The sequence below is a fragment of the Kogia breviceps genome, chromosome 4 (assembly GCF_026419965.1).
Source record: "Kogia breviceps isolate mKogBre1 chromosome 4, mKogBre1 haplotype 1, whole genome shotgun sequence".
Classification (NCBI taxonomy): Eukaryota; Metazoa; Chordata; class Mammalia; order Artiodactyla; family Physeteridae; genus Kogia; species Kogia breviceps.
The window spans coordinates 124,598,394-124,742,572 of record NC_081313.1 but is presented as its reverse complement, the minus strand read 5'-3'; the positions used below and the strand labels follow the sequence as shown (position 1 = coordinate 124,742,572).

At 37.2% G+C, this 144,179-nt stretch overlaps 2 protein-coding genes across 2 annotated transcripts; both read right to left on the bottom strand.

The window, feature by feature from the left end:
- Positions 1 to 25,913: 25,913 nt before the first annotated feature.
- SPINK14 (serine peptidase inhibitor Kazal type 14 (putative)) lies at positions 25,914 to 31,057 on the bottom strand. The gene is made up of 4 exons (XM_059063018.2): positions 30,990 to 31,057; positions 30,095 to 30,140; positions 26,913 to 27,049; positions 25,914 to 25,959 (listed from the first exon to the last, which is right to left on the bottom strand). Exons 1-4 carry the CDS (start codon positions 31,055 to 31,057, stop codon positions 25,914 to 25,916), a joined length of 297 nt encoding a protein of 98 aa, XP_058919001.1.
- A 29,790-nt stretch (positions 31,058 to 60,847) lies between these two features.
- SPINK5 (serine peptidase inhibitor Kazal type 5) lies at positions 60,848 to 128,969 on the bottom strand. Its single transcript, XM_059063008.2, has 26 exons — positions 128,915 to 128,969; positions 127,562 to 127,587; positions 123,340 to 123,467; positions 121,645 to 121,717; positions 108,243 to 108,370; positions 106,434 to 106,497; positions 104,709 to 104,836; positions 103,215 to 103,281; positions 99,438 to 99,565; positions 96,105 to 96,186; positions 93,741 to 93,868; positions 92,415 to 92,496; positions 91,175 to 91,299; positions 90,656 to 90,737; positions 90,183 to 90,310; positions 87,410 to 87,458; positions 79,735 to 79,862; positions 79,024 to 79,084; positions 76,580 to 76,707; positions 74,906 to 75,002; positions 73,309 to 73,436; positions 70,194 to 70,266; positions 69,167 to 69,294; positions 68,935 to 69,013; positions 63,691 to 63,821; positions 60,848 to 61,007 (listed from the first exon to the last, which is right to left on the bottom strand). The coding sequence occupies exons 1-26, from the start codon at positions 128,967 to 128,969 to the stop codon at positions 60,848 to 60,850; spliced, it is 2,586 nt and encodes an 861-aa protein (XP_058918991.2).
- Between the last annotated feature and the right edge of the window lie 15,210 nt (positions 128,970 to 144,179).

Sequence of the window (144,179 nt, the reverse complement as noted above, 5' to 3'; positions counted from 1 at the left end):
ATTTTTAATGGGAGAAATAGCAGGAAGTATATAAGCTAGTGGAAAAAGTCCAGAAGAAAGAGTACATAGAAAATTCAGCACATTGATATAATTGCTGAAACAACATCTTTGAGAAAACAGCAGTAGAGGAGATAGTGTGCATAGATGAAGGGGTTGGTCTTTTACTTTTTAACAAAAATTGTATTTAATGTATACAACATTATGATTTGATATACATATATAGAGAGCAAAATGAGTTACTATACTCAAGCTAATTAACACGGTTAATTAGCACATAGTTAACATTTTTTAAAAAATGAGAATACCTGAAATCTATTCTCTTAGCAAATTTCCAGTATTCAGTATGGTATTATTAACTATAGACATCATGCTGTACTTAGATCTCTAGGCTTACTCATTCTATATAATGGCAATGTTGTACACTTCGACCAGCATCTTTTCAGTTTCCTCACCTCCCTACCCCTGGTAAGTACCTTTTTACTCTCTGCTTCTTTGTATGTGACTTCTTTAGATTTCACATATAAGTGGGATCATACAGTATCTGTCTTTCTGTGTCGGGTTATTTCGCTTAGCATAATGTCCTCCAGGTTCATTCATGTGGTTGTGAATGACAGGATTTTCTTCTTCTTTTTTTAAGGCTGAATGATATTCCATTGTATGTGTATATATATATATATATATATATATATATATATATATATATATTCCACAATTTCTTTATCCACTCATCTGTCAGTGGACACTTAGATGGTTTCTGTATCTTGACCACTCTGAATAATGCTGCAATGAATGTGGTCGGTGCCGATATCTCTTTGAGGTACTGATTTCATTTCCTTTGGGTATACATTCAGAAGAGGGACTGATGGGTCATATGGTAGTTCTACTTTTGGTTTTTGGAGGAACTTCAGTACATTTTTCAATAATGGCTGTACCAATTTACATTCCCACCAACAGTGTACAAGCGTTCCCATTTCTCCATATCTTTACCAATACTTATCATTTTTTTAATAATGGCCATCATAACATGATGAATAGGTGTAAGTTTATATCTCATTGTGTTTTTGATTTGCATGATGAGAAGGGGTGGTCTTTTAATTATTTTCTTAAATGTTTTATTGAGGTAAAATTGACCTGTAATAAACCACGCACATTTAAAGTGTGCAATTTGATATTTTGACATTTGTATACACTCATAAAATCAAGCATCAAGATAATGAACATAGGGGCTTCCCTGATGGTGCAGTGGTTAAGAATCTGCCTGCCAATGCAGGGGACAGAGGTTCAAGCCCTGGTCCAGGAAGATCCCACATGCTGCAGAACAACTAAGCCCATGTGCCACAACTACTGAGCCTGTGCTCTAGAGCCCGCGAACCACAACTACTGAGCCCACGTGCCACAAGTACTGAAGCCGGCAGGCCACAACTACTGAAGCCCATGCACCTAGACCGTGTGCTCCACAACAAGCCCCCACAATGAGAAGCCCGCACACCACAAGGAAGAGTAGCCCCCGCTTGCCACAACTAGAAAAAGCCCTCATGCAGCAACGAAGACCCAATGTGGCCAGAAAAAAGATAATAAACATATTCAACATCATCCCGAAAGTTTCTTCATGTCTCACCAACCCCAGATAACCATTGATATGCTTTCTGTGGCTATAGATTAGTTTGCAATTTAAAAATTTATTTTATTTTTTTTTTAAGATTTGTTTTTTTGATGTGGACCATTTTTAAAGTCTTTATTGAATTTGTTACAATATTGCTTCTGTTTTATGTTTTGATTTTTTGGCCACAAGGCATGTGGGATCTTAGCTCCCTGACCAGGGATCGAACCTGCACCCCCTGCGTTGGAAAGTGAAGTCTTAACCACTGGACCACCAGAGAATTCCCCTGCAATATTTTAAAAGAATTGACATAAATGGAATCATATGGGATGTACTCTTTTTTTGTCTGGCTTTTACATATCATAATGTTTTAGATCCATCCCTTTGATTTCCAAATATACATTTTTGGTTGGCTTATTTACCATCCATATATATGCTTTGACATGTCCATCCAGATCTTCTGCACATTTATATTTGATTGTTAGTTTTCTCTTTATTAAGTTTTGAGAGTTTTATATGAGCTAAATTCCATTCTTTCATCAGATATGTGCTTTGTAAAGATTGATACTTTCTCTAGTTTGTCTCATCTTTCTTCCTTAAGTGTTTTTAAAAAGAAGATTTTAATTTTGATGGAGTCTGTGTTACAAATAGTTATTTTATAGGTAATGCTTTTGGTGTCGTATCTTAGACTTTTGGCTAACCTAAGCTCACAAAATATTTTCTTCTAAACTTTTTATAGTTTTATATTTTACTTCTAGGATCCATTTTGAATTAGTGTTTGTATGTGATGTAAGCTGTGGATTGAAGTTCACTGTTTTTGCTTAAATACATCCAATCATTCTAGCACCATTGTTGAAGATTATCATTCTCCACTAAATTGTCTTTGCATCTTTGTAAAAATTAGTTATCTATAAGTGTATGGCTCTATTTCTGGATTCTCTATTCTTTTCCTTTTATCTGTTTGTCTGTTCTGACTCTAATACCACACTGTCTTGATTACTGTAACTTTATAATAATTCTTAAAACCAGTTAGCTTTCAAACTTTGCTCTTTTCAATGTTGTTTTGACTTTTCTTGGACTTTTATATTTATCTCAGCAAATTATTTTTTCAATGCACAGGACATGCACAACTTTCATCACATATTTCCTAATAGATCATATTTTTGATGCTGTTAGAAATGGTATTATTTTTCATTTAAATTGCTGATTATTTCCTGTTAGTATATAGGAATAGAATTTATTTTGTATTTTGTTCTTACACCCTCCACCCTTGCTAAACTTACTAGTTGTAATAGGTTGCTTTGTAGATTCCATCATACTTCCTATATAGATGATCACGTCTGCAAATAAAGACAATTTTATTAATTACTTTCCTATCTGGATGCTTTTTCTTTTCTTTCCCTTTTTTTGGCTATTTCTTGCCTTATTGTACTGGCTAGAACCTCCAATACAATATTGAGTAGAAGTGTTGAGAGCCGAAACCCTTGTTTTCTTTCTGTTTTTAGGGGGAAAACATTAGGTTTCTCATAATTAAGTATAATGGTGGATCCAGATTTTTCACAGATGCCCTTTATCTGGTTAAGGAAATTCCATTCCATATCTAGTTGGCAGAGAGTTTTTGTTTTGATTTTGTTTTATCCAGAAATACATATTGCTAAATTTGATTTGCTAATATTTTATGGAAAATTTCTATATATTGATTTTTTTCTTATCTTTGACTTTGATGTCTGGGTAATGCTGGCCTCATAAAATGCATTAGAAAGTGGTCCATCCTTTTCTGTTTTGTGGAAGAGAGTGTGTAGATTTGGATTAAATCTTCATTAAATGTTTAGTAGAATTTATCTTTGATCCATCTGGCCCTGGAAGTGTCTTTATTGAAAAAATTTTTAACTAGGTAGAACTGTTCACATTATTTATTTCCTCTTGAGTGAGTTTAATAATTTGTGACTTTCAATACATTGTCTATTTCATCTAAGCACTTCAGTTCATGTGCATGGAGTGCATTCATCATATTTTCTTATTATCCAATTAGTATCTGTGAATTTCCTCCACTATTTCTGATACTGGTTATTTTTATTCCCTTCCTGCCCCAGCCTCCCTTTTTGGCAACCATTTTAAAATAAATGGCTTTTTGTTTCACTGATTTTTATCTGTGGTTTTCCTTCTTTCAATTTCACTGATTTCTGCCCTTATCTTTGTTATTTCCTTCCTTCTACTTGCTTTAGATTGTATTTACTTTTCTGTTTCCTGTTTCTTTAAATGGAAAACTTAAGATTACCGATTAATACATTTCTTTACTTACACCATTAAATGCTATGCATTTCCTTCTAAGAACTACTTTAGATGCAACCCACAAATTTTGATAGATTGTGTTCATATTTCATTCTGTTAAAAACTGCTTGAATCTTTCTCTATAACTCATGGGTTATTTAGAAACCATGTGTTAACTTTCAAATAATTGGGGATTTTTGAGTTATTTTTCAGTTGTAGACTTCTAATTTAATTTCTCCTAGAGAACATACATTGTGTGATTTCTATTCTGTGAAGTTTTTTTTTTTTTTTTTTTTTTTTTTTTTTTTTGTGGTACGCGGGCCTCTCACTGCTGTGGCCCCTCCCGCTGTGGAGCGCAGGCTCCGGACGCGCAGGCTCAGCGGCCATGGCTCACGGGCCCAGCCGCTCCGCGGCATGCGGGATCTTCCCGGACCGGGGCACGAACCCGTATCCCCTGCATCGGCAGGCGGACTCTCAACCACTGCGCCACCAGGGAAGCCCCTCTGTGAAGTTTTTAAGATTAGTTTTATATCTCATGATATGGTCTATCTTGGTGAATGTTTATGTGCAATTGAAAAATTTATGTAATCTGCTGTTGTTTGGTGAAGTGCTCTATGCATATCAATTACAACAATTTGTCTGGTTGTGTTGTTCATGTCTTCTATACTCTTAATGATTTTCCATCCACTTGTTCTATCAATGACAGAGAAGTGTTGACATCTCCAATTATATTTGTTAATTTTAAAAATTCTTTCTTAGAGTCCTATTGATTTTTGCTTAATATATTTTGATAATCTGATTTTAGATGAACACACATCTAGGATTGTTATTAGGTGAACACACATCTATAATTGCCTCCTTTATCATTATGTAATGTTCCTGTTTATCCCTGGTAATATTTCTTATTGTGAAGTCTGCTTTGTCTGCCATGTGGTTCTTCTAGCTGTCACTAAGATTAAGGAAGGGAGAAGTAAACTAAAAGAGTTGCCCATTTTTCAAGAAGAGTGTAGATGAAAAGCTCAGGGTTCAGGAAAGTCTCTCCAGCCAGAAAAAAATATGTTAAAATTGAATTAATATTATTTATGGCAGAGAAGCTGAATAGAACAGATGCTCCCAGGTGATGATTATGGCTGAGCTCCATGATATCAGGCGGTACAAACTGCAGCTTTGTGAATGAGGTTATTTTGAAGCTTCCAGCCACACCCGTACTCCAGCTGACCCCATGTGAAGCAGAATTAATTGGTCAATCCCCCAAATTGTGAAAATAACAAATTGTTGTTATTGTTTTAAGTCACTCAGTTTTGGAGTATTTGCTATCCAGCAATTGATAACCAAAGCACAGTGGCAGAGTGAAATCAGGTCATAGAATTGACTTCTAAATTTAAACAAATGAACCACAAAAATGAAAAGTGTGTCAAAACTTTCCATCAGCATCCAAAGAAAATACATGGGGACCAGGTTGTAAAGTACATTGCAAATTTTGAAAATAAGGAAAGAAAAAGATGTCTGGTATGTCAAAGCTTAACTCCTAACCTGAAATTTAACCTCAGATGCAGAAATAATGAGATTACAAAATTCTTCAAATTTTTCACAGATAAGACTATTTGAAGATTTGGAAGAGGGCAGTTTTATTGTTTTCCTCTTCTGATAGGTTGGATAGGTGAGGGAAAGAATGAAGAGAGACACCATGAAATAAAGGTTGAAAGAAATGAATTTAAAAATTAGATTAAAAAAATTAGATTTAGTCATCTCTGATGGAAAGTTAAACTCCAAAGTTCTGCACCAGAATGGGGGAATAAATGAATCACTAAGCTGTTCTTTCTGTGTGCTTAAGATATATTACTGCTCATGTCAATTTTAAAAAAGGAGAGAAAGCAGAGGGAGCCTAATTCTTCCAGCAGTGAGTATATTCTTTCTAGCTGACCTCTGTATTTAATCTTAAAACTTGGACACCACATAGTTCTAATATGAGCCACTTGTTGGATATATGTATTGGAAACATTTTCTCCTGGTTGATGGTTTACCTTTTACTCTACTAATGGTGTATTTTGATGAATTGACATTCTTAATTTTAATATTGCATGGTTCACTGTACTTTTATTTACACTTAGGAGTGTTTTTTTTTTTGCCAGTTTAAATAATATTTGCCTACACTAAGTTCATGAAGACATATATTTTTTGAATAGGTTTTTAAATTATCAATTCAAATTAAGATGAGTCAGTATTCATTTTCTCCAACATGTATGTCCCATGGGTATACAAAAGGATGTTCTCTTTCATAATTTTGCAGTGTCTTTTGTCATTAATCAAGTGATCATATATGAATGGGTCTGTTTCTGGACTCTAAATTCCATCCCAATGGTCTCTATCTTTGCACCAATATATTTTCTTTATTATTATTGCTTGAGAATAAGTCTTGTTGTCTGGTAGTGTAAGTCCTTCATCTTTCTTCAAGATTATATTGTCTGCTCTTTATTCCTATTACATTTTCATATAAATTTGAAAATCAAATTTTTATTCTCAAAAAAAAAACCTACCTATTTGAGTAAGATTATATTGAATCTACAAAACAATTTAGAGTGAATGTACCTGTTTATAATATTGAATTGTTTAATTGATGAATCGATATATACTTCCATTTATTTAGAGTTTAAAACAAAATATTTCATGAAAGTTTTGTAATATTCAGAGTAGATATGATACACGCTTTTTATTAGAGTTTTTCCTTCTACATTTGTTATTTTTGATTTTCTGGGAAATATCTTAAATGTTTCATCTTCTATTTATTACACACATTTAAATTATAATTTCTTTTTTTATAGGTTTATTTATTTATTTATGGCTGCATTGGGTCTTTGTTGCTGTGCACAGGCTTTCTCTAGTTGCGGCGAGCGGGGGCTACTCTTCCTTGCGGTGTGTGGGCTTCTCATTGAGGTGGTTTCTCTTGTTAAGGAGCACAGGCTCTAGGTGTACGGGATTTAGTAGTTGTGGCTCACGGGCTCAGTAGCTGTGGCTCGTGGGCTCTAGAGCACAGGCTCAGTAGCTGTGCCGCACGGGCTTAGTTGCTCCGTGGCATGTGGGATATTCCTGGATCAGGGATTGAATCGTGTTCCCTGTGTTGGTAGGCAGATTCTTAACCACTGCGCCACCAGGGAATTCCCTGATTTCTTCTTCTTTTTGCATATGGACCTTGTATTCAGCAATTTCTCATTTGAAAAGTAGCATGTTCCTGTTTTTATGATATCATTTCCATTGCACTAAACTATATACTTAGTCATTAAGAGAGAGAGAGGAACAGGAAGAGTTCAGGAAAGATTTTCATCTAATATTAATGACAGTGTATCTTAGTTTTAATGTTTTGCTTAATTTTATTTTATTTATTTATTTTTTTCATGTTATAAAGCCTTTTTATTATGCCAAGTTACAAATGTTAGAGCTTGGTTAATTTTATTTTTTAATTAAAACTTACTTTTCTGTATTTTAAAATTCTTCTTGAAGAGTATATATTATTATTTCACAGCAAAATTACAGTAAAATACAGATTTAAAATTTAAATTGAAGAAAACTAACTGCAATGTAGGTTGTCTTATTTTTTGCATGCTGTCTCAAATAACAATGAACCTCTTTGGCTGCCTACACAGACCCACACTCCAACTAACTCCTAATTTTTGTTTGGAAAATATATGGTTAACAGTTTACTCAATTCTGACTCTTTGAATTGATTTTCTTTGGGTAAAAAGGATCTAATCAATAGGGAAAAAAATAAGCCCATAGAATTGTAAGAGTAATGTTTCGTTCATTAGTTAGAAACATTTCTCAACTCTCATCTAATGTGAAACCTGAATAAGAGCTCAGCATGGACTATTTTAGGAGCTCTCACCTTCCTGGGAAGAAAAAAAGAAAAGTGACATCAGAAATTGCTGACATCGCTGACATCTCTCTCCGTCTCAAGCTTTCTCCCTTAACTGGGTTCAGAAATGGGCATTAATAAGTAGGTAGTGAAAGAGGGCCCTCTTGTTTCTACCTAAGATTTTGCCCCCATTTGTTACTCACCTGGACATCCCAATTTAAACTTTTTGGACCTTCATTTCTCCTCAAAATCCAGTATATGCTATTATTATCACCATTTTATTTTATTTTTAATTTTATTGAAGTATAGTTGATTTACAATGTTGTGTTAATTTCTGCTGTACAGCAAAATGATTCAGTTATATATATATTTTCATATTCTTTACCATTATGGATTATCCCAAGATATTGAATACAGTTCCTTGTGCAGTACAGTAGGGTCTTGTTGTTTATCCATCCTATAGATAGTAATTTGCATCTGCTAATACCCAAATCCCAATCCATCCTCCCACCATCGCCCCCCTTCCTCCTTGGCAACCACAGGTCTGTTCTCTGTGTCTGTGAGTCTGTTTTTGTATCGTAGATATGTTCATTTGTATTGTATTTTAGGTTCCACATATAAGTGATATCATATGGTACTTGTTTTTCTCTTTCTGACTTCTCTTAGTATGATAATGTCTAGGTCCATCCATGTTGCTGCAAATGGCCTTATTTCATTCTTTTTTTATGGCTAATATTCCAGTGTGTGTGTGAGTGTGTGTGTATGTGTGTGTGTGTGCACACACACATATATATATACACCACATCTTCTTTATCTATTCATCTGTTGATGGACATTTAGATTGTTTGCATTTAGGTTGTTTGTCTTGGCTATTGTAAACAGTGCTGTTGTGAACATAGGGGTTCATGTATCTTTTTGAATTATAGTTTTGTCTGGGTGTATGCCCAGGAGTGGGATTGCTGGATCATATGATAACTGTAGTTTTTTGAGGAACCTCCATACTGTTTTCCATAGTGGCTGCACCAATGTACATTCCCACCAGCAGTGTAGGAGGGTGCTCTTTTCTCCATACGCTCTCCAACATTTATTATTTGTAGACTTTAATGATGGCCATTCTGACCTATGTGAGGTGGTACCTTATTGTAGTTTTGATTTGCACTTCTCTAATAATTAGCTATGTTGAGCATCTATTCATGTGCCTATTGCCATCTGTGTATCTTCTTTGGAGAAATGTCTGTTTAGGTCTTCTGCCCATTTTTTGACTGGGTTGTTTGTTTTTTGTTATTGAGTTGTATGAGCTGTTTGTATATTTTGGAAATTAATCCCTTGTCAGTTGCATCATTTGCAAATATTTTCTTCCTGTCCATAGGTTGTCTTTTCGTTTTGTTTATGATTTCCTTTGCTGTGCAAAATCTTATAAGTTTGATTACATCCTGTTTGTTTATTTTTGTTTTCACTTCTATTGCCATGGGAGACTGGCCTAAGAACAGATTGCTATGATATATGTCAGAGAATGTTTTGCTTATGTTCTCTTCTAGGAATTTTATGGTGTCATGTCTTACATCTAGGTCTTTAAACTATTTTGAGGTTATTTTTGTGTGTGGTGTGAGGGAGTGTTCTAATTTCATTGATTTACATGTGGCTGTCCAACTTTCCCAACACCATTTGCTGAAGAGACTGTCTTTTTCCCATTGTATATTCTTGCTTCCTTTGTTGAAGATTGTTCATAGGTGGATGGGTTTATTTCTGGGCTTTCTATTCTGTTCCATTGATCCATATGTCTGTTTTTCTGCCATTTCCATGCTGTTTTGATTACTGGAGCTTTGTAGTATTGTCTGAAGTCTGGGAGGATTATGCCTCCTACTTTGTTTTTTTTTCCTAAAGACTGCTTTGGAAATTCTGGGTCTTTTACAGTTCTGTATAAACTTTAGGATTATTTGTTCTAGTTCTGTGAAAAATGTCATGGATAATTTGATAGGGATCACATTAAATCTGTTGATTATTTTGGGTAGCATGGTCATTTTATAATATTAATTCTTTCAAACCAAGAGCATAGCATATCTTTCCATTTCTTTGAATCATCTTCAGTGTACTTTATTAATGTTTTGTAGTTCTCAACATATAAATCTTTTACCTCCTTGGTGAAGTTTATTCCTAAATATTTTATTTTTTGGATGCGATTTTAAAAGGGGTTGTTTGTTTACATTTATTTTCTGATATTTCACTGTTAGTGTAAAGAAATGCAATCAATTTCTGTATATTAATCTTATATCCTGCTTCTTTGCTGAATTTATCAGTTCTAATAGTTTTTGTGTAGAGTATTTAGGGTTTTCTATATATAGTATCATGTCGTCTGCATATAGTGACAGTTTTACCTCTTCCCTACCAATTTGAATACCTTTTATTTCTTTTTCTGGTCTGGTTGCCGTGGCTAGGACTTCCAGTACAATGCTGAAGAGAAGTGGCGAGAGTGGGCATTCCTGTCTTTTTTCAGAGTTTAGCAGGAAGGCTTTCAGCTTTTCACTGTTGAATATTATATTGGCTGTGGGTTTGTCATAATTAGCTTTTATTATTTTGAGATATGTTCCCTTGGTACCCACTTTGGTAAGAGTTTTTATCATGAATGGATGTTGAATTTTATCAAATGCTTTTTCTGCATTTATTGAGATGAGATGTGGTTTTTGTCTTTTCTTTTGTTGATGTGGTTTATCACATTGATTGATTTGTGTATGTTGGACCAGCCTTATGACCCTGGGATGAATCGAACTTGGTTGTGGTGTATGATCTTTTTAATTTGTTGTTGGATTCAATCTGCTAATATTTTGTTGAGAACTTTTGCATCTATATTCATCAAAGATATTGGCCTATAATTTTCTTTTTTGGTAGTGTCTTTGTCTGGTTTTGGTATCAAGGTGATGGTGGCTTCATAGAATGACTTTGGGAGTGTTCCTTCCTCTTCAGTCTTTTGGAAGAGTTTAAGAAGGATTGATATAAGTTATTCTTTATATGTTTGGTAGAATTTGCCTGTGAAGCCACATGGCCCTGGGCTTTTGTTTGTAGGGATTCTTTTTTTTTTTTGCGGTATGCGGGCCTCTCACTGTTGTGGCCTCTCCTGTTGTGGAGCACAGGCTCCGGATGCACAGGCTCAGTGGCCATGGCTCATGGGCCTAGCCACTCCACGGCATGTGGGATCTTCCTGGACTGGGGCACGAACCTGTGTCCCCTGCATCGGCAGGAGGACTCTCAACCACTGCACCACCAGGGAAGCCCTGTTTTTGTTTTTTATTACAGATTCTTTTTTGCTTCTAGTGATTGGTCTGTTCTAGTTATCTGTTTCTTCTTGATTCAGTTTGGTGGACTGTGTGTTTCTAGAAAGTTGTCCATTTCTTCCAGGTTGTTGAATTTGTTGGCACATAATTGTTCATAGTATTATGCTTTTTTGGTATTTCTGCAGTATCCGTTGTGATTTCTCTTCTTTCATTTCTTATTTTGTTTATTTGGGTCTTCTGTTTTCTTCCTGGTGAGCCTGGCTAGAGGTTTGTCAATTTTGTTTACCCTTTAAAAGAACCAGCTATTGGTTTTATTGATTTTTTTTCTATTTTAAAAAATCTTTATTTATTTTCTTTCTGACCTTTATTATCTCCTTCCTTTTGCTGACTTTAGGTTTTGTTGTTCTTTTTCTGATTCTTTTAGGTGGTAGGTTAGGTTGTTTATTTGAGGTTTTCCTTGTTTCTTAAAGAAGGCCTGTATCGCTGTGAACTTCCCTCTAAGAACTGCTTTTTGCTGCATCCTGTATGGCTTGTGGGATCTTAGTTCCCTGATCAGGGATTGAACCTGGGCCATGGCAGTGAAAGTGCTGAGTCCTAACCACTAGACCACCGGGGAATTCCCCATAGACTTTGTGTGGTTGTGTTTTCATTGTCATTTGCCTCAAGGTATTTTTTAATTTCTTCTTTGATTTCCTCATTGACCCACTGGCTTTTTTAGAAGCATATCATTTATTCTCCATGTAATTGTTTATCATTTCTTTTTCTGTGGCTGATTTCTAGTTTCATGCCATTCTGGTTGGAAAAGATGCTTGAAATAATTTCTATAGTCTTAAATTTGTTGAGGTTGTTTTGGCCCTAGTATGTGGTCAGTCCTAGAGAATGTTCCATGTGCACTTGAAAAGAATGTGTATTCTGCTTTTGGGGGTGTAATGTCCTGAAAATATCAATTAAGTCTAACTCTTCTATTGTATCATTTAGAATCTCTGTTGCCTTATTGATTTTCTGTCTCCAAGATCTGTCCATTGATGTGAGTGGGAGGGTTAAAGTCTCCTACGATTATTGTATTCCCATCAGTTTCTCCCTTTATGTCTGTTAGTATTTGTTTTATGTATTTGGGTGCATAAGTGGTGATGTGTGTTATATCCTCTCCTTGTATTAATGTTTTTATCATTATATAGTGTCCTTCTTTATCTTTCTTTATAGCTTTTGTTTTAAAGTCTGTTTTGTCTGGTATGAGTATTGGGACCCTGCTTTCCTCTCATTTCCGTTTGTATGAAATATCTTTTTCCATGCCCTTACTTTCAATCTATGTGTTTCCTTTGCCCTAAAGTGAGTCTCTTGTAGGCAGCATGTTGTAAGATCTTGGTTTTGTTTTGTTTTTTTAATCCAGTATGCTACTCTTTGTCTTTTGATTGGAGCATTTAATCCATTGACATTTAAGGTAATTATTAATAGACATGTATTTATTGCCATTTTAAACCTCATTTTCCCATTGATTTTATATTTTTTTCTTTGTCCCTTTCTTTTTCTTTTTGTTTTTTCTTTTGTGGTTTGATGATTTTCTTTTGTATTATGCTTGTGTTCTTTTCTTTTTGGTTTTTGTGAATCTGTTGTATGTTTTGATTTGTGGTTACCCTGTCTTTTGAATATATTAATCTCTTCCTATGTCTGCTTGCTTTAGACTGGTACTTATATAGCCTCAAACACATTCTGGGAAAACAATCTATATTTTCTTACTCTCTTCCCCACATTTTATGATTTTGATGTCCTCTTTTATATCTTGATGTTCATCCTTTTGCTGTTCATTGTGTTTATCATCGCTTTCATAGAATTTTTTTGATTTTTTAAAAAAAATCTGTGTACTGGCTTATTTGAGTGATATACCTTCCAATTATGATTTTGTCTGTCCTATAGATTCTTACTTCTTTTCTATTTTGAGAAGACCTTTCAAAATTTCCTTTAGGATAGGTTTAGTATTGCTGTATTCTTTTAGGTTTTGCTTGTTTGGGAAATTCTTTATCTCTCTATTCTAAATAATAATCTTCCTGGGTAGAGTATCCTAGGTTGTGGATTTTTCCCTTTCAGGACCTTGAATATTTCTTGCCACTCCCTTCTGGCCTGCAACATTTCTGTAGAGAAATCAGCTGATAGTCCTCTGGGGGTTTCCTTTAATTAGCTCTTTGTTTTTCTCTTGTTGCCTTAAGAATCCTCTGTTTGTTAGCTTTTGCCATTGTTATTATAGTATGTCTTGGTGTAGTGCAGTTTGGGTTTATCTTGTTTGAGATCCTGTGTGCTTCCTGTACCTGGATATCTGTTTCCTTCTTTAGGTTTGGGAAGTTTTCAGCCATAATTTCCTCAAATACATTTTCAATCCCCTTTTTCTTCTTCTGGGATCCCTAGTATGTGTAGATTGGCATGCTTTATATTATCCTATAGGTCTCTTCTATTGCTTTCATGTTGTTTCATTTGGCTTTCTGTCTGCTATTCTGATTGGGTGATTTCCATTGTTCTGTCTTTCAGATCATTTATTTGTTCTTCTGCATTATTCAGTCTGGTATTCATTGCCTTTGGCTCAGCTTTCATCTCTGCAAATGAGTTCTCTAATTTTTCTTGGTTCCTTTTTATAGTTTCTAGTTCCTTTTTATAGTAATCTGCATTTCTATCAGTAGTCCTTCTTAATTCCTTCAGTATTTTCATTATCTCCTGTTTGACTTCAGTGTCTCTTAGACTAAAGCGGTCTGTTTCACTGATTGTTCTTTCAGGGGAATTCTCTTGATCTTTTAATTGGGAGTGGTTCCTCTGCTTCTTCATTTTACTTATATTTCTCTGGCTGTATGAACTTGGGAGAAACCATTATCTACTATGGTCTTGGGGGGCTATTTTTATGTGGGAGTGTTCCTGTTTAGCCTATGTGGATTTAATATATTTTGTTGTGAGGGCTATTTTTAGTGTGGATGCCTGTTGCCTCTTTCCTCAGTATATGCTGGATGTTATTTCCCTTGATAGGAGGTGTGACTGGTGTTGTGATGACCAGAGCCTGCACTGGATATTGAGCAGGACCTCCTCTGTGGTTGTCACTGCCCTGTCAGGGGCTGGGTCTGTTCCCTCATTGTTGTAGTAGAGAGCCCCAGATCCATTTCTGAGCTGCATTTTTGAACTGTGTTGGGAGGTAGGTGGGATTGGGGTGCTCCCTCTGGGAAAGGAGCTACTCCGTATTCCTCTGCCAGAGCTGTTCACCAGTGAGCGTGTTGTTTTTTCACCTGTCACCCATTGTGCAAGCTCACAAAATACACTGTCGTTGACACTGCCCTTGGCCCTGCCTCAACAGTTGCAATGTCAGCATTCAGCCCTGGTGTCCCTCAGGCATTGTTTGCACAAGGCCACCAGCACAGATCCATTGAAGTCAGGTCCCAAGACTGCTGTAGTCATGCACCTGGACCCACTGTGGCCTACAGCTGCTAAGGCCAGGTCCATCTTGGCCACAGGAGCACCCATTGTCCACTCAGATATCTTGCAGGTGCTGAATTTAGAAAGCCAGTGGTGGAGGTGTAACTCTGAGGCTTATGCAGCAGTGGGGAGACATTTTAGCCTTGCTTCCTAAGTTGTGCAGACCCTGGGGCTTAGTTCTGGTTTCAGCCCTGCCTCTGCATGTGGGCAACCCGTTGGTAATTGTTCCTGGAGCCCGTCAAGGTGGCAGTTGGGGTGCAAGAGCCCACCGAGGTGGCAGCTGGGGAGCGGAGTCTGCTGAGGGGGGAACCCCTAAGACAGTGGCTGGGGCATGCTCTCCTGGAGCCTTTGGAGGTGGGGGGCTGGCGTGTGGATAAAGAGGCTGCTAAGGTGGTCCCACCCCCTCCTTTTGCATGCCACTTTGCAATGGCACTTTGCTTCTATGGCAGGCCTGGGCTTCTTCCGCTAAGACTCCCAGATGAGACCATATCACACTCCGGCCCCTTCAGGCTGTCTTCTTGCAGCCAACTGCAGTTCTCTCACTGGGTCTGTCCTCTAAACCCCAAGTTTCAGCACCCAGTCCCAACCCATACCAGCAGACGCATGTCTCAGGCTGGGGCACACAGGGTGGTGGCATGACCATCTGTATAGGTCTCTCTGTGTTCTGCCTGCCACAAACTGTTTATTATGCTCTTCTCTGAGCCTCTGAAGCTCTCTTTCTGTCCCAGTTGATCTCCCCACAGGTGACGGAGTTTCCCAGGGTGCAGGAACTTTTCCTCTTTTTCAGCTCCCTCCCAGGGGTGCAGGTCTTGTCCTGCTTCCTCTTTTTTTTTTTTTTTTTTCCATTCATCCTACTTGGTTACATGGAGATCTTTCTTGTCCTTTCAGGTGTTTGAGGTCTTCTGCTAGTGTTCAGTAGGTGTTTTGTGAGAATTGTTCCATTTGTAGAAGTAATTTTTGATGTGTTTGTGGGAGGAGGTGAGTTCCACATCCTTTTACTCTGCCATCTTGATTGGAGCCCTGTATTATCACCATTTTAAGTGGTGAGAAATATGTAGCTCATTGAACATTAGCAACTTGCCTCAAAATCATATTATTGGTATGTTATGAGTTGCTCATAGGTCTAGTCAAAGTTACTGATTTAAATGGCAGTGCTTTACTGCCACCTTATGGGTAAATGGGGTTTGTTAAAAGTCCTTCAAGAGTTATGGTTAAAGTTGGGCATAGAGTGCCTGTAGCAGATGAAAAACGTATCTTATGAGTCATACTAAGATGTTTGTATTATAACACAAAAAATAGAGCTTTTTAAAGCAGATCATATTTACATCATTATAGAATGGAGGCAGAATTATATCTGTGAGAAGGGAATGGAGGCTGAGGGAATAATAAGAATATAAAAATAACCCATGAAATGAGATGAAGACTTGGATTAAATACATGTTTATGGGTTTAATTTATACTTAAGATGAAATAAGGAATATGTGTCAGAACAAATATATTGAAATTGAGTTTGAGTGAGAAAGGACTCAGAGTAGTGACATTAACTTTCATTAACTCAAAACACATGGAGGAACACATTTAGAAAGGAAAAAATAAAATTTATATTGGAGAGATTGATTTTAAAACTTCTGAGCCAGTGAAATTAAGATGCTTACTATCTGATACCAAGATGGGTACAGTCTCATGATGTGAAAATGTGAGTTGTAAGTATATATAGGCAATAGAGTAATTATAGTTGTTGAGAGAGATTGTCAATCAGAGGAGGTGGGGACGGGTAAAGAGAAGATGGCAAATGACAAAAACCTGGGACTGATCAACAGTTAGGGATATCAGACAGACAGAGGGATTTCAGAATTCAAAACACCTGCCAGAGAGTGGGCAGTGGGGGAGAGAGAGAGCAAGAGAGAGAGAGAGCGAGAGAAAGAGAGAGAGAGAGAGAGAGAGAGAGAGAGCGAGAGCGAGAGCGAGAGAGAGAGAGAGAGAGAGAGAGAGAGAGAGAGAGAGAGAGCGCACGCACAGGCAGTTGTTGTCAAAGCTAGGAATGCCAAGGGGGACGCTCCTTTCATGTTGACAATGGTAGGGTATGTGTGGAATTGATCATCTTTTAGGGGTTGCACTGAAAGGAAGGAAGTCTTGCATTTAGGTAAATATGCTTACCTCCTTTCCTTTTTTGAAAATGTCTACTCAAATAACAGAAAAAAATATTATTATGAAAGTTCTTACTCTTGTGTATAGCAAATTTAAGTAAACATGTTATTATCCTCGGTGTGTGGGGGAATTGTATTATTACAGAGCATGATCTTATCTTTTGTTGGAGTCCTTAGAAAAAGTAAAATAATGACATTGTACTCTAATCTAGACTTTAGAAGATATCATAGGAAAACATAAGTAAAATGACATGATAAAGATAAGGCTGACTTCTACTTGTGGATAATATGGAGTAAGAGAGACCAGCTATGTTTCCTACCTGAAAAGACAAAAAAATCAGGCAAAATATATGAAACAGTGACACTGTGTAGTCAGACAGTGAAGAGTGCTGATTCCTGAGAGATGGGAAACAAATATGGTAAGCTCTGTGGTTGGCCTTGGTTTCTGCATTGTGAGAGATTCTAGAATAGGAAAGCGGAACCCCGAGAGGGCAAGTGGATTCCCTGAATTGAGGAGACAGAGCTGAGAGGACAGAGACCAAAGTGGCTATAGTTTTCAGGACCACGGGATAACTGGAGAGAAAGCTCAGCAGATTACTGATTTGTGCTTAAGTGTGAGGAAACTACCCAAGGCTAAGAAAGAACCACCAGAGAGGATTAGAGATAACAGAGCCCATGTCTCATACAGTGCTGGTAATGGTGCTTGCTCCTATTAGCCAGACCAGAAAACCTTATAATCCATGGTGCAATGAGTAGAGTACTCAGAAGGGTCTTGCCTCAGTCATGAGGAGTAATTAGCCCACTTAGTGAATACTGCACTGATCCCATCTAACTCTTAAAAGCAAAATTCCAGAGGATCACAATATTTCCAAGTAACTGAGCTATGTGTCAGAACAAAGCTCAGGAATATTTCTAGAAATATAAAAATATTCAGAACCAAACAAGGTAAAATTCATAATGTCTAATATCCTAAAATATAATCTATAATGAGAAGAAAAGCAGCAAATCCAGAATGGACACATATTAGAATTAGCAGATAGAGCCATAAAAATAGTTATTGTAACTATATTCCAGATGTTAAAAAACGTTAGGAACATGTAAGATATGAATCAAACTTGCAGAGATGAAAATTAAAATGTTTGAGATGAAAAAGCTACTGAATGGTGTTAATCGAAGATGGATTACTACTGAAGGAAAAACTTTTGTGAACATGAAGTCAAAGCAATAGTGTTGGAAACCAATCCTCCCTGGGGTTCTTGGTGTACCTGCATGGCCCAGGACTCAGAGCAGTGGAAATTGACGCACTATAAAGATAGAGACTGTCATTTTCCCCAGAGCTATTTGCTTTTCATATTCTAAAGATGATAGACCCAAGGTGATTGTTTCCACTGATTTACCCTAAGCTCTGTATGGTAGAGACAGTGTATTCTGCCAGTTCAGATGGCATCCTTCCCTTGGCGCCTCTGCAACAGATACCCAGAGTATCAGTGGGAGAAGTCCATTGGCTTCTTTCTAATAAGATGCTGAGATAATTTTAAGAGACCCTGGAGCCATGTGTCCCTCCCATGTAATCAGCATGGTAGTTAAGGTCAAAGAGCCAACAGAACATATAAACAATCTGACAACAGTCTTTCTTATAGGATATTCAGAGTCAAAAGAGATATTCTTTCCCAAGCCAGTAGGGAGCAAGCTGCTGAGGGAAAGAGAACATGTTAGTTTTATGTTAGTCTTCTTTCTATATAAAGTATGTGTGTATGTGTGTATGTGTGTGTGTGTGTGTGTGTGTGTGTATATATATATATACACAAAAGAGACAGAGAGAGAGAGAATATAACACAAAGAAGAACATGTCCCTATATGTTTCAAAGGTTACAATGTGTCAAGAGTGTTAAGAGAACTTAAGAAAAAAACAAATGATCAATGAGATATTCATGAATACCATTAATGAAGACCTTTTCTACAGAGAAAAGGGCTGGTGAAAATGTAGGGCCCTGCTGATCCAAGCCAGATATGCATAAATGCCTCTGCTTCAAGGCTGGGTCTGAAAGTAAGATTGTTTAATGTGGAAAGTGGGAAACAGGAATGGCCAGAAAGAGCACAACACTCCACGCTTCCTATTTTTTTTTTAATTTTTAATTTTATTTATGTTTTTATACAGCAGGTTCTTATTAGTCATCAGTTTTATACACATCAGTGTATACATGTCAATCCCAATCACCCAATTCATCACAACACCCCCACCCCCACCCCCCAGCCGCTTCCCCCCGCTTGGTGTCCATACATTTGTTCTCTATATCTGTGTCTCAATTTCTGCCCTGCAAACTGGTTCATCTGTACCATTTTTTTAGGTTCCACATATATGCGTTAATATACGATATTTGTTTTTCTCTTTCTGACTTACTTCACTCTGTATGACAGTCTCTAGATCCATCCATGTCTCCACAAATGACCCAATTTCGTTCCTGTTTATGGCTGAGTAATATTCTATTGTATATATGTACCACAACTTCTTTATCCATTCGTCTGTCGATGGGCATTTAGGTTGCTTCCATGACCTGGCTATTGTAAATAGTGCTGCAATGAACATTGGGGTGGATGTGTCTTTTTGAATTATGGCTTTCTCTGGATATATACCCAGTAGTGGGATTGCTGGATCACATGGTAATTCTATTTTTAGTTTTCTTTTTTTTTCTTTTTTTTTTTTTTTTTTCTGTACACGGGCCTCTCACTGCTGTGGCCTCTCCCACCAAAGAGCACAGGCTCTGGATGTGCAGGCCCAGCAGCCATGGCTCATGGGCCCAGCCGCTCCATGGCACGTGGGACCATCCCAGACCGGGGCACGAACCCGTGTCCCCTGCATTAGCAGGAGGACTCTCAACCACTGTGCCACCAGGGAAGCCCTATTTTTAGTTTTTTAAGTAACCTCCGTACTGTTCTCCATAGTGGCTGTATCAATTTACAGTCCCACCAACAGTGCAAGAGAGTTCCCTTTTCTCCACACCCTCTCCAGCATTTGTTGTTTGTAGATTTTCTGATGATGCCCATTCTAACTGGTGTGAGGTGATGCCTCATTGTAGTTTTGATTTGCATTTCTCTAATAATTAGTGATGTTGAGCAGCTTTTCATGTGCTTCTTGACCATCTGTATGTCTTCCTCAGAGAAATGTCTATATAGGTCTTCTGCCCATTTTTGGATTGGGTTGTTTGTTTTTTTAATATTGAGCTGCATGAGCTGTTTATATATTTTGGAGATTAATCCTTTGTCTGTTGATTCGTTTGCAAATATTTTCTCTCATTCTGAGGGTTGTCTTTTCTTCTTGTTTATGGTTTTCTTTGCTGTGCAAAAGCTTTGAAGTTTCATTAGGTCCCATTTGTTTATTTTTGTTTTTATTTCCATTACTCTAGGAGGTGGATCAAAAAAGATCTTGCTCTGATTTATGTCAAAGAGTGTTCTTCCTATGTTTTCCTCTAAGAGTTTTATGGTGTCCAGTCTTACATTTAGGTATCGAATCCATTTTGAGTTTATTTTTGTGTATGGTGTTAGGGAGTGTTCTAATTTCATTCATTCTAATTTCATTTTACATGTTGCTGTCCAGTTTTCCCAGCACCACTTATTGAAGAGACTGTCTTTTCTCCATTGTATATCCTTGCCTCCTTTGTCATAGATTAGTTGACCATAGGTGCGTGGGTTTATCTCTGGGCTTTCTATCTTGTTCCATTTATCTGTGCTTCTGCTTTTGTGCCAGTACCATATTTTCCTTGATTACTGCAGCTTTGTAGTATAGTCTGAACTCAGGTAGCTTTGTTTTTTCCCTTAAGCCTGCTTTGGCTATTCGAGGTGTTTTGTGTCTCCATACAAATTTTAAGATTTTTTGTTCTAGTTCTGTAAAAAATGCCATTGGTAATTTGATAGGGATTGCATTGAATCTGTAGATTGCTTTGGGTAGTATAGTCATTTTCACAATATTGATTCTTCCAATCCAAGAACATGGTATATCTCTCCATCTGTTGGTATCATCTTTAATTTCTTTCATCAGTGTCTTATAATTTTCTTCCTACAGGTCTTTTGTCTCACTAGGTAGGTTTATTCCTAGGTATTTTATTCTTTTTGCAATGGTAAATGGGAGTGTTTCCTTAATTTCTCTTTCAGATTTTGCATCATTAGTGTATAGGAATGCAAGAGATTTCTGTGCATTAATTTTGTATCCTGCAACTTTACCAAATTCATTGATTAGTTCTAGTAGTTTTCTGGTGGCACCTTTAGGATTCTCTATGTATAGTATCATGTCATCTGCAAACAGTGACAGTTTTACTTCTTCTTTTCCAATTTGGATTCCTTTTATTTCTTTTTCTTCTCTGATTGCCATGGCTGGGACTTCCAAAAGTATATTGAATAATAGTGGTGAGAGTGGACATTCTTGCCTTGTTCCTGATGTTAGAGGAAATGCTTTCAGTTTTTCACCATGGAGAAGGAATTTTGCTATGAGTTTGTCCTATATGGCCTTTATTATGTTGAGGTAGGTTCCCTCTATGCCCACTTTCTGGAGAGTCTTTATCATAAATGGGTGTTGAATTTTGTCAAAAGCTTTTTCTGCATCTATTGAGATGATCATATGGTTTTTCTTCTTCAATTTGTTAATATGGTGTATCACATTGATTGATTTGTGTATATTGAAGAATCCTTGCATCCCTGGGATAAATCCCACTTGATCACAGTGTATGATCCTTTTAATGTGTTGTTGGATTCTGTTTGCTAGTATTTTGTTGAGGATTTTTGCATCTATATTCATCAGTGATAATGGTCTGTAATTTTCTTTTTTAGTAGTATCTTTGTCAGGTTTTGGTATCAGGGTGATGGTGGCCTCATAGAATGATTTTGGGAATGTTCCTTCCTCTGAAATGTTTTGGAAGAGTTTGAGAAGGATGGGTGTTAGCTCTTCTCTAAATGTTTGATAGAATTCACCTGTGAAGCCATCTGGTCCCGGACTTTTGTTTGTTGGAAGATTTTTTTTCCCCCCGGTATGTGGGCCTCTCTCTGTTGTGGCCTCTCCCATTGCGGAGCGCAGGCTCCTGACGCGCAGGCTCAGTGGCCATGGCTCACGGGCCCAGCCGCTCCGCGGCATGTGGGAATCTTCCCAGACCAGGACACGAACCCATGTCGCCTGCATCGGCAGGCGGATTCTCAACCACTGCACCACCACGGAAGCTCCCTGTTGGAAGATTTTTAATCACAGTTTCAATTTCATTACTTGTGATTGGTTTATTCATATTTTCTGTTTCTTCCTAGTTCAGTCTTAGACGTTTATACCTTTCTAAGAATTTGTCCATTTCTTCCAGGTTGTCCACTTTATTGGCGTAGAGTTGCTTGTAGTAGTCTCTTAGGATGCTTTATATTTCTGCGGTGTCTGTTTTAACTTCTCCTTTTTCATTTCTTGTTTTATTTATTTGAGTCCTCTCCCTCTTTTTCTTGATGAGTCTGGCTAGTGGTTTATCAATTTTGTTTATCTTCTCAAAGAACCAGCTTTTAGTTGTATTGATCTTTGCTGTTGTTTTGTTTCTATTTCATTTATTTCTGCTCTGATCTTTATGATTTCTTTCCTTCTTCTAACTTTGGGTTTTGTTTGTTCTTCTTTCTCTTGTTCCTTTAGGTGTACGGTTAAATTGTTTACTTGAGATTTTTCTTGTTTCTTAGGCTTGTATAACTATAAACTTCCCTCTTACAACTGCTTTTGCTGCATCCCATAGGTTTTGGATCGTCGTGTTTTTATTGTCATTTGTCTGTAGGTATTTTTTGATTTCCTCTTTGATTTCTCCAGTGATCTCTTGGTTATTTAGTAACGTATTGTTTAGCCTCCATGTGTTCGTGTTTTTTACATCTTTTTCCCTGTAATTCATTTCTAATCTCATAACGTTGTGGTCAGAAAAGATGCTTGATATGATTTCAATTTTCTTGAATTTACTGAGGCTTGATTTGTGACCCAAGATGTGATCTATCCTGGAGAGTGTTCTGTGCACACTTGAGAAGAAAGTGTAATCTGTTTTGGGATGGAGTGTCCTATAAATATTAATTAAATCTATCTGGTCTATTGTGTCATTTAAAGCTTCTGTTTCCTTCTTTGTTTTCATTTTGGATGAGCTTTCCATTGGTGTAAGTGAGGTGTTAAAGTCCCCCACTATTATTATGTTACTGTCGATTTCCTCTTTTATAGCTGTTAGCATTTGCCTTATGTATTGAGGTGCTCCTATGTTGGGTACATTTATATTTATAATTGTTATATGTTGCTCTTGGATTGATCCCTTGATCATTATGTAGTGTCCTTCCTTGTCTCTTATAACATTCTTTATTTTAAAGTCTATTTTATCTGATAAGAGTATTGTTACTCCAGCTTTCTTTTGATTTCCATTTGCATAGAATATCTTTTTCCATCCCCTCACTTTCAGTCTGTATGTGTCCCTAAGTCTGAAGTGGGTCTCTTGTAGACAGCATATATATGGGTCTTGTTTTTGTCTCCATTCAGCAAGCCTGTGTCTTTTGGTTGGAGCATTTAATCCATTCACGTTTAAGGTAATTATCGATATGTATGTTTCTATGACCACTTTCTTAATTGTTTTGGGCTTGTTTTTAGTAGCTCCTTTTCTTCTCTTGTGTTTCCCACTTAGAGAAGTTCCTTTAGCATTTGTTGTAGAGCTAGTTTTGTGGTGCTGAATTCTCTTAGCTTTTGCTTGCCTGTAAAGCTTTTGATTTCTCCATCAAATCTGAATGAGATCCTTGCCAGTTAGAGTAATCCTGGTTGTAGTTTCTTCCCTTTCATCACTTTAAGTATATCATGCCACTCCCTTCTGGCTTGTAGAGTTTCTGCTCAGAAATCAGCTGTTCATCTTATGGGAGTTCCCTTGTATGTTATTTGTCATTTTTCCTTTGCTGCTTTCAATAATTTTTCTTTGTCTTTGATTTTTTCCAGTTTGATTACTGTGTGTCTCATTGTGTTTCTCCTTGGGTTTATCCTGTATGGGACTCTCTGCACTTCCTGGACTTGGGTGGCTATTTTCTTTCCCATGTTAGGGAAATTTTCGACCAAAATCTGTTCAAATATTTTCTTGGGTCCTTTCTCTCGCTCTTCTCCTTCTGGGACCCTTATAATGCGATTGTTGTTGCGTTTAATGTTGTCCCAGAGGTCTCTTAGGCTGTCTTCATTTCTTTTCATTCTTTTTTCTTTAGTCTGTTCCGCAGCAGTGAATTCCACCACTCTGTCTTCCAGGTCACTTATCCGTTCTTCTGCCTCAGTTATTCTGCTATTGATTCCTTCTAGTGTAGTTTTCATTTCATTTATTGTATTGTTCATCTCTGTTTGTTTGTTCTTTAATTCTTCTAAGTCTTTGTTAATCATTTCTTGTATCTTCTAGATCTTTACCTCCATTCTTTTTTCCAAGGTCCTGGATCATCTTCACTATCATTTTACCAAATTCTTTTTCTGAAAGGTTGCCTATCTCCAATTCATTTAGTTGTTTTTCTGAGGTTTTATCTTGTTTCTTCATCTGGTACATAGCCCTCTGCCTTTTCATCTTGTCTATCCTTCTGTGGATGTGGTTTTTGTTCCACAGGCTGCAGGATTGTAGTTCTTCTTGCTTCTGCTCTCTGCCCTCTGGTGGGTGAGGCTATTTAAGAGGCTTGTGCAAGTTTTGTGATGGGAGGGACTGGTGGTGGGTACAGTTGACTGTTGCTCTGGTGGGCAGAGCTCAGTAAAACTTTAATCCATTTGACTGCTGATGGGTGGGGCTGAGTACCCTTACTGTTGGTTGTTTTGCCTGAGGCAACCCAATAATGGAGCCTACCTGGGCTCTTTGGTGGGGCTAATGGCAGACTCTGGGAGGGCTCACACCAAGGAGTACTTCCCAGAACTTCTGCTGCCAGTGTCCTTGTCCCCACAGTGAGCCACATCCACCCTCGCCTCTGCAGGAGACCCTCTAACACTAGCAGGTAGGTCTGGTTCAGTCTCCTCTGAGGTCACTGCTCCTTCCCCCTGGGTCCCGAGGCACACACTACTTTGTGTGTGCCCTCCAAGAGTGGAGTCTCTGTTTCCCCCAGTCCTGTCAAAGTCCTGCAGTCAAATCCCACTAGGCTTCAAAGTGTGATTCTCTAGGAATTCCTCCTCCTGTTGCCAGACCCCCAGGTTGGGAAGCCTGATGTGGGGCTCAGAACCTTCACTCCAGTGGGTGGACTTCCATGGTATAAGTGTTCTCCAGTCTGTGAGTCACCCACCTAGCAGTTATGGGATTTGATTTTACTGTGATTGCACCCGTCATACTGTCTTGCTGTGGCTTCTCCTTTGTCTTTGGATGTGGGGTATCTTTTTTGGTGAGTTCCAGTGTCTTCCTGTCAATGATTGTCTAGCAGCTAGTTGTGATTCTGGTGTTCTTACAAGAGGGAGTGAGAGCACATCCTTCTACTCCGCCATCTTGGTTCAGGCAAGACTGGTAGTTCTGAGAATGCTCTTATACCTTCATTTAATTTCTAGATAGCAATTTCCTCTCAGACAAGTTATGAAAGCTTAGAGCACTCTCCCAGGGTGTACATTTTCTATACCAAGTCTGTCTTAGACAAACTAGAGCTGGTGGATGGATGACTACTCTGGTTACAGCTGCGAGGGGAAGCTCAGCTGGTTATTTTAGGCACGTTTCCTATTAATTTTTTTTTTAATTCTAAAGGAATATGGGGCTTCCCTGGTGGCGCAGTGGTTGAGAATCCGCCTGCCGATGCAGGAGACATGGGTTCGTGCCCTGGTCCGGGAAGATCCCACATGCCGCGGAGCAACTAAGCCCGTGAGCCATGGCCGCTAGGCCTGTGCGTCCGGAGCCTGTGCTCCACAACGGGAGAGGCCACAACAGTGAGAGGCCCGCATACCGCAAAAAAATAAAAAAATAAAAAATAAATAAATAAATAAAAATAAAGGAATATGGAAGAAATTTATGTTGTGTTCCTTGGAAGACAACCAGGAGCCTTTACATATTGATAGATTATTCCACAGTTTACAGTATCAGAGACCTGATTAAGCCCTGTGTTTGTCTCTGACCTTTGGCTCAAATGTTCATTTTGTTCTACTTCTGAGGCTTGAGACACAGACCTGAGACCCATGTTAAATGAGACTTGCAGAAAAGTTTATTTTTTAGGGAGAATATGGAAGGCAGCGAATCGGTGAGGGGAGAGGTCTACCAGCTCACTAGGGGTAGCTCTCTGTCACTAAGAACATATCCAAGGAGGGGTGAGTTGCAAGAGAAGGATTTTCTCAATGGAAAGATAAAATAAGGTACTTCTTTCATGTCTGAATCCACTCAGCATTTTCCATCATTCAGAAATCTAATTTTTCCCTGAGATTTCCTAAAGGAAGAATCAGAATAAATATTTCATTAATAGAATGTCAGAGCTACAAAAATACTTGTAAAATTAACTATTACCTTTATTTTATGTTTGAGGAAACTAAGAGCATAAAGGACATTGATTACAGACAAAAGCCGGGTTATTGGATTTCCTACCCTGTTATCCTTCCATGATTCTAAGATGCCACTGAAGATACTATTACCTATACTATAAGCTCTTTGAAAATAAGTTACTTAATAAGGCCTCAGCTTATGATATATGAGGCATATCAGTCCTCATCTTACTCTGTCAATATTCTTACACTTTGGCTGAATTCCTCATTAGTGGGGGTGGCCTGAGGTTTACACATTCCTATCTCATTGCTCTTTGTGAAAATTACAAAATGATCATTGGGTGGAGGGCTCCAGTCTGGTGCCATGGGGAGAGTTTTTCTCCCTGTGAACTTTACTGTCTTATACAGAGATCAACCCTGAAGCCATAGTTTTGTGAGACTTAGTGTCTAATCACTGATAATCATGTCACATAAATCCAAAACTAAACTAGCCAGAGGACCCAAACTTTATAGTCACCTATCCAAGCTCAGAGTTTCAGACACATGAAATTGAAGATATCTGAGAAAAGGCAAAAGTACAGTTTGTTTTAAAATCAAAGAATTTCAAGGACTCAAAGGGATATTTAAAGCTTCAAGTGAAAAAAAAAAACTATCAAATGGCATATGGGAATGTGAGGGCTGAGAGAAGAAAGGGCCTAGCAAACACTACTGAGTACAGCAAGTCTGCTGTCTACTCCAGTGGGCTTTGTATTGCCACATGTTCTCCTGAGCAGGGACTGATTATTATCTGAACAAACTGGAGCAAATTCCTGGCTTCAAGGCTTTTGTACTTGGTAGAAGAGGTAATCACCTTGCACTAAGTTTTTTCGTTGTTCTCTTCTTTTCTTCCAGTATTACTCACATGCTCTCAACACACAAGATGCAGGGGTTTTCATAGGTTACCAAATTGTTGCCACAGATGGGTTGATATATACCAGAGCAGGGGTTCACTGTTCCATTGAACCAACTCAGCCTACTTTCGTAGGCTGGACATTTCACCTGAAATTGAGTTTAAAAGAATGATATAATTAGAATTACACTCACAGACACCTCTGGACTTTACTAGGAAAATCTAAACATAGAATCATATCCTACTCTGACCAAAGCTCTCTAGCTTCCCCCTCCACAAAGCAAGGGAACCAGAACCCACGTATGTCCATCATCTAACAATGTACGTGATGCCCTTGTTGTCAGGACCTCCTGACAGGAAGAGAGAAAGGAGGCCTTCTATGCTATAGTGGGAAAAGGAAGATTGTGTTAACAGGACAGATTTGGGAAATTTAGCTTCTCTCTCAATCTCCTTTATTCTCAAACTATTTGACCTGGAATTAGTCTTAGAGATTTTCTATGGCAACTCAGCTAAGGAAACTGAAGCGCCATAATTGGAAAAGATGTTTCACCGAAATCTATATGCCTTGACTTAAAATATTTATCACATCTTATCTACTAAAAAAATCTCCAAGCTAACTCTTTTTTTTTTTTTTTTTTTGCGGTACGCGGGCCTCTCACTGCTGTGGCCTTTCCCACTGCGGAGCACAGGCTCCGGATGCGCAGGCTCAGCAGCCATGGCTCATGGGCCCAGCCACTCTCTGCGGCATGTGGGATCTTATTCCCGGACCAGGGCACGAACCCATGTCCCCTGCATCAGCAGGCGGACTCTCAACCACTGCACCACCAGGGAAGCCCCAAGCTAACTCTTATCTTGAAGTTGTGAAACATGAGATCATTTAGAGTAACTCCCTGATTTTGTAGGGAAAACTGAAAACAAAGGAAGGGGCATTTCTCAGTGGGACCAGAACCCATGTCTGCTTGCAATGTTGGTATCAGTGATGGCTTGAGTGCAGTGACTCTGGGATGATTGAGCTTGACGATGATAGTCTCAGGGGCTCTGTGATTACCATAAGATAGGTACCTCTAATATAAGGTGGGAAGGAGTTTGGGCTATTTAGAGAAAGAGGTATCATATTTGAGCTCTTCTCCCTTCTTCCCTTATCCAACAGCACCACCATGGCCAGGCCACCACCATCTGTCTGTCACCCAACTAATCCCTCCACTTTCTCCTTTCCTCTGTAGCCTCTAATTTCTGTAATTTAAACGTCCATTGAATCATATTATTCCTGTACTTATGCTCTTTTAATTGAATTTCACTGCACATAAAAAATTTCTTCTTAGTATAAGCTAAAAGACTCTATGTGATCTGTTCCCTTCTGACTTTTCCAAACTTGCGTTATACCACCTTGCTCTTTGCCATTTTCCATGGGTTTTTTTTTTGTCTTTTTAAAAATTTTGTTTTGTTTTTGCTTCAAATGCACCATAGTCCCTCCATCTCAGAGTCTTGTGGTTTGTCACGACCACCCCATCAAGTGTATTGTCTTTTTCTTGAACCTAAGCTCATTCTACCTTCAGAGCTCACGTTATGACCTATTTTCTCAGAGAGTTCCCAAAATACAATCCCAAGTTTCCATTCCTTTTTAAGTACCTCTGATCAGTGTGTAATAAAGTGTTTGTACAATTATTTGACTAATTCCACACTCCAAAGAATTATAAGCCCATAAGGGTAAGGTCTGTTTCTGATTAGACTAACCTTTGTGTGTCCAGCACATATATTGGCACTTAGTCTTGCTCTATAAATATGTGCAAAATGAATAAGATTTAAAATAGTTCAAACTGAATGACTATAGTCAAATAATAGCAAGAATAATTAGTATCATCTTTAAATATAGCTTTTCTTTCTCTTTAGAGTAGGATGTGTATTCATCAGGAGAGTAGGCTGTGTATTCATCTGCTGTGTAACTATAACATCTGCTGCACCCTCTCCCTCCCTCTCTGTGTTCCAGTCACACAGGTCATTAATCAGTGACTCAAGTAGGTAAATTTTCCTCACTGCTCTCCATCTGGGTGGCTCCTTCTCACCCTTCACATCTGAGATATCCCCATGCCCAAGAAGCAAGCCTTCACTGATCACATTGTTGATAGTAGTATCTCTACTTTCAATAGATATTCTCTATTGTACCATCCTATTTCTTTTATTTATAGAATTTACTATAAAAACAGTCACTCTCTTCCTTTTATCTGGCCATTTTTGTAAGCTTCATGAGAAAATAAGTAAGAATGAGTACGTTTATTTTTGTTTATAAATTGATGGACAAGTGGAGGACTACTCTTGCAGGCAATGTTCTAAAGAGGAAAACTCTAGGACTCAACTCTATGAGACTAGAGTATAAATCCTGGACAAATTCTGTAGACTTTTTTGCTGGAGCTATAGCCTCTGACAGGTTCTACACTCTGATCTATGGGTCCCTTGAAGGCCAAGCTGCCCTCAAAACATCTTTCTCACCGGTCAACTCATGAATGTATTTTTTTAAGAAGTAAAATTTACTAATGAAACAAAAGCTTAAAGTGCCAATGCTCCTGAAGTGAAGGAGTACAGTGATGCAAATCCACATCAAAAAACCAAAACAATCTTTCATTTCACTGTTTCCCCCATTTATTAAACATTTATTTTACCCCACAATATATTCAGTGCTCAGAGGTATAGCTGAAAATGAAAAAGGTGTCTCTGTCACTTTGCCCTCATACAAGTTGGAAACAGAATTTGAGGCTCTGTTCATAGATTTCCTGTTCCTTCACATTTCCTCAGTCTATATCTTAGAGTTGGCATTTGCCATTCACAACTCCCGTAGGCATTCTCTGCATATCACAGGGCAGTTAGGAGCATTCTTTCCACCAAACTGTGAGCCCCTCCAGAGCAGAAACCATGTTATGCCCAAGTCTGTGGGCATATAAGAACCTGCCCTGCCCCCTGGCAACTGCCAGTGTCCATAAACATTTTCCAGGCACTACCGAGGGCTCTGTGGTATACCTATGACCAAATCTCAGCTTAGGTCCCAGTTTGGATTACTCTCCTCTGAGCTCCTATACCTACAGTGTACCTGCCATATTCATGTGACATTGAAGAACATCGCTTGCCTTAGTAAGTTTCTAAAATAGTAATTCCAAAGAAAACTCAGAGTCTCGTTCCCAGGAAATTTAGAGGAAAATTACCTTAATATTTCCATGTGGTGGCCACCAGTGTGGAGGGCCTGAAACCATAACAAATGAAAATAGTTAAAGGAACTAGTATGTGGTAAGTCATAGCTTAATTTGTTGACAGAATAAAAGAGTTCTAATGTAGTATCAAGAAAGCTTGCAATAATTGAAAACATTATTTCATTTAAACATATATTCATTCATTTTTTAAAAATGTGGGGTAACTCTTTTACTCCTGGTAGATAATCAGCAGAAGACTATATAGGTGCATCACTGCCAGTCCAGTCTACCAAATAATTTTTTGATTAACAATAATTAGCCTGGGCTTGAGAGGATTCAGAGCTGACAGCCAATATATGAAAGAAATTAAGAAATGCTAGAACTTTAAGGAGATCTTTTAACCCAATCCCCATATCTTATGAAATGCCCAAGAATTCATGGCAGATATGTAAGAAAACTAAGCTCTTCAGTCTTTGAAGCTAGGTCGCTCTACATGACTTCTCTAAAAAAGGACACAAAAGATAATGACCCAGTCAAATATATGGCAGAGCATTTTCAAAAGTTCTGAATTTTTGTGATGCACTGTGGTAGAGGCATATTGCCAGTCACTTTCACACATTACCTCACCCAGTCACCCAAGCCCCTGGTCCCCACGAGTTAGGTCTTATAGTCTGCATTAATAGATGGGAAAGCTAAGGCCCCTGCCCACTGGCCAAGAGCCTTTTTTTTTTTTTTGATCACACTCCATTGTCCGTCTCTCTATATGTACAGATATATAAGTATAGTAAAATGATACACTTAATAAAAATATATATACACAAAAATCTCAAAGCATTATCTTCCAGATTATCATGTCACAGCCCAGCAATCAACCTTACATCCCTGCCCAAAACGGCTACATTACTCACCAGAAGGTAACGTCAAATGTATCAGGATAAAGAACAGAAGTGAGCAGAGTACTGGGAAGGATTTGGCCATTTTTCCTCCTGGTGTGTCCTTAGAATAATGCTCTGAGATATTGCTTCAGGATGTTGCCTTTTGATACAATCACCAAAGAAGAGGTTATCAGGATATTAAGACCACTTTTGAAGTGAATATTCATCTCCAGTATACCTATTGTATGCTCCTTCTCCGAGAACAAATGCTCAGGAATAGTTAAACTTTGGTTAGTTATAAATAAATGTATAGATCTCAGTGACAGACCTGTGACTACTTAGAAGACAGAAGTAAATCAGAGGTTACTGTTTGGGAATAATTGTATTATGTTAGAATGGAGGTATTTTAAGTATCTTGAAAAGGCACCTTACCTGATGATTCTCTCAAAACTTTTTTGTTTGAAAGGATACAAAGAAAATGATGAGGCTGCTAGAGGCTTCTAGACAGCAAGAGCTTCTCAATAGAGGAAGCAGGTCTGTACTTGGTCATGAAGCAGAGATTGCCTCTTGGGATTAAGACAAAGATTTCTAATACTACAGGCCTACTTGGCTGTGCTGAGAATCTTCTGACTTGGAAAGTTAAACCCTCTTGGAGCATTCTGAGAGACTGCATAGGGAGAAAAAACGAAATACTCTATCTCACAGGAGTTCCAAAGCTATTTTCATCCAGACACAGAAAGGGAGAATTCAGTGAGCACATCCTCCCTTGGGATTGTCTTTCCTTGTAGCAGCCTTTCCGACCCTAAAGAATGGTATATGGAGGTTCCAGGTCCTGACCAAGGACCACATTGAGCTCTCCCTGTCTTCCTGATCCTGCAAAAGTGACCTGGTCCTCCCTATGTCCTAGAGGCCTTTTTCTCTGCTCTGTAGCATATGTTGATAGGTAATATACATGAACTGCTTGCCTTTATGCTATGGTGTGATATTTGTTATCTGAGACACTGAAATGTTTCCACAGTACTCCACTCTCCAGGATGTCTGCAGGCTCCTGGCACGATGTCCAGAGCTGTCTGCTTGGCCTGCTCCTGAGACAGTCTATGACTCCATGTTTTTGTAAATACATCCCCATCTCTTCCTGACATCTTCCCTAGATTCTTTTAGGAATGGAGCTTCAACAGTGGAAGATCCAGCTGTACCAGAACACAATGCCAGATGCCCACTCTCCCTACAGCGTGTACCCAGGTTGACTCACCTCAGAAAGGAAGTGAGGTGTAATGTAATTCTTTGTGGCTGGTGCCTCTCCTTTAAGGAGCATGTGTTAGAGCCTCAAGAGGGGATAGAATAGCTGCGTAGGCGAGAGAAGGCATTGATGCATTGTGTGCTGGGCTGAGCAGGCACTGGGAGGCCAAACATTTAGGATGAGTCAAAGACAAACTCAGCAGGAGGTGTTGGGGAAGGGAGCACAGAGATGCCTACAAGACTTGGAGGGTGGGAACGGATCACTGGCCGGGGCAGCCCTGGGTGGGCAATCCAAAGAGGCAATAGCAGAAGAAACATACCACAGTAGGAAAGAGCATAGAAGGAGTATCAAATGTTCCACAACAATAATTAGTGCCTTTGGCCAGAATGAAAAATGTGGAAACAGCTGAGGAGGAGAGGAGTTTGCAGTGACAGATGAGGTCTGTGGATGCCGTTTGCAGTGGGTCCAGCCTTGTCCTGTAGCAATCCAGACCTTTGCAGCTTTGTAACAAAGAAGATACCTTATCAGAGCTGTATTTCCTCCTAATTTCTGAACTTCCTGCCTCTATGTTACGTTTTGTAAAAAGCAGTTCTTCTTATGTCAAGGAAATACAAGTTTAGTCTAGGAAATTCAAAAAGAAATATTAGAAAAGAAATAAAAAGACAAGAAACCTCAAAACCCATAGATAACTGTGAAACATAAACTGTATTGAATTATATCATTCCAGTTTTTAAAAAAAATCTATATATACATACACAGAAATGAACGTATATACATGTTCTTGTCATATTTAATCAAATTTTTGTAGTATATATTGTTTTACACTTTTTTGACTTAGAACTGTACTGTGACATTTTCTTGATCTTTATTTATTTTTTAACATCTTTATTTGAGTATAACTGTTTTACAATAGTGTGTTAGTTTCTCCTTTACAACAAAGTGAATCAGTTATACATATACATATGTTCCCATATCTCTTCCCTCTTGTGTCACCCTCCCTCCCACCCTCCCTATCCCATCCCTCTAGGTGGTCACAAAGCACAGAGGTGAACGCCCTGTGCTATGCTGCAGCTTCCCACTAGCTATTTAATTTACATTTGGTAGTGTGTATATGTCCCTGCCACTCGCTCACATCGTCACAGCTTACCCTTCCCCCTCCCCATATCCTCAAGTCCATGCTCTAGTAGGTCTGTGTTTTATTCCCATCCTACCACTAATCTCTTCATGACATTATTTTTTTAGATTCCATATATATGTGTTAGCATACGGTATTTGTTTTTCTCCTTCTGACTTACTTCACTCTGTATGACAGACTCCAGGTCTATCCACCTCATTACAAATAACTCAGTTTCATTTCTTTTTATGGCTGAGTAATATTCCATTGTATATATGTGCCACATCTTCTTTATCCATTCATCTGTTGATGGACACGTAGGTTGCTTCCATGTCCTGGCTATTTTAAATAGAGCTGCAATAAACATTTTGGTACATGACTCTTTTTGAATTATGGTTTTCTCAGGGTATATGCCCAGTAGTGGGATTGCTGGGTCATATGGTAGTTCTATTTGTAGTTTTTTAAGGAACCTCCATACTGTTCTCCATAGTGGCTGTACCATTTTACATTCCCACCAGCAGTGCAAGAGTGTTCCCTTTTCTCCACACCCTCTCCAGCATTTATTGTTTCTAGAGTTTTTGATGATGGCCAATCTGACGGGTGTGAGATGATATCTCATTGTAGTTTTGATTTGCATTTCTCTAATGATTAATGATGTTGAGCATTCTTTCATGTGTTTGTTGGCAATCTGTATATCTTCTTTGGAGAAAAGTCTATTTAGTTCTTCTGCCCATTTTTGCATTGGGTTGTTTGTTTTTTTGTTATTGAGCTGCATGAGTTGCTTATAAATTTTGGATATTAATCCTTTGTCAGTTGCTTCATTTGCAAATATTTTCTCCCATTCTGAGGGTTGTCTTTTGGTCTTGTTTATGGTATCCTTTGCTGTGCAAAAGCTTTTAAGTTTCATTAGATCCCATTTGTTTATTTTTGTTTTTATTTCCATTTCTCTAGGAGATGGGTCAAAAAGGATCTTGCTGTGATTGATGTCATAGAGTGTTCTGCCTATGTTTTCCTCTAAGAGTTTGATAGTGTCTGGCCTTACATTTAGGTCTTTAACCCATTTTGAGTTTATTTTTGTGTATGGTGTTAGGGAGTGTTCTAATTTCGTACTTCTACAGGTAGCTGTCCAGTTTTCCCAGCACCACTTATTGAAGAGGCTGTCTTTTCTTCACTGTTTCCTTCCCTCCTATATCAAAGATAAGGTAACCATATGTGTGTGGGTTTATCTCTGGGCTTTCTATCCTGTTTTATTGATCTATATTTCTGTTTTTGTGTCAGTACCATACTGTCGTGATTACTGTGGCCTTGTAGTATAGTCTGAAGTCAGGGAGCCTGATTCCTCCAGCTCCATTTTTCGTTCTCAAGATTGCTTTGGCTATTCGGGGTCTTTTGTGTTTCCATACAAATTGTGAAATTCTTTGTTCGAGTTCTGTAAAAAATGCCAGTGGTAATTTGATAGGGATTGCATTGAATCTGTAGATTGCTTTGGGTAATAGAGTCATTTTCACAATGTTGATTCTTCCAATCCAAGAACATGATATATTTCTCCACCTATTTGTATCATCTTTAATTTCTTTCATCAGTGTCTTATAGTTTTCTGCATACAAGTCTTTTGTCTCCTTAGGTAGGTTTATTCCTAGATATTTTATTCTTTTTGTTGCAATGGTAAAAGGGAGTGTTTTCTTAATTTCACTCTCAGATTTTTCATCATTAGTGTATAAGAATGCCAGAGATTTCTGTGCATTAATTTTGTATCCTGCTACTTTACCAAATTCATTGATTAGTTCTAGTAGTTTTCTGGTAGCATCCTTAGTATTCTCTATGTATAGTATCATGTCATCTGCAAACAGTGACAGCTTTACTTCTTCTTTTCCTATTTGGATTCCTTTTATTTCTTTATTTTCTCTGATTGCTGTGGCTAGAACTTCCAAAACTAGGTTGAATAAGAGTGGTGAGAGTGGGCAACCTTGTCTTGTTCCTGATCTTAGTGGAAATGGTTTCAGTTTTTCACCATTGAGAACAATGCTGGCTGTGGGTTTGTCATATATGGCCTTTATTATATTGAGGAAAGTTCCCTCTATGCCTACTTTTTGCAGGGTTTTTATCATAAATGGGTGCTGAATTTTGTCAAAAGCTTTCTCTGCATCTATTGAGATGATCATATGGTTTTTCTCCTTCAGTTTGTTGATATGGTGTATCACGTTGATTGATTTGCGTATATTTAAGAATCCTTGCATTCCTGGAATAAACCCCACTTGATCATGGTGTATGATCCTTTTAATGTGCCGTTGGATTCTGTTTGCTAGTATTTTGTTGAGGATTTTTGCATCTGTGTTCATCAGTGATATTGGCCTATAGTTTTCTTTCTTTGTGACGTCTTTGTCTGCTTTTGGTATCAGGGTGATGGTGGCCTCATAGAATGAGTTTGAGAGTGTTCCTCCCTCTGCTATCTTTTGGAAGAGTTTGAGAAGGATAGTTGTTAGCTCTTCTCTAAATGTTTGATAGCATTCGCCTGTGAAGCCATCTGGTCCTGGGCTTTTGTTTGTTGGAAGATTTTTAATCACAGTTTCAATTTCAGTGCTTGTGATTGGTCTGTTCATATTTTCTATTTCTTCGTGGTTCAGTCTCGGCAGGTTGTGCATTTCTAAGAATTTGTCCATTTCTTCCAGGTTGTCCATTTTATTGGCATAGAGTTGCTTGTAGTAATCTCTAATAATATTTTGTATTTCTGCAGAGTCAGTTGTTACATCTCCTTTTTCATTTCTAATTCTATTGATTTGAGTCTTCTCCCTTTTTTTCTTGATGAGTCTGGCTAATGGTTTATCAATTTTATTTATCTTCTCAAAGAACCAGCTTTTACTTTTATTGATCTTTGCTATTGTTTCCTTCATTTCTTTTTCATTAATTTCTGATCTGATCTTTATGATTTCTTTCCTTCTGCTAAATTTGGGGTTTTTTTGTTCTTCCTTCTCTAATTGCTTTAGGTGCAAAGTTAGGTTGTTTATTCGAGATGCTTCCTGTTTCTTAAGGTATGATTGTATTGCTATAAACTTCCCTCTTAGAACTGCTTTTGCTGTATCCCATAGGTTTTGGGTCGTCATGTCTCCATTGTCATTTGTTTCTAAGTACTTTTTGATTTCCTCTTTGATTTCTTCAGTGATCACTTCGTTATTAAGTAGTGTATTGTTTAGCCTCCATGTGTTTGTATTTTTTACAGATCTTTTCCTGTAATTGATATCTAGTCTCATAGCGTAGTGGTCAGAAAAGATACTTGATACGATTTCAATTTTCTTAAATTTGCCAAGGCTAGATTTGTGGCCCAACATATGATCTATCCTGGAGAACGTTCCATGGGCACTTGAGAAAAATGTGTATTCTGTTGGCTTTGGATGGAATGTCCTATAGATATCAATTAAGTCCATCTTGTTTAATGTATCATTTAAAACTTGCGTTTCCTTATTTATTTTCATTTTGGATGATCTGTCCATTGGTGAAAGTGGGGTGTTAAAGTCCCCTACTATGATTGTGTTACTGTCGATTTCCCCTTTTATGGCTGTTAGTATTTGCCTTATGTATTGAGGTGCGCCTATGTTGGGTGCATAGATATTTACAATTGTTATATCTTCTTCATGGATCGATCTCTTGATCATTATGTAGTGTCCTTCTTTGTCTCTTGTAATAGTTTTTATTTTAAAGTCTATTTTGTCTGATATGAGAATTGCTACTCCAGCTTTCTTCTGATTTCCATTTGCATGGAATATCTTTTTCCATCCCCTCACTTTCAGCCTGTAAGTGTCCCTAGGTCTGAAGTGGGTCTCTTGTAGACAGCATATATATGGGTCCTGTTTTTGTATCCATTCAGCCAGTCTGTGTCTTTTGGTGGGAGCATTTAATCCATTTACATTTAAGGTAATTATTGATATGTGCGTTCCTATTACCATTTACTTAATTGTTTCGGGTTGTTCTTATAGGTCTTTTCCTTCTCTTATGTTTCTTGCTTAGAGAAGTTCCTTTAGCATTTGTTGTAAAGCTGGCTTGGTGGTGCTGAGCTCTCTCAGCTTTTGCTTGTCTGTAAAGGTTTTAATTTCTCCATCAAATCTGAATGAGATCCTTGCTGAGTAGAGTAATCTTGGTTGTAGGTTTTTTTCCTTCATCACTTTAAATATGTCCTGCCACTCCCTTCTGGCTTGTAGAGTTTCTGCTGAAAGATCAGATGTTAACCTTATGGGGATTCCCTTGTGTGTTATTTGTTGTTTTTCCCTTGCTGCTTTTAATATGTTTTCTTTGTATTTAATTTTTGACAGTTTGATTATTATGTGTCTCGGTGTGTTTATCCTTGGGTTTATCCTGTATGGGACTCTCTGTGCTTCCTGGACTTGGTTGACTATTTCCTTTCCTATATTAGGGAAGTTTTCAACTATAATCTCTTCAAATATTTTCTCAGTCCCTTTCTTTTTCTCTTCTTCTTCTGGGACCCCTATAATTCGAATGTTGGTGCGTTTAATTTTGTCCCAGAGATCTCTGAGACTGTCCTCAGTTCTTTTCATTCTTTTTTCTTTCTTCTGCTCTGCAGTAGTTATTTCCACTATTTTATCTTCCAGGTCACTTATCCGTCCTTCTGCCTCAGTTATTCTGCTACTGATCCCGTCTAGAGTATTTTTCATTTCATTTATTGTGTTGCTCATCGTTACTTGCTTCCTCTTTATTTCTTCTAGGTCCTTGTTAACTGTTTCTTGCAATTTGTCTATTCTATTTCCAAGATTTTGCATCATCTTCACCATCATTATTCCAAATTCTCTTTCAGGTAGATTGGCTATTACCTCTTCATTTGTTAGGTCTGGTGTGTTTATATCTTGTTCCTTCATCTGCTGTGTGTTTTTCTGTCTTCTCATTTTGCTTATCTTACTGTGTTTGGGTTCTCCCTTTAGCAGGCTGCAGGTTCGTAGTTCTGTCTATTTTTGGTGGCTGTCCCCAGTGGCTGAGGTTGGTTCAGTGGGTTGAGCAGGTTTCCTGGTTGGGGGGACCAGTGCCCCTGTTCTGGTGGATGAGGCTGGATCCCACCTCCCTGGTGGGCAGGTCCACGTCTGGTGGCATGTATGGGTATGTCGATAGCCTTACTGTGATTCTAGGCAGCCTCTCTGCTAATGGATGGGGCTGTAGACCTGTCTCGCTCTTTGTTTGGTATAGGGTGTCCAGCACTGTTCGTTGCTGGTCCTTGAGTGAAGCTGGGTCTTGGTGTTGAGATGGAGCTCTCTGGGAGATTTTCGCCGTTTGATATTACGTGGAGCTGAGAGGTCTCTTGTGGACCAGTGTCCTGAGGTTAGTTCTCCCACCTCAGAGACACAGCCTTGACACCTGGCTGGAGTGTCCAGAGCTTTAATCCACACGGCTCAAAACAAAAGGGAGAAAAAAGTAGAAAGTCAAGAAAGGAAGGAAGAAAGGAGGAAGGGAGGGAAGGAAGGAAGAAAGGAAGGGAGGGAGGAAGAAAGGAAGGGAGGAAGGAAGGAGGGAGTAAAGAAAGCAAGGGAGGGAGGAAGAAAGGAAGGGAGGAAGGAAGGAGGGAATAAAGAAAGGAAGGGAGGGAGGAAGAAAGGAAGGGAGGAAGGAAGGAGGGAATAAAGAAAGGAAGGGAGGGAGGAAGGAAGGAGGGAATAAAGGAAGGAAGGGAGGAAGGAAGGAGGGAATAAAGGAAGGAAGGGAGGAAGGAAGGAGGGAAATAGGAAGGAAAGGAGGGAAGAAAGGAAGAAAGAAAGGGGAGAAGACAAAATAAAGTAGGGTAAAATACAGTTATTAAAATAACAAAATAATTATTAAGAAGAAAAATTTCTATTAAAGAAAAAAAAAAACCAAAAGAAATAAAGGTCAGTCTAACCCCAGGACAAATGGTGAAAACAAAGCTACACAGACAAAATCTCACACAGCAGCATCCACATACACACTGACAAAAAGGAAAAAGGGGGAAATAATAGTATATCTTGCTCCCAAAGTCCACTTCCTCAACCTGGGATATTTCTCTGTCTATTCAGGTTTTTCACAGATGCAGGGCACTTCAAGCTGACTGTGGAGTTTAACCCGCTGTTTCTGAGGCTGCTGGGACGGACCTCCCCCTCTCTTTGTTCGCACAGCTCCTGGGGCTCAGCCCTGGACCTGGCCCCGCCTCTGCGCGCAGGTCGTCCAAGAGCGTCTGCCCTTCGCTCAGACAAGGCGGGGTCAAAGGAGCAGCGTTAACGGAGCAGCTGATTCGTGGTCTCTGGCTCACTCAGGCGGGGGGGGCGGGGGGGCACGGATGTGGGGTGAGTCCGTGGCGGCAAAGGCCGGCGTGACGCTGCACCGGCCCGAGGCGCACCGCGCGCTTTCCCGGGGAAGCAGTCCCAGGATCCCGGGATCCTGGCGGTGGCGGGCTGCACAGGCTCCCGGGAGGGCCGGTGTGGAGAGTGACCTGTGCTCAGACACAGGCCTCTTGGTGGCGGCAGCAGCAACCCTAGCGTCCCACACCCGCCTCTGTTGTCCGTGCCGACAGCCGCAGCTCGCGCCCGTTTCTGGAGCTCCTTTACGTGGTGCCCTTAATCCCCTCTCCTCGTGCGCCAGGAAGCGAAGAGGCAAGAAAAAGTCTCTTGTCTCTTCAGTAGCTCCGTGCCCGTCCCTTCAGCTCCTCCAAGCGGCGAGCTTAAACCCCTCTCCTCGCGCAGCAGGAGGTAAAGAGGGAAGAAAAGGTCTCTTGCCTCTTCGGCAGCTCCAGACTTTTTCCCCGAACTCCCTCCCGGCCAGCCGCAGTGCACTAACCCCTTCAGGCTGTTTTCACTCTGCCAACTCCAGACCTTTCCCTGGGATCTGCCCGAGGCTCAGTTCCCAGCCCCGCCCGCCGCGGCGGGTGAGCAGACAAGCCTCTCGGGCTAGTGAGTGCTGATCGGCACCGATCCTCTGCGGAATCTCTCCACTTTGCCCTCCGCACCCTGTTGCTGCGCTCTCCTCCGCGGTTCCGAAGCTTCCGCCTCCACCACCCGCAGTCTCCGCCCGCGAAGGGGCTTCTAGTGTGTGGGAACCTTTCCTCCTTTATGGCTCCCTCCCACTGGTGCAGGTCCCGTCCCTATTCTTTTGTCTCTGTTTATTCTTTTTTCTTTTGCCCTACCCAGGTACGTGGGGGAGTTTCTTGCCTTTTGGGAGGTCTGAGGTCTTCTGCCAGCGCTCGGTGCGTGTTCTATAGGAGAAGTTCCACGTGTAGATGTATTTCTGATGTCTCTGTGAGGAGGAAGGTGATCCCCGCGTCTTACTCTTCCGCCATCTTCTCGCTCCCCCCGAAAAAAAAGTATATTCTTTTTAGTCACATACTTAACAGTTGGGAGAGCCAGTTCTTCCAAATCCTAGGCCTGTACTTTTTTAAAAAAAAACAAGGGAATTTATTAAAAGGTTGCATCATTGAGGATATTTCCTTTTTTTGTCCCCTTGCTCCACACCAGTGAAAGGCAGAAGTGCTGAGTAAATGTTCAACTAGTTGGACATAACCCATATGTCACCCGCTCCTATGGAAAATCCTGATTTTTGCACTGGGCCAATCTTGGGAGCTAACTCTAAGAGCAATTGGACAGGAAAGCTGGTTCATTCTGCCTGAGCTTCCTTTGTGGCTGATTTTTGTCCTACAAATGAAAACAGGTGTACCAGTGATTTGCTGTCAGCCTGGAAGCTCCCATTTCCATCTACCCTCACCAATACTGAGTGTGTTTAATTTGGGATTGTTGGTGGGAGAAGAAAAGGTTATTTTAATCTGAATGTATTTTGTTATTAGAAGAGCTTTTGCATTTCTTACAAATTGAAGGACTGTGGCAAATCTGTGTTAAGCAAGTCTGTTGGCGCCATTATTCCACCAGCAGTATTTTTAAATTAAGCTGTGTGGCTGACAGGGTTTTGGTGCTCCGGCCTGGTGTCAGCCCTGAGCGTCTGAGGTGGGACAGGAAAGTTCAGGACATTGGACCACCAGAGACCTCCCAGCCCCATGTAACATCAATCGATGAGAGCTCCCCCAGAGATTTCCATCTTGACACTAACACCCAGCTGCACCCAATGACCGGCAGACTCCAGCACTGGATACCCCATGCCAAACAACTAGCAAGAGAGGAACACAACACCACCCACTAGCAGAGAGGCTGCCTAAAATCATACTAAGTTCACAGACACCCCAAAACACACCACTGGATGCGGTCCTGCCCACCAGAAAGACAAGATCCAGCCCCACCCACCAGAACACAGGCACCAGTACCTTCCACAAAAAAGCCTACACAAGGCACTACACCAATCTCACCCACTGGGGGCAGACACCAAAAACAATAGGAACTACAAACCTGCAGCTTGCAAAAAGGAGACCCCAAACACAGTAAGTTAAACAAAATGAGAAGACAGAGAAATAGGCAGCAGATGAAGGAGCAAAGTAAAAACCCACCAGACCAAACAAATGAAGACGAAGTAGGCAGTCTTCCTGAAAAAGAATTCAGAATAATGAGAGTAAAGATGATCTAAAATCTTGGAAATAGAATGGAGAAAGTACAAGAAACATTTGACAAGGACCTAGAAGAATTAAAGAGCAAGCAAACAATGATAACACAATAAATGAAATTTAAAATTCTCTAGAAGGAATCAATAGCAGAATAACAGAGGCAGAAGAACAGATAAGTGACCTGGAAGATAAAATAGTGGAAATAATTACTACAGAGTAGAATAAAGAAAAAAGAATGAAAAGAACTGAGGACAGTCTCAGAGAACCCTGGGACAACATTAAATGCACCAACATTCGAATTATAGAGGTCCCAGAAGAAGAGAAAAAGAAAGTGAAAATATTTGAAGAGATTATAGTTGAAAACTTCCCTAACATGGGAAAGGAAATAGTCAATCAAATCCCAGAAGTGCAGAGAATCCCATACAGGATAAATCCAAGGAGAAACACGCCAAGACACATATTAATCAAACTATCAAAAATTAAATACAGAGGAAAAATATTAAAAGCAGCAAGGGAAAAGCAACAAATAACATACAAGGGAATCCCCATAAGGTTAACAGCTGATTTTTCAGCAGAAATTCTGCAAGCCAGAAGGGAGTGGCAAGACATATTCAAAGTGATGAAAAGGAAAAACCTACAACCAAGATTACTCTACCCAGCAAGGATCTCATTCAGATTCGATGGAGGAATTAAAACCTTTACAGACAAGCAAAAGTTAAAAGAATTCAGCACCATGAAACAAGCTTTACAACAAATGCTAAAAGAACTTTTCTAGACAGGAAACACAAGAGGAGGAAAACACCTAAAAAAACAAACCCAGGGCTTCCCTGGTGGTGCAGTGGTTGAGAATCCGCCTGCCGATGAGGGGACACGGGTTCATGCCCCGGTCTGGGAAGATCCCACATGCCGCGGAGCGGCTGGGCCCGTGAGCCATGGCCACTAAGCCTGCGTGTCTGGAGCCTGTGCTCCACAACAGTAGAGGTCACAACAGTGAGAGGCCCACATACCACACACACAAAAAAAACCCAAAACAATTAAGAAAATGGTAATAGGGGCATACACATCAATAACTACCTTAAATGTAAATGGATTAAATGCTCCAACCAAAAGACATTAGACTGGCTGAATGGATACAAAAAAAAAGACCTGTATATATTACTGTCTACAAAAGACCCACTCCAGACCTAGGGACACATACAGACTTAAGTGAGGGGATGGAAAAAGATATTCCTTGCAAATGGAAATCAAAAGAAAGCTGGAGTAGCAATTTTTATATCAGAAAAAATAGACTTTAAAATAAAGACTATTACAAGAGACAAAGAAGGACACTACAGAATGATCAAGGGATTGATCCAAGAAGAAGATATAACAATTGTAAATATTTATGCACCCAACGTGGGAGCACCTCAGTGCATAAGGAAAATGCTAACAGCCATAAAAGGGCAAATCGACAATAACACAATCGTAGTAGGGGACTTTAACACTCCACTTTCACCAATGGACAGATCATCCAAAATGAAAATAAGGAAACACAAGCTTTAAATGATACATTAAACAAGATGGACTTAGTTGATATTTATAGGACATTCCATCCAAAAACAACAGAATATACTTTCTTCTCAAGTGCTCATGAAACATTCTCCAGGATAGATGATATCTTGGGTCACATATTAAGCCTTGGTAAATTTAAGAAAATTGAAATTGTATCAAGTATCTTTTCTGACCACAATGCTATGAGACTAGTTGTCAATTACAGGAAAACAATCTGTAAAACATACAAACACATGGAGGCTAAACAATACACTACTAAAAACCCAAGAGATCACTGAAAAAAATCAAAGAGGAAATTAAAAAATACCTAGAAACAAATGACAAAACACGACGACCCAAAACTTATGGGATGCAGCAAAAACAGTTCTAAGAGGGAAGTTTATAGCAATAAAATCCTACCTCAAGGAAACAAGAAACATCTCAAATAAACAATCTAATCTTACACCTAAAGTAATTAGAGAAAGAAGAACAAAAAAATCCCAAAGTTAACAGAAGGAAAGAAATCATAAAGAAGTAAATGAAAAAGAAATGAAGGAAACAGTAGCAAAGATCAATAAAACTAAAAGCTGGTTCTTTGAGAAGATAAACAAAATTGATAAACCATTAGCCAGACTCATCAATAAAAAAAGGGAGAAGACTCAAATCAACAGAATTAGAAATGAAAAAGGAGAAGTAACAACTGACACTGCAGAAATACAAAGGATTATGAGGGATTACTACAAGAAACTATATGCCAATAAAATGGACAATGTGGAAGAAATGGACAAATTTTTAGAAAAGCACAACCTTCTGAGACTGAACCATGAAGAAATAGAAAATATAAACAGACCAATCACAAGCATTGAAATTGAAACTGTGATTAAAAATCTTCCAACAAACAAAAGCCCAGGACTAGAAGGCTTCCCAGGCGAATTCTACCAAACATTTAGAGAAGAGCTAACACTTATCATTATCAAACTCTTCCATCACGTAGCAGAGGGAAGACACTCTCAAACTGATACTACAAGGCCAATATCACCCTGATACCTTAACCAGACAAAGATGTCACCAAAAAAGAAAACTTTAGGCCCATTTCACTGACAAACGTAGATGCAAAAATCCTCAACAAAATACTAGCAAACAGAATCCCAACAGCACATTAAAAGGATCATACACCATGAGCAAGTGGGGTGTATCCCGGGAATGCAAGGATTCTTCAGTATATGCAAATCAATCAATGTGATACACCATATTAACAAATTGAAGGAGAAAAACCATATGATCATGTCAATAGACGCAGAAAAAGGTTTTGACAAAATTCAACACCCATTTATGATAAAAACTCTCCAGAAAGTAGGCATAGGCATAGAGGGAACTTACCTCAACATATTAAAACCCATAAATGACAAACTCACAGCCAATATCATTCTCAGTGGTGAAAAACTGAAACCATTTCCTCTAAGATCAGGAAAAAACAAGTTTGCCCACTCTCACCACTATTACTCAACATAGTTTTGGAAGTTTTAGCCACAGCAGAGAAGAAAAAGAAATATAATGAAATCAAATTGGAAAAGAAGAACAAAAACTGTCACTGTTTTCAGGTGACATGATACTATACATAGAGAATCCTAAAGATGCTACCAGAAAACTACTAGAGCTAATCAATGAATTTGGTAAAGTTGCAGGATACACAATGAATGCTCAGGAATCTTTTGCATTCCTATACATTAATGATGAAAAATCTGGAAGAGAAATTAAGGGAACACTCCCATTTACCATTGCAATAAAAAGAATAAAATATCTAGGAATAAACCTACCTAAGGAGACAAAAGACTTGTATGCAGAAAACTATAAGACACTGATGAAAGAAATTAAAGATGATACAAATAGGTGGAGAAATATACCATGTTCTTGGACTGGAAGAATCAACATTGTGAAAATGACTCTACTACCCAAAGCAATCTACAAATTCAATGCAATCCCTATCAAATTACCACTGGCATTTTCCACAGAACTCGAACAAAGAATTTCACAATTTGTATGGAAACACAAAAGACCCCGAATAGCCAAAGAAATCTTGGGAAAGAAAAACTGAGCTGGAGGAATCAGCCTCCCTGACTTGAGACTATACCACAAAGCTACAGTAATCAAGAAGTATGGTAATGGCACAAAAACAGAAATACAGATCAAGGGAATAGGATAGAAAGCCCAGAGATAAACCCCCACACATATGGTCACCTTATCTTTGATAAAGGAGGCAAGAATATACAGTGGAGAAAAGACAGCCTCTTCAATAAGTGGTGCTGGGGAAACTGGACACCTACATGTAAAAGAATGAAATTAGAACACTCCCTAACACCATACACAAAAATAAACTCAAAATGCATTAAAGACCTAAGTGTGGGCTACCCTGATGGCTCAGTGGTTGAGAGTCCGCCTGCCAATGCAGAGCACACAGGTTCGTGCCCCGTTCTGGGAAGATCCCACATGCCGCGGAGCGGCTGGGCCCCTGAGCCATGGACGCTGAGACTGCGCATCCAGAGCCTGTGCTCTGCAACAGGAGAGGCCACAACAGTGAGAGGCCTGCATACCACACACACACACACACACACACACACACACACAAAAAGACCTAAGTGTAAGGCCAGACAGTATAAAACTCTTAGAGGAAAACATAGGCAGAACACTCTGTGACATAAATCACAGCAAGTTCCTTTTTGACCCACCTCATAGAGAAATGGAAATAAAAACAAAAATAAACAAATGGGACCTAATGAAACTTAAAAGCTTTTGCACAGCAAAGGAAACCATAAAGAAGATGAAAAGACAATCCTCAGAATGGGAGAAAATATTTGCAAATGAAGCAACTGACAAAGGATTAATCTCCAAAATATACAAACAGCTCATGCAGCTCAATATCAAAATAAACAAGCAACCCAGTCCACAAATGGGCAGAAGATCTAAATCGACGTTTCTCCAAAGAAGATATACAGTTTGCCAACAAACACTTGAAAGGATGCTCAACATCACTAATCATTAGAGAAATGCAAATCAGAACTACAATGAGATATCATCTCACACCAGTCAGAATGGCCATCATCAAAAAATCTACAAACAGTAAATGCTGGAGAGGGTGTGGAGAAAAGGGAACCCTCTTGCACTGTTGGTTGGAAATGTAAATTGATACAGCCACTATGGAGAACAGTATGGAGGCTCCTTAAAAAACTAAAAATAGAATCACCATATGATCCAGCAATCTCATTACTGGGCATATACCCTGAGAAAGCCATAATTCAAAAAGAGACATGTATCCCAATGTTCATTTCATGACTATTTAAAATAGCCAGGACATGGAAGCAACCTAAGTGTCCTTTGACAGACGAATGGATAAAGATGTGGCACATATATACAATGGAATATTACTCAGCCATAAAAAGCAACAAAATTGAGTTATTTGTAGTGAGGTGGATGGACCTAGAGTCTGTCATACAGAGTGAAGTAAGTCAGAAACAGAAAAACAAATACTGTATGCTAACACACATATATGGAATCTAAAAAAAAAAAAAAAAAAAAGAAAGGTTTTGATGAATCTAGAGGCAGGACAGGAATAAAGACACAGATGTAGAGTATGGACTTGAGAACACGGAAAGGGGAAGTGTAAGATGGCATGAAGTGAGAGAGGGCGTGGACATATATACACTACCAAATGTAAAATAGATAGCTAGTGGGAAGAAGCTGCATAGCACAGGGAGATCAGCTCAGTGCTTTGTGACCACCTAGAGGGGTGAGATAGGGAGGGTGGGAGGGAGACGCAAGAGGGAGGGGTTATGGGGATATATGTATACATATAAATGATTCACTTTGTTTTATAGCAGAAACTAACACACCATTGGAAAGCAATTATACTCCAATAAAGATGTTAAAAAAATCAGAGTTCAAGAATAATGACCTATGAATTCACTACCCATGTTCTTCTCTTTCTGGAAATACTTATACGAAAAATTAATCTGGCAACAAACTAACAAGACTGCATTTTCCTTTCACCATCTACTCAGTAACTAAGGATTTTAAAACAGTATATAGAATTACCTCAAATTCAACATCATCACAATACATTGCCCAAATCAAAAAACCATTCAACAAATCCACACCCATCTCTATTACCAGTTCCTTAACAGGCTCAAGGGTTTTTTTCAAAACTAATTGATTAGCTGTGATTCTGGGGCAGCCAGCCTTTAATGTGGACATGCACTGCACAGCAATTCCTAGCAATCCCCAACATGGGTCCCACACAGAGTAGATTTCAGTTTTGATCAATAAGTGTAGATGTACCGCATTATCTGTTTCTTTTTCTCTAAATAAAATTATGTCTGAAGTCTTCGTTCTGCCTAGATTTGGGGAGATTTGGTCTCATTCATTATTGGAGTTTATAAGGATCTGAGATGCTTAAGCAGTGCACAGAAAATGAGAACAGGCCCTATTATCTCTGAACAGCCTTGGTTGCTGCTTGCATCTCAGCAGTGCAAGCCAGCCTTAAATGGTTCCCCTCACTGAGGTTGCTCCATGATTCTGTGCCACCAATGAGACAGGGTGATTTTTGACTGAGGTTGAGAACCCCATGAATCTAGCATTCAGCAGGTACTTTGTATAGTCATACACTCAGCAGTCTCTTCCTCTTCAGGAAGCTGCCAGGCAGCAGTCTTGGTCAGTGTTAGTATTCCGTCCCTTTGATTTCTTTTGAAAATTTAACTTCTTCTGCTTTGGTTACTTTCTAAAGTACTCAAGCCATTAAGAGTAATTTTTTGCCCCTTTTTATGTTTCTGTCCAGTTTATTTCAAATATCCTGGAAAGTAAAAATGCATACCTTTTTCTTCAAGCTTTGTGATAGAGAGTGAAGGAAAGATAAAAAGAAAACTAGTTAATAGCTTTTAACCTACTGCCTTAGTTGTTGATGCTGTGTTATTACTTCTTGTTTGACATATTGACATTAAAATGACTGTCAAAATTCCATTCATCTTTAGAAACCTACCTTGTGCTTCCAGATAAGTGCTAACCTCGGGGTGAACAGCTCCACCAGAAATTATTCATTGGGTACTTATAACTGGAGGTTCTCCAACTACCTACACCTCTCCTGGGTGCCTGAGAACAGCCTCTGGGTAGAGATGGATGGGGCATTTCCTTCGTGAATCATCCACGTCTGTCTTGTGACCAGAGGCCAGGACCTAAACAAATATCCGTTGTGAACACTTGTCAAAGCTCATTTTTAGAGACCTTGGCAGTAGGAGTTCTGGCAACTTTCTAACTTAAAATTTAAGGAGCAAAGTGGATCCAGAGATGAGAATATAATAGCTGGCAACTTTCCATTTTATTACTGCTCCCAGGACTTCTTTTGTGTTAAGTCAAGCCATTAGAATTCACTTTTCATTGCTAATCCCATTACTCTATGCTAAAAAATCTGCATGTGAACTGTCTCCTGCCACATGATCCATAGATTTGGAAGTGAAGTATTCCACAAATTAACAGACGTGACTGTTTCTGTAGATAATGAACAGTTTTCTAGGACCATTTGATACAAAATCCACCCTTTTGTCTGAAAACATAATTAGATAATTTTATTTACATGAAAAGCATGGAACTGTGGTTCATGAGGCCAGAGGGAGTGGTGTAAGAGACATGAGATTAAAAACCATTTACTTCAATTTGTATTTCTCCTTTGCACTCATCTGGGTCAGCTTAGAAAAATCACTTCCACTCTTTTGGCTTCAGGATTCCCATATACTAAACATGCTGGATAAATCATCTCTAATTTTCTTCTAGCTCTGTCAACCTGGGAGTTTATCAATCTGATATAAAATAACCTTTCCCTAATCGAGATTTTCTTTATCACTACATATCATATATTTAGCTGATAAAGAGCAAATTAATTAGTTGAAAGTTATAATAAGGCTAATTATAACAATACACTTCACAGCATATTTTTTTCTGGGCTCATACTGCTTTTGCATTCCTCTTTAGCTGCAGCTTTTTCTAATATTTCTGAGAAACATCTCATGAATCTAGCCTTCATCTGGGGAGGAGATACATTTTATAAGTTCATATTTTCAGGTACTTAGCTTGTTTCCAACCATCAGTGCCAGCAATTTTTAATTTGTACCAGGAAGGGAATGCAGAATCTCTAAGTTCTTTGAAAACAAAAGTCCTTGTAGGCTTTATGTCATTGACCATAACAGACAGTGCCTGTTTTAAATTTTCTTTCAAGTCTCTTAAGGGTCTAGCTTTACTCAACAACTTTTTTTTTTTTTTTTTTTTTTTTTTTTTGCGGTATGCGGGCCTCTCACTGCTGTGGCCGCTCCCATCGTGGGGCACAGGCCCCGGACGCCAAGCTCAGCGGCCACGGCCCACGGGCCCAGCCGCTTCGCGGCATGTGGGATCTTCCCGAGCCGGGGCACGAACCCGCGTCCCCTGCATCGGCAGGCAGACTCCCAACCACTGCGCCACCAGGGAAGCCCCTCAACAACTTTTAATAAGCAATCACTCCATGCTAGGTATTTTGCTAGGCACTGGAAATAAAAACAAGAACATTAAACCATCTCTTCTCTTAAAGAATTCACAGTCTAGTGAGAGAAATCGACTTGTAAATACACAACTAGGAAACAGTGCCAGCTGGTAATATAGGTGTAAGGACAGGATATTATGGGAGCATAAGAAAGGAATAACTAATTCACAGAGGGGAAAGAAGTCACAGAAGGCTTCTAGAAAAAAGCTACACCTTTATTGAGGTGAGAAAAAATTATTCTAGAGTTTGAAGGAATGAACCTTGTGAGATGGAAGGAAAATGTGGGAGAAGGACCAGGGGTGGATAAAGAGGATATGTTAAGAGGAGAGGGAGGACATAAAGGAACAAGTTTAAGGAAATTATTCGAGGGTAGAAGGGAAAGAGGACAGTGTAAGAGTTGAGCCTGAAGAGGTGGACAGAGGCCTTGCATGTCAGGAGGAGTTTGGTGTTCATCTTGGGGGCTAGAGAAGCCACTTAAAAGTTTCATGCATAATACTATCAAATTTGGATTTCAGATCATCACTCTGCAGTGGAGAATGCAATGGATGGGAGAAGGCTGAAGCAGGGAGATCACATATAAGGCTGTTTCGGTCAATCATGAAAGATTGATGATGGCTTAAACCAAAGATTTAATAGATTTAGTGATTAACTGTACAGAGGATAAAAGGTATCTGGGAAGATAATGCCTGAGTTTCAGGTTTTTCTAGTTTTACTGTGTTTTAGTGCAGTGTGGCTGCTTAGTAGGAGTTTTCAAAAAAAAAATTAAAATGGGGAATTAAACAGATCTGTTTTGAAGAGGTCATTTGGAGATTTTTTAAAAAGCTGTAAAGGATGGAGACAAGCAAGTCTGTTAGGCCATTGAAAAGTCCACTGAAATGAAAAAGAGGATCTAAAATTCATTAAAGAAAAAAATAAGGTAAAAAGTAAATGTCTTTAGGCTAGAAAGATATTTATAAGGACTGTAACAGATAAGGATAGAGTGCATGGAATAGCCTGGAGGAAGACAGCTCATCATTCCTCAAAATAATCCAGAAGGAACTACTGTCCAGTGAAAAGTCCATCAAGGATGATGAATGTTTTATTAGATTATTTTTCTTGGGACTGATTTTCAAATGACCAAGTCTTTCTTTCTGATCTCCCTTCATGCTTGAAGAATGATTTATAGTCACGTATTATTTATATTGAACTTTAATTTCAATACTGGAAAGAAAAAAGGATCTGTGTGCCAGGATGGTATCAGGGAAAGAACAATATGTCTTGTTATGCTTTTTACTTTGAAGGAAACAAGTATTATCCATCATTGGTAAAGGCCACAGGGAGTGCTATTTGAGGGCACATTCCCTTCATTTACCGTAATCTAACTGTGCTATATATGAGACTGGCCTTGGTCAAAGTCAACCAGCAAGGCCACAAAGAGTATTGGATTGGAGTACAGATGTGCATTTTGAATGTGCTTTTCTCATTTTTAAGCACATATTAAATGTTTAGAAATGTCAACATTTATTATCTTCTATTATTATCATAGAATAAGAACTGTGGTTGGTATTTAAGTATACAGAAGGGAGCAAAGAGAAGACAACTAAGTTACAAAGAAGAAGGACAAGGGAGATTCTTTTTTTTAAATTGAAATATAGTTAACTTACAATATTGTGTTAGTTTAAGGTGTAAAGCAAAGTGATTCAGTCATCTTTCTATCTACATCTATATCTATCCATATAGAGATATATTTTTTCAGGTTATTTTCCATTATAGGTTATTGTAAGATATTGAATATAGTTCCCTGTGCTGTACAGTAAATCCCTGTTGCTTATCTATTTTATGTGTAGTGGTTTGTATCTGTTAATCCCATACTCCTCATTTATCCCTCCACCCCTCCCATTCCCCTTTGGTAATCATAAGTTTTCTATGTCTGTGAGTCTGTTTATGTTTTGTATATAGATTCATTTATATTCTTTTTTAGATCCCACATGTAAGTGATATCATGTAATATTTCTTTCTCTGACTTCACTTAGTATGATATTCCATAGGTCCATCCATGTTGCTGAAAATGGCAATATTTCATTCTTTTTATGGCTGAGTAATATTCCACTGCATATATATACCACATCTTAAACCAGTCATCTGTTGATGAACACTTAGTTTGCTTCTATGTCTTGGCAATTGTAAATAGTGCTGCTATGAATATTGGGATGCATATATCTTTTTGAATTAGGGTTTTCATCTTTTCTGGATATATGTCCAGAAGTGGATTTACTGGATCATATGGTAGTTCTATTTTTAGTTTTTAAGGAACCTGCATACTGTTATCTGTAACAGCTGTACCAGTTTACATTCCCACCAACAGTGTAAAAGGGTTCTCTTTTCTTCACATCCTTGCCAACATTTGTTTATTTGTGTTCTTTTTGATAATAGCCATCCTGGCTGGTGTGAGGTAATAATTCATCATGGTTTTGATTTGCATTTCCCTAATAATTAGTGATGTGTTGAGCATCTTTTCATGTGCCTGTTGGGCATCTGTGTGTCTTCTTTGGAAAAATGTGTGCTTAGATCTTTTGCCCTTTTTTTGATTTGAGTTTTTTTGATATTGAGTTGTATGAGGTTTTTTTATGTTTTGGAAGTTAATCCCTTATCGGTTGCATCATTTGCAAATATTTTCTCCCAGTCCATAGGTTGTCTTTGTTTTGTTGACGATTTCCTTTGCTGTGCAAAAGCTTTTAAGTTTGATTAGGTCTCATTTGGTTTTTTAAAATTTTATTTCTTTTCCTTGGAAGCCTAATCTAAGAAAATATTTCTACGATTTATGTCAGAAAATGTTTTGCCTATGTTCTCCTCTAGGAGTTTTATGGTGTCATGTCTTTGTGAGTTTATTTTTGTGTATGGTGTGAGGGAGTGTTCTAATTTCATTGATTTACATGTAGCTAAAGAGACAGATTCTTAACTATAACTGAGTTACAGCCTACAGGTCAAACTTGGCCCACCACCTATTTTTATAAATACAGTTTTATTGAAACATAGCTATGCATATGAATTTACATAGTGTAAATTCATTATATTAACACAACAGCAGCATTGAGTGGTTGTGACAGAGGTTGTGTATCCCACAAAGTCTATCTTGCTCTTTAGTGAAAAAGTTTTCTGACCTGTAGTCTATACAAGTGCTCTCTGTACTTGTTTCTGAAGCCTTGAGAGAGAGAGGGAGACTTCAGGTGAGTTCCTTACATGAAAAAATAAGGAGTTTGACAGTGGTACTTCTATGAAAACCCATATTCTGAAAATGGAATCTGAAGTATAGTTATAGAGAAATGCATAAGTCTGTGGGAGTGACCAGGAAGAGGTGATAGAAATAGTCTGGCCTTCTTTAGGTCCATCTCAGGATCATTTGTCACTTAACCGGTTTAGAATTTTAGGGCTGGTTTGTGAAACATCAGTGTGATGGGTCTGGTTTTCATTTACCTCACATTTGGATGTCAAGATATAACTCAGGAAGCAACTCAAAAATCAGTTTACTTGATAGTTAATATAGCTATTTTGTTGTGACCATCTTGATACAGATGACATTTTATATTTGCCTGCAGATTGTGACTCCAAAATAGACAACTTTCAGTTGTGTTTTTTTTTTTTTTAATCCCAAGTAATGTGTTCAACACATTCACACTCTTAACCCCGATCCCAGGGCCTCAGTCCATTCCCTGCTTTATTTTCCTTGGTTCTCATTTCATCCCTGACCTCTGTACCCCCACTTCACCCTTGACTTTGACTGGGTCCCTGGAATTTTCTCCATTCCTGTGTCTCATCCCGTTCTAGACCACCCTATCCTTCACCTCACCATATCCCTGAGCCACACTTTCTCCCTGGTGCTCAGAATTATTATCAAGGGTTGCTTAAGTCTTGAGTGTGAGAGAACATAGTCTTTTGTGCATATTACCTGATAATCATAATCAAAATAATAATGATGAAGGCAGTACAGGGGGTTTGTTGTTATCTCAATAAAATATTTAAAATGACATAAAGTGACTACTTCTCAAAAATCATGTCTTGGCCAGGAAAATGGTGTTTCTGGATTTCCTAGAAATAACCAGGAAGGAGATACAATCTCAGATGTTATAGTATCTGTAAACCCATTCTGTATGTCCTGGAATTACCAAAGAAAATAGCAACATTGTTTTCTCACTTTTTTTTTTTTTTCTGAAATGGCTCTGTGTTTTCCTGCTTGAAAAATGATTTACAAGTCTTCTTTCTTTTTTCTTAATGATAACATAAAAAGAAAAAAAAAACCACCATAGGGAATGATTTATCTTCATTCAGTTAAAGAGGACAAAGATCATAAAATCCTGCTATAATGGGCCTAGTGGCAACTTATCTAAAAGAAAAAGGGCAGAGGAATAAATACAAAATTAACTTCCCAAATCCAAGTAGGCCTGCCATTCCCGGCACAGTTCTAGAGCTGAAAACAACTAGAAGCGTGGTGGATTCCCCACAGTTTCCTCCATCTACAGTGTGTTCAGCATTAGCCTGGAATCTGCAAGTGAACAATGTAACTAGATAGTGTCACAGGACACCGGTAGCAAGGTCCTGAGCATGAGAGTGTTTCAGCATTGAGGCAGGAGCTTACACGTGTTCCATCCCACCGCTATCTAGTGCTTATATTCTCTGGTGGATTTCTCATGTGTATTAGGTCGTTGTCTAGTTTAGTAGCCTCTAGCTATAATACATGTAGCTCTTGAGCACTTGACATGGGGCTGGTCCAAATTGCGATGTGCTATAAGTATAAAATACATACCAATATCAAAGACTTAGTTAAAAAAAAAAAAAAGAAAGAAAAAGTTTATATTAATTATTATAATGTTATATGTCTTTTATATTTTGAAATGATAATAGTTTTGATATATTGGGCTAAATAAAATATATTACCCAAATTAATTTTATCCATTTCTTTTGTAGCTACTAGAAAATTTGAAATTACTTATGTAACTAGTATTATATTTCTATCAGACAGTGCTGCTCAGACGTGCACACCTTGGTAACTCTCGTTGCCTTGGTCTTCCCCCAGACTATGTATGGGTCCAAGGCCCTGATATAGGAAATTATGAATTATTGATTCATAGCTGGTTTGGCTTTATATATCTGTTGGCTGCTTGGGAACCCCTACCTCCCCACCTCTCTTCTAGACATTCCTTCCCAACCGTGACAGCAACTTGAATTTGAAGAAACCATTCTCCGTCCACCTATAGGCTTAGAAAAACAAAAAGGTAGAGTTCATTCAGCTTCTGCAAAAACAAGTTCCTATTATCCAGGCAGTGACAAATCCCAGAAATGGTGTTCTGCGGGGTTTACTTTTATTGAACAAGCAGTTGGACAGACAGCATTGTGATCAGGAGGTTTCCACAGCACAGACTGGGTGAAGATGTCTCTGTGCCCTCAGATCACAGAATCTAGGAGGAAAGAGATGGAAAAGACTGAAAGTTAGTGAGTCCATTTCCCCAACAGTTCTGTATTGTTTTCTATAGTAAATAAGACGAGCTCTGAAGAATTCTTTGTATATACAGATGGTGAAGGTAGGCAATTCAGAATTGGAATACACCTTTTCCCTCATGGCTTTCACCAACTCTTTCATCATTTGACCTACAAGAGAAGATGGGTAGATTAGATGTTGGAAACTCAAAGACATTGTAGAAATGCAGGCTATACATTTATGATGGTAGTAACATAGTCAAGGAAATCCATAGATTCCTGCATTATGCTAAGAATGCACAATTTCCAATCACTTTCACATTTTATTCAGTTGATTCAGTGAGTATTTATTGAGTATCTAGTATATACTACCTGTTGAGGTGGATACAAAAATGAACTCTGCTCTTGATTACATGAGACCATCATGGTAATGAAAAAAGGAAGGTGTCATTCATATCTTTTCACAAAGGAATAAATTAAGCTTCAGAGAAGTTGACTGACTTGCCAAGATGTCACATTTGGTCAGGACTTAAGTCTAATTCCTCTAACAATTAATGCTTTACAATTATAGTTTGTTTTAGGCCATGAGATTTTAATCAGCTGTCTTCCTGCTCATCCATGTAGTTGTATATTCTTGAAATCAACATTTAAAACATTAAATCAACGTTTAAATTTTTTTAAACAGGTAACTGCATCTTGTCTGCTGATACTACCTGGAACACTAGCAGCATTATTATTCCAAACTCAAACCTCCATTTTAGTTCTCACATTAACCCCATCAGGCTTCCTTGATTTGAGCTGGCAAGCTATGGTCTTGTTGAATCCTTGAAAATCTTTGTGATGGAATTGCGAATAGTCATTTATTCATCTCAGAAAATAGTACTGGTATTTTTCTTAACATAGGAATTTCCTTTCAGTGTAGCTAATCTTTATTTAATTGAGATAATGCCTTTTCTAGAGCCCTTGGTTTTCAGAATCTCCTGACAACTAAAGGATGGTGGCAGAGCACAAGAAATGAAGTCAGGGCTACCTTGGACCCTGAACAAATACTGATTAACTTTGGTAAATTGCAGGATTTCTCCCAGGCTGATTTTCTGTGAAGTGGGAAAGATAATGATCCCTGCCCTAAATACAGATTTACTGTGAGGATGCAGAAGGAAAGAGTAGATAAAACTCTAAAGAGTTATATAAATCTCAGTAGTTACTGTATAATGAAAAGTACCTCTTAGAATAGGAGGTAAAAGTAGGATTTTCAGTCTATTTTTCCAGGAATGTTGTGCCTGCCAGGCCTTTTATTCATTCTTGGGATTCCAGACTCCCTTAGAGAATCTTCTACAGAGGAACAAGGTTTAGGCAATAGTTTCCAGCCTCCAGGATTTACACCCATAATGGTTATCAGAGCAATGCTGGGCCATGAGCCACCCATATCATCTTGGGGTATCCGATATCACATAATTGAATCATACAGCAGGAACTGAACCCACCTTTTGCTCTAATGATTTGTTCCATCAGATAAAACCATAAATAATTCCTGTCATTAATAATGCCTGTTATATAACTCTGGCGGGAAAAAAAAACACCCCAAAATGAAAGGAAGGAACTTGCAAAACCTTTTGTTCTTAGCTCTGGCAAGATGCTTCATTATTTGAATAAATACATCTTATTAGTATTATTCTATGGCAAATTCCTCATAAAGTAGTTTTCATCATGTTGTCTACATGAGATTACAGCAAGGCATAGTCTAAGGTGTGGTCTATAAGACTTGCATAAAGATTATTTTTACCTCCCTGTTTGAGATGTATGTGACCAGGTGTGTTTGTTAGATGGAGAGACAGTATATTCTGGCAATAAAATGAGAAGCAGACCACTAACAGGTTATATTTAATAAGATAAGAAGATAGCCAACACAGCATAGGGACTAGAGCAAAAGTTTGAAACCTCTCTTTATGTATGTGTAATGCCCAGAGTAGATAAATGACTTTTTTAACCCACATGAGAAAACAGTGAAGGTCTCCTGACTTCATTCCAGTACCCTGCCTCCTACCCTGTGTTCCAGCTGCCAGTGTGAAACCAGAAACACCTAGCTTATAGCTCTTGTTTTTCCACTTTCCCATATCAACACTCACTGAGTTCTTTTGAATATGGTCTCTCATCTAGTATTGCTTAAGATCCTCAAGTCTGGCAGAATCGTTTTTAATTCCATTATTGCCAAAGCTTTCTGTGGCAGTGGAATAGAGTAAAAACAGTTGTGAATAATAATAACTAGCTATCAGATCTTAACTTATTAAAATATTGTTTGTTTTATTAAAAATAAGTATATTTTAATACCAAATATAAATTTATTAAAATATAATTTATTAAAATTATTTAAAAGAAATAAGCATTGTGCCAGGGTCTGTTTCTCTGCATTCATACTTTAGACTCCTGGGCCTGAAAATAATAATAATAAATGCCATTGCTTTTTAAACACTGGGCCAAATGCTTAAAAGTATTTATTAAATATTTTCAATAACTCAGTGAGAGCTTTGGTTTACATATTTATGTGGTTTGCCAAAGGCCTCGCATATGAAAAACATCAAAAACTCTGAACCCATATTTATCTGGTAACAAAAAATTTTCTCTTATTTGAAAATTCCTAGTTTTTCCCCCAGGTCACATATCATCTTGCCTGAGGAAGAGATTCCTCAAATGCCATCACCAGGGAGAATGTTAAACTCCATACAGTAGTCCTCCTTACCCTCAGGATATATGTTCCAAGATCCCCAGTGGATGCCTGAAACCACAGATAGCACCAAACCCCATATATACTATGTTTTTTTTCCTATACATACATACCTCTGATAAAGTTTAATTTATAAATTAGGCACAGTAAGAGATTAACAGCAACAATAATAAAATAGAACAATTATAAAGTTATGTGAATGTGGTCCTTCTCTCTCTCTCAAAATATCTTATTGCACTGTACTCACCCCTTCTTGTGGTGATATGAGATAATACAATGCCTATGTGATGAGACTGAGGTGAATGATATGGGTATTGTGACATAGCATTAAGCTACCATTGACCTTCTGAATAGGTCAGAAGGGGGATCATCTGCTCCAGGTAATCCATCAAACTATGATGATGTTGATGGCTGTATGACAGGAGCAGATAATGTCAATGGTTGGGAATCTTTGATAGCTTAAGGGTTTTTTTTTCCCAAAACTTTTGGAAGGACATTGTAATTGGAAGTTGTTGCTCTTTTTCTCTAACTCATCAAAGTGTTGCTGCAAAGGTTGTAATCCTTTGGTGATCATACGGGTGATTTTAATGCTGTGTTCCGTCCAAGGATCGTATTCCATAATTTTTTCCTTTAATATCTGTGCAATTTGAAACACTTTGGCAAATTTTGGTAATGTTCAGATTGCTGATTCTGCTTCAATTTCTTCATCTTCCTCTCCCTCTGTAGGTGACTCAATAAGTTCTTCCAATTCCTCGGTCTTTAACACTTCTCAGTGGCCTTCAATATGTTCTTCCACTTCATCAAGCATGTCAGAATATCCTTCTCCATCAACTTGTCTTGCCCTGTGAATGATTTTCCTAACTTCTCCATTGATCCCCAGGAAGGCTGTAAAATCATTCATGACTTTATAAATTTTTCCAGCAGGCATTTACAGTTTCTAGGTCTAATTTATCCATTGCAGCTTTGAGGAATGTTATTGTGTCAGCAATAGTGAATGATTTCCAGCAGTGCATTTTGTCCAGATTAGGGTCTGCATCAATTGCTGATCAAATGTAATCAAATACCAGGCAGGTATATGTGACCTTGACAAACTGAATGATGCCCTGGTCAGGGGGCTGAAGTCATGAGGTTATATATAGAAGCAAAAATACAACCTTGAAATTTTCATTTTCATAGCAAATAGATTCAGGATGGCCAGGTGCATTGTCTATTATTAGTAGGACTTTAAATTCCAAGCCTTCCTCTTCCAAGTATTTTTTCACTTCTGGGATGAAGCGTTTGTGGTATCATTCCATAAACAGGATGGCTATCACCCATGCTTTCTGATTATGGTATCAGAACACAGGCAGATAATTTTTGTTTTTGAGAGCAAGTGGGTTCTTCACTCTGTACACTATGCCTGGCTTAATCATATGCCTTGTGGTATGTACCAGAGTTAATCTGTCTTTCCATGTTTTATGCCTTGGTGCCTCCTTTGCACTTTTATGAATGCAGGTTCTATTGGGTATCTTCTTTCAGAGGAGCCTCATTGTAATCGAAGACTTGTTTTGTATGACATCCCTTCTCTTTAATCAACCTTTTCAACTCTGTCAGAAATGTGGCAGCAGCTTCTTCACTGGCAGACGCATCCACTCCAGTAATTTTTATATTTTTCAGTCCAAATCTATTCCTGAATCTGTGTAACCATACTTTACTTGCAGTAAATGGCTTGGTGTCACTAATTTCAGGGGATCCCTTGCTGAAGTCTTGGTAGAGGCTTGATCCTTTCTGGCCCAGCACCTTGCCACCAGGCAGAACACATTTTCTATTCGTGTCTTCCGCCCACAAATCTAATGCCTTTTCCATTTTAACTAAGCACTTATCACACAATGTGGCTGTAACTTTTGCAGTTTGAGGTGGAGCAGCAAAACTAACATAAATTTCTTTTCCCTTCTTCACAATTTCGTGGGTAGAAGATTCATTCTTACCAAAGATCTGAGCACCTCAGCACACAATATTTTTTTTCCCCCCTTATTAAGGTGAGAACTTTCACTTTGCACATAGAAGAACTTTTTGGCTTTTCTTTGGCATATACGAACTGCCAGTGTCACTACTCTTGCACTCTGGGGGCATTATTCACTCAAATAAGGGTTATTTGAACAAAAGACTGTGATGTCACGACAGTTGATCTGATAACCTAGATGGCTAGTAAATGACTAAGAGGTGGGATATGCTGGAAAAAGGGAAGATTTACTCCTGGGTGAGATGGAGCAGGACGGTGCAGGATTTCATCATGCTACTCAGAACAGCACACAATTTAAAACTTGTGAATTGTTTATTTTTGGAATTGTCCATTTAGTATTTTTGGACCTTGGGTAACTAGAACCATGGAAAGCAAAACCTCAGATAAGGTGAAATTACTGTAATGTGTGTCATAACATCCTTGTAGGGATTTAAATGAAAAAGGCAACTTTTCATGCTGGTAAACAGTTTAATGCAAAGTATTGATACAAGTATATACGGTTTAAGTCCACTTCTTTCAGTATCTGACCTCGCTTGGTCTCTGTCTCATCTTGTATTGCAGATCACAGAAAATAAAATCAACTCTGTAGAAGTGTTACATTATGTACATTGCTCCTAAACAGTCTGTGTCAATGATCCCAGTAAACTGTAAACATTTAAAAATGTTAACTACTATATTTTTATTCCCACATATTTCAGTAATTACTTAATTATTTTCACAATGAAGATGTCACCAATTCTGGGGTTATCTGACCTAGTATCATTTCCCTGGCCAGAGAAATGTCGATCACTCAGTTCAAGAGAACAGAAGCAGAACCACCTGGTTCTGACACTGTAATCATGAACGCCGGTGTACTTACAGATGCTAGCATGCTGAGAGGTGTTGTTTCTGGCTTGCTCTTCTCTTCACACCTTCCTTCACTGCGTATGCGTGTATTAGTTTGGCGTATTCTAAAACAGAAGAGGAAGTTTCAAAGATGGGAAAACTCAAAGTCATAATGAAAGAAAAAGACAAAACACAACCAAGGATCAATATGAGTGACATTTGGGCATCAAACCAGAACTGAAATTAGCGGTAGGGGCCGGGATCTGCATTCAGCTATTTTCCAGTAGGCGTCATTCAGGTTTATTCTCTCTCTTCTGATTTAGCCCCAGATTTGTGCTCCAGGCCTGGATCTATTTCATCACATTTCTTTCTCCTGTACACTATACAGTCATAGAGGTGTTGAATGTTGGAAATAAACTTGGAGATCATCTAGAGCAAAAGCCATTATTTTATAGATGGGAAAACTGGATCCCAGAGAGAAGTTTGACTTTATTGGATACCTATAATGTGACTTGGGGATTATAAAATAGAATATATTTTGTAAAATGTATTTTATATAAATATATAAAAATTCTATATGTATGTTATAAAATATAACAACATATGATGATAGAGTGTGAATTTTATATCAATAGTTGGAAAGAATCTTTTTTTTTTTTTTTTTTTTTTGGTGGTACGCGGGCCTCTCACTGCCATGGCCTCTCCCGTTGCGGAGCACAGGCTCCGGACGCACAGGCCCAGCGGCCATGGCTCACGGGCCCAGCTGCTCTGCGGCATGTGGGATCTTCCCGGACCGGGGCACGAACCCGTGTCCCCTGCATCCGCAGGCGGACTCTCAACCACTGCGCCACCAGGGAAGCCCGGAAAGAATCTTAAAAGATGAATTTTAATGCCTTTCTCGTAAGAAATATTATATAGCAAACATCTACTTGTTTGCTTTGGTGATAGGAAACTCACCATCTATCAGGACAGTTCATTTTGTCTTTGAACGTTGTGCAAGTTGAACTTGTTTCCCTATAACTTCCTCTAAGACCATGGAAACCAATAATGTTCCATCTTGCCTGGGGTAGCCTGAATCTTCTCTTCCTAATATATACTCCCAGTTCTTTAGCTAAACAATCCATCTTGAGGTATCCTTTATCAATATTTTTATTATGGACATTTCTGTAATTTCTTAAGCTCCCTTGAGTAAACTTACTGTGGGTTTATAATGGAACGCTTGTAGAGCACTGGATGGATAGTTTAGGGCCTGACATTTACAATAAAGAGAAGTTGAAGGATTTCTGGGGTGAAAATAAGACATATATAGCAACAGATTCATGAATGGTTGTACTCATTTCTTAAACATTTAAGACATTTAAGAATTAAGATTCCTTAATTATTAAAACTCTGTAAGATCCATGGATAGATCTCAAGAGATTTATGTGCCCACAGATATTATGCATACAAATTTTTAATGTTTCATCATTTTCTTTTCCTTTGTGGAAAGAGGTAACTTTCTCTATATTATCAAAGGAATCTTTGATCCCCAAATGTTTAAGGAACTACTGCCTTGGATATAACAGTAGTGTAGTGGAGAGAAAAGAAAACCGTGTTTAGACCCAAATCAACAAGATTAAAATCCATTCTGATCTACTTCCTAGCTTTGTCATTTTAAACAAATTACCTGGACTCTCTGAGCCTCAGATTAACCTTGTGTGCAATGAAGATGATACCACTCTGTAGTGAGCAGTGAGGATTCAGTGAAACTGTGAATATGAAAGTGACTTACTTACAGATATGACACATAAAGCACTCATATTCAGATTTTAGTCTATGTATATGAACTGCAGAATGGCTCTTGCTTTTGTGAGTTAGTTGATTTAAAAGGAAATAAATGTAAATTCAGATATTTTCCTGGGATTGAAAAGCAGGATATCAGTCCCATCCTCACATTCTGGGCCTTGCTGATAGTGTTCTAAGAAGGAGAGAATGAACATATATGGACTGCAATGTAAGTCTGAGGTGGGGTAGGGTAGAAAAGTTAAGATTTGCCACCATGCCCTTATTTAAAGCTGGTCAGATGAAGGCTGGGAACAGGTGAAGAATGTGAATGGAGGTGAGAGTAAATAGCATTCGAGCAGAAAAGCAACAACAAATCTACAACCAATAATTAAAGTATTAAAACAAATTCCTTGCATTTAACTAAAATAAAAATCGCAATTCTTCTCAATAATCCTGTGAAGTCAGCTGGCCCAGAGAACTATCTCAGGTTTTCCAGGGAAGAAAGTGAATCTCAGAATGATGAGATAATATGCCCACAGATAGATTATAATAAATTGAGAATAGGTCTGCTGTTTGCTCCAGTGTGCTTTCTTCTGCATGATAGCACCTCCTGCTCCAAGAAGACTTGGAGAGGATGGGAAATCTGTGGCTATCAGGTAGTCATAAGGCCATTAGAGATTAGAGGCTGGGCTGACTCTGTATTGCAATGATTTTCAACTTTTTTCTCTTTACACGAAGGGTAGATGATGTTCACTCTCCCATGAGTGCACATGGGCTTAGATTTTCTCTAATTATTGTAACCCCACCACTTTTTCCTTTCTCTTCCACTCAGTAAACTATATGAACAGTTTTATTAAAGGGATAACCTTAAATCCTCTATTTATGCATGAATAAGATCATTCACAACATTTGAACTTTAACTGCTATGATTAGTAAATTGGTTGCAACACACCTCACATTCATTATCAGTACACTGCTGTGGGTCAACACTGTCATCAAGAGCCTCTACACTGGAAGATGGACTCATTGGACTTGTATACTTACAGATTTTCATGACAGAGCCTGCAAGGATTGTTGTATGTTTGGCCATCATCACCACAGACAGGGTGTAAATCCTTTGGACAGAGGTAACCCATTCTGGGTAATACTCGGTAGTGTTTGCACATCTCAGAGTTCTGAACAAGCAAAACATAAAGCACATTTGCTCAATGGCACTCAAGAGATATGAGCTTGGGGAAAACCTCTTGATTTCCTCAATCATGTATGAATAAATGGTTAGTAAAGGAACTGTAACATAGGTTATACAAACTCACATATTCATTTCACACCCCTGTTAGGTGGATTTAACCTCCTAGATTTGGCTTCTTTTTACTAGGGAAGAAAAGTAGCTAAACCAAGATACAAGGAAAAACAAAGCAATAAGAAAACAGAAATCCTACATGATACTGGGCACAGATAAACTGAGGTATGCCCGTAGGAAAAAAACTACCATGCAAGAAATAATATCCCTTTTTTTTTTTTTTCTGAAATGAAGACACTGGTTATATACAATCTAGAAAGGAGAGACTCAGAGGTAAATGCTAGGTAACCACATGGGTTTTTGAGTCCCAGTTCTGCCACTAATTGGAGGAGTGATTTATCTGACTTCTCTGAGCCTTAGTTTCTCATCTGAAAAACATGAATAATAATAGCTCTTGCCTCATTTGTTGTTTTAGGGAATCAAATCAGATAATGCATTTATATGCATACGTAATACAGTGTTTGGCACACACTAAGTGCTCAGTATATGTTAGTTGTCAGTATGTTTCCCTAGGTAAAAAATACATAGATTTTTTTCATGTAGAAGAAGGAACATTATTTGTTCTTGGTAGTCTTTTGGAAGTGTGAGTTTAATAATGATGATGATGATAATAATAACTTTATTAATCTTAAAGTAGGACCAAAGGGAAAAAAACAGAGAAATTTTAAAAATAGGATTATGAAAGACTTAAATTCAGTGGTGTCAATAATTGCATTAAATATTAATAGGTCCAAGTACTTCAGTTAAAGAACAGAGATTATCAGACTGGAGAAAAAAATGACTCAACTTACAATATTTATAAGAAGTATACTTCAACTATATGGTTTTTTTAATAATAACTTTTTAAAAACATCTTTATTGGAGTATAATTGCTTTACAATGGTGTGTTAGTTTCTGCTGCATAACAAAGTGAATCATCTATGTGTATACATATATCCCCATATCCCCTCCCTCTTGTGTCTCCCTCCCACCCTCCCTATCCCACCCCTCTAGGTGGTCACAAAGCACCGAGCTGATCTCCCTGTGCTATGTGGCTGCTTCCCACTAGCTATCTATTTTACATTTGGTAGTGTATATATGTCCATGTCACTCTCTCACTTCACCCCAGCTTACTCTTCCCCCTCCCCGTGTCCTCAGTTCCATTCTGTACATCTGCATCTTTATTCCTGTTCTGCCCCTAGGTTCTTCAGAACCTTTTTTTTTTTTTTAAGATTCCATATATATGTGTTAGCATACGATGTTTTTCTCTTTCTGACTTACTTCACTCTGTATGACAGACTCTAGGTCCATCCACCTCACTACAAATAACTCAATTTTGTTGCTTTTTATGGCTGAGTAATATTCCATTGTATATATGTGCCACATCTTTATCCATTCATCTGGCAATGGATACTTAGGTTGCTTCCATGTCCTGGCTGTTGTAAATAGTGCTGCAATGAACACTGTGGTACATGACTCTTCTTGAATTATGGTTTTCTCAGGGTATATGCCCAGTAGTGGGATTGCTGGGTCATATGGTAGTCCTATTTTTAGTTTTTTAAGGAACCTCCATACTGTTCTCCACAGTGGCTGTATCAATTTACATTCCCACCAACAGTGCAAGAGGGTTCCCTTTTCTCCACACCCTCTCCAGAATTTATTATTTATAGATTTTTTGATGATGGCCATTCTGATCGGTGTGAGGTGATACCTCATTGTAGTTTTGATTTGCATTTCTCTAATGATTCTTTAACTATATATTTCAACCAGTAGGTTAAAAGTAAAAGGATGGAAAATATATACATGCAAACACTCGTCATACAAAAGGTGGTATATCTATATTAATATCCCACAAAGTAGAATTTAGGACAAGAAGTAATAGCAGAGATAAAGAAGAGAATTTCTAATTATAAAATAAGTCAATAATTAACAATCCCAAACATTTATGTATCTAACGTATAGTTTCAAAATACCTGAGGCAAAAATTGACTGACTGAAGGGAGAAATAAGCAAATTTGCAAACATAAATGGAAATATTAACATACCTCTTTTTATAATTGATACCACAGACAAAAAATATCAACATATACTATTTGAAAAACAAAATTAACCAGTTTGACCTAAATGATATTTACAGACCTCTATATCCGACAGCTGCAGACTATACATTCCTTTCACGAGGACATGAAATTGTTGCCAAAATAGACCATATTCTGCGTCATTAAGCCAGTGTTGATAAATTTCAAAATTGAAGTCATAAAATGTAAGTTTTAGGATCATAGTGGAATAATTATAGTAACAAATATGATAGCTATAAAATTCCTCAGTATTTAGAAATTAAGCAACACACTTCTAAAGAACTCATGACTCTAAAGTAATCATAATGGAATGTAGAAGTGTTTTGAACTGAATGATAATGAAAATACAAAATATCAAAACTCAGTAGCTAATGCAGTGATTTGAAGGAAAGTTTTAAGTAAATACATAAATAGAAAAAGTTTTAAAATCAATAAACCTCCATTTCAAGAAACTAGCAAATAATAAGCAAATTAAGCTCAAAGGAAATGGAAGAAAACAAATAATAAAGAAAAGAAATTTATGAAATAGAAAACAGAACAAAGCCAAACATTGGTTATGTGAAAAGATTAATAAATTGATAAAGTATTTAAAAAATTGACAAAATGCAAGAAACACATTAGCAATATTAAAAATAAAAAGTACACAATATAAATATAGATATTAAAAGGATAATGTGGAAATGTTATTAATAACTATGCCAATAAATTTGACCACTTAGATGGAATTAACAAATTTCTTGAAAACCACTTTCTGAGAAGAAATAGAAAATTTAATAGTAGTCTGTCTGTTGATAATTATTTCAGAGGTATAAAGAAGTAGTTTCTAATTCATTTTGTTAAATAATTCAGACATCTAAAGGGACTGTTTTAGACTGTGGTGAGTTCCATATCAACAGAGATAATTCAGGGAGAGTTTAGACAAGGACCCTCTAAGAATCACTGGTAAAGGTAGGACTGAACCACGTATATCCTTAGTATTTTTCAGATATCTACTGCCCAAGGTTGAACTACTAAAAGAAAGGATTATAAAGAAGCAACAAAGACAGAATTATGCTTCTCTTTTCTTACATAGCACATCAACTCTGAACAAAGAGTGGATATATGTATATGTATAACTCATTCACTTTGCCGCATACCTGAAACTAATACAACATTGTAAATCAACTATACTCCAATAAAAATCTGAAAGAAACAGATTTTATTATTCACAATAGCCAAGATACACACACACACACACACACACACACACAATGGAATATTATTCAGTCATGAGAAAAGGAAATCCTTCCATTAGTGACAACTTGGCTGAATCCTGAGGGCACTATGCTAAGTTAAATAAGCCAGACAAAGAAAGTCAAATACTTTATGACATCACTTATATGTGGAATCTAAAAAAGCTGAACTCATAGAAATAGAGAATAGAAGGGTCGTTAACCAGGGGATGGTATTGGAGAAAATGGGAGACATTGGTCAAAGGGTACAAGCTTTTAGTTAAAAGATAAGTTCTGGGGCTCTAATATATGGTATGGTGATTATAGCTAATAATACTGTGTTATATACTCAAAGTTGGTGAGTAGATCTTAAATAGTCTCACCACAAAAAAAGGAATGGTAATTATGTGAGGTGATGGAGGTGTTAGCTAACACTATAATGGTAATCATTTTACAATCTGTAAGTCTATCAAATCAATGTGTTGTACACAAATTTACATAATGTTATATGTCAACTATAGCTCAATAAAGCTGGGGGGAAAATAGAAGATTTTGTGAATAGCTCTTCTCCATGCTTAGGGATCCCTAGTATAGTGCCTAATTTACTAGAAATATGTAATTAGTATGTATTTCACTAGTGTAACTCATCTATTATTCTACTTGATTTGGGAAAATAATTAGATAAAATTCATGTTTGATACCTTTCTTTCTTCTTTTTTGGGTCATCAGATTAGGTACTAAAGTTTCCCTTCTAGGACCCAATTCAAGATTGCACTTTGTGAATGAATATACTTCATGCTCTCATATCTTCTTTACTTCTTTCTACTCCTGACCTTGGCAAAGCTCTAAAAAAGCAATCCTATTAGGCTCAATGTAAACATAATAAGTATAAAATTACATATTTATATTTACAGAAGTATATAATATGTATAAATAAGTTCAGCATAGCATTCCAGGCTGTTGGGAAAATAGCCTTTCTGGTCTGCTGAAAGAGTATTTCTTCTTGTTTGAAATTCCTAAAATAGAAATAGAATAGATGTCCAGTAGAGATCAATTGATGTTGTACAGTAAAGTCTTTTCTCAGAGCCATTCATCTACCAAAATGCATAATTCCCAACATATTTTTCAAAAAATGAACATTACTATTAATGTTTCATTTTGTGTAGTCAGCATAAAAGTAATGAAAAGTTGCCTCATTAATGGGAAAACTTTCCTGGGGAAATTTCACTATATCACTTTTCTAATTGAAGTCCATAGATAGATTAGAAGAGATTGTGCTGTGTCATATTCTATGTGCTGCTGTTGTAAAGCATTGAACCTTATTTTTAAAACCCCAAATTGAATACAAGATGGCACTAGAATGCCAAGTCAAGAATTTATCATCTGGAGCTCCAAGCTTTTGATACTTTTTTTTCTTGTTTGTAATTTTGGCATCTATTTGCTTAATTGTTTTAAAACTTCAGAAAAAAAAATCCACTTGATAATAACAATAGTTTGACAATTACCACTGTTCCTGCAAATGTGTGGTAATTGCATCAGAGTTGCTCTTAGGGCATTGAATTCCATGCTGTTTCTTTGAAGTTCTGGCCACGTCTTTCTTGTTTATCGTTATATCCACAACGACTGGGACAGAGTAGGCATTCCATAAGTATTTGTTGAGTGAATCAATCTTGCAACCAATCATCCAAATTTAAATATAAGCACATCTAACATATATTACCTCTTTTCCATTGTTCTTTTCAGCTGTGTTTCTCAAGTAGTCCTGCTCTTTCATTTTTCTTTTGGCTTCTTCCCTTGCCCTTGAAGAAAAAAATGAGAAGAAACGTTTCAACTAAAGTGAACAAACACCTCAGGTGTGCTTTAAAAGTAATTGTCATTTTCTCAAGCTGATGAGAAATGATTATTTCCTTTAAGACTCACAATTAAAGGCCCATTTTTGAAAAATAACTCACAGTTTTTCCTTACACATAGCACACTTGCTGCCATGTGCCTTGCCATCTGGACCCTGGACAGGATCCCTTTCTCGGGTGCAAGTAAGCTGTCCATTTTTCATTTGACTTCTAAACTCATCACATACATCCTGAAAAGAAGGAAGGTTTAAATTGGAAATGGCTATTTTCACATAGTATTTGAGCTTGAAAATTGGAAGATTTTGACTCAGGAGTTTGGCAGCCACTCAACCTTGTTGTGGGAGGCTCTATAACGGACCACAAAGGTGTCCAAGTTATAATTCCTGGAACCTGAAAATATGTAGCCTCACATGGCAAGCAGGAATTAAAGTTGAAGATGGAATTCAGGTTGCTAACCAGGTGACCTTAGAATGGAGAGATTATCCTGGATTATCTGGGTGTGCCCAGTGTAATCACAAAGATTCCTATGAGTGAAATAGGAAGGCAGGAAAATCAGTGTCAGAATGATGCAGCTTAAAAAAAAAAATCACCTAGCCTCTGCTGATTTTAAAGATGGCCACAAGCCAAGGAATGCAGGCACTTCTAGAAATTTTTTTAAAAGGCAAAGAAATAGATCTTCCCCAGAACCTCCAAAAAGGAAAGCAGCCCTTCTGACACCTTGGCTGTAACACAGTGAGACCCGTTTAGGACTTCTGAACTCCAGAAATGTATGATGATGAATTTGGGTTGCTTTACCACTGTTGGTAGTAATTTGTTACAGCAGCCAAACCTCATTTTCCCCATTTATAAAATGAGGTTGAAAAAAACTTAGTTGACCAGGCTATTGAGATACTTAAATAAACTACTATTTATAAAACTGTTTTATAAAGTGTTAGACTGAAAGATTTCCATTTGGTGTTAAATTTCTACACTGAAAAAGTTATCAGGGATATTCCCATTAATGATGACTTCTGATGTTCTAAGGGCAATATCTTGACTGGCAACATTGACAATCTCTTTCCACATTTTTGATAGTTAAGCAGTGACTTACAGAAAGACCATTCTTGCCAAAACCTAGTTAATGATTCACCTTTCCTAATGCTGATTCATTCCCATTTGATCTGTAGCCAGAATTCTTATTTTTTTCCTCTGCTTCTCTTTGCCTGGAAAAGAAAAGAGTCAGTAGTCATCTTGCAGACACATACTCAGATTTGGAAGGGGCCTTAGAGTTTATGTGTACTAAACCACCTCCTTCATAGAGAACCTCTCTGCACCTCTCACAGATGGACAGTGACTTTGGTTATTAAGAAGCTCCCTCATTACAAGGTAGATATTCTAGGCAGATCAAGTCAACTTAATCTCAGAGACTCCTTTATTTGTATCCAAATTAATCTCCCTATGGCTTTCATCCTTTAGTCTTACTTCACATTCTCAGGAAAACACAGAACAAGCCTGCTGAATCCATTACCTCTTCCTGATATTAATCCTTTAGATATCTAAAGGCAAGTTTCACGTCTCCAAGTCCAGCTTCCTCAGTTCTTTCACCTTTTTATCATAAGTTGTGGTTTTAATTCCTTACCAATTCACCATTCTTATTCCTCAATTTGTAGGTCAATCTATTATAGTACCATTTCAATTCATTATAATATCATTGGAGCCCAAGATAGAAAGAAGACAAGTGATATAGGAAGTACCTTAGGATCATGGTTTCTTGGGTTTTTTTTTAACCTTTCACCTTTCTGATAAAATATTTATGCCAGTGGTTCCTAAGTTTTCATGTACATTAAGAATCACCTATGAGATTTTTAAAATCAGATTCACTGTCAATCCCAATAATTTTACTGACAAGATCTACACTGGGATTCAGTAACCTGATTTTTAACAAGCAAGCCAGGTGATTCTGATGCAGTTGGCCCAAGATCCAAATACTGCAGAACTCTAGTACACGTGTTTTTTTCTCCTTCAAAGTTTCATTTGGCTTTATGCTTAAAAGAAACATGTACGAATGTATATAACATGAATATGTGTGTGTGTGTATTTTAGGAAGCTCCCTTTTCATATATAAGAAATAGGGAAGTGGTAGTAAATGTATCCTGAAGATTCAAACAAATATACAGTCATGAAATCTTAATCAAATACTAGGAAAAAGAGACCACCTATAATGATTCAGTCTGGTGGAATTCAATTTACAATCACTGCTCTGCTCAAAAATCTCCAGTGGCTTCTGATCACACATAGAATAAAATCCAGTGTCCTTCTCTTGGCCTAAAAAAGCCTTACATGATCTTTCCAAATTAATTTCTGCAATTTTCCATGCAGTAATCTTGAGACATAATGACCTCCTCTCTCTTTCCTGAGCTTGAGGATTTCATATATATCTTCAGAAACTTGCATTGGCTCCTGCTCTGCCTGAAACTTTCTTCCTTCAGATGGCCAGCTGGCTCATTTCACTCCCTTTTTCAGGTCTCCCTTACCTGTCAGGCTTTCCCCAAACACCATAAAGTAGCACCTCCAATCCCTTTCTGTTGCCTTACTCTGCTTTATTTATCTTATCAACACCTGGTCTTGTTATGTAGCTTTTTACTTCTTTGTTTATAATCTGTCTTTTCTATATTATAGTTCCATATGGTAGGAATTTTGTCTTGTTCACTTGAAGAGCACCTGTCTGTGACGAGTGCCTATTATATAATAGGCAGTCAAAAACCATTTATTGTCAGATGAATGGGTTTCAAAGATTGTAAAATTATTGGATTTATGTTGTTAAATACTTTGTCATGTTGTTAAATATTTTGTTACCTGGAGTACCAGCTAAGTATCTTATAACATAGATGACATGGATTGCATCAGCAAAGTTTTATCTTAATAATTGTTTGCATCTGAGAATCATCATTTGTTCCTTCACAAAATTACCCACTATTAATATGTGATGCAGAAAGAAATAGTCATATGTGAAGAGTACCTCATACCTACAAAGTATGAGGTGTGCAAAGGAGCAACATAGGGTAGCGTAAGAGATCATAATAGTCATTCTTTTATTGCTATTAATGGTGACACCTGTTATTTGCTGAACACTAATGACAGTGCTAATAGTGACCATTCACATTTTTTGTGCACCTCCTTTGTGCTAGGCACTGTGCTAAGAGTTTTACATAGTTTTGCTCATTTAACTTTCAAAAGAAACATAATGTGGCTACTATGATTATGGCTGCCCCACCCCCACTATAAATATGAGCAGATTAAAGCCTAGGGGAGTGAAATAACCTGTCCAAGAACATGGAGCTGAAATAACCATATGATGTTCATACCCTAGCACTGCCCCATTCTGCCACCCTGCTTCTATTAAAGAATTTTATAACATGGAATAAATACTAGGCTGGTATTCAGAAGAACTGGATTCTAGTTTCAGCTCTGAAGTCACTCCCCCCATGAGACCTTGTACTTAAAAAAAATTCAGTTTTTCTCATCTGTAAAATGCAGCATTTGGAATAACTAGATTTTATCACACTGCCTATAGTACCACAATCACAAGATTTTGATTTTTTTTCAAGGAGAAAAAAAATGTGTGTGGAGAAGCATTAAGTGCTTATTAAATGCATATCAATTAAATACCATAATTAATAGCACTGTGATATATGCATCAAGTTTTAGAACTATAAGTACCCATCAAGGTTACCTAGAAAACTACCTCAATATACAGATGGGACCAATAGTGGTTATGTTACTTGCTGCAGTAACACAAATCAAGAGTGGCTGAGTTGGATCATTAAGCACTCCAATCAGTACCATTCACCAAAAGAAAATAAATAGAAGGAACAAACCCTGGATTGTGCAATAAATGTGTCCCATACATATGACGAGAAGCAACCCTTTTAAACTATGTTGGTTAACTATTCCAAATGACCATTGCAAACCCTCCTTAGGATTTAGGCATGATGTGTTCTAAAGAGCAATTATCTACCATGATGACACTTACAGTTCACAGAATTATGATAGAAAATAGAGTAGGAATCATCCACAGCCACTGATTAGCTGACCTTACTAGGGCTCATTGTTCGTTAGGGGATGCAAGAGAAAGAGATAATATTTGAGAATTAACAAAAAGGGTAGTGTTCACGAAAGGAGCTATAGGCAAATGAGAAATAACCATTAATTCAGGAGGAATATGTGGCTATCTTTTAGACATAGAGGTTGAGAAAATTACTTACAGTTTCTCTTTACACATGGCACACTTATTGTTGTATGATTTGCCATTTGCACTGCGTACAGGATCACTCTCCTGAGTACAGCTGAGTGTTCCATCTTTCATTTGTTTCCGATACTCAGCACATTGGTCCTGAAAGGGAAGAAGAGAGCAGGCCTCTTGGATGACTTGGTCTGTTGTATTGTTATTAAGTTTGTTAAATAATTTGAGTAAGAAGTTCTTGTCTATGTCCTCTTATAAGGCATGTAACATCTAGGATTGCTGTCTACAGAAGAGGAAGGGCCAGAATCATCCATATTCTAAGACATCAGTTGTCATGGCTAATGTTGCTTTTAAGGTTCTACAAAGGGAAATTGTAAAGCTGGTTGGGATTTAATCGCACAAATCAAGGGTAAGCAAACTATAGCCTACAGGACTAATCTGTCCTGCTGTCTGTTTTTACATATGAAGTTTTATATATAAAACTTGAAACACACCCTCACTCATTCATTTAAATATTATTTATGGCTGCTTTCCCACAACAGTGGCTATTCAACAGAGTTGAATAGTTGCAGCAGAGACTGTGTGACCCGCAATGCCTAAAATATTTGCTATCTGGCCCTTTACAGGAAAAAAAAATTTGCTGACCTCTGATGTAGATAGAAGGGAGAAAGAAGTGCTGGGAGAAAGCACAGAATCATGCAAAATGCCAAGGAAGACAGGCTTGAGCAAATTATGACGATAGAAAAAGGGTCTTAACAAGCCTATCATTTGAGAGTGAGAACTCAGCTTCCTACAGGAGAAAATAAGGAAAAACAGAAAAGCCAAAACTTATCAAAGGCAGATATTGGGCCTGTGTCGGATCTGGAGGCAAAGAGATGGTCTTGATATCTCCAGGTCATAAGAACAGAAATAAGGTGGCTGTGATCTCAGGCAGTTGTGTTCACATGCCTGAGGAGTGGGCTTACATGCGACACTGTCATGCTGACACTTAAAAAAAAAGTCTCAGGAAATGTGCTAAACACTTGCCTAAATTATTTTATTGTATCCCTGTAAGAGTACTGCTAAGTAAGAGAAACTAGCGTTGAGTGAGATGAAGTGATTTATTCAGTGCTTTGCACGTCCAAGTGGCATGGGTAGGATGATACCTCAAACTACCTGACTCGAAAACCTGTGTTCTTTCACCATATTATCCTGCCTGGGGACAATAGAAAATATACCTCCAAAAAGTGGCTCCATTCAGGGAAAGAGAGAATAATGAAAGGAAAGGAAGAGCACGTGATGCTGATGTGGAACATCTCCACATTTATACCACTTACTCTCCTAGGATCATTTATTGGCCTGAAAGCTAGATGATATAAAGAGGAGTCAAGAGACTGGGGTCTGGTATTCATGTTAATTATTTCCAAGTTTAAAGAAGTCAAAGTGAGCCCCAGAGAAACTAAAAATTGCTCAGATATTACTCTACAGTCTTAAGGGGAAAAATCCCCTGTCCTTCCAAGGATGCTTTCCAACTCAGCACTACATGCATTCGTAGCCTTTGACCATAGGGTCTGCAGGGTTCCATTGCCACTGAGTTGAGCCCACTCTGGTTATGGAAATTATGAAAATTATGCTCTCACCTGAGCTTTCCCTCTTCCACCACGTTTGGAAACATGCCCTGCAGCCTTTCTCTGAGCTTCCTTTTCTTTTCTCTTTCTTTCTTCATCTTCTTTCTGGCTGGAAATTGGAAAGTGGGAGGTAGGGAATAAAAGATTACAGAGAGTGGAATGCATATCTGTGAGTTTCTCATCATATGGCCAAATTAGATTTGTATGGAATTCACCAGCATTTATTGAACACCTATTACATTGCAGGCCCTCTTCTTTGAAAATATCAATAGAAAGATGAATTATGTCGCATCCTTTTGCCTGGAAGAGCTTTCATTGCAGTAGAAGAAAACCAGTGTTTACATAACCTCACGCAAGACTAGGTGAGCAATTAATTAGCATTTTGTAAATGCTCTTGTGAACCTCCAGCTGGATTTCTCTCAAATACCTCGTGTTCAAAAGGTCCCAAAATAATTATCTTCTCTGCCAAATGTGTTCTTCCTCCTGGATTCTCTTTCACAAAGAAAACATTGGAGCCATCCCTAACTGCTCCCTCTCCTTCAGCTCACATGGCTGTTGCCACAGGACATTGGTTTCACTTTCACAGTGTCTCCTATGTTGACCCACTCACCTTCCATTCTAGCTCCCTTGCTCTAGTTACCTCTCACTGGATTACTGTAATCCCCTACTACCACCAGAGGTATTCTGAATTTTAGTCCCTTCCTCTTTTCCCCTTTTTACTGCTGACATATGAGTCTTCCAAAAGGAACCGTATTTACGCCACTTACTCTCCTAGCTGAAACATTTTAGCAGCTTGCCACTGTACATCTAATTGACTTCAAAATCCATGATCTGGCATTCAAAGTTGGTGAAGTGGGTAAGCTCTAACTAAACTAAAATGACTTGCTCTCTTTATGTACATACCACAGTTTCTTTAATTTTAGATTTTACCTACTCTGTTCTTTCTTTCTTCTCATTCCTTCCTGTACTGTTCACATATGATCCAAATTACCAGATCTAGTTCTATTCTTCCATAAAACTTTCTGTTAATGCTCCCTTTCCTAAACTACCATAACACATTGTATATATCATTTTTCATTTAGCAATTCCTCCTTTGTGTTATATTAATTTATGCCCATGTCTAAACCTTACTGAACTATATGATTTTTGGTAATAACTGTTTCATTCAACTTTGTATAACCAACCGTTCTACACATTATACATTGTAGATGTTTAGCAAACGACTGTTAATGACAAATATTTTAGGTGTACTTCCAAACTTTGTGTAAAGCTATTTTTAATTTCCTAAAAGTGTGATTTTTTTTTTTTCAAAAATGCAGGTAGAGGCATTAGATTGATAGTAAAATCTGTGTATGTTCTTCCCAATGGGGATTACAAAATAATCCAAAAAGGGATCCACCTGACAGCAAAGGATTTAGGATATTATCAAGAAAGATGGTGTGACCATTGTGAGGTGCTACCCCAGAACTAATGGAGAATGTAGTGTAATAACTTAGTCATCTATTGCCTATTTCTAGAATTGTGAATCTTAGCCTCTGTAAAGAAAGATTCACCCCAAAATGCTTTATAGATCATCATTTGTCACTTTTACATGTAAGGAAAGGACAAACACAATCTATATTATCTTCCCAGCTCTTTGCCTCCCGGCTCTGCCACCCACAGCATGGGCTTCATCTGTGCACTCACAGGACTGCTTTGCACATGGCACACTTGTTGCCATGGGTCTTGCCATCTGGGCCATGCACAGGATCATTTTCTCGAGTGCAGAAAAGACTTCCATTTTTCAGAAGGTTCCGAAATTCACTGCATGTATCCTAAAAGGAGGAGAAAAGGCAAGAGCTTGGGTGTTTTCTTGGAAATTACTCTGGAGGGTCCCTACTAAGTGCTTCCTGGAAAAAAAAAGAAAATGACCTATGAATGTTTCTTTCTGGCAATTGTTTTTTTCAATTCCTAGTAAGCACACAGGACTTAAAAAGAGGTTTCTGTTTCTTTTTCCTTGAGATATAGCCTCCAAATCCAGACTGAAGCTGCAGTCACACACAAGCAAGAACCTTTTAATAAACTGGGTTCTCTGCAGACTGGTCACAGTCCTTAGACAAGATTTTATTGTCCCTCTCTATTATATTATAATGCAATAAAAACACTGTACATGGCATAGAATTTTAAAGAATTAAGGTTTAGGTAGAACTTTGAAGTTCACCTGGTGCAACCATCTGTACTATGTCTCAATCCCCTTTATGTCGTGCCTGCCAAAAAGTGGTCTAATTTGCACTGGAACACCTGCAGTGATGAGTTCGTTACCCTCCAGATATTTCATTCCAAAATTTCTTAGATCATTCCCACAGATTAGCCATAGTGCTACTTTGGGAGGATCTTGGAAAATATCTCTAATCAATCCTGTAGGATCCATATTCTTAAGATTTATTTTTCTAAGATGTCACTGCATAGGATGAATACGTTCTTTCAAACCAGTAAGCAAAGTCAACATATTTTACTTTCCTCAGAAAAATTGAGGATATTTTTCTTCCTGCACACAGAGAGTCCTTCAAGTATTTGGAGAAAGCTTTCTTGTCCTTCTCCATAGCTCCCTGTGTTCTTTTCCAAGAGCAGAGCATCCCCAGATACTTCAGTCATTCTGTTTCAGTCATTTGCACCATTTTGCATTCTTAATTCTTCCCCTTTCCTAAAGAATTTAACATAATATTCCAGGTATGTCCAGACAAGCCCAGTATGTTGACAGCTATATAATATCATTAGTTAGAATTCCAGTCTGTCACCAAGAGACCTTGGATGAGGGGGTCTTGCCTCTCTGTGCCTCAGTTACCTCTTCTATAAAATGGAAATAATGATAGTATCTATTCCACACAGTTAAAATAATAATGGCCAATATCTATTAAGTATTCAACATATGTGCTGAATTGTTATGAGAATAATGTGAAATAATATATATCTACTATATCTACAATGACTGACATCTAGGAAGTACTCAGTAAATTTTAGTTTCAGAGTTATGAGGAATTGAGATAGAATAAGTAAATCACTTAAGATCATATAATTAATTACTGGTGGCAAGTAAGATTGACTTTGTGTTTTTTTCTGTATCTTGTAGATCAAGTCAAAACTCAGAGAGGACAAGAGTGAGTTTTTTCCTAGCTTTCCTTCAAGGTTCACTGCCTGATTCCCTAACTGGTCATATTTAGCAAAAGAAATATGATATGAGAGGATAGTTTATGGGTAGTAGCTAACGTGAAATCAGAAATTGTCTGATACTGAAGAATATTTTCTTATTGATGTTGAAAAGGGAAGCATATGAGCTACTCATGTTATTTTTAAATTCAGGCTCACAATTGTGGGAAAAATAACTGTAAACAAACCAATCATACAGAATTCCAAGTGATACTTCATTAGAGATTTTTAATATCAGTAGTTTTTGATGGGGGCAAGGAAATATCCACAAACCTGGAAAAATCTACCTGGAGTCAGTCAGTTTGAAACCAAGAAAATATTATTGGGGAAAGTTGCTCTTGTATTTTTCTGCCAACTGCTGACACCAGAGTTAGTTAAAGCAAGGAACACACCTGGTTTGACCAAATGTGCTCATCCAAAGCTACATAGTGTGTTAGGAATAATGCTAGATTTGGTGTCAGGAAGTCTAAGTTTGAATTGTTCCTGTTTTGCAACTGTGAGAACTTTGAAAAAATATGAAGATTCTGATACCAATAGTCTCACTACCTTTGTAAGCAAGTTCTTCCTCCTTCTGGATTTTAAATCTTCTTTTAAAAATAGGGCATGGAGTAAATCAGAGGTTTGCAAACTATGGCCCGTGAGCAAAATCTGGCCTACCACCTTTTCTGTGTAAGTAAAGTTTCATTGGAACACAGCCATGCCTATTTATCTGCATATCATCCATGGCTGTTTTAGAGCTACAATAGCAGAGTTGAGTAGTTGTGACAGAGACTGAATGGTCACAAGCTAAAATATCTACTGTCCAGCCCTTTAAGAAAATTTTATCAACTCATGGACTGACTAAACCTTGAGTTGTCTCACATAGGCCTTCAGTGATTCCATGAGTTATTTTTAAAGAGAAACTGCAAAACCGCATTGTGGTATGAAGCTTCCAAGGTAACTACCTTTTTGTCTTCTCTCTTAGCTCTTCTGGATTCAGCTTCTTTTTCTTTTGCTTCTTGCTGGCTGTAAGACAAAGGCAGAGGGAACAATCATTCCTAGTACCCAATGCATATTATCCTAAAGGGCAATCTCTCTTGATAGATATCTTCCATTACTTCTACACCTAAACCAACTTAGCTTGGGAGTAGAAAGGTAAATGTACACCTCCCCATATTGTTCTTCTTGTTCTTAGTGTTGCTTAAAGAATAAGACACATATGCCATGGCCAACCAGTAAATACATTTTCACTACTCTGTTTCTTTTGGAAAACAAAGATATCGGCCTTCTCCTCAGAAAGCAACTAGGATACTTTAAAAACTACTAAATATTAGCAAATTTTTAATTTGCTAGCACCCAGTGATTACATCTTTAGATTATTCATGACAGTATGTATGCAGAGAACAAAAATTCCAATCCTTATATGCCATTAACTCTGGAAGAGTTTCCTCTTAGCACATGGTCCTCCCTTAATGGCAATTCAAGTACCTTTCAGAACACTGAGAACACTACAAAGAAATGCACCAAGTATATGGCTTTGTAAGAGTAAATTCCCAAACTCAGTGCAAAGATAGCCATCTACCTCCTAGAAAAAACCTTCAATATCATCTCTCTCGCCCACCACAGGCCTGTCTTCTCTGACACTCAGCAGGAGCAGTAACTGCATCTCTACTCACAAGAAGGCGTCACACATGGAGCAGGTGTTGCCATGGATTATCCCGTCTGGGCCCTCGATGGGGTCATTCTCTCTGGTGCAGGGAAGACGTCCGTTCCTCACATAGTTACGGTATTCACTGCACAGCTCCTGCCAAGTGAGAGAGGGTTTAAGAATCAGGTAACTAGATATTGAAAGCTTCCTCCACATTACCCCTTTGAAAACTATGATATAATGTCCGAAACATAAGGGATGCATCAAGAAGATGATGCAGAAGGTTAGTATTAGCCAAGACGCTTTTCAGAGGCCTAGGTCACACATTGTTTGGAATATAAGATTGCTGTCGCTTATCTAATTATAAAACCTTCAATTTACTCGAATATTATTCTGGGCTAGGCACTGTGAGAGATACAAAAAAGAATGATTTATTGTCCCTTTTGTAAAGCAATTTGTGGTTGGCAGAATAATAGCTCCTGCCCCCAAATTTGTCCAAGTCCTGATATTCCAGGACCTGTGAATATATTGCAGGGCAGAGGGGACTTTGCAGATGTGATTATGTTAAGGACCTAGAGATAGGGATATTATCCTGGATTATCCTAGTATGCCTAATGAAATCAAAAGGGTCTGTCCTTAAAACTGGAAGAGTAAGACGGGAGAGAGTGAGAGGGAGATATGACTACAGAAGAACAATTAGAGATGCAATGTTGTTAGCCTTGAAGATGATAGATACAGTCCAGGAGCCAAGGAACATGAACGGCCTCTAGAAGCTAGAAAAAGCAGAGACATTCATTGCAGATTCCTGGAAAATGAAGAAAATATGTTCTCAGAGTGGTTTCCTACCCTCCTTACACTTGTCTATTATGAAGAATAAGTAATGCAAAGTGATTACATGTAGCAGTAAGTCAGTAAGCATTTAAAAGTCTCCTATCGGGGCTTCCCTGGTGGTGCAGTGGTTAAGAATCCACCTGCCAATGCAGGGGACACGGGTTCGAGCCCTGGACTGGGAAGATGCCACATACCACAGAGCAACTAAGCTCGTGCACCACAACTACTGAGCCCACATGCCACGACTACTGAAGACCGCACACCTAGAGCTCATGCTCCGCAACAAGAGAAGCCACTGCAATGAGAAGCCCGTGCACCACAACAAAGAGTAGACCCCCACTCGCTGCAACTAGAGAAAGTCCGTGTGCAGCAACGAAGACCCAATGCAGCCCTAAATAAATAAATAAATTTTTAAAACTAAAAAAACAAAAGGCTTCTATCATAGACTCAGAATTGTGATGTCACTATAGTGGATCTCTAAATATTTACCATCAACATTCTTTTGAGGGTGCTTAAATATTGGTGCAGAAGAAGGCTGATAAAATTGGTGGAGACCAATATAAAATACATGTGTTTATGATGTGTTGCACATCACAGTCGATAAAAGCTAGGAAAGATCAAGGTGAAGAGATTCAACAGGCCTGGAGGGGAAGCTTCCTGGAAAAACAGAGTATACATACAAGATAAACCCTAGGAAAAACACACCAAGGCACATATTAATCAAACTAACAAAAATTAAATTCAAAGAAAAAATATTAAAAACAGCAAGGGAAAAACAAAAAATAACATACAAAGGAATCCCCAGAAGGTTATCAGCTGATTTTGCAGCAGAAACTCTGCAGGCCAGAAGGGAGTGTCCAGATACACTTAAAGTGATGAAAGAGAAAAACCTACAACCAAGATTACTCAGCAAGGATCTCATTCAGATTTGATGGAGGAATCAAAAGCTCTTCAGACAAGCAAAAGCTAAGAGAATTCAGCACCACCAAACCAGCTTTACAACAAATGCTACAGAAACTTCTCTAGGTGGGAAACACAAGAGAAGAAAAAGGCCCACAAAAACAAACCCAAAACAATTAAGAATATGGTAAGAGGAATGTACATATTGATAATAACCTTGAATGTAAATGGCTTAAATGCCCCAACCAAAAGACACAGACTAGCTGAATGGAGACAAAAACAAGACCCATATATATACTGTCTATAAGAAACCACTTCAGACCTAGGGGCACATACAGACTGAAAGTGAAGGGATGGAAAAAGATATTCCATACAAATGGAAATCAAAAGAAAGCTGGAGTAGCAATACTTGTATCAGATAAAATAGACTTTAAAATGAAGACTGTTCCAAGAGATAAGGAGGGACACTACATAATGATCAAAGGATCAATCCAAGAAGAAAATATAACAATTACAAATGTTTATGCACCCAGTATAGGAGCACCTCAATACATAAGGCAAATGCTAACAACCATGAAAAGAGAAATCGACAGTGACACAATAATAGTAGGGGACTTTAACACCCCACTTACACCAATGGACAGATCATCCAAACAGAAAATAAATAAGGAAGCACAAAATTCAAATGACACAATAGACCAGATAGATTTAATTGATATTTATAGAACATTCCACCCGAAAGTGGCAGAATACACTTTCTTTTCAAGTGCACACACAACATTCTCCAGGACAGATCACACCTTAGGTCACAAATCAAGCCTCAGAAAATTTAAGAAAATTGAAATTGTATCAAGCATCTTTTCTGACTACAACCCTATGAGATTGGAAATCAATTAAAGGAAAAAAACTGTAAAAACCACAAATACATGGAAGCTAAACAGTGTGCTACTAAATAATCAAGAGATCACTGAAGAAATCAAAGAAGAAATAAAAAAAATACATAGAAACAAATGACAAGGAAAACACGATGACCCAAAACCTATGGGATGCAGCAAAAGCAGTTCTAAGAGGGAAGTTTATAGAATTCAATCTCACCTCAAGAAACAAGAAAAATCTTAAGTAAACAATCTAAACCTACACTTAAAACAACTAGAGAAAGAAGAACAAAGAAAACCCAAAGTCAGTAGAAGAAAAGAAATCTTAAAGATCAGAGCAGAAATAAATGAAGTAGAAATGAAAACAATAGGAAAGATCAATAAAACTAAAAGCTGGTTCTTTGAGAAGATAACAAAATTGATAAACCCTTAGCCAGACTCATCAAGAAAAAAAGGGAGAGGATGCAAATCAGTAAAATTAGAAATGAAAAAGGAGAAATCAGAACTGACACTGCAGAAATACAAAGGATTATAAGAGACTACTACAAACAACTATATGCCAATAAAATGGACAACCATGAAGAAATGGACAAATTCTTGGAAAGGTACAATTTTCCAAGACTGAACCAGGAAGAATTAGAAAATATAAACAGACCTATCAATGTAAACAGTAATGAAATTGAAACCATAATTTAAAATCTTCCAACAAACAAAAGTCTAGGATCAGATGGCTTCACAGGTGTATTCTATCAAACATTTAGAGAAGAGCTAACACCCATCCTTCTCAAACTCCTCCAAAAAATTGCAGGGGGAGAAACACTCCCAGATTCATTCTATGAAGCCACCATCACCCTGATACCAAAACCACAAAAAGATATCACAAAAAAAGAAAACTATAGACCAATAATCACTGTTGAACATAGATGCAAAAATCCTCAACAAAATACTAGCAGACAGAATCCAACAGCACATTAAAAGTATCATACACCATGATCCAGTGGGATTTATCCCAGGGATGCAAGGATTCTTCAGTATACACAAGTCAATCAGTGTGGCACAGCACATTAACAAATTAAGGAATAAAAACCATATGATCATCTCAATAGATGCAGAGAAAATTCAACACCCATTTATGATAAAAACTCTCCAGAATATGGGCATAGAGGGAACCTATCTCAACATAATAAAGGCCATATATGACAAACCCACAGCAAGCATCATACTCAATGGTGAAAAACTGAAAACATTTCCACTAAGATCAGGAACAAGACAAGGATGTCCACTCTCACCACTCTTATTCAACATAGTTTTGGAAGTCCTAGCCATGGCAATCAGAGGGAAAAAAAGAACTAAAAGGAATGCAAATAAAACTTGTACAAGGAATACAATAAAACTGTCTCTGTTTGCAGATGACATGATACTATACATACTTACACCAGAAAACTATTAGAGCTAAGCAATGAATTTGGTAAGGTTGCAGGATACAAAATTAATGCACAGAAAGCTCTTGCATTTCTATACACCAACAATGAAAAATCAGAAAGAGAAATTAAGGAAACACCTCCATTTACCTTTGCAACAAAAAGAATAAACTTATCTAGTAATAAACCTAAGGAGGCAAAAGACTTGTACTCAGAAAACTATAAAACACTAATGAAAAATATCAAAGATGACAAAAACAGATGGAGAAATATACCATGTCCTTGGATTGGAAGAATCAATATTGTGAAAATGACTATACTACCCAAAGCAATTTACAGATTCAGTGCAATCCCTATCAAATTACCAGTGGCATTCTTCACAGAATTAGAACAAAAAAATTTACAATTTGTATGGAAACACAAAACACCCTGAATAGCCAAAGCAATCTTGAGAAGGAAAAACGGAGTTGGAGGAATCGAGCTCCCTGGCTTCAAACTATACCACAAAGCTACAGTAATCAAGACAGTATGGTACTGGCACAAAAATAGAAATATAGATCAGTGGTACAGAAGAGAATGCCCAGAGATAAACCCACACACATATGGGCACCTAATTTACAACAGAGGAGGCAAGAAAGAACATACAGTGGAGGAAAGACAGCCTCTTCAATAAGTGGTGCTGGGAAAACTGGACAGCTACATGTAAAAGAATGAAATTAAAACACTACCTAACACTACACAAAAATAAACTCCAAATGGATTAAAGACTTAAATGTAAGACCAGACACTATAAAACTGTTAGAGGAAAACATAGGAAAAACACTCTATAACATAAACCATAGCAAGATCTTTTTTGACCAACATCCTAGAGTATTGGAAATAAAAACAAAAATAAACAAATGGGACTTAATTAAACTTCAAAGCATTTGCACAGCAAAGGAAACCATAAGCAAAACAAAAAGACAACCCTCAGAATGGGAAAAAGTATTTGCAAATGAAACAACAGACAAAGGGTTAATCTCCAAAATATACAAAGAGCTCATGGAGCTCAATATCAGAAAAACAAACAATCCAGTTTAAAAATGGGTGGAAGACATAGACATTTCACCAAGGAAGACATGCAGATGGCCAAGAGGCACATGAAAAGATGCTCAACATCAGTAATTATTAGAGAAATACAAATAAAAACTACAGTGAGGTATCACCTCATGCCAGTCAGAATGGCCATTATCAAAAAATCTAGAAACAGTAAATGCTGGAAAGGGTGTGGTGAAAAGGGAACCCTTGTGCACTGTTGGTGGGAATGTAAATTAATACAACCACTATGGAGAACAGTATGGAGGTTCCTTAAAAAACTAAAAATAGAACTATCATACGATCCAGCAATCCCACTACTGGGCATATACCCCGAGAAAACCACAATTCAAAAAGAGACACTGGGCTTCCCTGGTGGCGCAGGGGTTGAGAGTCCACCTGCTGATGCAGGGGACATGGGTTCGTGCCCCAGTCTGGGAAGACCCCACGTGCCGCGGAGTGGCCGGGCCCATGAGCCATGGCCGCTGAGCCTGTGCATCTGGAGCCTGTGCTCTGCAACGGGAGAGGCCACAACAGTGAGAGGCCCGCGTACCGCAAAAAAAAAGAAAAAAAAAAAAAAAAGAGACATTTACCACAATGTTCATTGCAGCACTATTTACAATAGCCAGGACATGGAAGCAACCTAAGTGTCCATCGACAGATGAATGGATAAAGAATATGTGGCACATATATACGATGGAATATTACTCAGCCATAAAAATAAACGAAATTGAGTTATTTGTAGTGAGGTGGATGGACCTAGAGTCTGTCATACAGAGTGCAGTAAGTCAGAAAGAGAAAAACAAATACTGATGCTAACGCATATATATATGGAATCTAAAAAAAAAAAAAAATGGTACTGATGAACTTTGTTGCAGGGCAAGAATAAAGATGTAGACATAGAGAATGGACTTGAGGACACAGGGTGGAAGGGGGAAGTTGGGGCGAAGTGAAAGTAGCATTGACATATATACACTACCAAATGTAAAATAGTTAGCTAGTGTGAAGCAGCCGCATAACACAGGGAGATCAGCTCCGTGCTTTGTGACCACCTAGAGGGGTGGGATAGGGAGGGTGGGAGGGAGATGCAAGAGGGAGGAGATATGGAGATATATGTATGCATATGGCTGATTCACTCTGTTGTACAACAGAAACTAACACAGTATTGTGAAGCAATTATACTCCAATAAGGATCTATTAATAATAAAAAAGAAAGACATATCTGAAACAAAGACATGGGGGAGAGAACAAATATGAAAGTATGACGCCTGGAGAAACTGACACCTTTCTGGGAGTTACTTGATAAAGTCCAGGGATGGGGGATGCATATTTGAAACAGAAGAGTAACAATGGGAGTGGAGAGGAGGAGGAATGTGTTAAGACCATTTGAAAAATCTAATAGGATTTAGAAACTGATCAAACATTATGGATAAAACAAATTTTCAATTCTGAATTACTAATAAAAAGATGATTCCAGGTAACAGAAAGTTACTGAGAAAATGAATCAGTTTAAAGGCAACCTTTTAAACTGTGTCAACTTTCCCCCCAAAATTATTAGGCTTATACTTTTGAAGCCGTTCTTAGGAAATAGAATAAATAAAAGTAAACCTTGTGTAAGGCTATGTGAGATTAATCCTACATCTATGTAAAGACAGAGTTTGCTCTGCTACTTATAAAATTGTAAAGTTATAGAAATGTGAAGTAGATTAAAAATAATTAGAAAGTCAAAGGATTTAATTGTCATAATTGAAAGTGAAAATACTAGTATTCCTCCATAGCTGAGTGCTGACAAAGATCAAATATGATAATATATGTGCACTTTGTTTTGTAAATTGAACTAATGTGAATGATAAGGATGTTGTACTCTCTCTTTAAAATAGCTAAGAGGTAGGAATTATGTAACTTGAAATTAGTAAATTGTAAAAATTGATAGTAATAACCTGTGCCTGACAACAGAAATCTTAAGAAAAGCCAAATATGGGAAATATTCCTTACAAAGTAAGTTAAACTCTACTTTTTATGAAATAAACCTTAAATTTTGAATTATCATGAAATAAAATTTATACTCAGGAAACTTGTACTTAAGACTTTTTTTTCCAGGTTAAAGGTTATATTTATTCATTTTTTAAATTAATTTTTATTGGAGTATAGTTGATTTACATTGTTTGTTAGTTTCTGCTATACAGCAAAGTGAATCAGTTATACATATACCTATATCCACTAGTCCCATATAGATCATCACAGAGTATTGAGTAGAGTTCTCTGTGCTATATAGTAGGTTCTTATTAGTTATCTGTTTTACATATAGTACTATGTATATGTCAATTCCAGTCTCCCAGTTTATCCACCCCCATTTCTCCTTTGGTAACCATAAGATTGTTTTCTACATCTGTGACTCTATTTCTGTTTCATTGCATCTGTTTCTGTTTCATAGGTTCATTTGTACCATTTTTTAAGATTCCACATGTAAGCGATATCATATGATACTTGTCTTTCTCTGTCCCATAAAAAACAAGAAAACATTTATGCTAATGAGATATCTAGAATGTTATTGTAGAGAAAAAATGTCAGGGTATAATATAAGAATTTGTGAGAAAATTACCTCTGCAGTTTCTCTTTTAGCCTTTGCTCTTGCTCTGTCTTCTTGTTGACTGTAAGAAACAGGAAAAAAGAGAGACAGAAGAATCTTAATACAGTAGTGTAGATTCTTAACATTCACAGGTTGATCATTCATTGCTTTGATTATTCTCAAGCAACTCCAAAGATCCACTCATAGTACATGTAATTTTATTGGGTAATAATTAGAATGATTTACCACACCTCAAGAGAATGGTGTTCAAGGGAAAACCCCTTAATTAATGAGTAAACCTATTGAGCTTCCCAGCAAATATCCTGGAATAGGACTTTATTTGCTGATTCTTTTACATCTGCAAAAGGTGCAGAACTCTTTATAAAGTGGTGATATTTAGCTTCTGGGAGGCAGTATAGCATGGTGGTTGAGAAGAAAGACTCCGCAGCCAAGTAGAATAAGGAACACAAAAAGTGTCTTAACCTCTCTGTGTTTTCCTCATCTTTAAATGGGGGAATGGAGTGGAGGGATAGAAGAGGTAATAAGAATACTTCTCTCATAGGACTGTTGTGAGCATTAAATAAGTTGATACATGTAAAGCAATTAGAATTAGTATCTGGTACATAATAAAGTGATTGATAAAAGTGATTGTTATCATCAGCATTGTAAGCATTATTGAAAGTGAACACTCCAAAAACAGGCATATTGGGCTTCCCTGGTGGTGCAGTGGTTAGGAATCCGCCTGCCAATGCAGGGGACACGGGTTCGAGCCCTGGCCCAGAAAGATCCCACATACCGCAGAGCAACTAAGCCCATGTGCCACAACTACTGAGCCTGCGCTCTAGAGCCCACGAGCCACAACTACTGAGCCCACGTGCCACAACTACTGAAGCCCGTGCGCCTAGAGCCTGTGCTCTGCAACAAGAGAAACCACCGCAATGAGAAGCCCATGCACCGCAAGGAAGAGTGGCCCCCCGCTCACCACAACTAGAGAAAGCCCGTCTGCAGCAGCAAAGACCCAACACAGCCAAAAATGAATAAATAAAATAAATTTTAAAAAAACAAAAAAAAATACAGGCATATGATGAAAATGAAATGAGAGTAATAGCTCTTAACAATTTTGGATGTGTAACAGTGTTGCAGATTGAGTTTAATATACTCAGTCTGCAGCATAATTGGATCTATAATGCAGATAATTCAATCATGTTGTAGAGACAAAAATAATTTGCTAAAACGTTTTCATGCATTACAGTCAACATAAAAACTGCTCATTGATCAAATTAAAACTTTTTAAAAAGTTGAAAACACTATTTGTATATGACATTAAAGTGTTTAAGAAATGATTATGGTTCTTAAGAAAGGCAATAGCCTTTGCTAACATCCATAAAATATGAGGCAATAAAATTTTAATTGGATAAGGAATTTTTACATTGATGGAAGAAACTAATTAAAATAGCTCCAAAATTGTGGGATTTCTTATACTTCTTTATATGGATACTGATCCAAACTTTACTGTGAGTCTAAGTTGACTATAAAATTTAAGAAGCATTTTCTTTTCATAATGGAAACTTGTCAGAGGAAACAGCAGAGATGACCACTAGGTGGCAGACTTACTTCCTCATCTATGAAAGATTAAGGTAAAGAAAAACAGACTGAAATGAGCGTAACAGGCAGATGTTACTACCAGAAGTTGATAATGGTTTTGCTAAATAAGTTACTACCAGAAGTTGATAATGGTTTTGCTAAATAATTATACCCTGTCTACACCCTACAATGAGAAATCTTATCATTTTCTTCATTTTTCCTGGGCCAAAATTTCCATCATTCTCATCTTCTCTGGGCCTTAATTTTTTTCTATCTATAACTTAGGATAATACAGAACTCATTTCATACAGTTGTTGTGAAGATTAAATGAGATTGGGCAGCAAGACCCAAGTATATGCCGATTATATGCATTCAATAAACGTTGGTTATGATAATTATATGGTCATCGTCATGACTTCCATCTAACAGATTTTTTAATGCTTCCACGGCTCACTTACACTATGGGACAAATCTGCTGGGTTGTATTGCTCTCCACTAGCAAGACGGAATGACTGAATCCGTTCAGAGATTCCGGGCATATAGAAAATAGAGTATCCCTTGGGACAGAGACTTAAGGAATACGATAGACTCTGGTTTGAGAGGACGTACCATGTCTATTCTAAAGTCATACTTTAGTCCCCTGTAAATGGGGTATTCAACTCCTATACAACAAAATCATCATTCCTGAAGCAGCCTTTCTCTAACTATTGCAGAGTTCCTCTTCATGTTGTGCCCAAATCTGTCTCCTTATATCTCTCATCAATTTTAATTCTGTTCTTTGAGGTCACACAGAATGAGTAGAAAGAAAAATCATGAACCAAAACAAAACAAAAATTCCTAAAATTTGCCATGCACCATAATGATACCAGTATATTACATGTAATCTCATGCATTTCCTCTTTCAGCCGATAATCCTTCAGAAAACTAAAAGCAGTTAGTGTGGTTGTCATAGAGTATTCTCTTCTCTGAAAAAAGGATTCTGAGTTCTTTCTGAAATGTCCTGAAATTATTCTGTGTTTTTTATATCACAGTAGTTATCATCTGAAAGCTCTCCACTTGGTTTTGGAGTTTTTTGTGTGTTTGTTTGTTTTTTACTTCATTTAAATGTGACACACAAAAGAATGCTACACTGAAGAGGTAAACGCATTATTCATAATTGTTTGAAAACTTCCCTTAGCAGTTCCCTGTCCCCACTGCCTCAGAAGCCCCGAGCTCTACTCACAAGAGAGCCTCACACATGAAGCAGACGTTGCCATGCATCTTCCCATCTGGGCCCTGGATGGGCTCGTGCTCTCTAGTGCAAAGAAGCTGTCCATTCTTCCTGGATTTGCGGTATTCCCTGCACAACTCCTGTGAAATCAAGGAGGGAAGTTTGAGGTGTTGAACACGGGTTGGATCAGATTGCAAAAACTGCTTAAGTTTAGACTTTTTTCTTAAATGAGGGTCAGCACTTAGCAAATTTTAGAATAGTTCTTAACTTTGAAGACGTGAATATTTTTAAATGATAAAAGTTACAGACCCTCAACCTAGAAATAGTCACATATGCACATGTGTACATGCACACATATAAACAAATACACAAACCACAAACCGTATCAATGTTTCATACAGTTTAAGGGAATTTATGGGTTCCCTGAATGCCATCTATGGATCCCAGGTCCTATGCCTCTGACTTGTTGAAGAAGGTCCCCTCACCTCAAAGGAAGATTTATTCTCAGATTGCCTTTTATTTTTTGATTCACCTTCCTTCTTTTTCTTTTCTTTTTCTTCTGCTTGGCTAAAAGAGAGTGATTTAAAAAGAGATGAGTAAGAATCATAGAATCTCCAGATTGAAAGTGATCTAAAATACTCAAATATCATTCAGTTATTACAGTTATATATACTATGAACCATGTATGAACTGATGTACTATTTGGCATATTGATATGTATGCTAGTGAACTGTCATGTGTTTTCAGATAATTTCATATCCCACTCTGCAAGGGTATGATCCTTGTTTCATGTCATTTATACTTCCACGGGAACTCAACCAGTGATTGATATGCAGGAATCATTCTTTGACAATTATGACATTGTGCAAAAATGTTTCACAAAAAAATACCATTGATAAGAAACAAACAATTTAAGAAACAAAATAGAATAAAGCTCCAAAAAAGAGAAATGAAGCAGAAAGGACAAAACCCTCCCTCATTTTCCCAGCAGCAGCTCTACTCACAAGAAAGCCTCACACATGAAGCAGGTGTTGCCATGTATTTTCCCATCTGGGCCCTGGATGGGGTCATTCTCTCTGGTGCAAAAGAGTTTTCCATTTCTCACAAACTTGCGGTATTCACTGCACAGCTTTTGCCAAGATAGAGAAGGTAATTTGGACACACGTTTTATTCCCATTCAAAGCATAAGTTTGAAGCATCTACATTGGTAGAAACTAATCTTTGAGCCCAGGATTATAGTTGTGTTTCTCTCAAATATAAAATTCAATTGAACAACCAAAAAAAAAACCCTCCTGATTTGCTAAGAGATGGAAACAAATAAGACATAATAGGATGTATAATAAAAGAAGTAGATAAGTAAACTCCACTATAATCTAAATAGAATAAAATAAGTGCAAACATACAGGCACAAGAAAATCTGAGAACTCAGAGGTTGGGACCATGAAATTTGATTGTGGAAATCAGGGAAGATGTCAGGGAACTAGGATACTTTGAGTGAGACTTTGAAGAGTAAATAGGATTTTCCTGGTTAAGAAATGGATTGAGAAATACACATTTTAGATTGCTAAAATAAGCTGAGAAGCACATGTCAGAAACTACATGGTCTATAGCAGAACATGAATTTCTGAATGACGGTAAGGAGCCAAATAAGAGAGTTAAGGAGACTGAAATGCATCCTTTAGATGATAATGAGTTATTTGTGCATTTTAAGAAGAGCAGTATTATGACTTAGTTAATATTTTGAAACTTTACTACAGCTGTGTTAGGGAGGATGGTTGGATAAGAAAAAGAATAGAACTTAGAGGGAAGATTAGGAGACTTTCATCATCTAAAGAAGAAGTTAATGGTAACTTATATAAAGCCATGAATATGAATATTGTAATATTTCAAAGGTAAAAACCACATTTTCTGTGTGTGTGCAATGTATTTTGAACCCAACTCAGATGTGAAATTTCAAAAATTCACATGTAGAAAATATACACTAAGTGTCTCAGGAAAGTGGTAAGCAAAAGCTAGTCTGTAAGTGATGAAACTAGAACTAGAAATCATTTTTTTACAGACTACAAATAAGTTCTTTTTACTGTACAGAGTTAGTCTCTGAAGCAGCAAGAATTGATCAACTCCCATATCATTCATCTCAATGGCATCTCCAGATTGAAAGGTTAAGATTTTCTGGGGATTTTTGCAGGGCAATATTCCAGCCTTTAGGGTCTTTGAAGTATGTTCAAATTACAGTCTACTCACTGCATATGAGCATGCTTTTCCAGGTTCTCTTTTACTTCTTGCTTTTGCTTCAGCCTTTTTCTTCTCTTCAGCTTTTGCTTGGCTGAATGAGAAAAAACAAAACAAAAACAGGACAGATCCGTAGGACCAAACACAGTCAATGGTTTCTCCACATTTCTGCATTGCTAATCCGTCCTCCCTCCTCAAGAAGGAGCAACTTTGCCCCTTTATCACTACATACTAATGAGAAGCAACAAAACAGCCTCCAGTATGATAAGATACCATAACTTCTTCATAGTTTCTGCATAACACTGAAATAAAGATAGCATTATGTGTGGATTTGGGAGACTTGCTTTCTGTAAATTACTTTTGGCTGTGGTCAGAAAAGGAACATCATCATTGTTCATCAGGAGATATCAAAACTAATACTGTGGTGACATTACACCTGGAGCCTGAAAGTGGCCTTAATAAAGCACATTGACTGGTACCCTTGTTTCACAGAGACAAGGTGAGGTGGTGAGGGCTTTGCTTATAATCTCAGGATATGACCACAACTAACCCAAATTTCTCCTCTCAAGTCTCTGTTCTATCTACCACATCGTGTATGCCGTAGCTTTATTAATTCAGTTTACATGTATTGCTTACTCATGGCTGTGTTATCTGTAAGAAAATGTAGGATGGGTGGAAAAATATTAATAATTTCCATACACTGATAAACCAAATGAGCCTAAATTTGCTTTGTACAATGGAATTGCAACATCTGTACAGTTAACTGATGGTATTTCAACCATACATGGTTGTCAGTCAAATTACAAAAGACCGAAGATTCTAAATGTAGTCAACTACTTAATCTGACTCAATCAGATAAACTGAGTGCAGTCCCATATTTTGAAACCAAACTCAGTTATAACTTACTGAGAAATGTCACATTATATAAAGTAACATTTACTGTAATTTAATAAGAGTTCATGGTTGTTTCATGGGCAACTTCAATAATCAATTTCTGCAGTAAGTGTTAACTTTGGGTCTTCGCCCCTCTGGAAGATGAGATACCTATAAACTTCTACAACAGGTTCACAATATGAAGCTTCAGCAGTAGGGAGAATTTGATATTTGCATAAATCAGGATGTTCCAGTGCTAAGAGAATGAGTGTCGGGGGTAACAGACATCTTGGCATAAATGCTCTAGGTACTTATTCCCAGCTCTATTACTTACATTCTCTGTGTAACTTCTTCAACTCCCTTCCCAGTTCTGAGCCACAGTTTGCCCATCTATGAAACAAGCTAGTTCTATTAGATTATTGTAGGATCCCTTTTCTCTTTGACATTCTAAAACTCTGTACTCACTAGAAGTCTTGACACATGGAACACAAGTTGCCATGCATTTTCCCATCTGGGCCACGAATAGGATCATTTTCTTTGGTACAGAAATGTATTCCATTCTTTGCATGATCCTGATGTTCACTGCAGAATTTCTGAATAAAGAAAATGAGACAGTTTAGATATAGTTCTCTATAAACTTTAGATACTCTTTATCAAAGATATTGGAAAAGAGGAATTAAGGATAAAAAAATAAAACATTTAGGATTTATAATTGTCCAAAAACTTTGTGATACTTCTCTTCTTATAAGATTCATCCATTTAAGTGTTTGACAAATATATTAAGTTAAAGGGATTAAATATGAATGTGATTTAGCACTTTTATGTCAAGTGAAAAGGATAAGGAATTGCAATATAAAAAGCTAAGGGATATGACACATGTCTAAATTAAGTGTGCACTAGCATATAGGAAAGAATGATCCAAGGAAGTTCAGAGAAGAGCTTATATTTGAGTTGTATCTTTAGAATGTGCCTAGGAGAACAATGTGGCAAAAAAGTCCTCCAGGAGGAACTATAATATGCAAAGACACAGAGGCGTAAAAGAATATGTTATTTTATTTTAATTAATTTATTTATGTATTTATTTTTGGCTGTGTTGGGTCTTTGTTTCTGTGCAAGGGCTTTCTCCAGTTGCGGTAAGCAGGGGCCACTCTTCATTGCGTTGCGCGGGCCTGTCACTATCGCGGCCTCTCTTGTTACGGAGCACAGGCTCCAAATGTGGAGGCTCAGTAGTTGTGGCTCACGGTCCCAGTTGCTCCGCATCATGTGGGATCCTCCCAGACCAGGGCTCGAACCCGTGTCCCCTGCGTCGGCAGGCGGACTCTCAACCACTGTGCCACCAGGAAAGCCCCAGAATATGTTATTTTGAGATAATCTATTACAGTCAGGAGTATAGTGGCTAAAGAATTAGGACATAGGGCTTCCCTGGTGGCACAGTGGTTGAGAATCCGCCTGCCAATGCAGGGGATGTGGGTTCGTGCCCCGGTCCGGGAGGATCCCACATGCCGCGGAGCGGCTGGGCCCGTGAGCCACGGCCGCTGGGCCTGCGCGTCCGGGGCCTGCGCTCCGCAACGGGAGAGGCCACAACAGTGAGAGGCCCACGTGACGAGGAAAAAAAAAAAAAAAAAAGAATTAGGACATAAAGAGGAAGGTTTGGGAACTGGTTAAGAGGAGACCTTGAGGATAAGTCAAAATCAGACTACTAAACTTTGAAAGGACTTTGGACTTTATTCTTAGGAAATGGAAAACAATATTTATAGCAGAGAAGGACCTAATCAAATCTTTGTTTTAGAAGGATTATCCAGTCAGATGTGTGGAGGGTTTAAGTGACTAAAGACTGAAGCTAGGGAAACTATAGAAGAGAAGGAAGGAAGGAAGGGAGGGAGAGAGGGAAGAAGGGAGGAGGGGAGGAAGGAAGGGAGAAAAAGAAAAGGAAGAGAGAAAGGAAGGAAGAGATTGAAAGTGAAAGATAGGATAGTTGAGGGACATTTAACAGCTAAAATTAAAACGACTTTGTAACCTAGGATTGAAGGAAAGAAAGCAGTTGAAACTGAGGCCTTAGCAATTAAGATATAGTTACATGAAGGCAGAAGGTGGACTAAGGGAATGAGCTATTTTATGAAACTGAATGACATTTCATAGAAGGTGGGATAACTCTAAGAAATAAATAGGGTCTCTTTAATGGAGTAAAATGGTCCAAATACACTCTAGAATACCTTTAAACATTAGATTTTCATAATGCCATTGGTTCATGGAAATATTACCTACTCTGTGAAAACAACATGGAAGAATAATTGAATCTTGAAGACTGAGGAAGATGTTGGCTAGAAGTATAGAGAACAGGCAGGATGCTAATGTATCAATGCCAAAGAAAGCTATTAGATATCTGAGCTAAGATGGTAGCAGTGGAAAAAAGGCAGATGACTAGTTAAGAGGTGTTTTAAAAGTAGAATGTCATATGATTTTAAAAGGATCATATTAAAATTTTACATTGCTGTTGCTTTCAAAATGAAAATCCCCAAAACAACTGTCACACATTTGAAGAATGTATATCAACTTTGAATTCAGATAAGTCTTGATATATCACCTTCATTCAGGAGTGTGGAACTGTTTTTATTAATGTGCCTTAATTTCCTCCAAATAGAGCTAAAAACTGTAATGTCGTAAGTATTCTAAATCTTATAAAATAGTAACTAAAAATTAGTTTCCAGAAACCCATTAGTAGTGGAGGAAAAATAAATAAATATTGAAAATGCATTCTGGAGTAAAGTACACATACACACACACACACCCTACAAAAGTTGTAACTGAATTGATCAAACTAATCCTCACCTCAGTTTCTCTTTTAACTTTTTCTTTAGCCTTTCTCAGGTGTTCATCTGCTTTATTTTTTTCTTCTGAAAAATGCTGTTTGCTGGAGAAAGAAACAAAAATAAGGAAGTGAATATAGATGTTTTGACTCTTCAAGCTACAAAATAATCATTTAGATGCAAGTGGAAAAAAACAGCTAAGTGTTCCTGAGTTTTAGAACAAACATTTTCAAATCACCCTAAAGCCCCTTATTAAATTGAAATCTTCACCATTTCCTCAAAGAACCCCTTTCATTTTGCCTTTAAGTTTGCCATTTCCTTCCATTGTAACAATCTTCTTTTTTCTTGTTTTTACTGTCATCTTCCCTTCTTTTAAACCTCCCCAGCTTAAATTCTACCTTCTTTAAGAAGACATCCCAATCTTGAGAACAAAAAACGGAGCTGGAGGAATCAGGCTCCCTGACTTCAGACTATACTACAAAGCTACAGTAATCAAGACAGTATGGTACTGGCACAAAAACAGAAATGTAGATCAATGGAACAGGATAGAAAGCCCAGAGATAAACCCACACACATATGGTCACCTTATATTTGATAAAGGAGGCAAGAATATATGGTGGAGAAAAGACAGACTCTTCAATAAGTGGTGCTGGGAAAACTGGACAGGTACATGTAAAAGTATGAAATTAGAACACTCCCTAACACCATACACAAAAATAAACTCAAAATGGGTTAAAGACCTAAATGTAAGGCCAGACACTATCAAACTCTTAGAGGAAAACATAGGCAGAACACTCTATGACATAAATCACAGCAAGATCCTTTTTGACCCACCTCCTAGAGAAATGGAAATAAAACAAACAAATGGGAACTAATGAAACTTAAAAGCCTTTACACAGCAAAGGATACCATAAACAAGACCAAAAGACAACCCTCAGAATGGGAGAAAATAGTTGCAAATGAAGCAGCTGACAAAGGATTAATCTCCAAAATTTATAAGCAACTCATGCAGCTCAATAACAAAAGAACAAACAATCCAATCCAAAAATGGGCAGAAGACCTAAATAGACATTTCTCCAAAGAAGATATACAGATCGCCAACAAACACATGAAAGAATGTTCAACATCATTAATCATTAGAGAAATGCAAATCAAAACTACAATGAGAAATCATCTCACACCGGTCAGAATGGCCATGATAAAAAAATCTAGAAACAATAAATGCTGGAGAGGGTGTGGGGAAAAGGGAACACTCTTGCACTGCTGGTGGGAATGTAAACTGATACAGCCACTATGGAGAACAGTACGGAGGTTCCTTAAAAAACTACAAATTGGGCTTCCCTGGTGGTGCAGTGGTTGAGAGTCCGCCTGCCGATGCAGGGGACACAGGTTCGTGCCCTGGTCTGGGATGATTCCACGTGCCATGGAGCGGCTAGGCCTGTGAGCCATGGCTGCTGAGCCTGCATGTCCAGAGCCTCTGCTCCGCAACGGGAGAGGCCACAACAGTGAGAGGCCTGTGTACCGCAAAAAAAAAAAAAAAAAAAAAAAAAAACAACTACAAATAGAATTACCATACAACCCAGCAATCCCACTACTGGGCATATACCCTGAGAAAACCATAATTCAAGAGTCATGTACCAAAATGTTAATTGCAGCTCTATTTACAATAGGCAGGACATGGAAGCAACCTAAGTGTCCATCAACAGATGAATGGATAAAGAAGATGTGGCACATATATACAATGGAATATTACTCTGCCATAAAAAGGAATGAAACTGAGTTATTTGTAGTGAGGTGGATGGACCTGGAGTCTGCCATACAGAGTGAAGTGAGTCAGAAGGAGAAAAACAAATACCATATGCTAACACATATATATGGAATCTAAGAAAAAAATGTCATGAAGAGACTAGGGGTAGGATGGGAATAAAACACAGACCTACTAGAGTATGGACTTGAGGATATGGGGAGGGGGAAGGGTAAGCTGTGACGAAGTGAGAGAGTGGCATGGACATATATACACTATCAAATGTAAAATAGATAGCTAGTGGGAAGCAGCCACATGGCACAGGGAGATCAGCTAGGTGGTTTGTGACCACCTAGAAGGGTGGGTTAGGGAGGGTGGGAGGGAGGGCGATGCAAGAGGGAAGAGATATGGGAACATATGTATATGTATAACTGATTCACTTTGTTAAAAAGCAGAAACTAACACACCATTGTAAAGCAATTATATTCCAATAAAGATGTTAAAGAAAAAAAAAAGATGACATCCCATACCTCAAAGTGGAAATGAGTTCTACATCTTTCAGTGTGTTTTCATACTTGGATATTCTTCTCTTATAGGATAGTTTTCATTCTGTCTTGCAATGTATGTCTGTGTGTGTGTGTGTGTACATCCAAGGATTATTTTTGCTATTAGCCCTAAGCTTCTTGAGAGCAGGGATCTTTGCCATACATTCATTCATTCACTTATTTATTCAACATTTGGTTAGTAATTATTTTTTGGCAAGCATTGGACAGTACCCTGGGCATACAGTACAGTAGTTTACAATATAAACACATACCCTATCTTCTTAGAACTTACAGACCAGTAGAGATGAGTGACAGTCAACAAATAGTACTAGAAATAATTATACAAATACCAACTATGATGATTATTATAAAATAAAATTATTAAGTGTTATAAAGATTGAATTTAATTAGTGATTTTAGGAGATCTCATCCAAGGAAGGATAATCTTGAAATGCAAACCATAGAAGAGACATTAGCTGGCCAAAACAAGAACTGGCAGTCAGAAAGTGTAGGAAAGAGCTCATAGAGTTCAAGGACCTGACAGAAAATGTGATGAGACCTTTCCTGAGCCATCTTTATAAATGCCGTAATTTATATGTTGTGGAATTTGCTCTTCCTTCAGGGTCAGATGTCCAAGATGAAAAGATAGAGTTAACCCAGTTCACATATGAACATGGATTTTTTTTTTTTTGTGGGCATCCCATCTATTCTACCACAGTGGGGTAATGACTGAAGGAAAAGAATCAAAGTCCTAGTGCCTGCTTTTAACCTTCATTCTGTACTATGACTAGCTCATAAAAAGACTTACAAAGGTCATGGGAGAATATGTTAACAAGTATTTCGTAATCCAGTCATCCTACTAGAAATTAGAATCCATTTGTATTAAAAAAGAAATACATGGCATTAGAGCCTACTTATTAGGTGGTATTATGATTTGTAGAGGACATAAAACTGCTCAAAAATTCTCAACAACAAATCTTCCCATGAACATTGTTCTTATTCATCATTTTAGTCAATCTCCACTTCACCTTTTGAGTAACTCCAAAGAAACCACATCTATACTTACAAAATTTCAGCACACAGGGCACATTTGTTGCCATGCATCCTGCCATCAGGGCCACGGACTGGCTCACTCTCCCGCGTACAAAAAAGTCTTCCATTCCTCACTTGGTTTTCATATTCCTTGCAGAAATTCTTTAAAAAGACAAGTAATTACATTTAGCACTTTTCTACTCTTTAATCTAGAAAATGTGCATCACGGATTTATAGTCAAAGAATGTCATATCTAGAAAGTGTTGGTGGACACACATAACGTATTAATGAGATAGTAATTACATTGTCAAATTACTTGGTACCTGTATATACTATGTCGTGCATTTATTAAAAGGTAAAAGAGCCTAGGAAAGAATAAGGCTGAGCAAATACTTTCTAAAAATAGGTAGTTTTTGTTAACTTTCAAATCTATGGAAAAAGATAATAAATAAGAGATCTGTCATGAGGTTCCAACAAAGACATAACAAAACACAGCAGCCAAGACAAAAGTGTTGCCAATGAGCAGAATATAGAATCTGTAAGATGAGATACTTAAGAGCTACTTAATATGGAACAAGTCAAGAACAATTTACTTAGTTTGCAAGGAAAAAGGAATAAGATGGTATCCAACAGCATTATGCTTACTCTATTTGTTTTCTCTGGATCATTTTTATATACTCTGCCACCTTTATCAATATTCATTTCTAACACTGCAGGTGGAAACCTCAGGAGCGAACCTAATTTTCCTTCATTACCCACTTAGAAATGCAGACCATCAAGACTAATCTTTATTTAGAAAACCTAAAAAGGTTGTGACTTCCTCCCAAAATTCAGAAGAGGTTTATACACACAAATTTCCTGATTGATGCTTGAATTCAGTATTTTCAAGTTTCTCTCTGTGTTTTGAAAATTCTATTTGATAAGGGCCATATATATGTGTGTGTGGGTGTGTATACAAAATAGTTATATTTAATTATATATGATAAATATATATATATAAACTTTAAAACACTATACCAAAACACTACTTGATAGTATATACTACTATAATATAATCTATAAAAATGCTTCTCTGTGGTCTTTTTCAACTGTATGACCTTCGTCTTCCCATTTCAGCTAAAAAAACGTGAGCATAAAGAGTATGATTTATTCACTGCAGTATTATTTACAATAGCCAAGACGTGGAACAACCTAAGTGTTCGTCAGTAGATGAATGGATAAAGAAGATGTGATATATACAATGTATATGTATGGATGGATGGAATATTATTCAGTCATGAAAAAGAATGAAATCTTTCAATTTGTGACAGTATGGATGGGTTGTAGAGGGTATTATGCTAAGTGAAATAAGACAGAGAATGGTAATTACTGTATGACTTTCCTTATATGTGGAATCTAAAAAAACAAAACAAAGGAACAAATAAAACATACTCATAAATACAGAGAACAAACTGATGGTTGCCAGTGGAGAGGGGAGTGGAGCAGTGTGGGGGAAATAGGTGAAGGGGATTAATAGGTACAGACTTCCCATTATAAAATAAATAAGTCATGGAGATGTAATGTACAGCAAAGGGAATATAGTCAATAATATTATAAGAACTTTGTATGGTAACAGATGGTATCTAGACTTATCATGGTGACTGTTTTGAAATACATATATATATATAAAATCACTATGATGTACACCTGAAACTAATGTGATATTGCATATCAATTATACTTCAATTAAAAAATTTATTTTAAAAAAGAGTGTGGTTTGGAGTCAGAAGGGAAATTAAACTGTGGCGCTAACTCACTGGGAGACCATAGCAAAGTCACATCACCTTTGAGACTTCAGTCTCACTACCGACACAAAGGTTTTCAGAATAGCTGCTCTTTAGGACCTTTTCTAGATCTAGTATTCTCTGATTAAAAAAATATATATAACTCACTTCATTAGGGCACTTTAAAAGAGAATCTAATGAGGAGATATTTGTCTTTAAAGGAGTAATGGGTGTGTTCCGAACTTCCTGGTTGTAACAACCTAGGAATACAGACGCAGAAGATAGTCACCCGATAATCACAGTGTGGTAATAAAATTGATGCTCAATGGTTCCCATAAAAGAAACAATGATAATTTCAGTTTATAAGTTGTGATTCATCCAAGGAGATTCTAAAGAAATGCTGTGTGATCAACCCACTGACAGGTTAATTATAGGGCAAATATTGAGCCATCACAATAATGCAGTCCTGTTCAACATGTCCAATGACCCCAATGACCCCACCAAAACAATGAACCCAGCCACAGACAAAAAGAAGGAAAAGTAGCTGAGGCATGATGAAAGACAAGGGAAAAGAAACTCCCTGTTTATGAAGTAATAAAATGTTGAATATTGCAACATGACCCGAAGTGTTATACTGAAATTTAACAACCACCACAACAAAATTGCTTTTCAAATCTCAGTGAGTGTTGAACACATTATGGATAATTATGAATGCTCTGTGTTTCTTAATTTAAATAATGCCCTATTTAGGGTGGGACATTTGTTTCATTGAATGGCATTATGAAGTGGAAGTCCAGCTCTTAACTACCAAAAATTGCACCTATGGGCCTCCCTGGTGGCGCAGCGGTTGAGAGTCCGTCTGCCGATGCAGGGGACACGGGTTTGTGCCCCGGTCTGAGAGGATCCCACGTGCCGCAGAGTGGCTGGGCCCGTGAGCCGTGGCCGCTGGGCCTGCGCGTCCGGAGCCTGTGCTCCGCAGCAGGAGAGGCCACAACAGTGAGAGGCCCGCGTACTGAAAAAAAAAAAAAAAAAAAAAAAAAAATTGCACCTGTGTCTCCCCTTAGGAAAACATATGCCCTACAATCCACAAAAATAGTATCTTTTTATTAGCACAAAAGGGTGCAGGATACAGAATCAGAATCCAACAGGAGGGTAAAATTGAGATCATTTACCAGCCTCCTTATTTTCCTAATAATGAAAATTGAGACCCGGACAGAAGAGATGAGTTGCTCAGTTTCACACACCCAGAGCAGGACTAAAACTCAGGTGTTCTGACTTTTCAACAAAAGACTACTCATTACCAAAGTAGCTGCTATCACTTTAATTGAAAGTAGGGTTTAATAACCTTGGTGATTTAAGAAGTCCAGGCTGTGTTATCTACAATGCGTATTCAATTAACGAAAGGAATAATTTTTTATACTAGATTGAAAAACTAAATCATCGAATAATTTGAAAAACCTTAATTTTAAGGTTATGTTAAAAACAACAATATCAATAATTGTTTGAGGCTTCTTTTTAATCAGAAGCATGACCTTTATAAATGCACGCCTCTCTGAACATAATAACCATAATGGAAAAATGAATAACTAATTTCCATCAGTGGGAATATACATAAAATACACCAGTGGATATACTGTTTAAAAGGTTCTGGAATTATTTTCAAGTTATTCCTGTCAAATTTATATTATGTTGCTTTTTTAACTAATTTATTCAAAGCAAAAGTAATTTACACTAAGTCAAAGAGAAGTCTGGTGGAAAGTAAACAGAATTTAATTTGCATAAACTTTGTCTTATATTCTCTTGTTTTTTTTAAGCAAGCAGAGTATTTTGAGCTTTAGGTGGGAAATGCTATTTTTACTTTGAATCTAGTGATTAATATACTTAGGAATATTATACTAGGAATTCAACTTGGGGAACTTTAAAATTAAGGAGAAAAGTTCAAGGTAATAATGAAGAACAATGACATTATTGAATTACCTTAAAGTTTCAAGTATAAATTGTTAATATTTATGTCCACAAGAATCAAATTGTGTTGATGAGAAATTTACCTTTTCAGCACTTTGTCGAATTCTGGTTTCACCTTCTCGCTTGGCATTTTCTTCAGCTTCTTTTAAGCTGTTAAGAAAATAGTTGGTCGGTTTATGACTTTATCATATCATCAGTGTCCAGTTCTGTGCTAAGCACTTGCATATCCTTTGCTCAACCCATCCACTTAGATGAGACAAGCTTTGCCCTGTCTTGAATGTTTGAGCCAGAAAATTGCCAAAGATAAGGATGGTTGTGAAGCTGACTCACTGACAATCAATTAGAAGCCTTGTTCTGTAAAACTGGATGGGTGTGACTCCTTGATTGACATACAGAAGATGGTCAGGAAAACTTGCTTTTAACAGGCAGAACCAAGAGCTATAAAACAATGCTGTGACAAGGATGAAACCAAACTAAGCATTTGAAGTACATGTTGTCATCCACACCCTTATGTATAGCTCTTTATACCTTGTAAAGTACTTATTTGCCTTCATATAAAAGCACTCTTGTCAATAAAAGCTACATTGAACTGAGCTTCTAAGTCCTTTCAGATCTATTATCTAACTGCAGTTCAACTTGGAGATAGACAAGAGTATCTTAGTTCTACAAAGAAACCAACCAGGAGTCAGGGAGGTCAGATTCTCTTTTTTAGCTAGCACATGAAAAGAAACACAGAATCATAGAATTAGGGCAGGTTTGAGCACTAAAAGTGCATGCCTTCTAGATAAGAAAGTGGAAATGAGGATGATTTCCTGTCTGGAAACCAGTTATAATAACTATTTTTAAACCTGAGAGGACATACCCTTGAATTCCACACAGCATACTATAATTTTCAAAGACAGATGTGAAGTCCTTTAATCTGTTAAATCTTTCTCTCTCCTGATTTTAAAAATCCAGTGATATAAATAGAGCCCTTTAAGGCTTGCTGACAAACGGATTAGAGAATCTATGCTTTAACAGCCAGAATATTCAAGACTCTTTGGATCTTACTCATATCTGTGTCTCAGTGCTCAGAGCAGTGTCAGGCACTGAGAGAAGGATTAACCCAACAGTTTTTCCCTTTCATAAAGTCCCACCTTTTATACAACTAATAAATTCAGCCACATGACATTATTTTAAATTAGACTGTCATCTTCAGTGAGAGTATCTATACATGCCTGAAGGAAGCAATGCATGTCAAATGACTGACCCAGATTATTCCACAAGAGAGCACCTTTTAAATTTTGAAATATTACGCCTTATAAAACACTGTGCATTTTCAAGTCATTATAATTAAATAAATTAAATAACTATCATAACCGCTTTATCCACTCCTTTTAAGAAACGTTATCAGATAATATGAATTAAAAAGAGAAGAAGCCACTCTGGGAGCAAGGCCCATTTCACCTTATAAAGACAAAGGAAAACATGCTTGAGGAAAAGGACTTTATCTCTCTGTGGAGTGGTTCTCAGGACAGCAACCAAGTGCATTCTCATCAGGTCCACCTGCTGGCCAGCTTGGGGGTGAGGATACTTACAGTATCTCAGCACACATCACACACTTATTGCCATGTGTCCTTCCATCAGGACCAAGAACTGGTTCATTTTTCCTTGTGCATTCAAGTCTTCCATCCTTCACATAAGGCCGAAAATCACTACATATATCCTGAAGAACAGGGAAAGAAACTTGACATTTACCATCCAGCTGGTAATGCTTACAACACTATTTTCAGAAATTTTATAGTGCCCAGTGCCCCTCTGCCTAGTGCACACTAGCTACCTAGAGCCAATGCCAGTCATGTAAAAGTAGGTCAGTAAGTACTGTATAATTCACATGGTTAACTATAGAACTCATTTACTTGTTTATTCATTTATTAGTAAACGTGGATAACCTATGATGTGTTAGAACGAAGGTAGAACACAGTCCTTGCCCTCAACTTGCTCACAATCTACTGGGTGATACAAAGAGACATTTAAAGTACAACGTGCTACAGAGAACTGTATTCAATATCCTATGATAAACCATAATGGAAAAGAATATTTTAAAAAAGAATGCATATAACTGAATCACTTTGCTGTACAGCAGTAATTAGCACAATATTATAAATCAACTATACTTCAATAAAAGAGAGTTACAAAAGGTAAAACAATGTTACCTTCTCCCTGTTTTTTTAAATTATGGAAAATGTGGATTTTTTTTTATAAATAGGTTATTTATGTTAACATGTAATGGGTTTATTGTAATTTAAAATGAAAAATAAACATATTTTTAAAGTTCTCAGTTTTTACTCCTGATACAATAAATATCTATAGATATAACTCCATAAACAAAGCTCCTTGGGGTCCTCAATAATTTTTAAGGGTTTAAATGAATCCTAAGACAAAAAACATTGAAAACTACTATCCTAGGGTAATCCTACTTTCCAGCGATAAACGTATTTGTGATTTTTTAGGTATCTCCCTTTTTTCCCTAAGCATATAAAAGCAAAAGCATATTTACACACATATACATATATTTATCGTTTTCTCACAAAAATAATGCTATACAGCTAAAAAAAAATAAAATACAATGTGCTAATATCCTATGATAAACCATAATGGAAAAGAATGTAAAAAAGAATGTGTGTGTGTGTATGTATATATATATATAAAACTGAATCACTTTGCTGTACAGCAGAAATTAACACAACATTGTAAATCAACTACACTTCAATTAAAAAGACAAAAAATAAAGTATAGTTTAAATAAATCTAAAGAGAAAAATACAATGTGCTAAATGTCTTGATGGGGGTAACCTCACTCACTTCCCCTATTATCACAGGCTCACAGAATTTTAGCATAGAAAGAAGGTGTTAGTCCAGTTGTCGTTTTTAGATATGGAAACACTGGTAAAGTGTGGTTAAGTAATCTGCCCAAAATCTCCTGACTGCAAGTGACCGTGCTGGGGTTTCTACTCAGGTTAAGTAACTGAAGTAGTTCCCTTTCTACAACACATGTAGTTTCCTTTCCCTCCCTCCCTTCCTTCCTTCCTTCGTTTTCATAGAAAGCAGAAATAGAGATGAAAGGTCTAAATACCAAAGTAACCTGCTCCCGTTTCGGGAACTATCAGTTGCTTTTCATCTAAATGAGCAGTATTCCATTTCAGGTGCAGCAAGAATGAATTCTTTCCAAACACCCCCGTCAAAGAAGGCAGAGGAGACCATCTTCTTTCTTTTCAAAGTCAGCCCCCCAGTGTTCCCCCCAACTCTGACACTCATCCTCACCTGCTCTGGATTACTGTTCTTACATTCTCCTTCGCTTTTTATGCCAACTTGAGATCTGGTTTTACTGGAATTAAAAGTTAGTAGACACAGCAGTTTAATATCATGAAACTTCTCACCAAATGCAATTTTTCTTCATGTATTGTGATTCTCCTTTGCTTTGGAAAATAGGTGTCACACTGCATTCTTTACTTTTTCTAATGAAAATCTGTGTTTATAAATTACAGTCAAAGAAATTTGGAGAGCATGTTGGAGAGCTGATAAGATTCAGACCTGTAAATGTTATTTCCAGATTTTTTTTCCTGTTTCCAGAGAGGACCCGTATCAGAAGAGTGGGAAAATGTAAATCTTGTAACTAGATATTAGATGCCACCCAAGGAACTTTGTTGTTGTTGATGATCATGTTGTTTTAAATAATCGAATTCAAGTTTATAGTATCCAGCATACTATTATACCATTCTTCATTTGGGTTATGATAACTAATATTTTGTTTTTCATGGAAAGTATGTAAGGCCCTAATTAATATTGTTCAGTCTAATAGAACTTTAAAAGCATATCTGAAAACATAGTTGCATAAATGATACACTTCTTACTCTCTAAAAAGATCTATAACATCTGTATAACAATAAAAATATAATAAAAACAATAGAAAGAAAAAAACTAGTTAAAAGTGATAAGAAAAAAGTTATACCAAAAGAGATCAGCTGAGGAAAAACATAAAAATTGAATTCCAGTGTTATTGCACAGTTTCCTAGCAGACAGAACTAAGAAAGAAACACAATGAGCAGGATGATTCTCATTGTATAATAATAAGTCATATACCAGAAATTAGAGGCTTAAATAAGCTATCACAGGATTCACCACATAAAACATGGTAAGAACTAGTGTACAGTGTATTCATAGTAGTGTTACAAATACATTTGTAATAAAAAATGGTTATTTCTTTACCTATTTTTTGTTTTCTGTTTCTTTATATTGACCCTTGGTGAAAATGGAAGACATAGTTTTAGAGTGTATTTCTGAAAATGCAGTCATGTGAGGGATCAGAGTGATTTAATTCAGTTGTGGTTTGGTAAAGATACTTATTATAAGGAAGGATAAAGCTTGTAGAACCTTAAGACTGAATATTTATCATTATCTCTTACTAGCCTTCTCAAACATTGGTTTTTATATTTGCAAAAACTGAAGAGCAGCCAATTCAAGACCGAACCTGCAAAGCAGGTATGCCATCTTGTTGGCTGAAAACAGTCAATAACCAAACCTAGCACTGAGGGTGGAGAAAGAACCAAATGAGGACAAAATATAGGGCAGTGAGATGCTTTAGCTACATTTGGTGAATGTTGAATAGACGGGAAGAAGTTCAATATTAAGTCTCAGTTACCCTAATATTATAAATTACTGAGCATTTAATAAATAAATATCATTTTATAATTAAATAATTCTCTATGAAAAAGGATATATTCCTAAATAGGTAGAAAGGAGATAGATAACAGATAAATGTGTATGTATATGTATGTATGAATAGATATATGTGTGTGTGTGTGTTTGTATACAGATATAGATATATCAGATGTCTACTTCACAGAAAGTGATAACCATCTGATAAACTACACACAAGTGTGCTTGTAAAATATAAAGTGTTATACTACATACATATTTTTTCTCTTAAGAATAGTGAAAGTGATCCTAATAATTTATAGATGGCTGACTCCCACAAAATGGATTGTTATCTTAAAGATGTAAGAAAAAAATGTCATGTAATTATACAGAGAACATGCTTTAGGGAGAAAGCCTGCTTCAGAGAATACTCACGCGTTCTCAGCACATAGTACACATCTGTTACTGTATGTTTTCCCATCTGTGCCACAAACAGCTGCATTATCAAGGGTACAGATAAAATCCTCATCCCTTTCTCCTTTCTTGAAATCATTGCAATTCAACTGCAAGAGACATGATCAAGGAACATCAAACTATAAGAGATAAAATATTCCTTAGATGCAAAAATAGATTAATATTTTAAGCCCACAACAATATAACTCAGTGGAGAAGGAAAATATAATAAGGAGACTGCTGTGAACTAATAAAGTCGTGGGTAATAAAGCATGGTCCAAGAACAGAAACATATAATCAGATTTCAGAAAAAATGATTTCAGTATGATTTCAGACACCTGCTATCTGGTGAGGTGGACCAAGTCACCTCTTTGAAACGTAGCAAACTGTATGTCAATCAAAACCTGCCTGCCTTCTCTATAGAGTAGTCATGAGGTCCAGTAGACAATGGATATGAAAGCTCTCTGCAAACTCTAAGCTACAATAAAGTTTATAGCATTATAGATTAGAGTAATGATCAAGAGCCAGATTGCTGGGTTCATAATTCTAAATCTGCCACTTATTAGCTGTGTGATTTGGGTTACTTAACCACTCTGTGCTATAGTGTCCTCATTTGCAAAATGCATATAATATTACCAACTTCTCAGGATTATAAAGAGATTTAAATGTATTAATACATGTATAGTTCTTAGAACAATGCCTAGCATATCCTGACCATTTATTGTTGTTGCTGTTGATTTTTAAATGTTTTCTTTACTGATAATCAAGCCAATAAAGCTAAACACCTTTTAGGGATGATGAGAGAAATCCGAAAATCTCTGCTCTAATAATATGACATATACATAAGGACAAACCAGTTTGGTGAGAAAAACAACTGCACTAGGTAATAACTGATGACTAGTGTTGGAATCTCAGATTTGCTACCCACTCACTTCACTTCTTTGATTCTCACTTTCCTTATCTGAAAAATGGGAATTCACACCCTGTCCACATTACAGGCTTGTGGTGAAGAAGAAATAAAATTATGAAACATTATTTGGCAACTCATTATTGTGACATAAGCTAGATATTCTGATTTCAGAGTTAACGTGAATTTAATTTCTATCTAAAACCAAAGAATATGATATCACATTGCAAAACAAATTTTTTAAATATCATTATTGTCATAACAAAAATGTCTTAATCATTGATTTGGAAAACTTAGGATATGGACCTGTGACTTAGTATGGCACACAATATCAAGAATAAAGTAGGATAGACACAACTGTAAAATAAATTTTTGAACCAGAAGATTACACTGAGGAATTCTCCTAGAAGACAATTAAAAAGGAAAAAGAATTTAAACTAGAAAAGAAAATCTATGAAACATACCCCACTCTTCATGTCATATATTTAGGAAGAAGTTAAAAATAGAGTGAAAACAGGTTAAGTCATGGCCATATGTGCTACCCCATTCACTTGGCTGTTCATTTATTCCTCAAAACCCATTACACATTTACTAGGCTCTAGGCATTCCGCTAGACTGTGACCCTGACACAGCAATAAAAGAGAAAAGGAATACGTACTCTAAGGGATTTACATTCTGAGGGGGAGAGATAGTAAATACAAAAACTTTAAATTATAACAAGTGCTATTAAAAATAAACTGCACGATATGATAGCACCCAGAATTAGGGGCTATTTTAAATATAGTGTCAAGAAAGATCTTTCTGCAAAGGTAACATTGGAGGTGAGATGGCATTAATGAAGAGGAGCCGGGCATTAAAGACTTGCGGAAAGAACATTCCAGGCATGGAGAACTGCAACTGCAGAAGATTTGTGATAGGAACTAGAGTCTCCTGTTTAAGGGGCAAAAAGAAGAGAAGTGTGGCTGGAGCATAAGGAAAAAGCAGGAGCGTAAGGAAAAGCTGCTGATTTTCACTCAAAAATCATTTCTGGAGAAACTGCAGAAGCATGGGGATAGGGATCCAAGCAATCAACTTGGGGCCATCACTGTCTCCCGCTTCACCAGTGAAACCAACAGCAGCATACTAGGTCACAGATGTTGGCAGGGTGATGGACAGATCAAAAGCCCAGATGGGAGGTGATGACAACAAGTGTAAGCATTTACTACTCCACCTCCTCCTCCTCCAAACCCCAAGGGCTGGTGGGTCACAGCCTACAGAGAACAATTCTTCCTGATGCTGACAATTTCTGAGAGCTTACAGATGGATTCCTGACATGGTGAAGTGGCAGCAAACTGGAGTTAACACTGGTTCTAGAACCTTCAGCTCTGAGCCTTACCCTTTGTCCTCTTCTAACACTTACCAGGAGAGGCAGAGGCTGAAGCTTGGCTTCAATATTTTCTAACTCAGTTTAGCAGAAAAAAATTTACTACAGAAAGATTAAAATTAAAAAGCACACAAATATTATAATAGGATAAGAAAAGATACAAGGCAAAAGTGAATAAGAAGAGAGCAGAAGCAAAAATATTAATACTTAATATATAGAATTCAGTCCCAAATGCATCATAAGTAACAAAGAAGGACATTACATAAAGTAAAAGGAAGAAAAGAACAAGAAGGTATAATAATCATAAGCATACATTCAATAAATACAGGCTCTAAATATGTGAAACAATAACCAATAGAATTAAATAAATCAATAACTGGTGTTAGAGTTTTTAGCACACACTTCTCAGAAGCTGATATATCAAAGGAAACAATTAAGGTGCTTAAGTCATTAGATTTTAATAGAAAACTACATCCAAGAAACAGAAAATAAACATTTTTTCAGAAGATATAAAACATTTATAAAATTAGAATATTTATAAGGCCACAAAGAAAGTCTTAGGAAATTCGAAAGGATCAGTGTCATATGGCCCATGTTTTTTGACCACAATTCAATAAAACTGTTAATTTAAAATGGAAAAAAATACCACATATTTGTAAATCAAATAATGTATTACTAAATAAATTTGGGAGGGAGGAAAATTAAGAAATATTTGGCAAAGAATGACAAATGAAAACACTTCAAGTACAAATCTGAGATAGATGATCACTGATACCTTCAAATACACTTGTCATGAAATTTAGAAAGTTAAAATTTAAAGACTAAGTATTGCTCAATTCACTGTAAAATGAGCAGCAGAGCAAACAAATGGGAATGAATGACATAAAGAACATAAACTACAGAGAAAATTAATAAAAAAGCTAATGTTGTAGTTTTCTAGTAAAACTGATAAAAAAAGAAAAAAGAGAAGATGGTAATTTAAAAATATATATAATGATACTGGAAATAACTGAACACAGAAATAATACAATGAAAGCATATTGTGAGTATCCATATGCTAATGCATTTGAAAACCAAAATGGAGACATGGCTACAAAAAAAGTAGAAAATACCTCTGCTGGTGTACTAAGCAAGAGGAAAGTTGAACATATCAATAAGTATATTAAATAATTGATATATTGGTCTGAGATATTCTCTCCCCAAAATGCCCCATTTGTAATAGACTTAAAATACATTTTTCTAAAACACTGAATTTAAGGAGTATGTACTGGAGACATAGTTGGGGTTTTTTTTTTTTAGCATATAATAGTCTCAGCCTGTTGATTGGGATGTTAAAACCATGTACATTTAATATAATTATCGATAGGATTGTATTTACATATGCTGTGTTTTTTTAACATCTTTATTGGAGTATAACTGTTTTACAATGGTGTGTTAGTTTCTGATTTAAAACAAAGTGAATCAGTTATACATATACATATGTTCCCATATCTCTTCCCTCTTGCGTCTCCCTCCCTCCCACCCTCCCTATCCCACCCCTCTAGGTGGTCACAAAGCACCGAGCTGATCTTCCGGTACTATGCGGCTGCTTCCCACTAGCTATCTATTTTACATTTGGTAGTGTATATATGTCCATGCCACTCTCTCACTTCGTCACAGCTTACCCTTCCCCCTCCCCATATCCTCAAGTCCATACTCTAGTAGGTCTGTGTTTTATTCCCATCCTACCCCTAGTCACTTCATGACATTTTTTTTCCTTAGATTCCATATATATGTGTTAGCAGATGGTATTTGTTTTTCTCCTTCTGACTCACTTCACTCTGTATGACAGACTCCAGGTCTATCCACCTCATTACAAATAACTCAGTTTCATTTCTTTTTATGGCAGAGTAATATTCCATTGTATATATGTGCCACATCTTCTTTATCCATTCATCTGTTGATGGACACTTAGGTTGCTTCCATGTCCTGCCTATTGTAAATAGAGCTGCAATGAACCTTTTGGTACATGACTCTATTTGAATTATGGCTTTCTCAGGGTATATGCCCAGTAGTGGGATTGCTGGGTCATATGGGAGTTCTATTTGTAGTTTTTTAAGGAAACTCCATACTGTTCTCCATAGTGGCTGTATCAATTTACATTCCCACCAGCAGTGCAAGAGTGTTCCCTTTTCTCCACACCATCTCCAGCATTTATTGTTTCTAGATTTTTTGATCATGGCCATTCTGAACAGTGTGAGATGACTTCTCATTGTAGGTTTGATTTGCATTTCTCTAATGATTGATGATGTTGAACATTCTTTCATGTGTTTGTTGGCGATCTGTATACCTTCTTTGGAGAAATGTCTATTTAGGTCTTCTGCCCATTTTTGGATTGGATTGTTTGTTCTTTTGTTATTGAGCTGCATGAGTTGCTTATAAATTTTGGAGATTAATCCTTTGTCAGCTGCTTCATTTGCAACTATTTTCTCCCATTCTGAGGGTTGTCTTTTGGTCTTGTTTATGGTATCCTTTGCTGTGTAAAAGCTTTTAAGTTTCATTAGTTCCCATTTGTTTGTTTTTATTTCCATTTCTCTAGGTCAAAAAGGATCTTGCTGTGATTTATGTCATAGAGTGTTCTGCCTATGTTTTCCTCTAAGAGTTTGATAGTGTCTGGCCTCACATTTAGGTCTTTAACCCATTTTGAGTTTATTTTTGTGTATGGTGTTAGGGAGTGTTCTAACTTCATACTTTTACATGTACCTGTCCAGTTTTCCCAGCACCACTTATTGAAGAGTCTGTCTTTTCTCCACCATATATTCTTGCCTCCTTTATCAAATATAAGGTGACCATATGTGTGTAGGTTTATCTCTGGGCTTTCTATCCTGTTCCATTGATCTATATTTCTGTTTTTGTGCCAGTACCATACTGTCTTGATTACTGTAGCTTTGTAGTATAGTCTGAAGTCAGGGAGCCTGATTCCTCCAGCTCCATTTTTCGTTCTCAAGATTGCTTTGGCTATTTGGGGTCCTTTGTGTTTCCATACAAATTGTGAAATTTTTTCTTCTAGTTCTGTAAAAAATGCCAGTGGTAGTTTGATGGGGATTGCACTGAATCTGTAGATTGCTTTGGGTAGTAGAGTTATTTTCACAATGTTGATTCTTCCAATCCAAGAACATGGTATATCTCTCCATCTATTTGTATCATCTTTAATTTCTTTCATCAGTGTCTTATAATTTTCTGTATACAGATCTTTTGTCTCCTTAGGTAGGTTTATTCCTACATATTTTATTCTTTTTGTTGCAATGGTAAATGGGAGTATTTTCTTAATTTCACTCTCAGATTTTTCATCATTAGTGTATAAGAATGCCAGGGATTTCTTTGCATTAATTTTGTATCCTGCTACTTTACCACATTCATTGATTAGCTCTAGTAGTTTTCTGGTAGCATCCTTAGGATTCTCTATGTACAGTATCATGTCATGTGCAAACAGTGACAGCTTTACTTCTTTTCCAATTTGGATTCCTTTTATTTCTTTTTCTTCTCTGATTGCTGTGGCTAGAACTTCCATAACTAAGTTGAATAAGAGTGGTGAGACTGGGCAACCTTGTCTTGTTCCTGATCTTAGTGGAAATGGTTTCAGTTTTTCACCAGTGAGAACAATTCTGGCTGTGGGTTTGTCATATATGGCCTTTATTATGTTGAGGAAAGTTCCCTCTATGCCTAGTTTCTGCAGGGCTTTTATCATGAATGGGTGTTGAATTTTGTCAAAAGCTTTCTCTGCATCTATGCTGTGTTTCTATTTGTTTTTAATATACTCTTGTTCTTTTTACTTCTCTATTCTTCCACTATTGCCTTCTTTTTGGGTTAAATATTATTAGGGCATCTTTTTTATTTTCCTGTTGATTTTATGCATTTATTATACATGTCATTTTCTGATCGGTTACTCTAGTGATTACAATAAGCATCCTCATTTATCACAATCTACTACCAATTAATACTTAATTCTAGTAAAATATAGAAACTTTGTCCCAATTGTAGCTCTATTTTCTCTGTCTCCTTTCATACTGTAACTATCATAAATGTTATATTTGTACACCCAATAAAACAGCATTATAATCATTGCTATATACAATATTATATCTTTAAAAGAAGCTAGGTGAAAATAAGGGACATATATTTATAGAGTACTTCATGTTAACCCCTATTTTTACCTTTTCTGGTGCTTTTTATTTCTATCTCTAATTCCAAGTTACCATCTGGTGGTCATTCCTTTAAACTAAAAAACTTTATTATTACTTATAAGACAGATCTGTTAGCAACAAATTCTCTCATATTTCATTGATATGGAAACATCTTCATTTTGCCTTAATTTTATAGGGTAATTTTTATAGATATAGAATATTGGTTAACATTTTTTTTCTTTCAGCTTTTGAGCATCTCTTTCCATTGCCTTTTGACCTTCATTATTTTAAATGAGAAGCCAGTCATATATAATGTGTCATTTTTCTTTTGCTACTTTTAAAACTTTCTCTTGATCTCAACATTTTGATCATGATGAGCCTAAGTGTAGATCTCTTTGATTTGTCCCATTTAGCATTTGTTGAAATTCTTGAATATAAAGATTCATTCTTTCATCAAATTTGATACATTTCAGGCCATTATTCCTTCAAATAGTTTTTCTGCCCAGTCTCTCTCTTCTATTTCTGGAATTCCTATTTCACATGTACTGGCATTCTTGATGTCTCAAGGACTCTGCGACTCTGCATTTTTTGTCATTATTATTTCCTTCTGTACTTCTTTTGTTAAACTTTATTAATCTTTCTTCAAGTTTACTAATTCTTCTTTTTTTATACAACCTCAAAGCTGCTTTTGAGCCTTTCTACTGATTTTTTAAAACTTGAGTTATTGTGCCCTTCATCTCCAGAATTTTCATTTGGTTTTATATATATATATATATATATATATATATATATATATACACACACACACATATATACACACACATATACAAGTGTTTATGAGGGTGTTATATATAACTTTTCACTGAAAATCTCTATTCATTGTTATTACGTTTTCCTTTAACTCTTCAAATATTGTTTTCTTTAGTGCTGGACACCTTATAAATAGCTACTTTAAGTCTCTGTCTGTCAAACTAACATCTGGAACCACTCAGACAGTTTGCATTAACATTTTTTCATGCCAACTATGGTTCATATATTCTATTTACTTTGCCTATTTCATAATTTTTGTTGAAAACTGGACATTATGGATAATATAGTTTAGCAACTCAATTTATGATTTTATTCCAAAGATTATTTTCGCTGTTTTATTGTTTGCTTCTTTGGTTGAGCTAAATCTCTGATCTCTTGTTCTCCCATAGTGTGCAGCTGTTGAAGTGTACTCTAAGAAAATGTTTATTCAGTCATACCTTGGTATCCATTGGGGGAGTGGTTCCAAGACCCCCATGGATACCAAAATCCATAGACACTAAAGTCCCTTATATAAACTATGCATATCCTCCTGTATACTTTAAATTATCTCTAGATTACTTACAATACCTAACACAATTTAAGTGCTATGTAAATAGTTGTAAGTACAATATAAATACTATGTAAATAGTGGCCAGCATGGGGCAAATGCAAGATGTGCTTTTTGGAACTTTCTAGAGTTTGTTTGTTTTTAATATTTTTGGTCTGTGACTGCTTGAATCCATGAATGTGGAACCCATAGACATGAGGGATGACTGTAGTTTTTTGTTTCTTTTAAGCCTGACTTTTTAGGTTTTTTCTCCCTGGATCTGTGTAACTTAGCAGTAGGCCAATGATTAGCACTTTGAGGTGCTCAAACACCTCAAGCCAGTAAGGTGCCTATCCTCCACAGATGGACCTGTGTATATAGGAGAGGGTATTCAAAATTCAGGCTACTTTTACGTCTACCCTAGCATTTGCTTCCCACTGGGATTTTCTTGTGTCTTCTAGGTGGTTGCACGCATCCCTGTGATTGTCCAGGACTTTGTGAATTGCTTAGTTCCTTTTTGTCTCTGCTGCCCTGTTATGAAGACACAGCCAGAAATATGCTTACTGCTATAACCTAAGATCATTCTCCTCACTGGAGTAACCAAAAATATCTCTGGATATGTCAGTTGCTCACTACTCAAAATTAAATAAACCCCTTTCAACATTTGCAGTGCAGTTGCTGATCCACATAGTGTGCTATGCTTTGGTAGACCCTCCAAATCAACCAAGCCATGGGAGTGAGATGGGACTATCATTAAGCAAGAACATCATAGAATCCCATTGTTATTACCCAGAGTTCAACAGTTTTTCAAGCATAACTGATTGTCAAATTAACATAGGCTGCTGGTCAATTTCCAGAATGCTAAAATGGTTGTTTTACCCAATTTTGTGTAGCCTTATAGTTGTTCTTCAGGGAGGGAATTAGCTGACCTCCTTATTCAGCAATAGTCTGAAGTGCCACCCCTCAGGGTAATTTTATGTTGATTCCCAAACCAGATAAGAATAATTAGCAAGGGGAAAGTATAGACTCATTTTACTTACAAAAATAGTTCCAAATTTTCTAAATAATAACTATGCAAATTCAACAGTGTATTAAAAATGCATTATGATTAAGTATGATTTACCCTAAGAAAATAATAACTATTTAACATTTAGCATGGTTATCAAAAAATGTATTACGTTAATATACTGAAAGAGAAAAATTGTAAAATTATTTCCATAGTTGCAGAGAAGGCATGTGATAATGATCAAAACATATTCAGAAGAATAGAAACAGAAAGGAACTTCCTAAACTTACTAAAGTTTATAGAAAAAACACCTATGGTAAACATACTTAATGGAGAAACTTTAGCTATATTGCATTTAATATAGGCAGAGAAAGGGCACATTGAAGTTCATTATCATTGCTACTGTTGAACTACTGTATTGAACTCTAGATCCTCACCAATGATATAAGGAAAGAAAAAGAAATAAGTGACAAGATTGAAAAGGAAGTTATAAAGCTTCTATTATTTGCAGGTGATGTGATCAACTTCCAAGAAAAATACAACAGAATTAACAGATAAATTATAAGAATTAACAAGATATCATAAAGGTTTTTAACAGAAGATAAACCTATAGAAATCAACAGAATTTGTCTATGCTGACAATAATCAGATATAAATACCATGAACAACAAAATACCATTCAAAAGAGCAATAAAATTACAAATTTTCTAGGTATTGGCAAAGAATACCTGTGGAGAATATTTTATAGATTTAATAAGATATATAAAACTTATATAAATTAATAAGATGTTCTATGCTTTTGACTTGGGCAAGTTACTATTGTAAAAAGTCAATTTTACCCAAATTAATTTATAAATTCTCTGTAGCCTTAACCACACTGAGTTCCCAAACTCAAGTTGGATTTTTTATAAACTTAGTAAATTTTTTATTTCAAATATATATGTGGAAAAATATATATCTGTGCACAGGTAAGTCAACTTTGAAAAAGTGAGCTAAGAAAGGGGACTTGCCTTATTAGTTATTAAAGAAATGAACAATATGAACACAAAAGGGAACTTAGAAACACATACATGCACACCTATGAATTTAATATCCTACAAAGTTGGAAACTTAAATCAATGAGAAACATTGAATGAATGAATTGATCAATTAAAAAACAAAAGTTTCTACATAGGCCAAAGATGTTAGTGACTAGAAATTATGGAGGATTTCAGAAAACTTGGGTGGTAGGAATGGAAATCATGAAAAGGAGTCAAATTGGAATACACGTTGGATGCAAAACCAAGACTTGTTGATGGATTGTATATCAGAGTCATAAGGTTAAAGAATGACATACATAGTAATGAAGAATAAATTGATGATGCAAGTGAGAGAGGATGTCTATAGGAGGAAACTTCTTGAACAAAGCATCTTATTCTGAGAGTAAGAAGCAGGATTAATTTTTTTTTTTTTTTTTTTTTTGTGTGTGTGTGTGTGTGTGTGGTATGCGGGCCTCTCACTGCCGTGGCCTCTCCTGTTGCAGAGCACAGGCTCCGGATGCACAGGCCCAGCGGCCATGGCTCACGGACCCAGCCATTCCACGGCACGTGGCATCCTCCCGGACCAGGGCACAAACCTGCATCCCCCGCATCAGCAGGCAGACTCTCAACCACTGCGCCACCAGGGAAGCCCAATTTTCTTTTTTAAGCATCTTGATTAGAGTGTAATTGCTTTACAATGGTGTGTTAGTTTCTGCTTTACAACAAAGTGAATCAGCTATACATATACATATATCCCCATATCTCCTTCCTCTTGCGTCTCCCTCCCACCTTCCCTATCCCACCCCTCTAGGTGGTCACAAAGCACCGAGCTGATCTCCCTGTGCTATGCGGCTGCTTCCCACTAGCTATCTATTTTACATTTGGTAGTATATATAAGTCCATGCCACTCTCTCACTTCATCCCAGCTTACCCTTCCCCCTCCCTGTGTCCTCAAGTCCATTCTCTATGTCTGCATCTTTATTCCTGTCCTGCCCCTAGGTTCATCAGATCCATTTTTTTCTTAGATTCCATATATATGTGTTAGCATACAGTATTTGTTTTTCTCTTTCTGACTTACTTCACTCTGTATGACAGACTCTAGGTCCATCCACCTCACTACAAATAACTCAGTTTCGTTTCTTTTTATGGCTGAGTAATATTCCATTGTGTATATGTGCCACATCTTTATCCATTCAGCTGTCGATGGACACTTAGGTTGCTTCCATGTCCCGGCTATTGTAAAGAGAGCTGCAATGAACACTGTGGTACATGACTCTTTTTGAATTATGGTTTTCTCAGGGTATACGCCCAGTATTGGGATAGCTGCGTCATATGGTAGTTCTATTTTTAGTTTTTTAAGGAACCACCATACTGTTCTCCATAGTGGCTGTATCAATTTACATTCCTACCAACAGTGCAAGAGGATACAAGATGAAAAGACAACCCTCAGAATGGGAGAAAATATTTGCAAATGAAGCAACTGACAAAGGATTAATCTCCAAAATTTACAAGCAGTTCACGCAGCTCAATATCAAAAAAACAAACAATCCAATCCAAAAATGGGCAGAACACCAAATAGACATTTCTCCAAAGAAGATATACGGATTGCCAACAACACATGAAAGAATGCTCAGCATCACTAATCATTAGATAAATGCAAATCAAAACTACAATGAGGTATCAACTCACACCAGTCAGAATGGCCATCATCAAAAAATCTACAAACAATAAATGCTGGAGAAGGTGTGGAGAAAAGGGTAATTTTTGATGGGAAAAATCTAAGCAGAGAAAGTAGATTGTTTTCTTTTACAGTTAAGAGGAAAATAACAATAATAAAAATATACTATAATTGCATTAATCTATTCACACACAGACAAGTAAACATCTAGACAGAAATTACTTTAAGGCAAACAGCCAAATATTAACTGCCTTAATTTATAAGTAAATAATTTCCTAGGTAGCAAAACATGTAACCATAGGAACTTTACCTAGAGGTCAAAATTATAATTCAGGCACAAAATGGTAACAGAGAAGTATAATGTCTTAATATTCTACAATTTTATTTCTTAAAAATCCTATTTCATTAAAATTCAGTGAATGTGTGTCTACATATGAAAACGTACCACTAGTAATGTTTTAAAATAGTAGTTTTAAAAATGATGTGGGTGTGTTTGTATGTGTGTGTGTGTGTGTGTGTGTGTGTGTGTGTGTGTGTGTGTGTGAGTGCATATTTGGGGGATTTTTGTTTGTCACTTTCTTGTATTTTATATTTTTAAACACCAATGATATATCAGTTTTTCATGAAGAAAAAAGAGGAGGAGGAAGAGAATTGATTTTATAGAGTAATCCTCTCTCTAAATGTCACAAAGAAAGGCAGATTTGAAAAGTACCAGTAAAGTTTTCTGACCCTCACAGACTTGGGGGAACATAGAAGCAGCTCCCTTTTGCTCAAAGAGTTTGTAGTTATTGACCAATTGTGTGGTGACTATGTTATTGTTTTAAAAGTGAGACTGGTTGAGCCCAGGCAAAGACTTCGGTTGATTCGGCCTACTGCGGAGGCTGAGGTGCTCAGACAGTCCTGAGAAACACTGACAAGGAGGATGGTAGCTTGGATAGACCAGGGATATTAATGTAACTTAGGTGTGCCTTCCCTGAGTGATCATTTTAGTTATGTGTCAGAGGCAGGAGAGGAGGAAGAGAAAGAAGATATTGGAGAAGAAGCTACAAAGGAGACCTGGAATAATATGAGTAGTTGTTAGAATACCTGGCAATAGCCCCAGCTTTGTCAATAACTTATAGTAAGATGTTGTAGACAGAGATTTCACCAAGTCTGGGCCTAGAACTTTTATTTTTTTGTATAAATAAGAATTTTTGTATAATAAAAAATTATTTATAAAGGGAAATGGTTATGTGTTGGGTCGCATCTGTATAGTTTCTTTCATTTTATTTAATTTAAAAAATTTTACCACAGAACAGTTTTCTCCAACAAATATTAACCTGAATCCCAATTTGCAAAATAGATGTAAACAAGCAAGTCTACTTGAATTAGGGGAAATCTCCAAGTATTAGAAAATATGTTCAGTCGGAAGAAAAAGAGGAAAAGAGAAAGGAAATAAAATGAGTCAAATGTCTGCTAACACATGTTAAACATTGTAGCTGGCTTTTAAAACTTAGTTTCTCATTTGATCCACATTCCATTTCACAGGTGAAAAAATTGAGACCCTGATATACATAAATTGTCCAAATCCTGAGACTTGAACTTAGTTCTACAGTCCCGTGAAGTCTCTTGTTGGAGCTAAGACAGGACAGTAGAAATGAGACATGTCCATGGAAGGCAGACATCACACTGGCTTACGCCACCTCTTAGCATCTGTCAGTGCCCCAAATGTTTTCTGAGTTGGGTCATGGGTTGGGCCTATGGACAAGCAGTACCAGATATTTAGCCTACCCCTGGACTACCATGTTCCCTCCCTTCTAAGTAGCCGGCCTCACAACAGGTATGATCTAGTAATTAAGAAATAAAGAGATCTGAACAGAGTTGAACATAATCTCCAAAGCAAGTATGACAAGTTGACTCCAAATAGTCTCACCTTTGCTGGGGCAGTAGTCCTGGTGGCTCTTGCTAAATGCCTGGCCCTTCTCTGGGATTTTGCTTCTTTTTCTCTGGAAGATAGCAAAGAATAGAATAGCTCAGACATGCTTGACCAATTTTAGGTTTAACATCATACACGGTAAACTTAATTTTGGCTATTCTTCTCAGCTTAATCTAGCTTGTCAGAAGTGGAGGTATGTCTGGAAATGACCACAGGTACTGTAAATCTCTCCTCAGTACTGAAATATATCTCAAATGTGGTTCTATTAAAGGCAAGAATCTTTACTGTTAACTGTATAACAGATTACCCACCTTAAACACTTCCATCACCCAGGTGGTCACCAACTCTAAAAGCCATTTATATCATTTTTGGAATGCTCTCTCTGAAAGACCATATTAAGATTGATCCAAAATCTACCCACCTGTCTTGGTCTGAGGTTCCAATCTCTAAGGACCCAGAGAGCAAATTCAGCAATTTAAAGATAACTTTAATGCCTCATACAGTCTCCTCCTTTCCAGGTTAAGAAGCCAAGAATATCCCAACATAATTTACATAAGTAAAGATAATAATTGCGTGAGTGACTTCAAAGTGATAAATAACCTGCCTTGTATATCTAAAGGCATTTAATTTTTATTTTAAATTATTTTTCAATAAATTTATTCGATTTATAGTTTCAGTCTCCTAATAAAACATCCTATGTAACAAGGAGGAAACTCTAGTAAATATTACACCTACTGGTTTACATTCAGCTTTCAAGAGACAAGAAGGGATTGTTCATCTTGCCCTGGAAGTCCTCCCTCGCTAAATTTTGCCCTGCCTTCCTTCATCTTCCTACAGTGTCTTCATTAGTAGCAGCACATGTGATCAGAGCTTCGTTATCCCAATATTAATGACTATGTCAGTTAAATCCCTTGACACATTACCAACTTGGCATTTTAAAAGCTGATTATAACATAATTCTCTTCAGTGGGTACGTTTTGTATTGGCTTGGTACCAGAGTTGAAGTTTTGATGGTGGTCAGAAACCAAGAATGAATTCCCTGTTCAAAAACAAATTCGGTCCCTTTGATTTGAGGACTTGCAACTGATAACTCAAGCCTTTACCACCTATGGAGTGTCACTGGAGAGAAGGAAATAGTTAAGAAGCATTGCAAAGATGTCAGTATACCTCCGGGATATTAATTCTTTCTGAGTTGCAAGGAGTTGGAAGCCACAGTCAATCCTAGAGTCCATCTCATGCTAGCATAATCCTAGATGTCTGAAGACATTGGCAGCCCACAGAGTCAGGGTGTATCCTGATTCTCCTGGTTGGCTCTCACAAGAAGAGTCTGGCATCATTCTCAGGGGTACAACATAGTCAGGTCTTACCAGGCTCAAGAATTCTTTTCTCCCAGGGTCAGAAAACTCAACTTGGAAGTACATTCTCAAAAAACTATTAAGTGCTGCATCAGGTATTGATACCAGACCCTCTGGGATATTTTGGAATACCATGAGTGATTATTAAAATCTTTCCGAGTGGGAGGCATTTATCCTTTACTTGATGATAGGTATCACAGTGATCTGCTAAGCATTTTTATTTACCCACTTAGATTTAGAAAAATATATTTGACAGAAAATAAAAACAAGGCATTTAGTAGTTCAGAGAATAACTGGTAACTCAAAACACTTGAAGGAAAGATTAAACTTTACTCACAATATCATTTTGCATGTGGCACATTTGTTGATGAACACTATTCCATCAGGGCTTTGAAAAAGATTTTTATCTTGGGAACAGAACAGTTTTCCATTTTTCATCAGTGCCCTATATTCACTGCATGTTTCCTTAGGAAAATATGAAAAAAGTGTTTACAGAAACCTCATCGAAGCAAGACTTTACTTTCTAAGAACAATATTATATCATGACCACCACCCCCTTTGTATGGAGGATGTTCACTCAGTTGATACAGATAATACAAATAAAAGTAATGAATCTGGATTGTCTGTTGGAGATTGAAAATTCACCTAAAAGCACTCATCTAAAATCATTAGTGAAATGGAAAGAACAAGGGACTTGGAGTCAAAAGATCTGAGCTTATCTTCCAGGGTTCTCATTTACAAGCCCAATAGCCATAGCAAATGAACTTCTCAAAGGCTCACTTACCCTATCTGTAAAAACAGAGGATATAAGTATATGTGTTTCATAAGTTTTATGTGGATTAAATATCATAAGCATGTAAATCCCTCAGAGTGCCTGATACATAACAGATATTCAATAATTAGATTCTCTACCTCTACTCTTCCTCCTGCTTTATTATTATAGTTGTTGCTATTGCCATTATTATTATTGGAATATGCTAAGATGATGCATATAAAATACCTAGCACACAGTAGTTCAATAATATTTGCCATTAAAAGGTATAGGAAAATGTTGCAATATATTTGATGAAGGCCTGCTATATGTCACTCACTTTTTTTCTAGGAGCTTAATATTAATGGTGCATTTGCACTACCTAGTAAAGTACTGATTTAAAATGTTATAGTACCTATTAGTTTAGGAAATCCACTGGTCCTTTAAAGCCTTTGTAATCTATGTTTTCTTTTTTTGTTTTTTGGTTTTTTGTTTTGTTTTGACTTTGAAAAAAACAAAGCATAAAGATCCTTGTACCAGAAAAAATAAATAAATCAATCAAGCCTTTGCTCCAACTCTGATATATGCAACCTCTTCCAAAGGACAGATTATAGAATTCTATTCAGACTCCTATATCTTTATAATAATCATTCAGTTAATCAACAAACACTTATTATGAGGATCCTATACTTTTCTGGGTGTCATGGATACAGCAATAAATAAGGCAGGAAGGATCCTTGCCTAAATGGTGCTTACCATCTAATAGATAATGATGTAACTAACCTAGAATCCTATAGACGGGAGGCAGTTGGTAGCACTTGCAGAATGAATGATTAATGGTGAAGAAGAATAAATAATTTCAGAGACCAGCCCTAGGAAATTTCGCTAAGGGTGACCTACTAAAACATCTCTAAGATTATTATCACCATCCAGTGATCTTACCTGAGTAGCAGAGCAATAATTTCTGGCAACAGACTGACAACTGGGCCTCTTGAGATCCGTGTCTGGTCTTTGATTCTATAGTATCTTATGCCAGTATTGCAAGTTACTGCTTAGCTGGCTGGATATAACTGATTCTATAAAGTCTAGATAAAAGCACTGTCATGGAATCAGAGAACAGCCTGGTGTCTCTGTAATAGAAATATATCCCTTGTGAGGTAGGTCTTAAAGAAAGTGCTGAAAACAAAGATTCATGATAACAACAGAATGAAGCTTTAAATAGTTTTTAGTGGTCAACTGAAAAAGAACATTATCAATCAAGATAATTGCTGAATTGGACTTCTCCTATGTCATAATTAGAAAAATACCTAAATCCTAGAAAGACACACATTTTTTTTATATGAATGGACAACTGAGTCCCAGAGAACAGGTAAGAAATTTGTTCAGTTTGTAATTAGTAAAGATGGAACTTGATGCTGTTTTTCTAAGTTATGAGGTTATCTAGTATATTCTCTTGGGAAATAGGAGAAGGCCATAAAAATTGAAATCACGAGTTGTCTTTTTCTCTGGGAAAAATGAAATAGCCTCCCAATGACCATAATAGAGAGGGCTGAAATAGCAACAGGTCTGGACCATAAAGGAATCCTGAGTTGGTAAGATGACTTCTCAGCAACCGATTACTTGCAATCTAACTTCCAGTCTTTGGCTCATTTTTGTTTTGTTTTGTTTGTTATAGTTGCTCTTTGTGTTTTCTCCACTTGTCTCAGAGAAACTGGAGCCCTGTAGGGCCAAGCTCTTTCTGTTTTCCTTCACTGGCTGTGATATCGCCCAGTGTTTTCAATTTTTCCTCCCCAGGCATCATCATAAACCCCCCAGGAGCTGGCATCACCCCTGCTCTGTGTTAGAGCATTAACAAGGTTACCATGGCTTTGTAATAACCCTTCTGGGATGACAAATTTAAGCATATGGTAAAGATCCTTGCAGATTACTCCAGTGCTTTTCTGTGCTATTCTGGCTCATGTTTGTAACATTCAACATGTTTTTATGGTACTAGAAAGAACTTGAGCTACTGAACTTGGAAAATAAAATTTGCAGCACTATAAGAAAGACTAAATTAATAGTTTTCATTTCTGACAAAATATCCAAAGACTATGATCAGAAATATTTCCAGATAAATAATTACGTTTTATATTCTTTTTGCTTATGCCAACATGAGAGGTGGCTAAATTTCTGTTTTAAAAATGTTTTTCAGTGAAATAGAGTTCAATAGTATGAGAAATATCAGTGCAAATTTTGAAATACCCACCAAAACTACTACCCATTATCATAGACACTGAAAAAAGAAAATTATGGCTTCATGCTCAGTAAGATTTACACAATACCCTTATTTTTCCAGTATGAAATATCCAAATGAGCATGCTCTTCGATTCTTAAAAATCCAGGCTTTCTTTCTACCCTACCATCCCACTCTACTTATGCAATAGAAATTTCTGAACCTCTCTTTAATCAGCAAACTTAAATGAAATAACAGAGACTATAATGGAATTCTCTAGAGTATTCCTTTAAGTTTCTTTTTTTAAAAAAAATGTAACAGTAAAATACAGCAAGAGTATTTTAACCACATTTATAAGAGTTTTGGTGTAGAAAAGAATCTTTTTACTATTTTATTCTTTCAATGTTCATGGTCTTCGAGAAACATAGCAAATATCTGCTACATAAGTAGAAATATTTTCAATCTGAAATAATGGCACAGTTGTGTGTGTGTGTGTGTGTGTGTGTGTAATTGGCTCTTTCAACGTGCCTTTCAAATAGATTAAAAAATGTTTAATTTCTATAGAAAATTATTCCTTCATTTCTCAATCAAAAGATCCCTGAGGGCTTCCCTGGTGGTGCAGTGGTTGAGAGTCTGCCTGCCGATGCAAGGGACGCGGGTTCGTGCCCCGGTCTGGGAGGATCCCACATGCCACGGAGTGGCTGCGCCTGTGAGCCATGGCTGCTGAGCCTGTGCTCCGCAACGGGAGAGGCCACAGCAGTGAGAGGCCCGCGTACCGCAAAAAAAAAAAAAAAAAAGATCCGTAAGAGTTGGTACAGACCCTTCCAGAGTCAGGGCCTCTGCCATCACAGGTGCTTCTACCTGGTCTGCTGTGAGTTACAAGTAACTTCATGATTCACTCCCACCTCACCTTTAGATCCATGTTCTAATGCTATCTTCTCAGAGAGAACTTACCTATCTCAAGAAGAACTGATACCATCTCCATCCCCAGAAATTCCTGTCTTCCATCCTGCTTTATTTTTCTTCTAGCACTAATCATTATTTAATGTAGTATATATTTTACTTATTTACTTATTAACTTGTTTGTTTTCTTCCACTAAAATGTAAGCTCCATGATGGCAGGGTTCTTTTTTGTTTTTATATCCCTGGCATCTCAAACAGGATCTGACATATAATAAATGCTCAGTAAATATGTATTGAATGAAATATATACACTGACTATATACAAGATACAGACAGCCCCTTTTTGCATAATGATCATAAGAAAACTTATTTCAGCTTCCTATGTGTATCATGACTTTTCAGCTGTTAAACAACAAAAGTAATTCACTAGTGTGTTTGTTTATGGAATTTTAAAGCACTCCTTTAGTGTGGTAGATTGCCTCTTGCAGATATCCATTATCATTAATACATTGACTGGTGTATGTGTGTGATTCAAGTCTTGATTCATAAAGACCTGTTTCTGTGTTTTTAACAAAAGCTATTAGTACCCATGAGTATAATATATCTGTATTAGAATATGAAGGTGTTGGCCACAGAACATTTTTCTTTAGGGATCTTGGAATGAATTCAATGAAGAGCCAAAGCAGGACTAACCTGATTTTCACCTTCACTGGCAGCATCTGGGACAAAAGTACAGAAACCAAAGTTAAGGGAATGTAAAACATTTAATGAGTAAAACAAACAATTTACTGAGTGTAGTATCTTGCTTATTTTAATAGCAGTATATTTTAAAACCACAAATTGATTTGAACACATTAAAATTTACCATGGCAAATGAAGTGAGGGCACTGCACCAGGCAGTATATACAGTCACAAAGATCTCTCGCTCATAAAGTTCCAATTACTTCGAAAAATAATACTTACTCATATGCTTTCTGACCCCCTCAAAATATCTAATTTCTAAAAGATCCTTTCAGAACAAAGTATTGCAGACCTCTTTTAAAATTATAACATAGTACACCTATCAAATATATCCATTATAGTTTTAAGGTATAGTGTAGCATAAAGTTTATATAATATATGTACATAAAATTAAATTTTCTGAATTCTGGTAGCTCTGCCTCCTCATTATAGCCACAAAAATTAGAGAGCTGCTAAATAGTAAGATTAATTAAAATCACAGACTAATATACTCTCTCATTAACAGACTTTTTTTTGTACCTATACACAATTTTTAGGAAAGTGGGCATCATTTGTGTATAATGGTCTCCTCACTCTCCATCTCTGAGGTTTCCTTTTAAAATACATAAATGCTTCACAGCAGGTTAAGTCTAGGCAATCTTGTGTTCCCTTCAAATTCAAAGAGCAAAAGCAAAAACCTACTTCCTAGCTCCCATAGAAGTCCCTTACCAATTAGATGAAATATTTTCAATCCATTTAGGATTTGAAAACACAAAAATAAAATTTGCTAGAAAGCACTACTGCTTTAAAATAAAAACAGATGGCTGAATTTGATTTTTTAATGTTTTATTTACAAAAATAGTATTAAAATATACATATTAAGTACATCTAAGTTTAAAATATCTGTTATACACATAATTCATATCAGCATCAATTCATAGGCTTAATATCCTATATATGTATAATATATAAAATTCATATTGTTATGAACTTTTATGTTTGGTGAGGGGAATATGGAGAAGAATCTATTAGCTTTTCAGAATTAATGTTGAATTAATGGAAGGATTTCTGATGGATAACAATTCAGATATCTCAAACTACTTGTCATTTCTAAAGATAACATAGTTATAAAACCACATATGTAATTCTTCAAAACTCTATGTCTGGCAAGGTAATTCAGGGAAATATATATATATATATATATATATATATATATATATATATATACACACACACACACACTGAAGAGGGAAGGAGAGAGACAAGTCCCTGCCCAGAGCTTTGGGATGTGTGGCAAGAGGCTTAGACTACAGGTAAATTGCTCACCTTGTATAAGGCAAAGAGCCAGGGTCAGAAGCAATGGCACTGTAGCTATCTTCATGCTGAAGATGATGTAAGTTGGTTACACATCTGCTCCTTGCATTGCTCACCAGCTGGTGCTCTAAGACTGAACCTGTGGAGATGCAGCTCACTTTTATAGTATACTGTGGGTGACACCCACAACAACAGCCAAACTGTAAAACCAGTTGTTCAAGGCCATGCTAAACTTAATATACCATATCAATTTAGTTTCCATCTTTTAGGATCCTGTCAAGGTGGCAGATTTGAACAGATACTATTTCTAAAGTAGTTCTAATGTGTCTTCATGATACCTCCCCTAGAATGCAACAGATTATGTCCAAGGACCCTACTCAAAGTTTAATACTCAACAATCCTATATCAGAACAGAATTCCTCACCAACACCAGACATATTTCCTCATAGACAAACATGTTTCTAACCCAGCTCCCTTCATAAGTGGGAGGGGAGGGAAAAAGGAGACAGATGGGTTGTCCTATAAGCCAAGTAAAGATTTAAAGATTTCTACATCTGAAGAAAGCTGCTTTTAGCAAGAGCACCTAGGATTCCTTTTGCTTCCATCTGCATCTTTTCTAAAGTGTCTCAATTCAGTGTCACAGACGCATATATAAGTTAGATTTGATGGGATCAAAGCCCTTTTAAATATTGTTCCAGAAAACTGATCTAAGGCTATCCAACGCTGAGATCGTGTCAATATTCTGAATCCCATCAAAGCTAGAATATTTCCCCTTTTTTTCATGAATTAATTTCTTTCCTATAAAATATAATCATTGGTCTCAAGGTCTGTGCTATAACCTTTATTTCTTTCCAGTGGTTTAGTGAAGTTAGTGACCATAGAAAACAAGTTCAAATTGCATTACTATCACAGGTTAGAAAATTGACTGTCTTAGCTTAATGGAAAAAGAATAGGACAGGGAGTCAGAAATTTTGTTTCTATTTCTGTCTTTGCAACTACACAGTGTAATGGAAATGAACCTGGCTTTGGTGCATAATAGATCTGGGTTCAAATCTTGACTCACAAGTTACTAGCTATGTTGTCTTGGGCAAGTCACTTATTTGCTTTCAGCCTCAGTTTCCTAATATGTAAAATAGAGATAGTAAAACTATATTGTACAATTATTGTAAGAGTTAGAGGTACATTGTGTGTGTGTGTGTAATGTTTAGAACAATTCCAAGCATATGTGGTAAGTTTTATAGTTAATGATAGCTGGCCTTGCATTTTTATCTCATTATAATGATGTGATTTACTAGACTAATTTCTAAGACTCCAAGAAAAGTCAACTTCTCTTAAACGTGGTCCACAATGACAGATTTAAGTTTACTTGGCATAGAAATAACAATCCCAAAACATTCTGAAGTAGAATCAAAAAGTCAGGATATAGGTTCTCTTTTTCCTCCTATCATTATGTTCTAAACAATGACACCTGAAATAGATCAAAGTATTAACCATCTAAACTTTGCCAAAGCCATTGCTAGGTTTCGGTCATCACTGATGTCTATAAAAATCCTCCTCTGCCTAATCCTCCTCTGACATATCAATACTAATTTTTTAATCTTCCATTTGCTCTGTTAAACCATATGAAATGTGTCCCAACCACACACTCTGTTATTGATGGTAGAAAAGTTTAATGCCTTACAATAGAATTGGTGATTGTGTACTATGCTCTGATGAAAACAAAATCTAGCCCAAATGGACAGTATTCCCAGGACTGGAAGTAGTGATAGGGTGTAACAAAAGAACCAAAAGATGATTGCATCTCTAAAGTATCCCTGCTATGAGGAAGGGTTGAAGGAGTTGTTTTCTTTCTTACTGGAGAAGAGTTCCTTACTAACACCCAGAACCTTCTGAAAAGATGAATAAGAGGATTCAGACTGATAACCTCTTCCAGGAGAATAAAATGGCCAAGAGAAGATTCAGTGAGCACCCCCAATACTGGAAGTACATGTCAGCTGGCTCTTGTCATCAGACCTACTTCTGCATTTCATTTTAGAAATGTAAATCCAGAGGTGATTAATCATACACTGTTAATCACTCATTTTTGAAAACCATGGACTTCAAATTCAGATGAATGGGACTGAGTTTTTAGAGAACTGGGTTTTGGGTTAATAGAGTACTTTTTGTTGTTGTTGCTGTTTTTGCGGTATGCGGGCCTCTCACTGCTGCGGCCTCTCCCGCTGCGGAGCACAGGCTCTGGATGCACAGGCTCAGCGGCCATGGCTCACGGGCCCAGCCGCTCCGCGGCACGTGGGATCCTCCCGGCCTGGGGCACGAACCCGCGTCCCCTGAATCGGCAGGCGGACTCTCAACCACTGCGCCACCAGGGAAGCCCCTAGAGTACTTTTATATTTGGTTATCAGAGTACTTTCCTGAAATTCTAAATTCTATTTTTTTTTTTTGCCAGCTCTTTCAATTATTTATCAAACGTGTAAAACCCTTTTCTTCTCATTAAAAAGGAATGGAGTTAGGTTGTAAAAAGTATAAACTTTACAATTCAAAACATGTATCAAGTGGCCCAGAATCTGAATTCACATCAAGGATATTGACACAGAGGGAAGAGATAAGAAAAATATAAAGTAAACAAGATTTTGTAGATCAGTTACTAAAGACAAAGGTTATTTCCAAAATCCAAAGTTAGCAGATCATTGTTCAGATCTTCTCTTTTTCTATGCTGAGATATCCTTGATGATCACAATAGTTTAATAAATAATTATAGTCCCTTACAATTAAATCACCTTCCGCATCTTTCCAAACAATCTGTCATCCATTAGCTCTCATGACTTGTTTATGCGATGCAGTGACGCAGCGGAGTAGGCGTTATTGTCCTTTCCTTACCTGCCAAAAATGGTGCCATTAATAAACCTCAGAGTAGGAACTGGCTTGGATGGTAATACCAGCCTTGCCACTTTCTCACCTTTTACACCCTATGTGGCCATCACATAGCATTTCAGACAGTTCAAAGAGAATCCGGACGTTAACAGTGCTTTAAACTGGGTTCAACATTCTACTGCTAACGTAGTCCTTTATGTTTATCCCCTGCTCTCACATTCATACACACACACACAACCATAAACCCATAATGACAAAAAGAATTACGTTGTGACCATGACTGAAAAAGTATATGTCCTAACAGTTCTTAGAAGATGAATTAATTTTTAAATTTTCTTAATTTTTAATTTCCTTTCCTAAAATTCTCATGTTTTTCCCCATTAATTTAACATGTCTGTATTCTCCTTTTTTGAAAGACACTAACTGGAAAATAGCTTTTACCCCCCTTCTTATCTTGAAATGTCCCATTAACAGGTACCTTTACTCCTTCTCTGGGAGTTCCTTTCTGTTTGTCTAGAAAGGCTGAGAAACTATAAAGATAAGCATATCATTTTATCTAAGAACAGGATGAGATGGGCATTCTTTGATCACTAAGCATACAGACCCTACTATTTATAGACATAATTGTTGCTTATGTTAGATTAGGACTAAGAAAACAGGAATGTTTTAATACCTAATTTTTAACTGTATTAAATTTTATGTATCAGGTTATATTTTGTTCTTAAATACAATATCTAGCTTCTCCCTACAGTTGATGCTACTGGAACTCCTATTCCATGACCCTATACTCTCCATCACTTGAAAATTCTGTACATTCTCAAGTCTCCTAGGATTCCTTCTGACTGTAGAAAACAAGTTTGTGGAGCTACAGTCCTTTGGAAAAAAAACACAATGAAGTAGCTAGTATAATGAGTTTTGGCAAAAAAGTAACACATATTTTACAGTGAAATATTTTTGTGTGTGTACATATAATAAGAAGAAAACTATTAGATTTATAAGCAAAATTAGGAAAAGGTGGTATATATATCTTTATTAAATTATTTCAAAGAAATATAAAATTTGCTATCATTTATGGTATACTTACTAAGTGACAGGTACAACAATAAAGAGTAAGTACCATTTTTTTCTTTTTTTACAGGTTAAAAAATGGAGGTTTGGTGAGATTCTATAAATTTTCCAAGGTCATACAGCCTGTAAGCAGTGGTCTTTGCAAATGATAATAGTCAATGAAAATAAAGGCAGTGAAATCCAGAGTCCAAGCTCTAAAATAACACACTGTAGTGACCATATTATTTACACCTGTAACTAGTTTATCTCAGGCACTTCCTGTTATAGACTGAACCATTTCCCTCCAAAATTCATATTTTTAAGTCTTAAATCCCAGTATTGTAGAATGTGATTGTGTTTGAGGAGAGGGCCTTTAAAAAGGTGATTAAGTTAAAATGAGGCCATTAGGGTTGAGCCCTAACCCAAACTGACTGGTGCCCTTATAAGAGGAAATTTGGATATAGAGAGAGACACCAGGGATGCCTGTGCACAGTCACTTACACTAGGCCACATGGTTTGTAAGCAGTCAAGCTGTGGCTCACATCTAGGTTTAAAGACTTAAAAATTTCATTCAAACAAGTAGCAAGTTAAATAGCACCAACCATTGTGTCATACAACAATCTTGATTCACTAGACAGAAAAAAGCAGTAAGAATGACTAATAAATCAGAGAATCCTCAGGTATGGGACCAAATTACCAAAATGTGATTTAACAAGTTAAAAATATAAGTCCAAAGTTAGATGTTATGGTATTCCAATAGATTCTATAATACTCCCCACATTAATACAACAAATATTTACTGAATGAATACAATTATCTGTTATCATGTGAGAGCCCAGTGTTAAGCTTGTGAATAAAATAGATGTGGTCTCTAATCTCTAAGAAATTATAGTCTAATGGAAGAAGTAGAAAATAATCATACAAATCATTGTTCACCTGAATCTGTGAAAATCTTTTAAAAACGATGTCCATAGAGTAAAACTAGCATATAATACAAATATTTGGACTCTAGAAGGGAATTCCCTGATGATACTCTCAATTCTTAAAAAAATAAGCTGGGGTTAAAAAGGTGTATAGCCTTCAATCATCTGAAAAATTCAGTTAATCAAAATGAATCATTCCAGACTTCCCTGGTGGCGCAGTGGTTGGGAGTCTGCCTGCCGATGTGGGGAACACGGGTTCGTGCCCCCATCCAGGGGGATCCCGCATGCCGTGGAGAGGCTGGGCCCATGGGCCATGGCCGCTGAGCCTGCGCATCCGGAACCTGTGCTCCGTGGCTGGTGAGAGGCCCGCGTACCAAAAAAAAAAAAAAAAAAAAAGAATCATTCCTTGTAGAAAATAAACGTATAGTTACTGGGGGGTAAAGGAGGGGAAGGGATAAATTGGAAGATTGGGATTGACACATACACACTACTGTATATAAAATAGATAACTCATAAGGACCTACTGTATAGCACAGGGAACTCTACTCAATACTCTGTAATGGCCTATATGGGAAAAGAATCTAGAAAAGAATGGATATATGTATATGTATAACAGATTCACTTTGCTGTACACCTGAAACTAACACAACATTGTAAATCAAGTATACTCCAATAAAAATTTAAAAATATTATTTTAAATGAATCAGAGAATGAAATTTTGCTGTAGTAATTTCTTTTACCTGAATGTTAGTTTCCACTATATTACTAGTTAGTTAACTAACACTATTAGGGGTGGGCAGGAGTTATTTAAAAGTGAATATAGAAATTTAAAAGTGAATATAGAAATTATTTTGCATTTAGTGGGTTTTTTGTTTGAGTGACACCTCCCACATGATATTAATGCATTTCATCACCACATCCTTACTATAAAACACCTCTATTTAAGAAAGTATTTTTCCAGAAAGTAATTTTAATATTTCTGAGCAAGAAGCTGTAAGAAGTGGACATTTATTTGTTATCTACATGCACAACCTTGGAAAATGCAATAACCAGCTTTACTCTACAGTGTAAGATAGGGATTATTTTTTCTCTCACTTCTAGATAGAAAATACTACTTATGCTTCTAAGAAGTATTGTAAAACTGTATAGGAAATTATTTAAGAACTCTATGCAGTTACTAGCATTAATAAAGGCTATTAATATACTTATTATTATTGTATATATAGAGCAATTGCCTATAAAACTTATTTTTATAATAGGATAATATTTATATAATAAGAGTACAATACTAATTTGTACACAATATGTATATATAAAAATATTTATATACTTGTCTATATTTTATATATTTGATCCTCACATTAACTCTTTGAGGTAAGCAGATAATATCTTATTTCCATTCCATGGTCAGTTAAACTGAAAATCAGCATGGTTGAATGATTTCCCTCAAGTCTGTTAGCCATAAGTGGAAGAGCTGTGACAGGAATTCAAGTTTCCTGATATATATATATATGTATTTGTTCTGATATATATTTTTTCACACTCTCCCATATTTAACAGAGGTCTATACACAAATTCCGTGAGATTAGGATAGGAAAGAAGAAAACATCAAAAGAGTACAAAAGAGAGGCATGTATTCAGAAGGAAAATAAAGAGAACAGAAGGACACCAAATATATCGAAAGAGAGAAAAAATCAAGTTTGAACCAATCTTGGTGATGAAGGGCAATATTAACATGTAAAATACTTTACAAATTACAATTTTTAATACATATTCTCATTTGGGCCTCATGAACAACCTTTTGAGGAGGTTGGACATACATTATTGCTAGCATCCCCATTTTACTAAAATTTAGAGAGATCTTTCCCAAAGATACAAACAGTAAGTGGTGAAAGCTGGAATCAGACAGAAGTCTACTCAATCAAGATTCCATTGTCTTTTCCCTATGCCCTTTGGCTTTTTTTTTCCTTTGGAAGATCAAAGTTTATTTACTACCTGCAGACAAAAACATATTGTACATCAAACAACCAAAATCAAAAAAAAAAAAAAAAGGAAAAAGAGAAATAAAGAAAGAAAAAAGAGGGCAAAAAGAAAAGGAAAAGATACTCTACTGAAGACTAACATGTAGTTTATACAGAATAAACCTTCTGGAACACTGTGAAAGATGCCTGAAGCTTTCATAATTTCATTAGGAAGAAAATGATGAGAAGGCAAATAAGAAAACTAAAATACCTGAGTTAATTTCTGAAAAGAGAAACAAAAAAATATGTATGCTAAATGATACACCAGGTTTTGTTTTGTTGTTGTTTTTTTTTAATGATAAGATTTCCACTTCTGGCCAAGATGAAGTAACAAGGAAAGAATATTACCTCCCACCTGAAACAATAAAAGAAAAAAAAAAATAGTTAAAAAAAAAAACTACATGCAACAATAGTTTTCTGACACTAGACATTAGATAATGCAGGTCATGATCCTTGGGAGTGGGAACAAAACCCAAGTTAGCTCTACATTGCCACAGCTTACTATCTATAGTTTCCAGTCTGTTGAATAGTGAGAGAAAACACAGGTAGTGCACAGCAGTCTCCTTGAGATGAGGATACAAACCTGAGAGTTGAGGAGACCAAAGGAGGTAAAATTTACATGGCATGATACCAAGAAGAGAGAATTTCAAAGAGAGATTTGCAGCAAATTGTCCACCTAGAGTCTTCAACTGAGTGATAGTCAGTAACTGTGTGTGAGAAAACTACTCAAGGCTGTGGAAAAAAGGGTGCTAAGAAGCAGAGGGAATAATATCCGGAGTTAAACAGGAAAGGAGATGGCTTGTGTTCCCACAAATCAAAGGGAAAAACCTGTCATTGAGTTAGAGATCTGAGAATTGTATTTCCCTAGTAGTGAGAAAAAATTAACCACAAAGGTTGCTCTGGTTCCACCTAACAAAGCTTAAAAGCAAGGCTAGAAAGTACTTTCAAGTAACTTTACTGTGTCCCAGCACAAACCTCAAGGACATTTTGAGGAAAGAAAAATATTCATCACTGAACAAAGTAAACATAAAATGACTAGCATACAATCCAAAATTACCAGACAAACCAAGAAACAGGAAATAGAATTTATGTTAAGAAGAAAAATAGATCAAAAGAGTTGACTGGACTCATGATTCTAGCCAAAAGAAAGTAATAGGAACTGGAGTTATACTGCTGCCTGCAATAAGTAAACAAACAAATAAAAACAAACAGATAAAATATATGAAACAATGGTTTTCAAGATACTGGACAACAGTCTCTTGAAATGCAGACAAGTGATCCATGAGAGATAGTAAACAAACAAGCTGAGACTTAAAATTGCCCCAGCTTACTGTCTTAAGAAAATTTCCAAGTCATAGAGAATGAAGGAGAAACTCAGGCACAGCCATGCAGACTCTGTTAAGGATACAGCTGAGATTCCAGAGAGATGAAGGCAGCTGGAATTTACTAAAACAGAATACTGAAGATGAGAGAGCTGAACAGAGTGGGTACCCTAGAAATATGAATAACACTTAAGGATTCAGCACAGTATTGATCACCAAAGGCACATGACATAACTATTCAAGACCAAAGAAAGATCCACCTGAAATAATTAGAGAGAATAGCACCCTATGTTCATACAGGGTCAGGACTAGTACCTGTTCCTATCAATCACACTGGAAAAATCTCAAAATTCATAAGGCGTTGGATAGAGTACTCAAAAGGGCTATGTCTCAGTAGTAGGGGATAATTAGTTCTAGCCTGAATATTTCTCTGGTCCTACCTAACAAATGGTATTAGCAAGATCCAAAAGGATAAACACACTTTTCCTAACAGAACTGCGTCCCAGGACAAAATTAAAAATTATTTATAGAAATACAAAATCATTCACTACTCAATAATATAAAACTAACAATATCTGGTATTCAATAAGAAATTACTAAGCATGCTAAAGAAGCAAGAAAATATGAAGAACAAGAAAATAGTGAGGAGAAAAATCAATCAATTAAAACTAAAAACTGTTACAGATGTTAGAATGTAAGGACATTAAAACAGTTATAAATGTGTTCCATATATTCGAAAATATAAAGTAGAGATATAGAAGACATAAAAACAAAATACAAATTGGACTTTGGAGTATGAAACGAAAAATATACTAAACATGATTAATGATAAATTGGATGTCATAGAAAAAAAGATGAATGAATATGAAGACATATGATATAAATGATACAAAATAAACAAAGAGGAAAAACATTTAAAGACAAGAGCATCAGTGAACTGTGGGACAACTAATATAAGAAGACTGATATAAGTGTAATTGGAGCCCCCAAAGGTAGGCCTGGGAAGGCAGAAAAAAGTATTTGAAGTAGTAATGGCCCCAAATTTTCCACACTATAAACCAACAGGTCAAGAATCTCAATGAACTCCAAGCACAAGAAATGTGAAGAACCTATACCAAGGCATATCATTATCAAGTTGCTCAAAAACAGTGAGAAAGAGAAAAACTTCAGAGCAGTTGCAGGGGGTGGGTGAGTGGGGCAGGGAGAGAAGGCTCTGTTATATACAGAATAATAAAGATTAGGAAAGTGGCAGATTTTCTCTTTGGAAATAACACAAGTAAAAACACAGTGAAGCAACATCTTTAAAGTACTGAAAGAAAATTCTGTCAATCTAGAACTCTATGCCCAATGAAAACATCTTTTAAAAACGAAGGTGAAATAAAGACTTTTTTATGTATAAAAGTTAAAAGAATTCATCCCTGGGCTTCCCTGGTGGCACAGTGGTTGAGAGTCCTCCTGCCGATGCAGGGGACATGGGTTCGTGCCCCGGTCCGGGAAGATCCCACATGCTGTGGAGCGGCTAGGGAGCCTGCATGTCCGGAGCCTGTGCTCCGCAATGGGAGAGGCCACAACAGTGAGAGGCCCACGTACGGCAAAAAAAAAAAAAAAAAGAATTCATCCCTTACTCCATACATTTACTGGAAGAAATATTAAAGGAGATTTTCAGGCAAGAGAAAAAAACATACCACCTGAAAATATGGATCTACACAAAGGAAAGAAAATCATTAGAAAGGATAACTACATGGGTAAATATATGAGAATTTTTCTTATTATTTAAATCTCTTTTAAAAATAACTGCTTTAATAGTAAGACCTAAAGATCTATAGGTAGTACATTAACAAAGGAGATGTAATGAAATCATAAAATACTTGATTTATCCAAAAGCATAAAAAAGGAAAAAGGTAACAAGAAAACAGAAAGGACAAATAGAAAACAGAAAGATGGCAGACTCAACTCTGACCATATCAATAATCTATATTATATTTAAACCTATATATTTTATGTAAAATATATATTAAATGTAAATATATTATATATAAATGTATTAGACATAACGTATGTGTGTTATATGTCAATATGTAAATTAAAAGACAGATTGTCAAATTAGATAAAAAAGGAAAATCCAATTATTTGCTGCTTTCAAGAAACACACCTTAATGTAAAGATAGAAATAGGTTAAAATTAAAGGACGGGAAAAGATATATGATACTAACATTAATCAAAAGAAAGCTTGATTGGCTGGCTATATGAATATCAGACAATGTAGAATTCAGAGCAAAGAATATTACCAGAGATAAGGAGAATCATTTCATGATGACAAAGATATCAATTCACCAAGAGGACATTTTTACCACTCAAAGTGTTTGTGCCTAACAAAGGAGAGGTAGTCAAGAGTTATAGAAATTACATGAGAGAATATTTCTTATTGTTTCATTAGATGAAAACCAAGCATTCATATGTTTATAAATCATAGTATCTGTTTATAACTCATCTTAAGCCAGAATTGTTACTCATTGGCATTTTGAATACTTAGAAAAGTCTTGAAATTCTTTATGATCAAGCAGAAAAAAAAAAGTTTTACTCCACGTAACCCAAGAAAGTAAAGCTAGAACCTGACTGAAGTTAGTTAGAGGCTGTTATCACTCCATTGAAAGGGAAAGCTCTGTAACAATGAAATCTGTCCAGATATAAAGCACATGGTTGCCTTGGAGAGATTGTCTTTCATGCCTCTGGAGATGGCAGAAAAACCGTAAGTAACACTTAACAGATCACATGCATGGGCTGCTACTATCTGGGCCTAGGGTAGAATAAGTGGATTTAAACTATAAAATTTGAATGCTATGTAGAAATTAACTAGATTCAATGAAGATAAAGATGGTATAGGATTAAGAAAATGTTCAACACAGAGCTTTGAAATTAAGCATTTTTCTCTTGTATACTTATCTATAAGGATATTAATGCCAATCAAAAATTTAGATCAATATCAATATGTAGGAGTCATGTTGAATTTCAGTAACTGAAAGCTTGAAAACCATAGGTGCTGGAAGTAAGGAGAACAAATAAAAATAAAAAATTTTTCTACACTGAGGAGTCTAGCAACCTGGTAAGGAAGACAATACTTGCCTCAGAAATAATTCAATAGAATATAAAATATTTTTTTAATTAATTAATTTATTTATTTATTTTGGGGCTGCGTTGGGTCTTCATTGCTGCACATAGGCTTTCTCTAGTTGCAGCAAGCGGGGGCTACTCTTTGTTGCGGTGCGCAGGCTTCTCATTGCGGTGGCTTCTCTTGTTGCGGAGCACAGGCTCTAGGCATGCGGGCTTCAGTAGTTGTGGCACATGGGCTCAGTAATGTGGCTCCAGGCTCTAGAGCACAGGCTCAGTAGTTGTGATGCACAGGCTTAGGTGCACCACAGCATGTGGGATCTTCCCTGAGCAGGGATCAAACTCGTGTCCCCTGCACTGGCAGGCGGATTCTTAACCATTGCACCACCAGGGAAGTCCCAAACAAAATATTAAAGTATCATAAAATAAGTACAAATGAAGTGTCCAAGAAAGATGCAGTATTTCTATCTGGAAGATAGTAATGATTTTTTTGAAAGATGTGGACTTTGGATTGGGTGGGCCTTGAGGCTTGAGAATATTTGAACATGCAGGGATGGGAATGTAACTGATTTTTTAGCACAATGACATACTCAAAGTTCCAGGAGCAAAATAATGTGGGGTCTCCATGAAAGACTAATAATACCTTTTCACTGCATCAGTATATGAGAAAGTAAAGAGTAGAAAGTAATTTTAGAAGAGTGGGATGTCAGAATGTAGCTAAAATAAACGATGGTGACCATCAAATGCTGGCAAGTATTTGGAGAAACCAGATCTCTCATATGTTGCTGGTAAGAATGTAAAATGGTGCAACCACTCTGGAAAATAAGTTGGCAGCTGCTTAAAAAAACTAAACATGTACTAATTATACTACCCAGCAGTTGCACACCTGGGCATTTATCCCAGAAAAATGAAAACTTATATCCACACAAAAACCTGCACACAATCATTCACAGTAGCTTTATTTGTAATAGCATCAAACTGGAAACAACCAAAATGTCCCTCAGTAGGTGAATGGTTAAACAAACTTTAGTATACTGCACCATGGAATCCTATTCAGCAATAAAAAGGAATGAATTATGTATACATGTAACCACTTGGATGGATCTCAAGGGCATTATGCTAAGTGAAGGAAGGCTATCTCCAAAATGCACATACTGTAATTCAATTTATATAATATTCAAAATTACAGACATGGAAAACAAATTAATATTGGCCGGGGGTTAAGGATGGCTGTTGGATGGGGAGTGGGGGGTGTAGATGTGACTATACTGAGGTAGCATGAGGGAGGTCTTAGTGGTGATGAAAAATTGTATATCCTGATTGATGTGTTAATTACAAAAAACTACACATTTGATAAAATAATACTGAACCACACACACATACACTTCATCAAAATCAAATTCCTAGTTTTGATTTTGTAGTATAATTATGTAAGGTTTAATTATTGGGAGAAATTGGGTAAAGAGTACACAGGACTTCTTTGTACTATCTTTGCAAAATTCCAAACAAAGTTTTTTAAAATGTAGATTACAAAATCCTATGTTCTTTCTATAAAGTTTACCATGTACTTACCATAGGACCCAGGAATCTCACTCTTAAGTATTTACTCAAAAGAAAATTAAAACATATGTTCACACAAAACTTATAAAAGAATATTTAGAGCAACTTTGTTCATAATCACTGAGAAACATAGATGATCCAAATGTACATCAATTGGTGAATGGATTTTAAAAATCTATTGTACATCCTTACAGTGGATTTCTAATCAAGAATAAAAAGAGGGGACGGCTTAAAGATGGCGGAAGAGTAAGACGCGGAGATCTCCTTCCTCCTCACAGAGACATCAGAAATACATCTACACGTGGAACCTCTCCTATAGAACACCCACCAAATGCTGGCAGAAGACCTCAGACCTCCCAAAAGGCAAGAAACTCCCCACATACCTGGGTAGGGCAAAAGAAAAAAGAATACACAGAGACAAAGAATAGGAACGGGACCTACACCAGTGGGAGGGAGCTGTGAAGGAGGAAAGGTTCCCACACACTAGAAGCCCCTTCGCGGACGGAGACTCCGGGCCGCCGAGGAGAGCGCAGCAACAGGGTGCGGAGGGCAAAGCGGAGAGATTCCCGCACAGAGGATCGGTGCCGACCAGCACTCACCAGCCCGAGAGGTTTGTCTGCTCACCCGCCGCGGCGGGCAGGGCTGGGAACTGAGCCTTGGGCGGATCCCAGGGAAAGGTCTGGAGTTGGCAGAGTGAAAACAGCCTGAAGGTGGAGTGCGCCACGGCTGGCCGGGAGGGAGTCCGGTTGAAGTCTGGAGCTGCCGAAGAGGCAAGAGACCTTTTCTTTCCTCTTTGCTTCCTGGGTGCGAGGAGAGGGGATTAAGCGCGCCGCTTAAAGGAGCCCCAGAAACGGGCGCGGAGCTGCCGAAGAGACAAGAGACTTTTTCTTGCCTCTTTGCTTCCTCGGACGTGAGGTGAGGGGATTAAGAGCACCGCGTAGAGGAGCTCCAGAAACGGGCGCGAGCCGCGGCTGTCGGCACAGACAGTAGAGACGGGTGTGGGACGCTAAGGTTGCTGCTGCCACCACCAAGAGGCCTGTGTGTGAGCACAGGTCACTCTCCACACCGGCCCTCCCGGGAGCCCGTGCAGCCTGCCACTGCCGGGGTCCCACGATTCAGGGACAGCTTCCCCGGGAGAGCGCGCAGCGCACCTTGGGCCAGTGCAGCGTCACGTCGGCCTCTGCCGCCGCGGACTCGCCCTGCACCCGTGCCACTCCCTCCCCCCAGCCTGAGTGAGCTGGAGCCCCCGAATCAACTGCTCCTTTAACATCGTCCTGTCTGAGCGAAGGGCAGACGCCCTCGGACGACGTACACGCAGAGGCGGGACCAAGTCCAAAGCTGAACCCCAGGAGCTGTGCGAACAGAGAGGAGAGGGGGAGGTCTCTCCCAGCAGCCTCAGAAGCGGCGGATTAAAGCTCCACAATCAACTTTAAGTGCCCTGCATCTGTGGAAAACCTGAATAGACAACGAATCATCCCAAGTTGAGGAGGTGGACTTTGGGAGCAAGATATACTATTATTTTCCCCTTTTTTTCTTTTTGTGAGTGTGTATGTGTGTGCTGCTGTGTGAGATTTTGTCTGTATAGCTTTGCTTTCACCATTTGTCCTAGGGTTAGACCGACCTGTTTTTGTTTTTTTTTTTAATAGAAATTTTTCTTCTTAATAATTATTTTTTATTTTAATAACTATACTTTATCCTACTCTGTCTTCTCCCTTTCTTCCGTCCTTTGTTCCCTCCTTCCCTCCTTTTTTCCTTCCTTCCCCCATTCTTTCCTCCCTTCCTTCCTCCCTTCCTCTCTTCCTTCCTCCCTTTCTTCCTCTCCACCTTCCTTCCTTCCTTTCTTGCTTTCTTCCTTCCTTCATTTCTTCCTTCCTTCCCTCCCTCCCTCCTTCCTTCCTTCCTTTTCTTTCCTTTCTATTTTTTCTCCCTTTTATTTTGAGCCGTGTGGATTAAAGGCTCTTGGCGCCCCAGCCAGGCACCAGGGCGGTGTCTCTGAGGTGGGAGAACCAACCTCAAGACACTAGTCCACAAGAGACCTCCCAGCTCCACGTAATATCAGACGGCGAAAATCTCCCAGAGATCTCCATCTCAACACCAAGACCCAGCCTCACTCAAGGGCCAGCAATGAACAGTGCTTGACACCCTATCCCCAACAAAGAGCAAGACAGGTCTACAGCCCCATCCATTAGCAGAGAGGCTGCCTAAAATCATAATAAGGCTACCAACATCCCCAAACACACCACCAGACATGGACCTGCCCACCAGAAAGACAAGATCCAGCCTCATCCACGAGAACAGAGGCACTAGTCCCCTCAACCAGGGAACCTACTCAACCCACTGAACCAACCTTAGCCACTGGGGACAGCCACCAAAAACAACAGGAACTACGAACCTGCAGCGTGCAAAAAGGAGACCCCAAACACAG

What these genes read in the sequence shown, in the direction of transcription:
- SPINK14 (XM_059063018.2), bottom strand. Translation starts at nt 31,057, where the DNA reads ATGGCCAAATCCTTCCCAGTACTCTGCTCACTTCTGTTCTTTATCCTG. An exon ending in ATACATTTGACGTTACCTTC is followed by an intron (nt 30,141 to 30,989) that starts TGGTGAGTAATG and finishes TTCATTTGTTAT; the next exon opens with GGTTTCAGGCCCTCCACACT. An exon ending in ATCTTGTGTGTTGAGAGCAT is followed by an intron (nt 25,960 to 26,912) that starts GTGAGTAATACT and finishes TTCTTCCTTTAG; the next exon opens with GAAATCTCAGGGAAAAATTA.
- SPINK5 (XM_059063008.2), bottom strand. Translation starts at nt 128,969, where the DNA reads ATGAAGATAGCTACAGTGCCATTGCTTCTGACCCTGGCTCTTTGCCTT. An exon ending in GCCCTGTGTGCTGAAATTTT is followed by an intron (nt 96,187 to 99,437) that starts GTAAGTATAGAT and finishes TTCTTTCTCCAG; the next exon opens with CAAACAGCATTTTTCAGAAG. An exon ending in AGGCTCTGTCATGAAAATCT is followed by an intron (nt 61,008 to 63,690) that starts GTAAGTATACAA and finishes CTTCTGTTTTAG; the next exon opens with AATACGCCAAACTAATACAC.